The sequence below is a fragment of the Anabrus simplex genome, chromosome X (assembly GCF_040414725.1).
Source record: "Anabrus simplex isolate iqAnaSimp1 chromosome X, ASM4041472v1, whole genome shotgun sequence".
Taxonomy (NCBI): Eukaryota; Metazoa; Arthropoda; class Insecta; order Orthoptera; family Tettigoniidae; genus Anabrus; species Anabrus simplex.
The window spans coordinates 112,374,135-112,518,313 of record NC_090279.1 but is presented as its reverse complement, the minus strand read 5'-3'; the positions used below and the strand labels follow the sequence as shown (position 1 = coordinate 112,518,313).

At 41.8% G+C, this 144,179-nt stretch overlaps 2 protein-coding genes across 2 annotated transcripts; both read left to right on the top strand.

The window, feature by feature from the left end:
- Positions 1-43,604: 43,604 nt before the first annotated feature.
- LOC136886132 (uncharacterized) lies at positions 43,605-79,043 on the top strand. Its single transcript, XM_068230881.1, has 4 exons — positions 43,605-43,654; positions 53,336-53,461; positions 54,980-55,115; positions 78,886-79,043. The coding sequence occupies exons 1-4, from the start codon at positions 43,613-43,615 to the stop codon at positions 79,041-79,043; spliced, it is 462 nt and encodes a 153-aa protein (XP_068086982.1). The 5' UTR covers positions 43,605-43,612.
- Positions 79,044-82,605: 3,562 nt separating this feature from the next.
- On the top strand, positions 82,606-98,924 carry LOC136886058 (mannose-binding protein-like). Its single transcript, XM_067158785.2, has 2 exons — positions 82,606-82,814; positions 98,750-98,924. The coding sequence occupies exons 1-2, from the start codon at positions 82,691-82,693 to the stop codon at positions 98,893-98,895; spliced, it is 270 nt and encodes an 89-aa protein (XP_067014886.2). The 5' UTR covers positions 82,606-82,690; the 3' UTR covers positions 98,896-98,924.
- Positions 98,925-144,179: the final 45,255 nt, after the last annotated feature.

Below are 144,179 nucleotides of genomic sequence, written 5' to 3'. Positions count from 1 at the left end.
CTTTCTAGGAGGGATACTGAGTGAAGGGGTACTTTAAATGAAACTAAGGAGTAGGTATGTGTGAGACTGGGAGTGAGATTTGTAGTTCGTGTGTGTGTGTGTGTGTAAGCTAGGGGTTTGTTTAGAAGACATATAGGGAGGACTAGGCAGCTGAGGTGACTGTACAGAGACATGGCAGTTGTAAGGAGAAGGATATAATTAAGTAACGCGGTAGATATTTATTTACCAGATGTTATATAAGGAGTTGGGTCGTGTTCAAGAAGTAACGTAATGATGTGGAAATTTCTTCCGGAACTCCAGTGTTTATTGTGCAGATAGTATGTAATGGATACGAGGGGGAGTATTTATGCGGATGAAAGAAGAATTTGTTATCTTTAAAACGTTAAAGTTGAAAAACGTGTTCAAGAAGTGATATTTTCGGGGTGAATGAAATGGCGTATGGCTTTTAGTGCCGGGAGTGTCCGAGGACATGTTCGGCTCGCCAGGTGCAGGTCTTTTGATTTGACTTCCGTAGGCGACCTGCGCGTCGTGATGGGGATGAAATGATAAAGAGACACATACACCCAGTCCCCGCGCCGGCGAAATTGACCAGTGATGGTTAAAATTCCCGAACCTGCCGGGAATCGAACACGGCACCCCTGTGACCAGCACGCTAACAATTTTCGGTGTGTACTGACGTGGATGGCTTGATGCAGACGAGGAAATATTTCGTCAGATAATCAGCGGTGTGGGTAACGACAGAGAGAATAATGTGATGTAGCGAAAAAGTTAGTATGTAGATTAATTGTAATTGACAGAGAGAGGCGGACGACCATTGATCTCTTGGCCTAGGGAGTCCATCAGTCTCCTGTTCATTGTGGCGACAGTTTTGATCTTATGTTTTTCCAACTGTGGTTAGAGATGAGCGAGGAAGGAACAAACTGCCATATTTTTATCCCTTCGTCCCTCAACTTCTCTACCCAGAAGTTTGAAATGAGCTGAGACCTTCTTCTCATCTCCTGTAAGACCACTCGCCCGGAATTAAACGTGTTGAGTAAGATTTATGATTTCCTTTCACTTTAAGCTGCCCCTGACTTTCAAACAAGGAAGCTTTTAACATGGTACTCGCGCTGTATCAAAAAATTTAAATTACTTTGAAGGTTGAAAATCTAAGAATGTTTCCAGTTTTTAGCATTCTGAGTATCCGTTAGCAACACTAAGTTGTGGGAGAGCCTTACATCTCACTGATCGGTGAATCCCTCTCCAAGTGACAGTTCACACTACTGCAGGACAGGAGGAGCTGTTAGCTGTGTTCCAAACGGAATGGTTCACACGTGACTCTGAAGACTTCCAATATACGTCACCACCAGCGAACCAACTCCTATAGTTACAGACATTTCCTCAGCTCAGAACTCGGAAATTTAAGTTCCTATTTTATTTCAGATCGGACCGAATATAAACTTATTTACGTGGCATCAGTTAAAACTGAGACGATTTAGATCTTGCTGTAAAACCAAGGTTACTCTCGGTAAAAGTGACATCTGGAATGAATGCCCTGATTGAAAGAGACCTAAGATACAAAATGCCCGTTCCTGTTTAGCCCAGCTTTGAAAAAACAGCAATATGTAGAGATATAAACTGAAATTACCTTCATTATTCATCAAAATAAAGCTTATAGGTTTTAAGCTTGTCATTCTGTGTAGAAGGATCTAAGTTAAAATGTAACCTTCTTTCACCTTCAAGAATGATAAAACTAACCAAATACACCTTTCTGGAGCAGCGTTATCTTAAAGAGTAATGTTCCACACGATAACAACAAACCTTTACACCACGAGAGAAATACATACTTTTACCAAAACTTGGCACAGACCTGTTTTTATACATAACTGTATTTTGAAGCAGACATTGCTGTGACCGTGAAATAATTCTGTCCGGATTTTATTTACACAGACTCTCATAGATTTTAAGAAATTAATTATTTCCTGCAATTTTTTGTTCCAGGTAACTCCACGACTCAAATTATGGAGCCAGTCACAACTTCCACTACTACACCAGCTACAAGTGCTACTATTAAACCAGAGTCATGCCCTCATTCAGGTGAGTTAAGCAGATTATCCGCCAATGGTGTAAGATGCACCAATGCACATGCGTCTCTTGGAGATTTGCTTCAAGCAGAATATTCATTTATGGCTCTCATATTCGAACAGAAACGACTCATTCTCTCAAGAGACGTTCTCAGTCCTACATATAAACGAAGAGAAGTGTAATCACAGACAAATCTAAAAAAACAAGTATCTTCGACCATTTCCCACGAACTTTCTAGCGAGGGATCAGAAATAAGAAGAAAATAAACGTAGAGAGTTTCAATTCGCCATTCATTGACATGATATATAAGTAAAGAACTTACACTCCACGACCCACGAACTTCCCACATCACAAACGTTCCACAGATAAAGTGCTCACCTTGTAGTTACTGTGTAGGTGCTTGCTTGGTGCAGGAGTCAGCAGAACGATTGCACGAGTAAAGAGAATGTGATAAACTTGTTGTAGGAAGAGGAACGAGAGTGTTCCATAGCTGAGCGACGTATCGTAGCCCCACACGCGAACCGGTGAGTGTTGCATAGCTGAGCGACGTATCGTAGCTCAACACGCGAACCGGTGCGTGTTCCATAGCTGAGCGACGTATCGTAGCTCAACACGCGAACCGGTGAGTGTTCCATAGCTGAGCGACGTACCGTAGCCCCACACGCGAACCGGTGGGAACAACTGTAGGCTTGTCCTGGGTTCGACATCCCTCAAGGTGATTCCGTGGCTCCTCGGTTTCGCACGAGACAAATATCCGGGCGCGTACTTTTAGTACCTTTTACACGTTCATGGCACTTCCCTACGGTGACGTTTTCTGAATTAGTGTCGTGTTGTATGGGAGGAAAGCAATCAAGGAACTACCCCATAGGAACCACCAGGGATCCACACTTCCTTACTTGTAGTTTCCAAGTGAAATGCAATATATCCACAACCTAGCAAACAGCCCCCATGATGTAGGCTCGTCTCCCTCCTCAGCTTCTAGATGATGTACTCCACGTATTTATTTACGAGCACTCGAACAGCAGAGTGAAATGCAATACGTCCACAACCTAGCAAACAGCCCCATGATGTAGGCTCGTCTCCCTCCTCAGCTTCTAGATGTTGTACTCCACGTATTTATTTACGAGCACTCGAACAGCAGATTGCAATGGAATACTCCAAGACTCAGTTCACGTAACGGTGCTGAATGGTTATGGTAAGTGATGGGAGCTCGTGTCCTTGCAGTTCTTTCCAGCAGCACTCCCAATGGAGGTGAGCATATTTAACTAGATATCGGCAGTTCTCAAAGCATGGACACACTTGCGCCGCTACAGTACGGAGCTTAACCCGGACAGAATGTGAACTACGGTACAGTAAAACACTGTGACTGAAAGATCACGAAACCGGTTGTTAATGATGTCTTCCTTTTTGCTGCGCTATCAAAAAAGTAAAATGACTGCTTTGTTCCTTCTGTAACGTCTCCGCGATGTGATATGGACACAGCATCTCAAAAGACTACAACTAACTATCACCTCTGCTATTATCCATTGCAAGATAAATTGAGGACATGGGTGGACTCACGACTTAAACCGGCTTAACTTGTTAATCCACCCATAATGAATTCTGAATCCCCGATGTCTGTTTTAATATCCATAAAAATAGATTATCTCCGACGATCCTAGATGAACTAGAGGCAAGTATTTAAATACGGTGTTTAAGTTGTTACTCTAGAGAACTTGGCGTGTGGTATCAAAGCACTTTGCCATGGCCAACCATGATGTTCCTTGCAGATGATATTCAGCTGTTAATCATGTGAAACTTACAGTGGCCTATAACCACAGCCGTCTAACGTTTTCTCAACGAAATGAACTCTTTTTGAACGTAAAGCGGATTTAAACTTAAAGTGTTGCCTCCTGGAATGAAGTTGGTAAAAAAGAATTATACTAGTGATATGACTTCAAAATAATAGCCGGTATATATGCGTGTTCGTTTGGCAGAGATTCTAAAACTTTGGTCGTCATTTTCTCAGAATTTCATTTTCTCACTTAATTCGTATGTGAACGAATGGATCGAAACTTGTAATTGCTACAACTTCTCTTACATCACATTTTTCAGTGAACATAACGTTAACGCGGATAACTGTTGATATCTCCCTAAAGTCACATGCAGCCTATCACAGAACCCTGATACTTCATTTCGTACAACTGAGGATGCGGTTCCGATGAGTGGCATTCTAAGACGATATGACTTGGCCTTTGTTTTCTTTCACAGTATTCTCATAATTCGTCCTGAGAACGACGGTTCTTCCCAAGTGTGGATGCCGTTGATCAGTGCTGATGTTCTAAGTTTTACTGACTGTCATGTGTGCTCCTGTTTTGTGTGAGTGCTCGTTTATTCTACACTAATGTATAACATGGTCCTCGCAGGCCAACACTAAAAAGCTGAATTTTGTGACCAATCAAGACGAAATGAGGTAGAAATCCTCATAAATACAGTGTTGCCAATCGCTGAGATATAACTTTTCAAATATTTCAAAATAATGTCTCGTGTAATTTAACCAAAAGTTGTATAATTGATGAAGTTAGTAATATGTCGTTCAGACTTGTGAAATGCATTGTAGACCACATTCTAGTGGCTCTATTGCTTGCAACTAATGGAAGTACATAGTAGAAACTTTGCAATTACAGTTGTAGGCTGATCCAGCTTTGACTAAACATTGTACGTAGGAGAAAGTCCCCTCTAATGAATGATTAATGTAGATTTAGGCGGCTCCAGAGATATTAATAGTGAGCAAATGGAGGTGGAAACAAAACAGGGGAAATGCAACTAAATTCAAGAGGAAGTAATTAATACATAGTGCGTCTTGCTGAGCTTGAAGACAGTGCCGCATGTTTCGTACACATAACCGATCATCTTCAGGTAGTCATTTTTAGATCCCCTAAAGATAGCAGTGGGAGGAGGCTGTCCGAGGAAAGGACACAAAGCTGACTCATATTTTTTTCATTTGTGATATTAATCTTTAGCATTACTTCTTGATAAAAGTAAAGCAATTTACAGAGATCGATGAAATTTCTCCCGAGGACAGTTAGGAAACGTAACTCTACAGAGAAGGAGCAATCCACGGGGAACGATGTCTCTATAAAATCCCGAATCTGAACATAAATCAACAAGAATAGAAAATTATATTCTATACAATGTTAAAGAAATGTCAACTGAATGATAAGAATGGAAAGCATTGTCTTAGGTTCTCTTCTTTTAAAACAAAATCCCAGTGGTTTTCGCCACGCCCTAATCATCACCACTTACCGCCACTTTGCCTTCTGAAGCTCATTTGAGTGAAGGGCCATAAATGATCTTGCTATTGCTACCATAGTTAAAAGTTTTAGTGGGAATATGGAGCACGGTTTGTTTAACTCTGAATCGTTACAAGTGAAGGTTTTCCTATTAGGGAGCATTTAGCTCAGAAAAAAAACGATCAGTTGGTATATCATGGTTTTGTTTCATGTTAGTTCCCTGTCTGTACAGCTGGATCCAGCCCAAAGCAATGCATGCTGGACTGAACGTCACCCCTGGTGATATAATTGCAAATATTCTAATTCATGTCATCATGCAATTAGAGCAGGTGGGTGTAGGCATCATTGGCTTCACGTCAGATGGTAGCCAGTAGATTAAAAGGTTATGGAAATCCTTAGGAACATTCGGCAACATAAAGAATCTAATATGTCCAATTTCCAATGCAAGTAAGTCAGCAGAAAACTGGGCACTTTCTGATGCGCCTCACATACTTAACTGTCCATGACCAAGTAGAGATACGATGGTGATCTTGTTGATTATTCATTTCACAAATCTCCGGAATTCGAAGAGAGCTAAATTATCTCGAAAATACTCCAAACGGTCCAGCTCCTGAAATGAGCTGCACACGTCAGTTTATCACGTAGATAGAAGCACTGGTCCGCCTGCTGGGTAAGATGGTTAAGGAGTGCCGTTGGTCGAAACAAATTTCACCATCACAGTGTTGGCCAGCCGGGTGGGAGAGGTGCTGGTGGAGTGCGTACAAAAGCCTGGATTAATTCCAAACCTCACGGCATTGCTCATTTAGAGCGAGGGCGAAGTTGAGCCTTGAGCAAATCGCTTGCTGCTTTATGACCGAAGTAGGCTGCATGTCGGCACCGCGTTTCACCCTCTCCTTTTCCGCTATTGTACATCACGTCCTTCACTTCATCTCATTAACTCCTCTCCTGTAAGCTACGGTGTCTCCTGATTATGTCATGCATCAAAGAGTGAGACAAATAATGGAGGATCGTCATTTTCACTCGTAGGATAGTCTAAAATCTAAAAGTGTGAACTAATTGTTAAATGTGCTGTTCTATCTGCCCACAGGTTACCAACTGTTTGAAGGTTTCAACTATTATAAGGGATACCGTGACTATAAGATATGGAGTGACGCCAGGGAGCAGTGCAGGAGAGACGGAGGTGATCTCATGGTGGCGGAAAGTGAACGAGAGAGGAACGAGGTGTTCCCTTCAATGTTCAAGAGTGTGAGGTCTCAGTACCACCGTTGGGTAGGAGTTTACAAGCCCGAAGGTGAAGATCGTTGGGTGTCTGTGAAAGGTGAGTTCACCCTAGCTCTCTTCTTCTCATGAGATACCGGATTTCGGACAGAAGACATTTGTCATATTAAACAACAGAAGCCGACATTTAGCTGTAGTTAGCGATGCCAGTGGCTGATGACCACACCGTATTGCCTATAATCAGGGGAGGAATGAAGAACTCCTAACATCAGTAGCTCAGGCGGTAGACAGCTGGATTTCTGAGCCTAAGTTGGCTGGTTCGATCCTCGCTCAGTTCGATGGTATGTCAGTCTCGTGTCGTTAGATTTACTGGAACCGTGAGCGTACGAGGACATTCGTCTGTCGGATGGGGACGTTAATCCTTGAGCAGACCTCTTGGTGTTCTTTGACAGGAGTAGGCTATGTGCCGCACCTAGACGTGCAGGTCTCTCACGGCCGTCCACTAGGGGTAGAACGCACTGGGGTCGTGCTAGGGACATCATCATTATAGACTGTTGTACCCTCGTTTAGTTCCACACCTCTTGTCTTTAAGTCATTAGAAACTGAGTCCTGGTCTCCTCTACTGCTCTTACCCTCGATGACCGACTCCATTATTCTCGCAGGTAACCCACATCTTCACGCGACCCCAACACCGAAGTACTGCTTCATCTATGGAAATTATGCCTAACTTAGCATTTGTCTTCTCATTCTGGGTACCTTCCTGTCATTGTTCCCACCTGATATTTCTAGACACCATTCTCGTTATTTCAATGTACACTGACTGACAGTGACAATGCAACACCAAGGAGGAGTGGTGCGAAAGGGATGAAAGTTGGGGGAAAAAACAGAGACGGCACGGATGAATAATTGATGTTTATTTCAAACCGATATGCAGGTTACACAATGCGCACGGCATCGACTCAGTAGGATGTAGGACCACCGCAAGCGGCGATGCACGCAGAAACACGTCGAGGTACAGAGTCAATAAGAGTGCGGATGGTGTCCTGAGGGATGGTTCTCCATTCTCTGTCAACCATTTGCCACAGTTGGTCGTCCGTACGAGGCTCGGGCAGAGTTTGCAAACGGCATCCAATGAGATCCCACACGTGTTCGATTGGTGAGAGATCCGGAGAGTACGCTGGCCACGGAAGCATCTGTACACCTCGTAGAGCCTGTTGGGAGATGCGAGCAGTGTGTGGGCGGGCATTATCCTGCTGAAACAGAGCATTGGGCAGCCCCTGAAGGTACGGGAGTGCCACCGGCCGCAGCACATGCTGCACGTAGCGGTGGGCATTTAACGTGCCTTGAATACGCACTAGAGGTGACGTGGAATCATACGCAATAGCGCCCCAAACCATGATGCCGCGTTGTCTAGCGGTAGGGCGCTCCACAGTTACTGCCGGATTTGACCTTTCTCCACGCCGATGCCACACTCGTCTGCGGTGACTATCACTGACAGAACAGAAGCGTGACTCATCGGAGAACACGACGTTCCGCCATTCCCTCATCCAAGTCGCTCTAGCCCGGCACCATGCCAGGCGTGCACGTCTATGCTGTGGAGTCAATGGTAGTCTTCTGAGCGGACGCCGGGAGTGCAGGCCCCCTTCAGCCAATCGACGGGAAATTGTTCTGGTCGATATTGGAACAGCCAGGGTGTCTTGCACATGCTGAAGAATGGCGGTTGACGTGGCGTGCGGGGCTGCCACCGCTTGGCGGCGGATGCGCCGATCCTCGCGTGCTGACGTCACTCGGGCTGCGCCTGGACCCCTCGCACGTGCCACATGTCCCTGCGCCAACCATCTTCGCCACAGGCGCTGCACCGTGGACACATCCCTATGGGTATCGGCTGCGATTTGACGAAGCGACCAACCTGCCCTTCTCAACCCGATCACCATACCCCTCGTAAAGTCGTCTGTCTGCTGGAAATGCCTTCGTTGACGGCGGCCTGGCATTCTTAGCTATACACGTGTCCTGTGGCACACGACAACACGTTCTACAATGACTGTCGGCTGAGAAATCACGGTACGAAGTGGGCCATTCGCCAACGCCGTGTCCCATTTATCGTTCGCTACGTGCGCAGCACAGCGGCGCATTTCACATCATGAGCATACCTCAGTGACGTCAGTCTACCCTGTAATTGGCATAAAGTTCGGACCACTCCTTCTTGGTGTTGCATTTGCTCTGTCAGTCAGTGTATATTACAACTAACGTATGGGCGAGATATCCAGAGTCCACAGAGCTTCCACACCCACACAGCGAAATTGTCCTGAAAACAGACCGTTTCATCCCAAGGCTCACTGCATTAGCTTTGCTGCAACTTGCTTCCTTGCTTCCTTTATCCTTGGTAATGATAATATTAATGTTATACTCGTTGCACCTATTTTAAGATCCAAGAAATTTGACTGCGGGCTTTCAGCTCTCTCTCTCTCTCTCTCTCTCTTTCTGCCATTAACACCAAAATGCTTACGACATTTCCGCATCCCTGGCGCTTTATACTTCCAGTAGACGATCCTTTTAAACAAAACTGCATGCTCCTTTACCTTCTGCAAGTCAAATCGAGAAGTGAACTATTCATTACAATGGTAGGCCTTCCTTACTACTGCCAGTTACACAGGAGTTGGAGAAGGACCCCATTCCTACTGCTAGTAAAAGTCGGTGTGGGGAGTACTGATTACAACAGCAGACACGCCCTTTCTCGGTCGCTACAAATCGACATCAGTTAATATATATAGATCGACATACGAAAGTATATGCTTGTTTACAGATAACTGCTGCTAAACGTACGTCATATCGACTAAGGATTATACCATAAGACGCCGGATTTATAGCCTAAATGGCTGGTCCTATGATATCTCATCTATTCTTGGGTCAGATTGAGTGAGAAACGTTGAACAGGGTAAAGTGTTTGTAAGATTATCTCAAATTGCATTACTTTTCGGATAATTATGTGACAGGTACATACATAGCATTTGGCACATATATGGCTACTGGGTGCGCCAATTTTCGTGAAGAGTTTGATGATTATGTATTTCATATAATGTGCGCTACTGGACTCTGAAGTTCCGGCCAGGCGAAAGCCGGTCTCGAACCCAGAGTACGGTAGTGAAAGAACTCTCACAAACGTGAGCTGGTGCACATAGTCTTACCTGAACACAATCCTCTTCACTCGGCCAGATAAGCAATCTTCTCAGGGATAACATGGCTATAACGGGGCAACAAAAGATAAACAAGAGGATATGTGGCAAATCAGGTAAGATTCGGCTAAATTAAAAATAAAATAAAATATCTAACAGAAAACACCGCTGCATTCAAAGTTTAACAAATAGGGATTTATTACATAAAATTGAATTATTTACAAAGGATAGAGCTTTTCATTATGACAGGGTAAAATAACGCTGAGCCGATGACAACCAGTTCACTGCCTTCACGAAAACAGTTGTGCTGCAACAAGCATGTTACAATAGTGTAAGAAACGAAGTTTAGAAGGATGGATATCCGCTTAACTACTCATAAACAGTTATTCCCATAAAATTTACAATGCCTCGCGCCGTCGAACCCCGGTGCAAACACAAAATCACCACAAAATGTACAATGACCTGACTCGGTCACGAATCCTAGTCCCATGACGAGTAAGGCGTCAAATATACCTATGCAAAGAAAATAAAAAAGGCACAATCAACATATACACGCGTGTAAGTATCAAACGGGCCAGTGTTAAAATGTTACGTAAAACAAATAGGACATAAAAAAGATCTCTCCCTGCTTTCAAAACATGAAGGTCGTTTCTTCCCCCCTGGCACACTTGACACACTGCAGACGACCATAACCAACTCACAAGCCTGTGACGTCAAGCTCAATGACCTCCACCCTCACCACTTCACTCGCGGCAGTCCCCTAATTTATGAGCTCAAAGGGGGCGGCAGGCTAAAGTCTTGCCTTTCAAAGAAACATCTCACGTAATCTGCTGCTAAAGCCCTCTTTTAAATACACCTGGGCTATCTGCCCTCGTCATAATATCTCCAGCAGTATCGCAAATCTTACTTATGCCTCTCATGGGCTAAATCTTGGTGCTACAAAAACACTACTCATTAAGCGATAGTCACATGGCCATACTAGGCATCTCCAGCAGTATCGTGCTGGGCTCTCTCATATCAATCGCAAATTTTAATTCTGCCTATCATGGGCTCATATCTCTTAAATATTCGGACTCGCTCGCTCTATTAGTGAATCTGGGTGAATTACTGGTCACGTCTTGGTCACAACTATACACATCTACCTCTGCAGAAACAAATGCCTAAATGCGATCTAATAAAAGTACCTATCTGTTAGACTAACCTCCTATGACCAAAGGAGTTCGATCAGACCCTTAAAAACACATGGACGTTAAAATAACACAATCAAAATGAAATATGAACACGCTAACAAGGACTCTACAAATAACATCTACCTTAATGTACGGGGTTCGAGTTTGAGGCCTAGCTCTAAATTACAAGGAAAATTTTCACCATCCCTAATCTGTCGACTGACGGCCCCCATATTCCTATCTAAATTTAAATGACATGCTTGAAACAGAATTGGAAAGCTCTGACCTTATGTTATCGCTGACATTACGGAGCGGCCATCCCTGTGGACCACTGAATCTACCACCTCATGATAGACTGCGGGGCTGGCATCAGATACTGTTGACCACTTGGAGACATTCTTTCTTGTGTTGCGTCTTCGTACAGCTCCCTCTGTAGTTGGAAGGTGTCCCCTTCGACGTTGTGCTGATCAGGTGCTCCCAACGTTCCTGGATCGATGCCCGTTGTCGTGTTGGCTTCAGCTCCTGGTTGTGGCTTCCTTGCAATGGTGATGTCAAACACTCGTTCTGACTTGATGCTGGGGTAATTCCTTGCAGAAATAGCAGTACGGGTAGTAGGTGTAGCTCGAAGACAAAGCGTTGTTCTCAGTACCAACACGCAGTATGACGACTCGTTCAAGCAGCCTTTTGGTCCAAGAATGACTCTGATATGCCCGGCGGCCTTATTTTATAATCCCGGATAGCGTCATCAAGCCGCTTGACTGCGTGCAATCTTCGCGCGCCCGCGAAGTTTTCCCGCATTAAGTATATCATGAGCTCTCATTAGCGAATGCATTAATGAATGCAGCCCTAATGCATATCAAAATAAAGCAGAAATAATTCAGGTTGCAATTCTTGTCTCAAATCCAATGCAACTCTTCCGTAACCAAAGATATTAATTAAATTCTTTCTTCCCTCCTATAATAAGTTTAGCCGGGATCTGGAAAGCGTCCCCAATCTTCATCAAGAGGCTTGGCTTGGGACATAACTCCTTTTAATGAGTTCTGGAGATTTCTCATAATGACGCTCGCGCTCACTTCACACAAGAACGCTTCTTCTGGACCCCTTTATGACATATACTGTAAGACACTGGCTTCGTGGGTGGCCTCGTGTGATTCCAATATCCAATACTAAAATTAATCCAATTGTCCCAATGAACAGGATGGTTCAATAAGTAACTGAAAGTATGAATTATGCATGTGAAAAGTCCAAATTTACTTAACAACGATTAATAGAGAAAAATCAAACGTAAAAGCGATACAGATACGACAAAAAGTCATAAGACCAAGGTTGTAGATCATTCCAAATTGAACGGAGATTGTGCAATCCGTTATGTGATAGGACTTTCCGAAGGTCTACACCATCATTAAAATTGCCTCCATATTTCGATATTCTTCGGGGATAAAAAGTGAAAAATTTAAAGATGTTGGAAGTTTTCCGTCCGTTACAGGCTAAAACGTATAATTTTGTCAAATTTCAATTATCTTTTTCTTCTGGCAGATTATGCCGCAACCTGGATTTTGGGCAAGGAGGGTAAAAATAAGGACTTTCAGGAAACTAAACCAAAAATTATGCAGATGGTCATTATTACCCCTTAAACGGAAAGCTATACGAAAATTTCGCCAAGATAGTCAATGTAGAGGCACACAGTCGTTACGATTTGATTTATATAGATAAGGAATCTGCTCCATGTACAACACCTCTTGGGCTATGTACGCTGGATTTAACCTGCAAAAGTGACTATTCATGATATCTCCCTTAGTAATCCTCCTGACGAAAAAATACACATGAAAAAAGTTTTAGAGGTGAATTTCCATCAAGTTTGGTCGATTTCCAGTCAGCTTGGTCTTGTTCTGTATATATCGTGGAAGAATAAAATCACCATTTCGGTTCCCTATAAACCGCCAGTCCATTCCGGAACATGAAATGTTATTGACCTTTAAAACCTACCTTTGTACAGGTGGCTGCTAAATATAAATTTTGGTTCGAATATCCTCAGTAATTTTCAAGTTGTAAGGAATAAGCTTTACACGCACCCGCTCGTGAGTTAACTCCGATGGGACTTGTACCGAAAAACGGTCCGTTAATAATATCTCCCTTATTAATCCTCGTATCGAAATGATGCACATGAGACAAAATGTTTAGAAATTAATTTCCATTAAGGCAGGTAGATTTCCGTTAAGTTTCGTTGTGTATATTTTGTGGGAGTGCAAAATCACTGTTTCAGTTTCGTATAAAGCCCCAGTCAGTTCAGGGATTTAGAAACAATATTTGCCCTAAAACCTATCAAGGACAGGTGGATTCTAAATATGAAGCTTGGTGGAAATACATCCAGTAGTTTCTAGCACTCGCGTACATACGGCGTAATTAGGGAAGAAAATAATACAGTTAAGAAAGTTGAAATTAATAATAATGTTATTTGCTTTACGTCCCACTAACTACTCTTTTACGGTTTTCGGAGACGCCGAGGTGCCGGAATTTAGTCCCTCAGGAGTTCTTTTACGTGCCAGTAAATCTACCGACACGAGGCTGATGTACTTGAGCACCTTCAAATACCACAGGACTGAGCCAGGATCGAACCTGCCAAGTTGGGGTCAGAAGGCCAGCGCCTCAACCGTCTGAGCCACTCAGCCCGGGAGAGTTGAAATTAATAGAAAATGGATTGTAACTGAGGACAGCCGGATAACGAAAAATATGTAAATGCCAAGTGAATGTATTGGAAAATCTAATGCCCCTCAATAAATTATGCTGGTGTGAGTTGTGGATATAATAAAGCGGTAACAGAGGTGCAGTGATTCTCAGGTAAACAAATAAGAAGATGACTAATGGTGTTATTACTTAATCTATTCGAGGACGGTTATAACCTCCAACGATATTCCGCCAATATCCCGCAGATAGGCCGATTGACGCCTCTCTTGCCTTCTACCCAAGGAACAACCACGAATTTAAAGGAATGATGAGGAAAATGGCAATACGTTACCTCCCTGCTGGCATGCAGTCAGAGACGTTGCCATGGTAACCTGTAGGTTCGTTGTCGGTCTGTCGGTCACTCAATGCAGAGCGTGGTACCAGCAGAAAATTGTAAATTTCTCCGTCATGTGAAGAGTAAGGTAAATTATGAGCATAAGGAAAGTTGTTTATAATGAAGAGGCGTTTCACGTACGGTAAACGGTGTTTACAGAAAATCAATAGTATAAGAGAAAATGGAGATCATATAAACCCCCGTCTATTCAAAGATTTTAAAATGATATGCATATTGAAACCTTTCCCGGATGAATATACTCTAGATATGAAGTTTGGTTGAGATCTATCCAGCCGCTTCGACGTGATGGTGGAACAAACAGACAGACAGACAGACACGAAAAGTAAAAACCACCGATTTGGTCTTGAGTTGACCTAAAACGGATAAATATCTGAAAAACTGGCAAAACAAAAGAAATTACAGACAGCGGACCCCCTACAACTTTATTTATATAGATTAATTGAAAGTGCCAGCATGTCTGGTCGTTTTTTTTTTTTTTTTGCTAGTTGCTTTACGTCGCATCGACATAGATAGGTCTTATGGCGACGATGGGACAGGAAAGGGCTAGGGGTGGGAAGGAAGCAGCCGTGGCCTTAATTAAGGTACAGCCTGGTGTGAAAATGGGAAACCACGGAAAACCATCTTCAGGGCTGCCGACAGTGGGGTTCGAACCTACCATCTCCCGAATACTGGATTCTGGCCGCACTTACGCGACTGCAGCCATCGAGCTCGGTATGTCTCGTCGTGGAAGTATAATAGACACGTAGTGGTAGTATCTCTGTCCTCGAACGTGAAGAGTAAGAAACATTGAATGAAAGGTGTGTGGCAATATCATCCATATCCCTGGTAACCTCCTGAACATCAGACCAAGTAATGACATCGTCGATAATAAGACGACCAAAGCGAAATTCGCTGTTCTAATTGTCTCTGTGATTTGAGCCCGGAAATGATTTCTTCTCAACAGGTGTCTGGCAGCCACTTCACTTGATCTCAGGTTAACTCATCGAAATATATGTAATTGCTCTCTTCACCTTCACCTCATCGTCTTCCGAAGCAGTTTCTACTTTCTGGTGCGCTGAATTTTCATTTTTTGTGATATTTGAAGCCATCTCCTTCCCGTTTGTAATAAAAGAAAATGCTCGAATTTGTTGTGAATCTCACTCTGCTGCCTTTTCAGCTTCCTTATTGTAGCTACTACTATTTTTATTACTGTTTGAGTCTGCGATTTGCACTGCATTCCCTGCAGCTACCAACAAGTACAGCCTGACGCTATCACACCACTGGTGCTGATATTTGCACTACGCCTTTGCGTATTTCGTTCATCGCTTCACTATGGCTGACTTTTGGGTGTTTAACTGGTTTGTACTCATTTTAGATATTCTGTTATAAAATGTGCTCTACGGAAGACAGATCGGGATAGGCGTAGTTTCATCGGTGAGCGTGTTCAATGAAATAAAGAAAATTCAGGTGGGAAGCAACCTATTTGAAAACCATCGCTTGAAGGACTCTGGTTTCTCTCTGTTGTTACGCAGTGGAAGCGGCCCTAGGTTTCAAATTTTGTACGGGATGCATTTAGTTCATGCCAGTCAGATTTCACATCTAGAATCTTGTGCTCACGAAACGAACAAGCTAATATCAGGATAGTTTGATAGATGGTCAAATAATGGTTACTTTGAGAATGATGATGGCATTTTAGTTAATAAAACTGGTTTGTGAAACGGAACAAGATTGACTGCATTTAAGCTAGGCGAAAGTATCGTTCATACAGGGATAAATCCCTCCACTCCGGTGTTTAGTCATGTATGTAGCTTTTTCAAGAGATCACATCTACACACGATATGGTTTGTAATACTTGCTCTGTTTCCATTCAAATGGGACATATTTAACAATGTTGGTGGTTACGACTATCTCTCTTGTATTTCATAAATACATTAACATGTGTGGTTCTTATTTCCAATTACTTGTCATACAGTACTAGTCGTTTATAATGTTTGTGACAGCACGGCGCGATTCTTACTAAGTGGACATAATAGGTGAACAGATCTATAACAAGGCACGGCCAAAAGTTTTCCAGATGACAGTGCTCCAAGTGTAGTGGTTTTGATCTTGGTTTGAGGAGCATCAGCATGTACATCAACTTCTTCTCTGGCCTGTTCAATCACTCTAACCACTGTGGAAAGTTATAGTGACAAGTCTTCATCGCCTCTGAGGCAGCTTGGTCAATATTTTATGTCGGCATTTCTTACTTATTACTATTTTCTAATAATGGGTGGTAGTACGGTTGTATTTGTATTTTAGGAGGAACTAACATTGGGCAGCCATCCACTAATGAAGCAAAAGAATGAAGGCCCAACACTTCGAGAGATGAAGGTATCGGCTAAAGAAAGGGAAGGGGCGATGAAAGTCTCCTCTCAGGTATCGAAAATGTAATATCGCCGTGGTCGGACAAGAACGAGAGTTAACCAAGAATAGATGAAAGTGAGGAGCCTGGCAACAGTATGTGGAAGTAATGCCGGGACTAACTTCCCCATGGTCACTAACTCACGCTCCAAAATGAAGAGACCCTCTGACGCATTTTGGTATCCTCTTACGATTGGCAGGGAATACCATGGATGTATTCTATGGTCCCTACCCACGGGGTCGTACTTATCGGGAAAATAAAACAATGTTCTCGCAACCTCAAAATACACGGATAAGAATTACGAAACTTGAAAATGTTAAAAATATACCGAAAGCGATGACTGTGTCTTATAAGGGACAAACTATTTATTAATATTACTATAATAAAACGAATAGAATTGTAAGAATAACTATAACACATCAGAATAGAAACACCGTACTGTGGTGGGTAATGATAGAGAATACAATTCACTATAGAAGAGTGCAACAGAAAGTGGAAATGCACGTAACAGAGTACAACTGGTAGCACATGACTCATTACCGCTCTCACTGTGCGATTTGAGCACCAGAGAGGGCAGCCGGGGGACCCTCAATGCCTTTCTGCTAGCATAAGTACCAGCTTCGTAACATCAAAGTTATCGGATTGATAATTGGAGCACCAGAGAGGTCAGCTGGGGGAACCCTCAATGCCTTTCTGCTAGCATAAGTACTAGCTTCGTTACATCAAAGATTTCGGACTGATAACTGGGGCACGAGATAACATCCAAGACTTCTTTATAAATTTCCACAAAGTGCCTCAGCTGCCTTGAAAAGCGTAGATAAAATTGACATCGCTCCAATTCGTGGATCTGTGAACATATTCCGAACTCATTTACACGGACCTGGTTGACTTCATGATAAAAATATATAATACCAGTCTGACGAACCGCTCACGTGGTAAGTTGTTGCCATCGCAACAAATAATTTTTACAATAAGATTACTGGTGGCTTAACAGTGCAGTCAAGTAGAAAATATGAGAATATTCTTTTAATAGGAACACCACCGGGCAACAATCCTCTATTAACACCAATCAGAAGCCGTCCGGTACTTTTAAATATTGAAGGTACCGGAAAGATAGAGAAGCCCCACGACGGTCGTGATTATGAAAGACTCCCAAGCCGTCGGAGTCGGACTGGAACAAGTGTTGACCAACAGAGGTCGCACAAAAAAGATAAGAGAGAGGATCCTGACAAAAATTTAGTGGGACAGATGCCAGGCTCAGCTAGAGGGACCCGTGGTCTTCAAACCGCTGTCTCAAGTTAGAGCCACTGGTTGGCATTTTAGTCTCCTCTTAGACACACAGGGATTCCGTGGATGCTCCTTTCACTCCGAAATCCACCAGGGGTCCTGAAGGCTGACGTTCGAATCCCGCTGTATAATGGGTTGATATTTTCATCCAGAATTGGGCGTGATGTCAGGAAGTTCATCTGGCCGTAAATCTGAGGCGAAAACCGAAATGAATCTGGGGTGTTTCTGTGACCTCGGAAGTAACTGGTATAATCTGAAGAAAGATAGAATGTTATGGATGTACTGTACGACACTTATGTCCTGTGTTTCCAGGTGAGCCTGCTCTCAGCACTCGGTGGCTGCAGTGACCTCTGAAGTAACCGGTATAATCTGAAGAAAGATAAAGTGTTATGGATGTACTGTACGACACTTATGTCCTGTGTTTGCAGGTGAGCCTGCTCTCAGCAGTTGGTGGCAGCCTGGTAAACCGGACAACATAACTGATGATAACTGCGCCCTTGCTAACGGGAGAGGTCTACTGGCGAACTACGATTGTGAAATACTTTTGCAGCCCTTCATCTGCGAGATCCCGCTGTGAACAGATATCATGTACAGTGTTGACATTTAATAAAGGTACTTGTAAATAAGTCGCGATGTTCTTTCTCCTGTTTCAACACTAACTAGAGGGGAACTTTACAAAACCACAAGGTCATCAGACAGGTAATGTTCTACCTTCTCTTAGAAACAACATGGTCCTCACACATATAATGTTCTACCTTCCCTCTAAAACAGCAAGTTCATCAGACATCTAATGTTCTACCTTCCTTTAAAACAACAAGGTCATCATAAATCTAATGTTCTACCTTCCTTTAAAAACAACCTTCGCGCAAAAACAACAAGGTCATCAGACATGTAATTTTCTTCCTTCCTTTAAAAGCAACAATCTCTTGAGGGATGTAATGTTCTACCTTCTTTATTAAACTCAAGGCCATCTGACATTGTTGACAGAAGTATGTCTACTGACTCCCGACTCGGTCAACAGCGACCGTCATCATTGTGAAGCTTAAATGTAGCGCTGATCGTCTACGTAAAGCGGTGGAATGACAGCAAACAGAGCGGCTTACAATAATGGTCTCTATGATATTCCATGACCTTAAACGTGATATACGAAACGGAAAACGCATGAGGGACATGAAGTCCCCGCAATCCCCACTGCTATAGCGTGCAAATGCCACCAGGTGTTGTCCTAAGACATTCGGAGGTAAAAAGAAAAGACTGCGACTAAGTGCTACTGCCGAAGAACAGCCTCCTGAACTGCGCTAACCAGGAGATCCACGGCAGACCGTCACACAGGTAGTTAATGAAGACATATCGCCCTTCCATTCCATTCCTGCAAGCAGATTTCAGAGGCCATTTCTTAGGCCTAATCTTTGCCTGGCTCGGGAGTTGGAATCCCAGTGCCCTTACGCCATATTCTGTTGATCAGTCACTCAAATGGTTATGGATTTCATAACGGCCCAAGGGCTGTACGACACATGTCCTGTGTTTTCAGGATGGTGGCTGCAGTGACCTCGGAAATAAGTTAGATAATCTGAAGAATGATAAAATGTTATGGATCTATTGTACTGAGCCTGCTCTCACGAGTGCACTCCTCAAGTCCACTTCCATGAAAGACACCTGCTAGAGTCTAAGGGGAGATGGTGTGCCACAAACTCGCGCTTTATACACAGAACTACAGGGTAATAAACATTCCTGCCAAATGTGACAGGATTCAAAGATTTCCGATAATTGAGATGAGTAGGTGAATCTTGTACTCCGACGAAACGTTGGAGTTTTGCCCACACTCGCGATGACGGTGAATGTGCCGTCACGGAAGCCACGTAGATTTTATGCATCTCGAATCCATAAACGGGCTTTAGCTATTGCTATATGTTTGGCTAATTGCTGACCTGTTACCTGCGAGTGATACCGGAGGAAGGAGCTCTTGTTTGTTGTGCCGCAGTCAGAATTCCCATTGTAAGAGAACCAACGTGTTTATCAAAAGACCCGGCCATCACTGGGCGTTGGAAAAATTGCGGCAATTTTTTCCGATCAGTTACAGTGTTTCGTCTCTTGAGACTGTCTTTGATAACGCCAGAGGTCATCGTTCACTTGCAACAGTGAGAGGGGAACAAGCACACGGCCTTGTAGGCTACTGCGAGTTGGCCACACAGAGATCGAACTGTTTGATCAATCGCTCAAGAATTTTCCTTCCACCGCAGGAAGAATGAGTACCACAGGCGGTTTTAAGGGAGTTCACGACCCCTCTCAAGAGAAACGGAGAAGGCTATTTATTACCTCATCTTGGAGATCGTGTATTTTAAGATCGCATTGCACTTTGAACACAGTCGTCATTATTGGCAGCAGAGAGCGAACTGCATCCAGCAGAGTTCGTAGCGGCACTTCTTCACTGAAGATCCGTGGAACGGGCTATGTTACAAGCGCCTCCACTCACCTTAGAATAACGGTAGTGCCGTTGTGTCCAGGCCTCACAGGTGATTTCTGTACACAGACTACGGTGACGTAACTCAGCTAGGTGGCACACAGAACTCTCGGAGTTCTATAGCAAAAGTGCCGTTGTATGGAACTCGCCACGCACATTCTCCACAGCAGGGGCACATTTTCCTAGAAGAAACAGGTTCCTCTTAAATGATCGTACAAGAGGTCTCGAGGCCTCTCACTGTTGTGGTCCTTAAAGGACACGGTGGTCTCTAACCAGGTTGGAGAAGTGACGAGAACGCTTGTCCTCCTTGTTGGTGTGGACAGCTCTGGGGAGGTCTACCCCGCCCTCGTTGGGAGGACTTCACAGAAGAACGTTCCTGGCGATGGACCATCAATGGCCCTGTTACGTCCTTGGGACCTCCATAAATCTTCTTAACAGGAATTATCTTCTTAACGATTTGACTGCTGGTCTGCTGTCTAGTGAGATCAGCATTTTCACGAACTCTTCGGCGAAGGAAACTCTGGACTATAGAGAAGCCGTGGATTTGAACTTTCTCTGGGTTCTGGATAAGATGTCCTCTATGAGTGTCGGGCGCCTGTACAGTTGAAGCACACACAGAAGCCTCATCTTACAGATCGACAAACCTTAGATGGTAATGAGGTCTGGGTGTTATAAAACCTCAGGCGAGCCTCGATACATGAGGCAAGTGGCAAACGGTACATCGGACATACCATTAAGTCGGGAAGAACTGGGTGTCGAAGGTTGAGATGAAAGCAACTTAACCACTCCGACGTCGTCAGAAGCCTTAACCAAATTGCTATGGATGATTTCTTCTTTGCTCGAGTTCAGGGATTTGCATTTCTCTGTCTTAATGTGCACATTAAGACAGATCCAAATTCACAACCAACAATATTTTCATCAGAATTGCTGATTCACGAAGAACTTTTGGGGAGAAAACTCTGACCATCGACGGTGAAGGTGACCAGGCATCGCGGTAGAAATTCGCATTTTCTGTGCTAATTGAAAGTGGCGCAAACCTCTGTTTCTCTTACAATGGAACGATGGCGTTATAATGTTGGCACCCCTTGCTGTATTAAAACTGATAGTAGGTTCAATTTCTTGTGCCTCAAGTGGGTAGAGAGCCCCACATCCGGAGGTAAGGCCGCTGCTCTCCTAGCCTCACCACGACCTCAAACTTGTGAATAGGTGAGGAAGAAATCTCCGCACAGACGATCTCTCTATGATAACAAACATCTCTCTATGATAACAAACATAACTCCCGAAGGAGAGAGGCAGATTAGACAGTAAGCAGGTTGGGGTGGGAAAGGAGGAAATATACACGAAGAAGAAGAGCACACACCTCTCAGGTAACTCAGAGGACCATATGTTAGTCTGGCTCTACTACAAGGCAAATCGAGCATGGGTAGTCCATGATTCAATAAAACATAATATACAACAAATACACCTTAAGTATACAACATTAATTTCCTAAAATAATAACCAAGTTCAAACTAAATCTAGAGACCTTTTTACATGCATATTTACAAAACCTTGAATAAATAAAATAAAAAATAAATACATAAAACCAAATCTCCTTAAATTATTGACATGATTAAACTACATCTAGTAACATTTACTTATTTACACATCTTACAGATAGGGCCTTACATTCATGAGGTCATGAGGGCAGGTCTTTATTTACATAGGGGTGAGTGAAAAAGGTCCACTGATTCACCCACCTTATTCAGTGATGTTAGTGCCCTCACAAGCCATGAGTTAGCCCGAACCACAGTTCTCACTTTAGGCAGATGAAAAATATATCTTTGCCTAATACTACGACGAGGAACATGTAATGGAATCAGCTCCAGTAATGTTGAGAAATCCACTCTGTTCGTCAGACACTTATAAAGAAAGAGGGCATTGGCACATCTGCGGCGTGAGTGCAATGTCCTCATGCTCACAGTCTCACAAAAAGACTCGTAATCGTACGAAGAGAGAGAAATACCCAAACGCTTGTAGCTGATCCATTTCATGAACCTTATTTGGACTCTTTCCAAGTTTTGTATTAAATACTGCTGAGAAGGCAGCCATACCTCGCAAGAGTATTCTAACGATGGCCTGATTAGAGAGCAAAACAAAGTTATTAGAGTTTTAGGAGAAACAAATTCAGCACAATTTCTTTTCAGAAAGCCAAGTAATTTGAACCCTTTCTTAGAAAACTTGTCTAAATGTTTCTCGAAGGATAGACCGTAGCAGTTTGAAAGTGTCACACCAAGATAATTTATTTCATTCACACGAGCTATTTGGAAATTGCATAAAAGGTAAGAGTAATTTACTGGTTCCAACTTGCTGTACAATCTCTTATACACGATCTTCTCTGCCACCTTTAAAATTAGGGACAATAACACAACAGGCCTATCTGGACCACATGATTTGGAGGTATGCAAAGAAGCAAGAATTGAAGATACCTTTGCTGGAGAGGTCACTATAGAAGTTAGGCCTATACCACACACGGAAGAATTGGATAGATTACATTGTGCGGCAGGTGAGAGATACTTTTCAAAGGTATCTGCAAAACTGTCCAAGGTGCTCCTCTTGTCCTGTAGTTCTTTCCCATCCTGAAACATATTAGATGGCAGGCGAGATGACCTCCGTTTGTTGTTTACAAAATTCCAGAAACACTTCGGGTTGGCAGCTAATTTCGATTCCACCGAAGTTATATAGTTTCTATATTTTTTGAGCTGAAGACGCTTAAATTCACCGCGTATGGTCGAAAATTGCACATAATCACTATTAAGGCCCGTTTTTTTTACTTTCTTCTTGCCCTCTCCTTTTCTCTTAATTAATCTATTACCTCAGAGTCGTACCAGGATGGGTACTTCCGCGTGCTAACTATGCGGGACGGTACAGTGTCCTTTATTACAGCGCGAAGGAAGTCGTAGAAAAGAGTTAACGCCTCGTCGACGGAGGGGGAGTCCTCGATTAAATTCCAGGGACACAACGAAAGGAGATCTCTCATTTGAGGAAAATCAGTCTTAGTCCATGCAAACATTAACTTCCTCTGCGGCACGGGGCGCATAACTCGCGCTAAAGGTAGAGTGAATTCTACAGCTCGATGGTCGGATGTAATTACGTTTTCCGTATCAAGGCAGTCCAAGTGTCCACAGTATTGATCCGAGATTAGAACAAGGTCGAGGAAGTTCTCCTTTCTTGTTGGGAAGTGACACATTTGCTTGAGTCCGAATTCACTGACGATTTCAAGAAGTAGGAATAATTCCGCACATCTTTGTTTTATAACGGGACCAGGATTCCAAGCCAAATTTCTGATGTTAAAGTCTCCGCAAACAACGAGAATGTCCTGCGGGTTTAAAACAGCTGTGACGTTGGCCAGTGTTGCTCGAAGATTACTCATCCTAGCAGTCACTTCTTCTGGTGGCAGGTAGCAGCACACTACAAACACTGACTTCCCTGATGTTGGGGTGGTACTGACCACTAGACACTCCCAGTCCCCCGCCAGCTCTGACCGGAAAACTGGTCTTAGAGCAGATTTCACAGCAATCATAATCCCTCCCGTTTTCACTTTGCTACTATAAATCTGATGTCTGTCTTGACGAAACACACAGTAATCAGTAGACAAAAGTTCATTATCACTAACAGAATCATTTAACCAAGTTTCCACTATACAAATACAATCTTTGCTGGCGTCACTGAAAGCGAGGTTTAAGTCCGTCAAAGAATTACACATGATCACTACATTTTGGTAGAAATAATTCATACCGCTGTCATATTGCGGTCCTGGGTTCAGATGTATGCCGCCGGACAAAGCCAACAGAGGGTGGTTTTCGCATTCAAATTGTTGTGCGAGCAGGTGTCTGAACATACCAGGGAACAACGGGACAACCAGAGCGAAGACAGTTTATTTGGCAGTCGGCCACACAATAAGATCCAAGGATTTAGTCCTCAATCCGAAGACATGCGGTAGCCTTGTTGAAGTGAACTCATCGGCGTATACAACACCTCAATATTACCGCCTTGTTTTACAGAAGTGTCGGTCAGTATCCACATGTCTCTATGCACGGTACGGGTCGTGTATCTGTAGACGTGGTGGATTCGAACAACACCGTTCGCAGAGAAGAAAGGTCCACTTGCTATGGTGATGTTATCTCGGTTTGTGTTACATTGAAGAGCAACTGGAAATTACTCCAATGTAACTGCTGGGGATCCCAGTAGACTTACTTACTTCAGGTTTCAAATCAAAAGTAACACGCCATAAAGTCAGCAAATTGTTTAATCATTTCTTGCATGGCTGTGCTGGACTCTGGAGGACTCCTAAGTTGCTGGCTGGTGCTGTTCTCGCCTTCGATGATGAAAGAGATGAAATAATTTATTTTCTACTTAAAATGTAGAGAAGTTGGAACTATTGGTCATGCCATTCCATTTTCCTGTCACTTACTGACTCACTTGGTTCCTTGGAGCCTTGAGGAACCTGAGGACCTTCAGATAGACAGTGGTCGTGTGCATTTAGCTTGTTGGGTTGATGTGGTTAGGCCATTGCTTTACTTGAAAGTGTCCTCACAATTTGGCTTCAGTTAGCCGGTTCATCCCAGAAAGGATTGTGTTGACTGGTGCTGAGGTTCACAGTTCCGCTGACCGAACTCTCGCAAAGTTCTCCTTAGAGGAATTTTATACCGTCCTATTGACACTGAACATTGCTCCTTTTAGGATGGTTCTCTATCAATACGGTAACAGAATTTCACTCCACACTTTTCCTACAGCTTCCTGAGCTACCCCTGGCACTGAAAGGACACTCTTCACTCTCTTATCGGCATAGCAGTAGTCGAATGCCAGCATTAACGGCCTGGTTGCGTCATACCCCTGTATGTGGGGGCGGTTGATTTCAACGAAGGTAAATCCTGCCTTTCGTAAGAGGCGACTAAAAGGAACCCTAGAGGTTCTTAATTTGGGATCGCTGGTTAACGACCATTGCACACTTAGCTGAGTTATTCTATTGCTTCAACTTACTTCAGGCAGGCTGCTCACTTTCATCTGTCTTACCCGACCTTCCTTGGCCAACACCAGTTCTTTTCTGACCCCTAAGGTATTAGGTATCGGGGTCTGGCGTGTCTTTCATTTTCAAGGCCTTCGTGGCCCGTGTCTTCCTTTGCCTGATACCTTCATTTTCCGACGTTATTTTTTAACCTCTGATTGTCTTAACAGAGTGTGCTTCAATTATAACCACCTCCACCACCACGCCATGAAGCAGATTTCCCACGCTAAGTGCAGATGGAGGATGGTTCTTTGTCGCTATTGTAACAAAAGTAGAACCAGTGTCTTTTATTTCAGCACTGACTTTCAGAGTGAGTTCTCTGTCGGATTGTCACTGAAGAATTAGTGAACCTGAGTTTACAACCAAATGTTACTTCGCTCTTCTTGAGCAGCTTTAGGGCAGTTTTGCGGGGAACTGTGAACAGAGACACATTTCGGACAGAGGTTTAACCAGCCACAAAACTCGGTGTCTGACGGATATTTCAGTTTAACTTCTGTCTGAAGACAGTGACTTCTATATGAAGGACATCACCTCACATCATTGTTTTCGGAAGCAGTTTCTAATTTATTTACAGTCACTCTGTTGCCTTTTCAGTTTCTTTACTGTAGTTACTGGAATGTCTGCTTTTGCCCGGGTCTGCCATTTTAAGCACTGACGACTCAGCCGTACACTACTCTTTATCACATCACCGTCTAAGACTGGTGATGATATTAGTGCTACCTCTTCTTGGCTTCTTGCTCGCTCACGTTTCGTACTCGCGAGAACTTGACGGCTCTAACATGTGCACCACAGATGACAGATCGGTCATATCGGGATCATACGGGTGCATGGGAATAGTTTCACACACAGGAACCCCAAAATGTCAACTATGAGGTCCTGGGTGAAGTAGCCCTGAAGACCTAGTAGGACTCTTGTTTCTCTCAGTGGAACACAGCATGGCCACGTGCTACCCAGCTGTTTTCTACCGGGGTCGTTTGTAATAATGTAGGTCTAGACGCGCCTCCTAGTGTAAGACACGGAGATGAACTTCAACTTCTTCCTGGCCTGTTCAATCACTCGAAACAATGTGGTGACAAGATTTCATCGTCTCTGAGACAGCTGGGTCAACATTGTATGACGGTACTTTAATTTCAATATATTCAGATAGTTAATACGTTCCGAGAGGAACTACAACTGAGCAACCATCCTCAAGTAATGCTATTCAGTGGGAAAAATGGAAAGATACAGGTATCGAGCAAATAAATACAAGGGCCAGAAATGGCGTGAACATAAGAGTCCTAAGTCTCGAAAACCTAATACCGTTGGTGTTGAAGGAGAACAAGAGTTGACCAAGAAGGGAGAGATAAAGAACACAAACATGTGGAAACAATGCCAGGATCAGCTAGTGGTACCCCTCTTACGTCAGGAAGGAGATACCGTATATGTCATTCTACGGCCCACACCCACAAGGGTTTCAAACTGCTGAGGTTTGAATCCAGGACTATCCTGGGTTGATATTTTCATCTCGAAATGCACGTGGAGTCTGGAAGGGCATCCGATCGTAAATTTCCGGCCAAAAACAAAATAATTGCAATATTCTGAAGAGAGAACATTTTTATCCATCTACTGTGCGACCCTTGGTGGCGGTCTGGTGAGCCGGTAATAGAGCAGCTCCTCAGGGCTGCGATCTCGTTCTTTAGCCTTCATTTTCGTTTTCCACAATATAATCTCTGACATCTGGAGTCTGAGTTATGTCGCTGAAATTAATTGTTAAATATTTATCTAAATCGGAAACAATTAATTTTTGTGAATTCAGCCTTGTCCTCCACAGCGGTAGAGAATATTTAAACAGCAGACAGGTCCTAAATCTTTTCAAAGTTGCTTTTTCGCTAAATAGCAAACGGGACGTACAGCGAGATTCCTCTGCTAGCAACACATCTCCTCAGAACTAATAATAGCTCAGTTTGTAAATGTCTTGAGCTTTTCGCCTTCAAATTGTTAAAAATGGTGTCACGTTTCTATGTAGGAAAATCAAAGTTTCGCTCTGTACGTCCATCCTACAGCCGTGAGACAGATTCACGTTAGTCTCGTGACTGACTAAGAACAATGTTCTAGCGGTAACACAGGTGTGTAACGAGTCCGTGTATTGTACGACGTGTGGACAGCTACTGTGGTCTTGAAAACACATACTTACCAGGTATTGACTTCAACACCTGCACGGTGTCTGACCATCCATCCATACTTTACATCACAGCCTGCACGTTTGCTAGGAAACATGTTACATCACAGTCTGCATGGTGGTATGTAGGTAACAATTGTCTGGCGATCCGCCTAATCTCCACAAGTAGTGTAAAGTCAGGGATTCGGCCGCCACCTTCACCTCCGCCTCTAGGGGGCCCTTTCCTCCTCCTTGGGGGCCCTTTTCAGGGGCCTCTTCCTCCTCCTCCTCCTCCTGGAGGGCCTTCTGAGGGACCTCTTCCTCCGCCACCTCCTGGGGGCCCACCCCAGAGGCCCTCCGTAAACAAAGCCACGTGCTTTTTTGACAGCCACGTGCTTTCTCGACAGCTGTCATCTGCCATCTTGCATCGCAAACCTCAGTGCTGCACTCTTTAGCTACTTAGCTTTGAAATGTGGTGGCGGCAATTTGAAAAATTCCACGTGCTCTTGTTTGGAAACAAACCCCCTTGCTTTTCTGACAGCTGTCATCCGCCATTTTTAATCAACAGAGCACCGTGCTGCCATCTTTAGCTACTACCTTTGAAATGGGGTGACGGCCATTTCCACGTGCTTTACAAACCCACGTGCTTTTTGACAGCTGTCATCCGCCATCTTGCATCGAAAACCTCAGTGCTGCACTCTTTAGCTACTTACCTTTGAAATGTGGTGGTGGCAATTTGAAAAATTCTACTTGACACCAGTCATCTTTAATCAACAGAGCATCGTGCTGCAATCTTTAGCTACATACCTTTGAAATGTAGTGGCGGGCAATTCCACGTGACAGCTGTCATGCGCCATCTTGCATCGCAAACCTCAGTGCTGCACTCTTTAGCTACTTACCTTTGAAATGTGGTGGCGGCAATTCGAAAAATTCTACTTGACAGCAGTCATCTTTAATCAACAGAGCACCGTGCTGCCATCTTTAGCTACTAGCTTTGAAATGGGCTGACGGCCATTTCCACGAGCTTTACAAACCCACGTGCTTTTTGACAGCTGTCATCCGCCATCTTGCATCGCAAACCTCAGTGCTGCACTCTTTAGCTACTTACCTTTGAAATGTGGTGGCGGCAATTTGAAAAATTCTATTTGACAGCCGCCATCTTTAATCAACAGAGCATCGTGCTGCTATCTTTACTGCTACTGCATCGCTAATTAGCACTTAGAGGCTACTACACAAGATGGCGCTGGCTGCTATAGCCTCCTCCTCTACCTCCTCCTGCTCTTCCTCCTCTGTTAAGGCAGAGCTTCATCGAACATGCATCGCGATAGCTAGAGTGAGCACGTGCTGAAGTGATGACGTCACTCTGTATGTTTTTTTTGCTAGGGGCTTTACGTCGCACCGGCACAGATAGGTCTTATAGCGACGATGGGAAATGAAAGGCCTAGGAGTTGGAAGGAAGCGGCCGTGGCCTTAATTAAGGAACAGCCCCAGCATTTGCCTGGTGTGAAAATGGAAAACCACGGAAAACCATTTTCAGGGCTGCCGATAGTGGGATTCGAACCTACTATCTCCCGGATGCAAGCTCACAGCCGCGCGCCTGTACTCGCACGGCCAACTCGCCTGGTACTCTGTATGTTTAGACTTGATCATTTTCTTAAGAGTAAGTAGGTGTAAGGAATGGAATAAGTACAACATTTTGAATGAGATCAAATATTTATTTACAATTTACTACAACAGTGCTCGTTTTGCTGCTGACAACGTTGGTATGCTTCTTAACAACGTATGCTTCTGAAATGCCCCCTGCAACATTTAAATTAAACAAAACATTTAGAAATATATTATACTAAGTATGTTATGCTTTACAAAGAAGATCATACACTTCTTACTTTGTTGTAATTCCTTTTCTGAATCATCATCATCATGAGGTACTAGAAAAAGTTCATTCATTGCACTGTGTACAGTGTTCAATCCTCGGATTTGGTCCATCCCAATCAACACCATTTTCTCCTCGATGCTTGTAATGTCGTTGACAAGTTCTGCACAAAGCTACATCGATTGACATCTTACTGTGTAGAGGAAGGATGACCCAAAAATTATGTACGTAAGAGGCAGCGTACGTAGATAACAATCCTGGTGGTAAGTATTGAATAAGATGTCTCGGCATTGGGGTTCTATGTTTATAGAACATCTTAATAGCCTCACTCACTCGTGTAAGATAAATAAGATGTTGCGTATGAGCATGCAAACAGCATGTACATTTACAGTTTTGTTCCATAGCGTACGATGTCGAAGCACACACTAATGTTGATGATAAAGAACTATCCTTATTTATAGTTTCGTAGCAATATCCGTTAGCGGATGGTAAGTAACATCACTTATATGAATAATAAGACAATAGGCTGCTGTGTTAGCAGGAATGATTTCAGATCTTTCAAACTTTAAACGAATATCAACTGGAGATTCTTTTATAGATTCTTCATGATAAGAGCAGTCTGTAACTACAATCGGTGCTTTATTTTTAAATTCTTGAGGTGTAAATAGCAGACGATCTTCTTTCTGATAATGCGATGATTGAAATTTACAAAACATGTCACAGAGCACCGCAAACTTATTTTTCTCAAAGTTAATGTCTAAGTTTTCGTAGGGATACGTAATTCCATTGAGATATAGTTTAACGTGTCTTATTTTACAGTAGTAGTATAATAGAACAGTTCGGGCGCCACCTTCGCCTCCGGGCTCCCAGGGGCCCCTCCGCCTCCGCCTCAAGGGAGGCCCTCCCAGAGGCCTCCTCCGCCTCCCGCGGGAAATTTGAATTTGTAAACAAAGCCACGTGCTTTTTGACAGCTGTCATCGACAACAACGCATCGCTGACCTCACTGCTGCCATCTTGACGGGCCTAACCCTCAGTAGTACCAACTTAACCTAACTAGCGCGAGATTTGAATAGGTAAACAAATCCACGTGTTTTTTGACAGCCACGTGCTTTTTGACAGGCAACAACGCATCGCTAACCTCAGTACTGCCATCTTGACGGGCCTAAACCTCAGTAGTACCAACTTAACCTAACTAGCGCGAGATTTGAATAGGTAAACAAATCCACGTGCTTTTTTGACAGCTGTCATCCGCCATCTTTAAACCACAGAGCACTGTGCTGTCCTCTTTATCGCAGTAGCTGCAAATTCGTCACCTGTCATCCGCAGTGCCGCCATCTTAACGGGCCTAAACCTTAGTGCTACCAACTTAACCTCACTAGCGCGAGATTTAAATCGGAAAACAAATCCACGTGCATTTTTGACAGCTGTCATCCGCCATGTTTAATCTATAGAGCACAGTGCTGCCCTCTTTAGCTACTTACCTTTGAAATGTGGTGGTGGATAATTTGAAAATGTTTATGACAGCAGCCATCTTTAATCTAGAGAGCACCGTGCTGCCCTCTTTAGCTAGATACCTTTGAAATGTGGTGGCAGGCAATTCCACATGACAGTAGCCATCTTTCATCAAGAGAGCACCGTGCTGCCCTCTATGTGGTGGCGGCAATTTGAAAAATTCTACATGCTCTTGTTTTGAAACAAACTCACGCGCTTTCTTGACAGCCGTCATCCGCCATCATTAATCCACAGAGCACAGTGCTGCCCTCTTTAGCTAGATGCCTTTGAAATGTGGTGGCAGCAAATTCCAAGTGCTCTTGTTTGGAAACAAAGCCATGTGCTTTCTTGACAGCTGTCATCCGCCATCTTTAATCAACAGAGCACCGTGCTGCTATCATGCGGGCAATTTCGTCAGCTGTCAGCCGCCATCTTTAATCCACAGAACACCGTGCTGCCCTCTTAATGGCTACTACCTTAAGCACGTAGTAGCCGGCAATTTGAAAAGTTCTGTTAGCTATCATCCGCCATATTTAATCAAGAGAGCATCGTGCTGCCATCTTTAGCTAGATACCTTTGAAATGTGGTGGCGCCAAATTGAAAAATTCTACGTGCTCTTGTTTGGAAACAAACTCACGTCCTTTTTTGAAAGCTACCATCCGCCATCTTTAATCAACAGAGCATAGTGCTGCCCTCTTTAGTTAGATACCTTTGAAATGCGGTGGCGGCAAATTCCACGTGCTCTTGTTTGGAAACAAAGCAATGTGCTTTTTGACAGGTGTCATCTGCCATCTTTAATCAACAGAGCACCGTGCTGCTATCATGCGGGTAATTTCGTCAGCTGTCATACGCCATCTTTAATCTACAGAGCTCCGTGCTGCCCTCTGTAGTAGTGGGCAATTTGAAAAGTTATCTTAGCTGTCATCCGCCATCTTTAATCAAGAGAGCACCGTGCTGCCATCTTTAACTAGATACCTTTGAAATGTGGTGGTGGATAATTTAAAAAGAAAAATTCTACAGCAGCCAGCCTTCGACGCTAATTGCATAAGATGGTGGCTATACATGACTCCTTAAGGGTGCTTACGCAAGATGGCTGCTATACATAGGTTCTTATGAGACTCCCTTGGGATGCTTGCTCAAGATGGCAGTTATACATGACTCCTTATGAGATGCCCTAGGGATGCTTGCTCAAGATAGCGACTGCTCTTATAGGACGGCTTAAAGGTCCTTGCACAAGATGGCTTGAGACGCCCTAAGGATGCTTGCGCAAGGTGGCGGACACAAGATGGCGGCTATACACAACTCCTTATGAGACGCTTTAAGGGTGCTTGCGCAAGATGGCTGCCACTCTTATGAAGAAAGCCAGCTTAGAGACTAACGTGTGCTAGTTCGATTCATTAAATTTAGGGCTTAAATGCAAAATGTTAAATATCTCGAAAACGGTGCACCGTAGAGCAAAACGGACAAAATTTTTCTGCCTAATACCGAGGTTCATAGTATCAGGAACAAGGAAAACATAGTCTAATGATGAGATCAACGCTTCGATTCCTACTTAAGCCCTTTGGTATTGGCAGCTATCTATTTCTACAAGAAGTTGGCTGCTCTTATGAGACACAAGATGGCTTGAGACGTCCTAGGGATTCTTACGCAAGATGGCGGACACAAAATGGTGACTATACATAGCTCCTTATGAGACAGCCTAGGAGTGCTCGCACAAGATGGCGGCTACTCTTATGAAGAAAGCTAGCATAGAGGCTACAGCGCAAGATAACAGCTGCTGTTATGCATGCGGTGGAGGGCAATTTGAAATTCTATGTGCTTAATCAACAGAGCACACTACTGCCCTATTTAGCTGAAATGTGGTGGCGGATAATTTGAAAAATTATTTTAACAGCTGTCATCTTTAAACAATGGCGACTATACATAGACTGTTAAGGCCTTATCATTCTCCTCCTCCTCCTCCTTCTCTACCTCCTCCTCCTGCTCCGCCTCTTATGTCAAGGCATAGCTTTATATCGAACAAGTTTAAACCTGCATCGCGAAGGCAAGCGTGTGCAGGATAACATTATTGTGCATGTTTAGACTTTCGAAACATAAGAAGAGTAGAATCAAACGCTGTACTCGATACAACATGTGATCAGAACATTGATTGATGTGTTCAGAAAACAAAATAAGTGATCAAGACTAGAATCGAACACTATACTCAATACATCATGTGTTTAGAATATGTCAGGGTGTAATAAGTTGATGACTACTGATAAATAAAATCATGAATAAAATATATAAATAAAATTACTCAAAAACTTAATAAAATTAATAAGCATAATTAACCGAAATGTCCGTAGTATGGGCGCCAGAGTTCACCAGAATGGATCCCTCGAATTTAGATAAGAGCATGATAAACTTATATCCCAGGGCGTGTACATAATGCTGCGTACTGGTACATCTGTTGCAGGCCTTACCTAACCTCCTGAAAACGACTAATTAGGTAGGAACTGCACCTAGGTTTATCAATAACACTGATTCTAAAATAGCTAACTATATTCTGAACAAATTCCGTGCATGAGCACCTCATCAACATACAACATTATACATATAATACACACATAAAATATTGCTGGAAGACTCCATATTTACAACAACAATAATGAAAACCGTGGGAAAACGAAAGTGAGAACTAAGTTACCATTTGTAAATAGTCCGATGAACAATGTACATGTATGAAGATAAATACCCTTCACTGTCTCTATGAATTCGACTTACCGATTCTCATAATCGGCAGTTATCACATCACACAGATACTGTACCTTGTACTACTGTGTTCACATATTTTAACACTTGTTGTAAAGATATATACACACGTCTGTCGATCCTCAACATAAATTTATGGAAAGTCTGAGATAGCTTTCACCAACGTATAATGCTAGGCCGCCACAAGTGCTACAATACTTAATGCGCAAGCACTCTCCACAATCAGCCACTTTCTACGAACATAACACGACTACGCTCCACGAACGTTTGAAGTCCAGTCCATTGCAGCCATGTCAATCCAGTACCGTGTATCAGCACCACTTCCTTCCCGTACAGTGTGTCAGTTGTAGTTGTAGTTATCTTCCTTCTCGTTCCTTTACAATCACCTTCACAATCACCCTTACAATGTTCCATACAATGTCCTATACCGTCTCATACCATCTCCCTTACAATGTTTCTTACCATCTTTCATACAATCCCTAATACAATCCTCTGGTTGCCGCCGTATCATCAACCTTTATAGACATCAACATCCCCCTCCTCTCAGATGAGACGTCTGGATTGGTGCTTGCCAGCCAATCATGAGTGATCTCAAATCAAGACCAAGCCCTGAACTACTTCTTCCTCCCAAGATAATAACAAATTCTGGGGAGTTTTCATGAATCACCAAACTTTCCCTGGTACAACAACAAGCTCATCTCATCAGGCTGGGATATATACATGACAAATGGAATTCCCTGACACAAGTACATCACAACACACACTGGGGTAGCCAGATGACTCATTCAAATTACCAGAGTTATTACAGCAATGTTTTCCCACTGGTGCAAAACAAATTACTCATACCTACATATGTGGATATCTTCCAGCTTACCAATATAAATGAAATACTAATAATGATAATAATAATAATAATAATAATAATAATAATAATAATAATAATAATAATAATAATAATAATAAATCGAATACAGACAATTATATCTCTAACTTCTACATATAATTCGGGGGTGTGATATATGTACTATCACATAACGCCCCCTTGGTGAATCGATGATATCATATATTATGATTCACCATAAAACAGAACTTCTTACATAACCTTATAATGACATAACTGAACACATAATTTACTGTAATAATGATATATACATTGCGTCTACTGCATTGTATTCGCACACACGAAATACAATTTGTCCAAACAATAATAATAATAATAATAATAATAATAATAATAATAATAATAATAATAATAATAATAACAATAATATGGGTATATACACACAACTCTGTTTCATATAGCATTGAACACAATCTCTTCTAACTACTGTACACATACATTAAAATTTATAATATATACATCCAAGGTGCAGATCCTATCTCTTATATCTGCGAAGGCTATAGATATTAAATGTCCCAAGAACCTTATTTTCAGCGGTTAGGAGCCTATAAGCACACTTGCCTATTCTACTGTCCACAGTATACGGACCCTAATATAAATGAAAAAACTATACATAAACTTAACATCAGCATCGATAAGCGAGGAATGCGTACCGCAATAAAACTAACTACTTCTAGAATACACTCTATCTCACACACAAACATTCATACCATCCAGTCACACAAGAATCATACAAGCTTTCATTCGGAACATTCATAACCAAAAAATTCCTCTTTCTGAAATATTCGGGAATCTTACTACGTTTACCCTTCCACAAAACCATAATTAATGCAAGCAAACAGATCACATACTTTTTCACACATTCCACCTCGATATCACTCAGCACGTCATTCAAATCATTCACACAACTCTCAGACTTAAATAAAACATTACACACTCGCTTGTCAAACATATGCACTTCATTCTCACTCACGCTCACTCGATTACAGAAATTCATACCATAATACACTTCGAAATTGCTGTCATTACTACTTAATGACCCAACAATTAATCCATCTTCACCACCTTCCATATCAGCTCCTACGTGCACCACTTTCATGCCAACAACACTGCTACTTTCGACTCTCTTATCAGAAGTTTCATTAATCTTAAAGTCACCATTTTCACACATAATGGACCTAACTTTACTCTCCTCACTTACACTTAAATCAACAAAAACATCCTCATGATGTATACTCCGTGAACACTCTTCACTTACTAAACAACCTTCATCAACTTCACAAAAAACTTCACTTTCAATTTCAGAAACTTCCACAAGATTATCGATCGCAACACCGCTATTACCATCACCACTAGCACAAAGTAAGTCATCCGACACAGCTTTCTTACCTTCATCACGCCCCCTATTCTCAAAATCTCCCTGAACACAAAACACATGGTCATACAATAATTCCTCTTTCACGTCTACCTCGTAACTTACCTGTTTCATCACGTGAATAGGAATTTCGGTATCGGACTGCCTATCTGACCCAACTAAGAAGTCCGATTCCGGTTTAAATTACTTGACGTGGACTGTTCATTATTATCATGTCTCTGCACTTGATCTGGAGGTCTTTGATCCGTACGCCCCCTACTTTCTGATTCCCCTTGATTAGGTCTTCTGCCATAATATTCCTGGTGATTACCTCCTTGGTTAGAGTGTCTGTTTCCCCTTCCGGAATTACCACCCTGATTCCCGTGCCTAGAATGACTGAAATTCTGATTATTCCTATCTCCCGCTACCTGATTACCTTGTCTCCCATTATCCCCGTAATTTCTACCTTCACTTTGCCTAGTCCTCCCCTGCCCTTCCAAAGCATCAAACCTCTCTAACAGCTGCTCTAGTTCATTGATCGTAACAATATTCTGCATACATGCAGCTAATCCGACCTTCTCAGGAAAATGCCTCAACATCTGGCGGACTGTATCTCTCTCCGATGCTAGACCTTCAATATTCTGGCTGATCAGAACATGCGCCAAGAAATATTCCGTCATAGATACACCTTCCTGAGGTTTATACTTGCCAAATAGCACGCGATCTCTTTCCCTTCCCTGAATAGCTTCACTCCAAAATTTAGAACTAAATTTCTCCCTAAATTCCTCTAAACTCGAAATACCCTGTCTATAAACTTGAAACCAGGATCTCGCTTCTCCAACAAATGCAATATCCAACATCTCATCAACCATACTCCACTCGATCAAACCATCGTCAAGATTCTTGGAAAACCGTTTCTCCACCGTTTTCAAGAATTCCATCGGATTAAACTGCCGACCATTAAACTTGGGTAATTCAGAGTCCTTCGTACAAGATACGTACCTATTACATATGCTGCTACCTAATTGGATTTGACTGATCTCCTGCCTTAATTTCACATGACATGATTTAATTCCTTCTTCCACTACCATTCTGGCATTTCCTTCTACTGACTTGAGGTCATCTTTTACCGACTTAAGGTCTTTCTCCAATTTCTCATTCTTCTCATCTATACGCTTCGCTAAAACGTTCTGATTGGATTTAATTCTATCTATTTCTTCTACTTTATCTTCCACTATTTTTATTCTCTTATCACATTCCTTGCTGTTTTCAACAAATTCTTTCCTAACTACATTAAATCGGCATTCAATTTTCTCAGTCAATTCCAAGCATTGAGCTTCTACCTTATTATTGACTTCCTGAATTTCCCTGCTTTGATGGTCAAATTTCTGGTTTAATTCATCTATTCTACCATTCACAGCACTGCTTAAACTATCAATTTTACTAGACAATTCAACACTCACTAAATTTAACTCCTTACTTTGATTCTCAATCTTACTGGACAATTCCGTACTAACTGAATTTAATTCACTATTAATACTGTATATTTCATTACTTAAAAAACTCAATTCACTCTTCAACTCTTTACTCTGACTATCAATCTTGCTAGACAATTCAACATTATTATTATCGATTTTACCGGACAATTCAACATTATTATTATCGATTTTACTGGTAACAGCATTTAATTCAACACTCACTGAATTTAACTCCTTACTCTGGCTATCAATCTTACTGGACAATTCATTAAATAGTGATTTAATCATACTAAAAGTTAAAGCCTCCCCTTGATCCCCTACATTCTGAATTTGAGACGGGTTACTCGGTTCCTCACCCATCGTTGCAAATTGATCTTTCCTACTATCAGCCATTTTGCTACTCTCACTTAAATTAGATAAACTCAATGTGGTGGAATTCTTTTGCCTTCTCTTCTCCTGATTCTTAGTACCAGCAACTTTCAAAACCTCTCTACTTCTCAACTTTATAATACTCGACTCGCTACAACATTTCTTCCTACTCCAACATACATATCACGTACATATAAAACACTTCACTGACATAGTTTGCAGAATTCCAACCACACCTGACAAGTGCACCTACGCTTATAAGCCTAACAGATGTACCAATCATTCAGCCACACGTTGGGAAGCCAATTGTAATAAGTTGATGACTACTGATAAATAAAATCATGAATAAAATATATAAATAAAATTACTCAAAAACTTAATAAAATTAATAAGCATAATTAACCGAAATGTCCGTAGTATGGGCGCCAGAGTTCACCAGAATGGATCCCTCGAATTTAGATAAGAGCATGATAAACTTATATCCCAGGGCGTGTACATAATGCTGCGTACTGGTACATCTGTTGCAGGCCTTACCTAACCTCCTGAAAACGACTAATTAGGTAGGAACTGCACCTAGGTTTATCAATAACACTGATTCTAAAATAGCTAACTATATTCTGAACAAATTCCGTGCATGAGCACCTCATCAACATACAACATTATACATATAATACACACATAAAATATTGCTGGAAGACTCCATATTTACAACAACAATAATGAAAACCGTGGGAAAACGAAAGTGAGAACTAAGTTACCATTTGTAAATAGTCCGATGAACAATGTACATGTATGAAGATAAATACCCTTCACTGTCTCTATGAATTCGACTTACCGATTCTCATAATCGGCAGTTATCACATCACACAGATACTGTACCTTGTACTACTGTGTTCACATATTTTAACACTTGTTGTAAAGATATATACACACGTCTGTCGATCCTCAACATAAATTTATGGAAAGTCTGAGATAGCTTTCACCAACGTATAATGCTAGGCCGCCACAAGTGCTACAATACTTAATGCGCAAGCACTCTCCACAATCAGCCACTTTCTACGAACATAACACGACTACGCTCCACGAACGTTTGAAGTCCAGTCCATTGCAGCCATGTCAATCCAGTACCGTGTATCAGCACCACTTCCTTCCCGTACAGTGTGTCAGTTGTAGTTGTAGTTATCTTCCTTCTCGTTCCTTTACAATCACCTTCACAATCACCCTTACAATGTTCCATACAATGTCCTATACCGTCTCATACCATCTCCCTTACAATGTTTCTTACCATCTTTCATACAATCCCTAATACAATCCTCTGGTTGCCGCCGTATCATCAACCTTTATAGACATCAACATCCCCCTCCTCTCAGATGAGACGTCTGGATTGGTGCTTGCCAGCCAATCATGAGTGATCTCAAATCAAGACCAAGCCCTGAACTACTTCTTCCTCCCAAGATAATAACAAATTCTGGGGAGTTTTCATGAATCACCAAACTTTCCCTGGTACAACAACAAGCTCATCTCATCAGGCTGGGATATATACATGACAAATGGAATTCCCTGACACAAGTACATCACAACACACACTGGGGTAGCCAGATGACTCATTCAAATTACCAGAGTTATTACAGCAATGTTTTCCCACTGGTGCAAAACAAATTACTCATACCTACATATGTGGATATCTTCCAGCTTACCAATATAAATGAAATACTAATAATGATAATAATAATAATAATAATAATAATAATAATAATAATAATAATAATAATAATAATAATAATAATAAATCGAATACAGACAATTATATCTCTAACTTCTACATATAATTCGGGGGTGTGATATATGTACTATCACAAGGGGATACCCTTGTTCTAAGAAGATCAGATTGAAACATAACAAGACTAGAATAGAACACTGTAATCGATGTTGTTAACTTCAACATGTGATCAGAACATTGATCGATGTGTTCAGAACACAAAATAAGTGATCAAGACTAGAATCGAACACTGTACTCAATACAACATGTGTTTAGAACATGTTAGGGGGTACCCTTGTTCTAAGAAGATCAGAATGAAACATAACAAGACTAGAATCGAACACTGTAATCGATGTTGTTAACTTCAACATATGATCAGAACATTGTTTGATGTGTTCAGAGCAAAAGTACAATTTTGATGATTTGCTTAGTGTAAAATCAAAAACTATGGAAACACACTGTGCACATATCGCGTAGCTAACTCGCGCAGTAAGCAATATTGCAAAACTACAACTTCAATGATTTGCCTAGTGTAAAAATCAAAAACACACTGTACCCATACTGCGCAGCTAACTCGCTCGGTAAACGATATAGCAAAAGTACAACTTCAAATTATTTACCATCCATCATTCGTCTTGTGTGAAAATCAGTCGAACAAGTTATCGCATAAACATGTAACATGAATTATCAGTCAATCTGTTGGCATGGGTTACAAGCATGTAGCTTATGCGGGAAGTAAAATTAAACAGATCGCTAGTGCTATAAGAAATACTCTGCTTACATTTAAGTCCCTAGCTGTTGAACAAGTTATTACATAGATATGTAACGTGAAATATCGGTTCGGAAACATATTGTTTCAATCTGTTGACATGGATTACAAGCATGTAGTTTGTGCAGGCGAGGGCTACTATGCAAAATGCTGAGCCGAAAACAAAGCGTGATAGGGTATGGAACCCAGGGGTTACATCTTATCAGAAGGGAAAAAAGGATGAAAGGACTCTTCCTTCTCCTTACCGCACATTCCTTGTAGGGCTAATTGGCTAAAGGGCTAATGGGCAAAAGGGCTAATGGGCTAAAGGGCTAATGGGCAAAAGGGCTAATGGGCTTGTAACCGTACAACTAGGTTACAGACTCCATTCTGTATTTATTATTATTATTATTATGATTATTATTATTAACCCGATTCATTAGATTTTATATATTCTGTTTCTCATCATTTAGACTGTAATAATTAGGTATCACGTATATTATTGTATTTAATCATAGGTTAAGTGAAATATGTTTGTAATTATTCTGTATTGTAGTAAGTGAGATTTGTTGGTTTCATATTGTCATGCTGTGGCTTGTAACTTTGGCTAGATGAGCTGGCATAGTATTTTGCAATCGAGGCTATGTTTAACTGTGCAAGGAGATTTCCCGGTGACGCATTCGGTATAGTCATTCTCGGACCGCTTGGGTACGCTTAGACGACACATGACTGATGACATCAGTGCGTGGACACGTGATTGCGACCAAGTGTCAGTATTCGCCAGCTACTGTATGTGGAAGTGGAAGGGATGAACAGTGAGTGGGGAGATGAGTCGTCATCGCGAGGTGATATAAAGTAGATACAACGGTAGGGAGAGGTATTCAGTTCATTATTCTGTTCTTACTCAGTTCATAAGCAGTTGATATTGTGGAGATCATATGTAACAGTCTGATGTATAAAATGGAAGAAGTGGTCTTAGTGTGATGGTCAGAGCTAAGAGTTGTGTTTGAAGAGGTAATCATCGAGGAAGTCTACAAGTGGTGCTTGTATCCGAGCAGAGACGGGTACTATGCTGATAAAGAAACATCATCTTCTTGTGAGGATGGACTTCACAAGATGTTTCAATAATATTTTCCAATTATTTAAAATATATTGAGTGGACGTAATTACATTGGAGCTCCCTACACGCGTACATGGTATGTAGGCCAACTCCTTGTTATATAAGAAGATAACAACAGACGGCTCCCGACTTCAGCTCACAGGTTTTCCCAAGAATTTCAAGTTCAACAGCGGTGTATGCAGACAACAGGTAATTAAAGCATCAGACATGTTATGCATTCATAACATGAAGAAGAGTGTAATCAGCGGCGATATCACATCTCACTTCAAGTTCATGCCAATAGCTTTTTTTGTTTAGATTAAATTTTCCTTTTCTTTGTACCGCAAATCTCACGATATATTTCTTTTGTTAAAATTAAAAGACGTAAATGATTGTTCATTGTGACGTAAATTTAGTCATAAACTCAGTTTTATTTTTAATTATAATAAGTGATTCCAGTTCCATATACAATCCTCAATTGTGGAAATGCAACAGTAACTTAATATTTTCCTGATCCATATCCCTGTATATTGCCAAATATGTGAGTTTATCACCTCACGCCTTGAGATAATTGATATAAGAGGTATGCTCTACCGAATTTTGTTGTTTTTCTTAAAAAAGCAACTGGCGCTCAAACAAATGTTATTTATATTGTGTGGAAGATATGAAATTATAAGAGTAGTGGTTAGAGTAGCCACAGGCTAAAGGGATAATGGGCTAAAGGGCTAAAGGAGCAACAACCTCATCGATCGCTATCAGCAAGAACGCTTGTACTTTGTTAAGTGTAGAAAATTAATCTTTATTGGTAAATGGTTTTATGTTCAGAACAAGGAATGGAACCTAGGGGTTATGTCTTGCCCAATAAAATCCCCGAGGTGCGATGAGTTACGTTTTTCTAACTAGTGTTTGGAACACTGAACTTTTCAAGATGATAGCAGAGAGGTTAGCAATGTTCTGTTGTTGGATTTTAAATTCCGCGCTATAACATGCATAAGGTGGCAGCCTTGAGGTTTACCGCCGTAAAGATGGCAGCAGTGAGGTTAGCGACGCTCTATTGTCCTCCAAAGTGAGGTTAGGGTTCGTCAAGGAGACAGCTGTCAAAAAAGCACGTGGCTATGTTTACCAAACAAGAGCACGTGGCTGTGACGTGACGGTCACGTAGTATGCTACTTCAGCACGCAAAGTTCAATGTCTACACCTTTCAAATGATAGTGATGTCCTGTTTCCAGGCAACATCAACGAAAGCACACCAGACATAACGAATCACAGCGCGTTTACATAAAATCAAAACACACAGACATACAACGAAACGATGGAAAAATTCAAGTTGGAATTCCAGAATATCAGTAATGATGATGAATTTTGTAATCATGTCAATGAATTCATGGAATCTTATCCAAAGCCGTGCATCAGCTTCCCGGTCCAAAACACCCGGCAGTTAAATTTTATGAGATACGGCGGAGAAAAAAGTTACTTAATAATCAACGAAAATTTTCGCAATGAAGCAATCCGGAAAGGGCGACCAAGAGAGATAGAGTAAAACGCCGTGAGAAGTATGAATTCCAAAAAACTCAATTCCTATACTACAACCAGAGACGAAAAGCAGTACGTGTGGCAATCAGTGACACCAAAGAGGTCTGTAAGGTGGATATAAATAAAATACACAACTACTTTTCCTCTCTTGTCTCAATCCCTAATGATTTGGAAAGACCAACATATACTTCACACACATCTGAAGCAGAATATGTAGAATTAGATGATACAATGAATACGGTCATTTCTAAACAAGAAGTAGAGGATGCAATCAACAAAATAGCCGTCGACACATCCCCTGGCCCAGACCATATGAGGGGAGGGCACTTAAACATGACACGTGCTATGAAATTATAGCATTGATTGCAAAAACTCCACTTGTACCTCTTCCAGTCAATGTTCCATAAACATGAAGTCAAGTCACCAACTTCTCGTAGAACATCGATAACCTTACAAACAATGGCACTTGGCCCCCACGTACCTGAAACGTATTTCACAGACAAAGACGCTGTTGGTTTGAGGTACAAATATTGTTGCTTAGTGAGCCGCACTCTAAAACTCATTAACAAGTTTACAAATTAGTAAATTTTGGAAATAATGTCGACATTGAATGAATTATCCATCCCTTTCTCAGCTCACTAGAGGCCTAAGAAATTTTGGAAGCCATAGATATTTTTACTATTGATCGTATCACACCTGAAGTTAAACTAATTTTTACTTTATTATTGAATAAATGTAACATTTATGATCACAAAATGCAACAGTTTTGTTAAAGTCTGCTCTTTATTCATAGCTTTTTGTTACAGGCTCTCACATTTAGTTTCTTGCGTGGTAAATCTGCGCTCGGTTATCTCAGTATGACGTCGAAGGTTCTGAGAGGTCATCCAGTCGGCCAGCGAGCTGGCTGTATTCAGCGTGCGGGACTTTCTTAACACTCAAGTCAGTGAAATAAATAGCAAGCCGGAGCTGATGATATCACTATCAGAACTCGTAAGGATGTCACTTCTTTTGGTGAGTGTTTGTTTATTTCTCTGTAGCTGATAAAAAGCGGTCAAGGGAGAGGTTATATCAGGCTTAGATTGCAAATATAATAATAATAATAATAATAATAATAATAATAATAATAATAATAATAATAATAATAATAATAATAATAATAATAATAATAATAATAATAATAATAATAATGGCGAATGTCCTCCGAGCAGGGAGCTGGACAATTTAAGCATGAAATATCTCTGTAGAGTAATGAGATTTTATAGAATTTGAGTGGGATATTTTGTGTTTGATGAATGTTCAAACAAGGGAACGTGATGTAACACAAGAGTGTGTTGTCAGTGATGGACATAAGTCGGAGGAGAACGAAGAGAGGCAGCAGGCACCAAGCTATACAGTTAAGTGCGGTCTCTCTACACGAGTTATAGAGGGACAATCCGTTATTAATAGTACATTATTCTATGCATGTAGTGATGATCAGTTCCACGTTTATCCTCCCGTCTCTCCTGCCGGGCTGAGTGGCTCAGACGGTTGAGGCGCTGGCCTTCTGATCCCAACTTGGCTGGTTCGATCCTGGATCAGTCCGGTGGTATTTGTAGGTGCTTAAATACGTCAGCCTCGTGTCGGTAGATTTACTGGTACGTAAAAGAACTCCTGTGGGACTAAATTCCGGCATCTCGGCGTCTCCGAAAACCGTAAAAGAGGAGTTAGTGGGGCGTAAATAGCATTATTATTATTACCTCCCGTCTCTTTGGACGCTCAGTCTACCGGAATAATTAACATCACACTGGATAGAGTCCTGGTGCCGTATCCGTCATCGGACGTTGGCGATCTTAGTTTTGCTGTTGGCTGAACCACAGTCTCAGGTTCGACAGCCAAGACGTGCGGGGTCTCCTTCTCTCGATGTTCCCTCGCATATTTATTTGGAGAAGGGCGCCTCATGATATGACCAGAGTAGGAGAGCTGCATATTTCTACACATCCAGGTCAATACAGTGGACCCACATTTCAAATGCTCCTAATCTTTCCTCATAGTCAAGGACCCTACTCCATACACCACAATGGAGAACTCACAGCACCGCGATATACTACCCCGAAGCTGCACTTTGGTCCAAGCTCTCTTTGGCGGCGATATTCTTGAACTTCTGTATCGGAGCTCAGTTGACACACGGGGACCTTGCCCACAATAATGTATTTGGCCTTCTTTAATTTCAACTTTAGACCAAGGTTTCGCATGTCTCCACCACTTCTGACAAGATCTACTGTATGTCGTCAGTCTATTTCTACAGCATTCTTTCCTCAAACAACATGTGCTAAGAGGCCACAGAACCAGGACTGTGATGGTGCTTTGCTCTTGCAGTCATAACATAATCCCTAATATTTCTGACATTTTCCATGTATAGAGTTAAGTGTGTCGGTGTGGCGATGTATTACTTATCAAAATAACGTTTAAGATGTCCATCTCTTAGCTGTTCGTCTTACTCCAAAATCTTCCCAGCCCGAGGTTTCCAATATTTTCATAACACTACTCTTTGTGGGACACCACCCAGAGAAAAGAGCGCTGCTCTCCTGTGGATTATATCATGTTGTCCTTGAGTCAAGTAATCGTGGCGAGTCCTCATAAGCTGAATGGGCGTTAACAGTCTGTTTTGTATCGTTACTGCGACTCCTAAATACTTCCATAACCATATGAAGAGATCTGTAAAGCTCACCCAGGTACCTGCAGTGGTCCACATGTACTACTTTCACAGCATCGACACAGTAATTAATATACAAGAGAACACCACCGTCCAGTAACATTGCCTTGCGGGATCCACTCTTAATTATAATATGACCAGACAGTGCTCCACCAACTCTAGGCCACTGGGTTTACTTTCTTCGAGTGTAGCCACCTATTCATTCACACCTTGCGTAGTCCAATAGCACTCTCTTCCTTGTTCTGCCCTGTCCATAGGTCTTGCATAGGTAAATAGCGATGCAGTCCATATGGTCTCCTGGATATAAAATATCTGCTATATCTTGCTTGAACCCTACTACTTGATCCTCACTGGAATGACTTTTCCTAAATACAAATTTTCTTCTATCGGACCGTTTTGAAATTTTGAAAATGTGTGCAATATAATGTGCAATATAACCAGAAATAATGCTTTCTTCAGCTTCCGCGCATAACATGTGGAGCTGACTGGCCCACAACTATCCTCTTTATGTTTGTCACCTAATGCTTTGTACACTGGGGATACTATAGAAACTCTGAATTAATTTGGTGTAACTCCTTCACGCAAACAGTGAAGTACAGTAATTGGGGAAGTGCTCCAAGATAAGTAGGTAGTTATGCCCAATTATGGCGCATTTAGAGAAGTTGTATGGTAGAATACTAGGGGAAAAGTTGTAGGTATTACTGGCATTTATGTTCACTGTATCGAGACTGAGGCCTACTAAAGTTGTCTTCGCTGTCACCTGTGTAAAATGTCTTGAATTGTCAGATATTCTAGTAGTTTGATCTTCTGGGTCAAGATTTTGTACTGCTCCCTGGTGTTCAAAGCACTTTATCAACCTGGAAGAAAATCAGTATTTTAAAATTGGGTAAACTAACGGCAGTAATTTTTTCTTCTAATCATTCAGAAGTTTTCAAAACTGTGATTAATTTAATAAGCTTAAATAAATGATATAATATAAAATAGATTATCCAATCAAAAGGTATTTTATCTATATTTCATTATTCCGCCCCATACTATATGAACAGATCTTCTAAAGTACAGGTTTGATACAAAGAAAATTACACACAGAAAAAAAATACTCGCTCCTCCCAAAGAGATCCAAGGAGTACAATTAAAGTTCTGAGATACACGCTGGTGCTGCCACATCCTCCCACCTCATTTTCTGAAATGAAAATTACTAAACATAGTGACAATGTATCTTCCTTCTCTACAAGTCTAAACGATGCGGCGCTTTCACCAGTCTTCCAGGTCGAGTAACTTGAAGGTCAATACTAAAACCTGGATATTGGATGACTCAGTATGATCACAAGAATCAGAAACAGAAGTCGCAACAGGGTCCAACACCTCTTCACTCTCCTGGTTAGTCTGGCCTTCGATCTCCAAATGAAACACACGTTGTTGCGGGCGAGTCATTGTTCCCTTTTCAGCTTTCAACCGAATAACTCGTATATTACCATCACGTCCCTGAATTATATTTTATACTCGTGCAAGTGGCCAGTAGATTCTTTTGGTATCATCCGAACCGATTAACACGATTTCTCCTACTGAGGGCAGACGAGTCTTCTTGCCATGAATCCACTTCAGTGAGCCTAAGTATTCTGAACGGAACCGAGCCCTCAGATGCTCCCTGAGTTTGTGTTGATAACGTAAACGACGCTCCAAATGGTTCTTTTCAATTTCGTCGATATCTCCGGTTCCACTTTTGCGAATATCTTTGAGGAACATCTCCGGTGTCAAGGCAACAGTATCTTGATTGGTTTCCGATGAAACAGTGATTGGTCTTGAATTGACAATGCTTCACATTCACAGAGAACTGTATACAGCTCATCTAGGTTCAATGATGCTCTCCCCAAGACCCGTCGAACCATCCTCTCATAGAATCGTCCTCACCATGAGGCAGTCGGTGGGTTGAATTTCCATTGAATCCTTTCAACTGAACAGTACAACTTTATTCTATCCCAATCAAGAGCTGCAAAAGTATTCTCAGCACCTCGAAAACAAGTTGCATTGTCAGAGTAAATCACACTCGGTCTTCCTCTACGTGCAATAAATCGCCGCAAAGCTAACAAAAACAAATCGGTACTTTGAGACGTGACAATCTCTAAATGTATCGCCCTGTAGACTCCACACGTGAACAGAGCTACCCATGCCTTTTGGCCGCCTTTCAGAATGCGAGGATCGGCGTAATCGATCCCACACACCTCAAACACTGCGGCGTCATTTACTCTGGATGCAGGGAGCGGTGGAGAATCAGCGTCGAAATTCTTGCAAGCATGGCGATGGCGACAACACACTTTCTCACTACTTGACGTGTTGCCTGACGTCCTTTCAGCCTAAGAGCACCAACATGATTTTGATTTATGTGGTGATGGAGAATGAAACGCTTCACAATCGGGTGGTCATGAGAAATCACGACAAGAGCGGCAAATGAGCAGGCATCATCCCTTTGCGTCAACCGCTTCTTTACACGTATCAGACCTGCTTCATCTTTGAAGGGAGAAAGGTTGCAGATCCTGTGGTCATCTATTGAATGAAAAGTTTCTTCTTGTACAAGTCTCCAAACAGTACTCTCAGCGAATATAATTTCTTCTGCTGACAATGGTCCATGCCTCTTCTCATTTCGACAGAGGGCATTATGCTTGAACCGAAAAATCCAGGTCACCATACGAACAATTTGTTCATATTTGCTGAAGTAGCGATACAACCAGCCGTGGTTCTTGTGCGCAACGAGAAGTACAGTAGTTTCCTTAAGCCTTTCACTGATCCTTCTTCCTAAACGTATGTACAAGGAGACAGAGGCCAAGAATCGTGATGTTGTCTCAACCATGGGGGCCCATCCCACCAATGTGAAGCGACGAGATGTTCAATTGTACATCCCCTAGAAGGGAGGTCAGCAGGATCCAAAGGTCCAGGAATGTGCTTCTACTTAACCCCCTGAGTTAATTTTCGTATCTCCTTGACACGATTCCTGAAAAAGACTGACCACTCTTCTTTTCTTCGGATCCAGGCCAGCACCGTGCTCGAATCACTCCATGCATGAATGGGTTCGGTGGTCCAACCAATGGCACCTCGAACAGAACTCAGCCATCTCGACCCGATGGTAGCTGCCATCAACTCTAATCGTGGCATCGTAAGTTTCAAAGACAGCACCAAATTGACCTTGACATCTACTTCTTCAGTTTCACTGCGCAAAAATACGCACGCAGCATACGCCTTGTAACTTGCCTCAACGAAAATGTGCAGTGAACGATTATGAGACGTCCCAATATTTCGAGGGATGGATATTTCTTTGAGCAGAGGAACTCGTTGAAGCCAAGATTTAACAATCTTTTCGTTTTCACCATCTATAGGATCGTCCCAGTCCAATTTCTTCTCCCATAGGTTCTTTAACATCAGCTTCAAACTCAAAGTTGCAGGTCCACTAAAGCCAATTGGGTCGAATATTCTCTATGTCGTGGAGATAACGTTCCTCTATGTAAGAGGAAGCTTTCTCCCACCAACTGATGTTTAGACTGAGCTTGTCACTCTTACGATCCCATTTCAGTCCTAGCATAGGAGCAGACTCTTCAGAAGAGTCATCTGAGAACTCCCGCCCTCTGAGATTAAATCCTGCTTTAGCCATAATACATGCAGCAAGAGTCCGAAGATACTCAGCCTCTGAAGGACTGTCTACACTCATAGGTAAATTATCGACATAGAATCCGGTCTTCAACTTGTTCAACATTGCACTATCTTCTACAGGATAACTCTCAACACATTTACTGAGATGGTGATCGAGGACTGCGGCTAAGAGGAAAGGGCTACAGGTCACCCCGAAAACCCCGCGAAAGTGTGTCAGTGTCATTAACCTGCTGTCACTGTCCCACCACAGGAACTTGAGATAGTCTCTATCATCAAGATGAATCGCAATCTGTAGAAAGGCTTTCTCTATGTCCGCTGAGACACCCACGGTTTTCTCTAGAAATCGCATCGAAATGTCGGGTAACAGTTCAATAATATTCGGTCCTTGTTACAAGCATTCATTAAGGGAAGGAAAACCAGCAATTTTTGCAGAGGCATCAAAGACGGGGCGCACCTTTGTGGTACTGCTAGTTCCTTTAACCACTGGACGATGGGGCAAGTACAGTCCCTTACCATTCTCCTTCGCCTTTTCTATGATGTTAAGCTTCAACCATTCGCAAAATATTGAATCGTAATCTTCAAATAAATTGCTGGAACGGGGCATCTTTCTTGTTGTTCTCACCAGTCGACCCTCTGGCACTTCAAGATTGGAGTGCAATTCTGAAATAAGGGACCACGGAAGTCGAACAAGGTATCGACCGTTCACATATTCAACAGTATTCTTAAAATGTTCCAAAACAGTTAATCGCTTAGCTTTTCGATCCTGCTTCTCACCTGGGTCACAGATACCAATGGCCTCAAGTTTCCACAGATCAGCAATGTCCCCGTCAACTATAGTTGTCATAGTGTAGCTTGTGGCAAGATTGGTACAGCAGCTGACAATGGGTGTCTCCTTCTCACTGCCCATTAGAGTCCAGCCAAATACAGTTTCAACAGCCACAACACCTGAAGAAAAAATTACTCTGTTGCCTGACAAGATCTGACCCGCTATATCAGCTCCTATCTGTAAATCTATGGGCCCAGGCATGTCTTCAATGAGCTTGAAACGTAATTGTTGAAGCTCTTCCTCCATTTCCGTGCTGGGCCTGGCTAATGGGATAAACGAAGCGATGTTGGCTTGGTCCAGTACTGAAAACCTACAGGCGAAGTCTCTATCTAACCCTCGTAGATGAGATTTATAACATCGGTACCTCACTAATCCGAGGTTGCAGCCTCCAAACAGAGAATGAATGACATTATACTTCATTTCTCTCGCCAAGCTACTTATGATATAGGAGCGTTGTGATCCATTGTCTATTAAAACACGAACCCTTCACTGCATATCACCATTGTACAGAATAGTAGCGAACACTTCATTTGAGACACCAAACATCAAGTTATGAGATCTAATTCCGAAGAAGGACGTGCCACAACGTTTCCCTTTTCTACCTCTGAACTGCCCGTGACTTCACCAGAATGTGTCGGCCTCTACAAGAACTACACCTCGCCCGACATCGATTTGCAAGATGGCCCTTCTTGGTGCAGGCGAAACAACAACCAGCCTGAGCCAGAAGCTTCCTTTTCTCATCAATAGACATGGTCGCGGCCTTCTGGCAGTCAGTGGTACTGTGTTTGCCTTCACAAAATAAGCACTGATTCGTAAGACTGAGATGGCTAAGTCAGCTGCTGTAGCACATAGCTGAGTCTCACAAGGAGAATAATTTCATCTATCCATCGTTTGCGAGTTAGAAGTACAAAAACGAGTATTAGCAAGGGCCACACACTCTTCCGTCTGTAATTCTCTCTTGACAAATGTAAGTAAATTATCAATCTGTTCCTCTAAGTTCCTATCACAATCTCCATTGGTACGCTCCCACTGCTTCAACGTTTCTAGAGGCAAACATGACTCCACTAACGGCAAGAGAATGGCAGCGTAATTATCCGATTTTTATCTCCGATGATTCTAATGTACGTAGTTGTTTTTCCAGTCTGTTATAAAGTACTGACAGATTCATGTTCCTATGATCAGTAACTAGTTTTAGCAATTCCCTATTGTAATGTTGTACCAAGATATCCTTACGACCGAACCTCTCCTTCAGTGATTAAATCGCTTTGTCATAATTCTCGCCTGAAGGCGGAAAACTTTCTACAATGGACCTGGCCCTCGATTTAGGTACTGTAGCCTGCAACAGGTATTGGAATTTTTCCTCGTTACTAAGTTCCGGGTCGCTATCAATATGGGAAAACTGTGCCCAGAATCCAATCCACAGGGAGATCTCGCCACCGTATCTAGCCAATTCCAACTTCGGTAACCTAGGCTGATGTCTTCCCGAATCACATGACTCGGAAACAGATCGTGCCACATTTACTTGGGAATTCCTCAGTTCATCAACCTTGTCTTTCAGTGTACAATACTTCTCTTTATACTCATCAACTGTCTCAAACTCTTGTAAGATTTCTTCGTCGGTACACTCGCTTAAATGAAGGTAATCCTGTATATCATTATCGAGAGCCACAATATCGTCATACCTGACCTCAAGTACAGAAAACTTAGAGACAACTTCGTCTAGAGCGACTTTCTTACTAATCATTTCTATGACGGCGTTATAGTGCTTCGTGAATACTGACCTTAAAATTCCACGCTTCTTCACGAAATGTCTTCTTTTTCCACAGTCTTCATCGCGATGGCCGCTAAAGGAAAACTACTCCGAAAGAATAGACCATAGTCAATAACAACCGAAGCTGATAGCACAAACAAGGTTCAGTGAAACATCAACTCCAATAAAACAGACGAGTCCTGTCGCGGTCAGCAAAATGTCATATATCCTACGATTAAGCAGTTATCAGATATCCCCTTTATCCTTTTCATTTAATCTATATTTTATTATTCCGTCTCATACTACATGAACAGATCTCCTAAACTACAGTTTTGATACAAAGAAGATCACACACAGAAACAAAAACACTCGCTCCTCCCAAAGAGATCCAAGGAGTACAATTAAAGTTCTGTGATACACGCTGGTGCTGCCACAGTATGAAAATAAATCCATTTAGAAACATCGGCTGATAGTATATTCAAAGGATGAATTTTTGAGCCAAGGTGTCTTGTACTGATTTACTTGTGTGTGTGTAATCTGACGGCGGATTAAGGGAGAGGAGGCAGGGAAGCAGCCTGAACTTGAGCTAATTAACAAGGTGTGGCAGAACTTTAACTATGTGAAACTTGATCAGATTTCGTATGTTTTAGTAAGCCTGTAACTGTTAAGGTGTCCGCATTTATCTAAAATTCATGTAGGGCTTCTCCTCTGGTATTTGGTTCCCCTAATATAGAGAGGGTAATCAGGTAATAACTAATTTAGGGGGTATATACCCCTTCTGCGTCAGACAGTTGTGAATAACATACTCTACTGCTCCGACAACGGGCGTATTGTAAATTAATTGTGAACTAGAATCGAGGGTTTAAGCCCCGTCTGATATAAACCTAGATGCTACAGCTCCTTCCGATTCTGTGCATCTTTTGTAAACCCAAATGTATAGTGAACTCCAGGGCTCGAGACACGACCTAAGTAATGTGCTCTGAAAGCTACGCCTTCTTCTCGTGAAATATGTGTTTTCGATTTGTAAAGACTAGCCTAATAATTTCCCGAGACGTAAGGAGCATCAGGCTGTCATAGACGGAAGTCTTCTGCCACAAATATGTTGTAAAGTATCAGAGCGTTCGAGCACGTAATTGTACATTTTTGAGCGTTAAAATTCACTTGTTGGCTCACGTTCAAAAAGTTAGAAAAGAAAGAAAATACAATTCTGAACAGATTCTTTTGGTAAATATTGCTTGTGCAGCCATTGCCTCTCACGGTCTCCGCTCCGCGGAAATAACTGCAATCATTATCCAGTGATAAATTATTACAGGACGACTTCTCTGCATACGGCACGTGTACCCAGTTACTTGAACTAGACGTCCATAGTCTTCAAGGCTCCGTTATGGGAATGTAGGCCATGACAGGGAGAATATATAGCAAGGGATATGAAATGGTCAGATCATTTAACATATACTTAGAACTAAGTTCATGAAGTTCTCATCACGATAAGTATAAAATACTTAGGACCAAGTTTATAAATCATCTCGGAATACCTAAAACTGTAGAGGGAAAGAGACGATTACTTAACACAGTAAAATATTGCGGGTTGTTTTGTTAACTGAACATCAAAGTTTTCAAATCAGTCTGACAATTTAAGGTAATGTGTTTGTTTGAGTGACGATGGATATATAATGAAGCCGAAATCAGTATTCTGCACTGAAGTACCAAATTTTCTGTGATAACCTCTTTTAAAATGTCATTTTATTCATAGTTAATTGTTGGAGTCTGTACCTGTTGCAGGTGCTCTTACCCCTGACGCTAGCAGTTTCACTGGCGAGCACAGACCACTGTGCATCGTCTGTGGGCTCGAAGTTGGACGTGTCTGTGCATGGCCGCAAGAACGCCAGTGGACATTGGATGATAACGGTACCGTATATTCTCAAATGCAGAGTTGTGATTCTGTGTTGGATGGATAATATTGTATGTAATTAATACACGTAACTTAGTGCTTTGTATTCAATATATTTGCATGCGCCATTCGAATTTAAGCCAACTTTAAAACCACAGTAATACGGCAGTTTGCGGAATTAATGTAAGAGATAAATCATATCAAAGTGCATCAAACGCAAACCTGCATAACGTGTGCTAACCACTAACGGCTTTAGGAACAGACAACGAATTGCAGTGAAGTAGCTCCTAGCAGAAGTAATTACATACCTTTGTACTGTTATTGCTGGGACAAGCACGCACTTAAAATTATATCTGCCATGTTGCTAATCTTTTTGCCACAAGACAAGCAGGCTGCTAGTTCGCGAGCTCGTCACGGGATGCGCTAGAACTTACCAGTTAGCTGAATTTATACTTCACAGACTCTGTGACATTTCATACAGGTTTTCTTTGTGACAAAGAGCCTATTTTAGGCCCACATTGAATTTGTTAAATAATATGATATCAATAATGCACAGTTTGTGGAGAAATGGAAAATAAATGGGGGAGAAACTAGTATTTTATTTTAACAAATCATTCAAGGAACATCGGCCTGGCTGGAAATATCTCCTAATTGTCGCTCCGTGCTTTACGGTGAAGTCTCAAAGGTGTGTTCGCCGCAGATGGAGTCCTTGAGAAGAAAGAACTCGGTGAAAGTAGGGACTGGCGCCTTCTTGGGTTTAATGAAAGAGTCCAGCCAGGCGATATCCACTGCTACACTGCCTGGAGACGCATCTACTTCTACGGTACCATATTTCCCCAACTGATCTCTCAAACACTCCCTTATATTCACTGTGGTTGGCTGTTGATTTCCTACACTCCAATATTCTTACATTGGTATTACCTGTGGTCAGCAGAAGTTCAAGACTTTCAGTTCGTCGTCAATCTTCTTGGTGAGCTTAAAATTTTCACAACTACACGGAGAAACCGAACAACATTTGCTCTTTAATATTTAAAAGCAAATTCGTGGACATAGTTACGTACTAGAGGCCTTCATTTACGTCGGAACTTTGGTCACTGAGTTCGGACATGTAAATATCAGACACCTCGTTGGACCTATTGTGCCTTTTTACAGCAGGAGAATGATGTCCAGAAAAGCCGAAATTGCGTGCTGTAAACTTTCAGTTTTAAAACACACGAACAATAGCACTGAATAAAATGTAACTGCGATGTAATGAGTAATATCTAAGAATAACGAACAAACAGCATCTCTGGGAGTACATTATAAGTTATCCGTAAGTTAAGGCTCCGATCGAAACTATATGATACGACGAAACGCCGAGTAAAGCACCAATAATCGTTGTGTGATTTTGTAGTTGGGTATAATGGCATCTCTTGTGACGTGCACGAGTGTGATGAGGCTCGATTGTTTCAATATTCACTTTGGAATTGCAGTGGATTGTCAACTAAGTGTAAGCTATAATTTTCTATGTCTTAAGAGTTCAATATTCGTTACAGGTTGATACGCGGCGATTGACATCGACGGAGAACCAATGGGAATTAGCCGTGAATGTCCGCCAAGAAAGAAGGTCATGTGATAGCAGTGAAATTGAGCAGCTTGTTTCAGTGACTTCTGTACATCCACCAGTACACGGTAAGACCAAGTGTTGTAGTTCCTGATCGTTGTAATGAAACTCTAATACACACTCGGTATACCTTAACTCAAAGAAGTAGGACCCCAGTCTTTGTGAGTGGTATCTCCGCTGTATCCAGTGGCTATCAGCTAGTACTTCTCAGTATTCGATACTGTAGACTAGACTACGAGTTATGAAATTCTTGAGAGGATTGGAATTAATTACAGGGGACGAAGAATATCATAAAATGCAGTGTTCAGAGTAAGAGAAGCAGCAATCCACCAGCGAGCGAAGCAGGTGTGTAGTCTCCCTCTCCTACACTTTGATGTGGATATAAAGCAGGCAATACGGGATATGAAGGAGTAGTTATTGTTCTGGAGGAAATAAAAAAATCCTAGACAAGAGCAGTGGAATGTAGTAGATAAGGTCTGGTGAAGAATGTGATATAAGCCTAGACATCTACTCATTAAGGAAGTGGAGGAATTTGGGGAGATAGGAAGTAACGTAACCAATGACGGAAGAAACTAGCAGCTCATATATCGAAGGATAGCATTTGTGGAAGTATTTTGTCTGGAACGTGGGACTGGATGAGGAAGAAACATGGTAAGCAGAGAAGGAAAGTTGAGACCTTTGAAATGTGGTGTTTCAGAAGAATGCTTAAAGTAAATAATGGAAACTCGTGTCATTGACTCGAGGTTGTGCAGTTCTTTCCAGCAGCACTCCTAATGGAGGTGAGCATATTTAAATACATACCTGCAGTCCTGCTAACTTAAAATTTCTCCAAGTAGTGGGAAAAAGCGTGGGCCCACTTGCATTGCAAGTAATTGTGCTAACCGTTACTCTACGGAGCTTATGGTGAGATTGGACAATCATAGCTCAAACGAAGAGCAGGTGACTGGAGGGAGATATGGGATAAGTATGAAAAACAGTTTAGGCTTTTGACGGAGAACAGGAACAATGTACAGGGTGCGGTGGGAGGGGAAGTTCCGAAAGACAGATATGCTAATATTTTAAGGGGAAGGAAACTGTGGACAAAGGGATGAAGTCAGGGGGAGTTTTCACGAGGGTATCCGTGAGTCACCGCTGGTAAAACACGGAGGGAAAATGAAAGTGTTACAGGAAGGTGGGAGGCAAGATGAAAGGCACCGTAGAGGAGGGCAAGAAGAGATGGAACAGGGTCACGAGGATGAGTAAATGGAGGAGGAAGTAGGATCTGCAAACATCAAAGAGATTAGGGAGACTAGTAGTGGAGGGGATCTAATGAGGTGTATGGGGTCGAGGATCTGGTCATTGAGGACTCTATAGTTAGGCTCGTGGAGGAAAGGGAACCAAGGTAAAGGAATTAGGTTATGACCGAAGTTGAGGAAAGAGAAGGGTAAGGATTGTGTGGTAGTTTTCCATGTTGGTATGAAGCAGAAATAACTACCAACATAGTGTGGGATCTTGTTAAGAAGTTGAAGGGAGAGGAGTTTATTATCAGAGCGATACTTTCTAGGAGGGATACTGAGTGGAGCAGTACCTTAATGAAAGTAAGCAGCAGGTATGTGGGAGACTGGGAGTGAGATTTGTAGTGCGTGTGTATGTATAAGTTAGGGCTTTATAATATACTGGGGACAAGGCAACGGGGGGTGGGGTTGTAAGGAAAAGGATATAATTCAGCAGATATAAGTATTTACCAGTTGTTGTATAAGGAGTTGAATCATGGCTAAGAAATGATATAATGACGCGGAAATTTCTTCCTGAACTGGAGTGTTTATTGTAGAGATAGGACGAAAGAAAACAACATTTAAGCTATGAAAAATTTAAAGATGAGAACCATGAAGATCTATGTGTAGGTCTCTTCTTTAGAGATGATGTTATTGGGGAGTACACACGTGGATAGAGTGATGCAGACGCGGAATTACTTGATCAACGATGTGGCTAATGACACATAAAAGAGAGTCATTGTAGTGCGTGATCAATATTTACCAACGGAAGGTAATGGGAATGACAGAAATTTAAGTTAATCTGTTAGGAAGAGGTGGATCAGGAAATTACGGAACCAAATAGATGAAGGAATATTATTGATCTCGCGGTGGTAAAAGCAGATAAGTAATTTGAGAAACTTCGGTGAAAAACGATATAGTTTAGTTAAAAATAAATGTGGTTAAAACCAAAATGGGATTTAGGTTACATAGTCCTTCATATGCTAATGGGGAATTAGGGTGGTAGAAGACGACCAAAAATGAAGGTATCGGCAAAAGAAAGATGAGTGTGGATTGAAGGGCCTCAAGATGGAAGACGACCGAAAATGAAGGTATCGGCAAAAGAAAGATGAGTGTGGATTAAAGGGCCTCAAGATGGAAGACTCCCTAGGCCTCGAAACATAAGTCGGTGCCGGAGAAGAACAAATATTGCCCAAAGGAGGTCGAATAAGATAGCCCTGTTTACCCATTTAGACAGGCGAGGGATACCGCGTGTGTCCTCTACTACGCCCTCCTCACACACGGGGATATCAGTGGTCATTGATTTGATTTGATTTGAAATTAGGATTGACGTAGAATGTGAAGTTTGTTATTAAGTAAGTCGTGGTGAAGTGATGTGTGTGATGACCTTGGTGAACACGGAGGGATGGAGAATCTGTAGCGAGAAGGTTAGTCTGTAGAGTAATTGACAGAGTGAGGTGATGTGTGTGATGACCTTAGTGAGCACGGAGAGCTGGAGGGTCTGTAGCGAGAAGGTTAGTATGTAGAGTAATTGACAGGGAGAGGTGATGTGTGCAATGACCTTGCAGACCATGGAGAGCTGAAGGGTCTGTAGCGAGAATGTTGGTATGTAGATTAATTGACAGTGTGAGGTGATGTGTGTGATGACCTTAGTGAGCACGGAGAGCTGGAGGGTCTGTAGTGAGAAGGTTAGTATGTAGAGTAATTGACAGAGTGAGGTGATCTGTGTGATGACTTTGCACACCACGGAGAGCTGGAGGGTCTGTAGCGAGAACGTTGGTATGTAGATTAATTGACAGAGTGAGGTGATGTGTGTGATGACCTTGGTGAGCACGGAGAGCTGGAGGGTCTGTAGCGAGAAGGTTAGTATGTAGAGTAATTGACAGAGTGAGGTGATTTTGTGATGACCTTGTGGACCTTGTAGACCACGGAGAGCTGGAGGGTCTATAGCGAGAAGGTTAGTATGTAGAGTAATTGACAGAGTGAGGTGATGTGTGTGATGACCTTAGTGAGCACGGAGAGCTGGAGGGTCTGCAGCGAGAAGGTTAGAATGTAGAGTAATTGACAGAGAGAGGTGATGTGTGTGATGACCTTAGTGAGCACGGAGAGCTGGAGGGTCTGCAGCGAGAAGGTTAGTATGTAGAGTAATTGACAGAGTGAGGTGATGTGTGTGATGACCTTAGTGAGCACGGAGAGCTGGAGGGTCTGTAGCGAGAAGGTTAGTATGTAGAGTAATTGACAGAGTGAGGTGATGTGTGTGATGACCTTAGTGAGCACGGAGAGCTGGAGGGTCTGTAGAGAGATCGTTAGTATGTAGAGTAATTGACAGAGTGAGGTGATGTGCGTGATGACCTTGTTGACCACGGAGAGCTGGAGGGCCTGTAGCAAGATTGTTAGTATGTAGAGTAATTGACAGAGAGAGGTGATGTGTGTGATGACCTTAGTGAGCACGGAGAACTGGAGGGTCTGTAGCGAGAACGTTAGTATGTAGAGTAATTGACAGAGTGAGGTGATGTGTGTGATGACCTTAGTGAGCACGGAGAGCTGGAGGGTCTGTAGCGAGAACGTTAGTATGTAGAGTAATTGACAGAGTGAGGTGATGTGTGTGATGACCTTAGTGAGCACGGAGAGCTGGAGGGTCTGTAGCGAGAACGTTGGTATGTAGAGTAATTGACAGAGTGAGGTGATGTGTGTGATGACCTTAGTGAGCACGGAGAGCTGGAGGGTCTGTAGCGAGAAGGTTAGTATGTAGAGTAATTGACAGAGTGAGGTGATGTGTGTGATGACCTTGGTGAGCACGGAGAGCTGGAGGGTCTGCAGCGAGAAGGTTAGTATGTAGAGTAATTGACAGAGTAAGATGATGTGTGTGATGACCTTAGTGAGCACGGAGAGCTGGAGGGTCTGCAGCGAGAAGGTTAGTATGTAGAGTAATTGACAGAGTGAGGTGATGTGTGTGATGACCTTGGTGAGCACGGAGAGCTGGAGGGTCTGTAGAGAGAAGGTTAGTATGTAGAGTAATTGACAGAGAGAGGTGATGTGTGTGATAACCTTTTTGAGCACGGAGAACTGGAGGGTCTGTAGTGAGAAGGTTAGTATGTAGAGTAATTGACAGAGAGAGGTGATGTGTGTGATGACCTTAGTAAGCACGGAGAACTGGAGGGTCTGTAGAGAGAAGGTTAGTATGTAGAGTAATTGACAGAGTGAGGTGATGTGTGTGATAACCTTGCAGACCATGGAGAGCTGAAGGGTCTGTAGCGAGAACGTTGGTATGTAGAGTAATTGACAGAGTGAGGTGATGTGTGTGATGACCTTGGTGAGCACGGAGAGCTTGAGGATCTGTAGCGAGAACGTTAGTATGTAGAGTAATTGACAGAGTGAGGTGATGTGTGTGATGACCTTGGTGAGCACGGAGAGCTGGAGGGTCTGTAGCGAGAACGTTAGTATGTAGAGTAATTGACAGAGAGAGGTGATGTGTGTGATGACCTTAGTGAGCACGGAGAGCTGGATTGTCTGTAGAGAGAAGGTTAGTATGTATAGTAATTGACAGAGTGAGGTGATGTGTGTGATGACCATGTTGACCATGGAGAGCTGGAGGGTCTGTAGCGAGAACGTTGGTATGTAGAGTAATTGACAGAGAGAGGTGATGTGTGTGATGACCTTGGTGAGCACGGAGAGCTGGAGGGTCTGTAGTGAGAAGGTTAGATTGTAGAGTAATTGACAGAGAGAGGTGATGTGTGTGATGACCTTAGTCAGCACGGAGAGCTGGATTGTCTGTAGAGAGAAGGTTAGTATGTAGAGTAATTGACAGAGAGAGGTGATGTGTGTGATGACCTTGGTGAGCACGGAGAGCTGGAGGGTCTGTAGCGAGAAGGTTAGTATGTAGAGTAATTGACAGAGTGAGGTGATGTGTGTGATGACCTTAGTGAGCACGGAGAGCTGGAGGGTCTGTAGCGAGAAGGTTAGTATGTAGAGTAATTGACAGAGAGAGGTGATGTGTGTGATGACCTTAGTGAGCACGGAGAGCTGGATTGTCTGTAGAGAGAAGGTTAGTATGTAGAGTAATTGACAGAGAGAGGTGATGTGTGTGATAACCTTGTTGACCACGGAGAGCTGGAGGGTCTGTAGCGAGAAGGTTAGTATGTAGATTAATTGACAGAGAGAGGTGATGTGTGTGATGACCTTAGTGAGCACGGAGAGCTGGATTGTCTGCAGCGAGAAGGTTAGTATGTAGAGTAATTGACAGAGTGAGATGATGTGTGTGATGACCTTGGTGAGCACGGAGAGCTGGAGGGTCTGTAGTGAGAAGGTTAGTATGTACAGTAATTGACAGAGTGAGGTGATGTGTGTGATTACCTTGTTGACCAATGAGAGCTGGAGGGTCTGTAGCGAGAAGGTTGGTATGTAGAGTAATTGACAGAGTGAGGTGATGTGTGTGATGACCTTAGTGAGCACGGAGAGCTGGAGGGTCTGTAGCGAGAAGGTTAGTATGTAGAGTAATTGACAGAGAGAGGTGATGTGTGTGATGACCTTAGTGAGCACGGAGAGCTGGATTGTCTGCAGCGAGAAGGTTAGTATCTAGAGTAATTGACAGAGTGAGGTGATGTGTGTGATGACCTTGGTGAGCACGGAGAGCTGGAGGGTCTGTAGTGAGAAGGTTAGTATGTAGAGTAATTGACAGAGTGAGGTGATGTGTGTGATGACCTTGGTGAGCACGGAGAGCTGAAGGGTCTGTAGCGAGAAGGTTAGTATGTAGAGTAATTGACAGAGTGAGGTGATGTGTGTGATGACCTTGGTGAGCACGGAGAGCTGGAGGGTCTGTAGTGAGAAGGTTAGTATGTAGAGTAATTGACAGAGTGAGGTGATGTGTGTGATTACCTTGTTGACCAATGAGAGCTGGAGGGTCTGTAGCGAGAAGGTTGGTATGTAGAGTAATTGACAGAGTGAGGTGATGTGTGTGATGACCTTGCAGACCATGGAGAGCTGGAGGGTCTGTAGCGAGATTGTTAGTATGTAGAGTAATTGACAGAGAGAGGTGATGTGTGTGATAACCTTGTTGACCACGGAGAACTGGAGGGTCTGTAGCGAGAAGGTTAGTATGTAGAGTAATTGACAGAGAGAGGTGATGTGTGTGATAACCTTGTTGACCACGGAGAGCTGGAGGGTCTGTAGCGAGAAGGTTAGTATGTAGAGTAATTGACAGAGAGAGGTGATGTGTGTGATAACCTTGTTGACCACGGAGAGCTGGAGGGTCTGTAGCGAGAAGGTTAGTATGTAGAGTAATTGACAGAGTGAGGTGATGTGTGTGATAACCTTGTTGACCACGGAGAACTGGAGGGTCTGTAGCGAGAAGGTTAGTATGTAGAGTAATTGACAGAGAGAGGTGATGTGTGTGATAACCTTGTTGACCACGGAGAGCTGGAGGGTCTGTAGCGAGAAGGTTAGTATGTAGAGTAATTGACAGAGAGAGGTGATGTGTGTGATAACCTTGTTGACCACGGAGAACTGGAGGGTCTGTAGCGAGAAGGTTAGTATGTAGAGTAATTGACAGAGAGAGGTGATGTGTGTGATAACCTTTTTGAGCACGGAGAACTGGAGGGTCTGTAGTGAGAAGGTTAGTATGTAGAGTAATTGACAGAGAGAGGTGATGTGTGTGATAACCTTTTTGAGCAGGGAGAGCTGGAGGGTTGTAGTGAGAAGGTTAGTATGTAGAGTAATTGACAGAGAGAGGTGATGTGTGTGATGACCTTAGTGAGCACGGAGAGCTGGAGGGTCTGTAGCGAGAAGGTTAGTATGTAGAGTAATTGACAGAGTGAGGTGATGTGTGTGATGACCTTAGTGAGCACGGAGAGCTGGAGGGTCTGTAGCGAGAAGGTTAGTATGTAGAGTAATTGACAGAGTGAGGTGATGTGTGTGATGACCTTGGTGAGCACGGAGAGCTGAAGGGTCTGTAGCGAGAAGGTTAGTATGTAGAGTAATTGACAGAGTGAGGTGATGTGTGTGATGACCTTAGTGAGCACGGAGAGCTGGAGGGTCTGTAGTGAGAAGGTTAGTATGTAGAGTAATTGACAGAGTGAGGTGATGTGTGTGATAACCTTGTTGACCACGGAGAGCTGGAGGGTCTGTAGCGAGTAGGTTAGTATGTAGAGTAATTGACAGAGTGAGGTGATGTGTGTGATAACCTTGTTGACCACGGAGAGCTGGAGGGTCTGTAGCGAGAAGGTTAGTATGTAGAGTAATTGACAGAGAGAGGTGATGTGTGTGATAACCTTGTTGACCACGGAGAGCTGGAGGGTCTGTAGCGAGAAGGTTAGTATGTAGAGTAATTGACAGAGAGAGGTGATGTGTGTGATGACCTTAGTGAGCACGGAGAGCTGGAGGGTCTGTAGTGAGAAGGTTAGTATGTAGAGTAATTGACGGAGAGAGGTGATGTGTGTGATAACCTTGTTGACCACGGAGAACTGGAGGGTCTGTAGCGAGAAGGTTAGTATGTAGAGTAATTGACAGAGAGAGGTGATGTGTGTGATAACCTTGTTGACCACGGAGAGCTGGAGGGTCTGTAGCGAGAAGGTTAGTATGTAGAGTAATTGACAGAGAGAGGTGATGTGTGTGATAACCTTTTTGAGCACGGAGAACTGGAGGGTCTGTAGTGAGAAGGTTAGTATGTAGAGTAATTGACAGAGAGAGGTGATGTGTGTGATAACCTTGTTGACCACGGAGAGCTGGAGGGTCTGTAGCGAGAAGGTTAGTATGTAGAGTAATTGACAGAGAGAGGTGATGTGTGTGATAACCTTGTTGACCACGGAGAGCTGGAGGGTCTGTAGCGAGAAGGTTAGTATGTAGAGTAATTGACAGAGAGAGGTGATGTGTGTGATGACCTTAGTGAGCACGGAGAGCTGGAGGGTCTGTAGTGAGAAGGTTAGTATGTAGAGTAATTGACGGAGAGAGGTGATGTGTGTGATAACCTTGTTGACCACGGAGAACTGGAGGGTCTGTAGCGAGAAGGTTAGTATGTAGAGTAATTGACAGAGAGAGGTGATGTGTGTGATAACCTTGTTGACCACGGAGAGCTGGAGGGTCTGTAGCGAGAAGGTTAGTATGTAGAGTAATTGACAGAGAGAGGTGATGTGTGTGATAACCTTTTTGAGCACGGAGAACTGGAGGGTCTGTAGTGAGAAGGTTAGTATGTAGAGTAATTGACAGAGAGAGGTGATGTGTGTGATAACCTTGTTGACCACGGAGAGCTGGGGGGTCTGTAGTGAGAAGGTTAGTATGTAGAGTAATTGACAGAGAGAGGTGATGTGTGTGATAACCTTTTTGAGCAGGGAGAGCTGGAGGGTTGTAGTGAGAAGGTTAGTATGTAGAGTAATTGACAGAGAGAGGTGATGTGTGTGATGACCTTAGTGAGCACGGAGAGCTGGAGGGTCTGTAGTGAGAAGGTTAGTATGTAGAGTAATTGACAGAGAGAGGTGATGTGTGTGATAACCTTGTTGACCACGGAGAACTGGAGGGTCTGTAGCGAGAAGGTTAGTATGTAGAGTAATTGACAGAGAGAGGTGATGTGTGTGATGACCTTAGTGAGCACGGAGAGCTGGAGGGTTGTAGTGAGAAGGTTAGTATGTAGAGTAATTGACAGAGTAAGGTGATGTGTGTGATGACCTTAGTGAGCACGGAGAGCTGGAGGGTTGTAGTGAGGAGGTTAGTATGTAGAGTAATTGACAGAGTAAGGTGATGTGTGTGATAACCTTTTTGAGCACGGAGAGCTGGAGGGTTGTAGTGAGAAGGTTAGTATGTAGAGTAATTGACAGAGAGAGGTGATGTGTGTGATGACCTTAGTGAGCACGGAGAGCTGGAGGGTTGTAGTGAGGAGGTTAGTATGTAGAGTAATTGACAGAGTAAGGTGATGTGTGTGATAACCTTTTTGAGCACGGAGAGCTGGAGGGTTGTAGTGAGAAGGTTAGTATTGTACCCATTAATCTAGTCAACAGTCGGAGAACACTGAGACACCTCAGTGGTGCTCAGTTCGCAAATAGGACGCCTAAGTAACATAACCAAGGATGTGGCATGCATAGGAAAATAATTGATATTGTGGCATGTAATAAAGAAAATACGGAGTAAAATTCATATATGGCATGGTTTATTAAGATAAAAAGTCTCAGATTGTCATCCTTTAATAAATATGGTTATAGAAATGATCGCTAATAACAATTAAAAGGCTGCTCTTGACGTACGAACAAAGTAAGTCAAATGGGGTGGTACATGAATCATTGCCCTATCTCGTCCTAACAAGTCAAAGTTACGAAATAATTTCGATAATTTATTAATGCAAAGTTTCATTTAACTAACTGAAAGATCTGGGTTCCGATGATCCAGCCCGAAATATTAGAAAAGGAAAAGAAAAATTAAATTCTGTACAATAATTATATCAAATTCTCAGTTATTTACCCAAAGTTTAAATTTATTGTTACATAATTTGATGCAATAATTTTCCCCTTAATCTTAATCGGCGCAACGATATAATTGTCTGTTGAGTTACCAGTTCCTTACTGGATTAGCGAAATAAAACAAATAAATTAGAGTCTGGAAATATCATTTTAATCATTTCAAATGGACTGCCTAACTCGAAGTCTAATTCCGGAAACGCCACAACACTGCCCACATGGCAAAATAACATCTGAGACAATAAATAAGTACAAGGTGAACTCAAACTATCGTAACCATTATTATAATTCTACGTTACCATAAGATCTACAAAATATACTACAATATTTACACATTTGGCATCACGGAAGATGATCATAACGTCTGAATAAGTCGAATATTCATAGCATTGTGAAATGTACCTCAAGGTCTCCAATATACAGGTAGATGCTCCGGATGTAAGTCCTCGAACATTCGGGAAAGGTCTCGAAGACTGTTCCGGAACCACTGTGAATAAACGCAAAAGTTACAAATTACGGAGAATTCGGGATATAACCTAATTAGACACAATTCACCGAAGACGTAGTCAAAATGAAATATACGCAGTGTCTAATTATCCAAAATCACACGAATATTCAAAATATTACAATACCTAACTGCCATTTGCATCAATAATCATCTCCTATAATCATGGCGTGACTTTACTCTCGAAGAAATACATCCATTATGCACTATAATTCAATCTCTCTCGAAAACACAAAATTACCACGTCAATAATCACGAACCGATACATTTGTGATCCGCCCCTGGATGTCACAAATTCATCACTATAGCATCACGCAACTAGTCCTACGCGTAAAAAATTATATTTGAATTCTCGAAGATCCAATCCATCTATCGGTTCTCGTGTCTCGCCTTAATTACCTCTCCTCTGCATTCACGTTAGCGGGTTCTTGCTCAAAGAAATGCAATAATTTTCAAGACTTAAGTTTAAAGATCGCACACAAGTATATTCAAACAGACACTATTTGAAATTATAATCCGAGAAAATGTAATGTACGTAGTCGAAAATCCTGACACAATTCTCCACCAGTTATGCCTATATTGAATTTATAAACTGGAATCATAAGAATTATTACCAATTGAATCGCCAAACATAATTTTAAATAAATCACATATATCATCCAATACTGTCTAACGGAAACAAAGTATGTGATGATCATCTACTGATACTACAAAGTACTACAACTACACAACTATGCCAAAATGCAAGACCATTTACCAATTTTAACTACTTAACTATCTCACTACAGAACAGATATTTATTATACTATTGTGTCAACTTGGCTTTTCGATGTCTTCATGATGCTGGACGGCTGGTCGTCGTCAATGGTACAAATACATGTGGCTTCCTCTCAACCCATCGCTGTCAGCTACAGTCTCAGGGTTCAAGCCTCCATATCAGCACTAGCACACACAGTGTTAGGTAACATCACCATGTCGAATTTGTAACTGTCCTCTTCTTGGATTTCAAGCTGAAACTTGCACAATGAGAATTAATAAATTTGTCACACCACCAATTCCTGGAAATATTGTCCAAAGAATACGTACTGAAGGAAACTCGACTTGACGTCTGTTATTTTATGCACGTTGTCAAACAGAATACCCCAGGTGATATGTTTGCGGGGCACCCACTTACTTGAAAGCAAACTTTAACTTCTCCAGATTCCGCAGGAAGAATGACTGTCTGCTAGCGAACGAAGGCCTTCGTCTAAACGACGTGTAAAGAAAGACTCATTGACCCAGTAACCTACTTCCAACAACAGCTGGCGGGCACGCGCTTGCTCAAGCCGGAAGCTTCGTCAAATTCACAACTATGTTAATAATATCCAATATTTGTTTTACTTGCAAGATAATAATCTGAAATGTTATTATTATTATTATTATTATTATTATTATTATTATTATTATTATTATTATTAATATTATTATTATTATTATTATTATTATTATTATTATTATTGGAATCCTCCTGACGAAGGCAAAATACATTTTGCCGTGTGTTTGGAGGCTTGCGTGTTCTACTTATCCTTAGGGCTATGCCGGCGGGAGCACATGCTCCTGGTAGGGCCACGCAAGCAGGACAGGTCTAAGGTGATGATCCAGACTAAGAGTGATACCTTGGTCCTCCAGGTTGGGGGTTGGGCGTAGGGTTAACTCCCCTGCCTTGTAAAAAACAAATGTTACGGATACCTTAAGACATACTACAGGAAAAGCGGATAACTTGGTGACGACCCGGCGAGAAAAACGGCTTAAGAGAATATAAGGAAAAGTTGAGAACCGGGACGAATGGAGGCCGGTGATTAAGGAGGCCAAGGACCTAAATGGACTGTAGGGTCGACCAGTAAGTAAGTGAGTATTATTTTTGGAATACACATTGCCTTTCCAGCCCGCTATTTAATAATATCACTAGTCGTTTGCTAAGTTGGACACAGCCGACGGCAGTCTTCTGGCTTATCGCAACATTTGCGAGGCACGTTTGTCTTTCGTTCTTTTTTCTTTCTTTCTTTCTTTCTTTCTTTCTTTCTTTCTTTCGCAAACAGGTTTATTCCTAAACCGCCGACACAGTATGAAATCTTATGGCTTATTTTATGACCTAACAAATAATTAGAAGAGTACTAAGTCCGCAGGTGAAATCCCTATGAATGCAAAGAGCACTAACTCCAAGATATACCAGTCGGTCTCTTATATTCGTGCCATCAGAGCCTATCAAAACTGTCACAGTATGTAGAGTAATTGACAGAGTGAGGTGATGTGTGTGATGACCTTGGTGAGCACGGAGAGCTGGAGGGTCTGTAGCAACAATGTTAATATATAGGTTAACTGGAGTAGTAATTGACAAGAGTCTTACATTCTCATGTCCATTGTGGCTCTTACTTTTCTTTTGGCGATAGTTTGGATATTTTTTTCCTCGGTGGTTAGAAATAAGGAAGTTGACCAGTTATACATCCTCTTAAGGATGGTTGCCAAGTTGAGGAGACTTGGAAAGATCAAACTGGCATATTTTTATCCCTGTCTCTGAAATTTCTCTACCTAGAACTTTAAACTGACCAGAGACCATTTCCTCATCTCTTGTAAGGCCATTCTCCCAGAATTAAACAGTTCCTACGTCTCGAAAAACATTTATGATTTTCTTTCACTTTAAGCTCTCCATGCCATTCAAACAATGAGAAATATTGTAATATGATTTAGCTTCATTGATTTTTCTTAACTGTTAATGTTATGTGTTAAGTAGATGGCGACGCTAATTAGGAAATAACATTTAGAGGCCCCAAGAAGAAAAGAAGAAGAAGAAGATCTGTTCAGTAGACGGCCATATTACACTAAAAGTGTGAAACTGTAGACGCAACCATAGGGAACAGTGGGATTGTAGGGAACTCTCTTCAGAATGGAAAAATTTACTTTCAACTACACAGTTAGAGCGAGTTTTCACTCTGCCGTAGCGAGAATCTTGGCTCTCCGCTTTCTCTCTCGCACTTTTCACTCTGCTCTAGCGAGAACCTTGGCTTTTCGCTTTCTCTCTCGCACTTTTCACTCTGCCCTAGCAAGAACCTTGGCTTTTCGCTTTCTCTCTCGCACTTTTCACTCTGCTCTAGCGAGAACCTTGGCTTTTCGCTTTCTCTCTCGCACTTTTCACTCTGCTCTAGCGAGAACCTTGGCTTTTCGCTTTCTCTCTCGCACTTTTCACTCTGTTCTAGCGAGAACCTTGGCTCTCCGCTTTCTCTCTTGCACTCCAGCAGTCCAACGGAGTGAAAAGGCGTGTGGTACTTCAGCTTTATCATAACATTTTAGGTTATTTTGAAGGGCGAAAATCTAAAATTGTTTCCTGTCTTTAGCATTCTCAGCCTCCTTAAGAAACACACATCTCACTGCTCGTTGAATACTGGGATGGTACCTATTTGTCAGTGTTCCCCGCCCAAGTGACAGTTTATACGGTGCTGGGCTCACTACTGCAAGAGAGGAGGTGCAGGCCACATATTGTTAGCTGTGAAGTCTTTCAATACACTTCACAACCGGAAACCTGCTGTTTGAAATGTGCATGTCCCATTAGTTACGGAATTCGGACACTTATTTTCCCCTTTTCTTTCAGGCATCAGTTATAACTGGGACAATTTAGATCTCGCTGTAAAAGCCAGGTTACTCTCGGTAAAACTGGCACCGGCACGACAACTAAGATATAATGGGCTGTATGGCTCTGCTTTGAAGAAATCTAGCCTTTTTGCACCTTCAAGGATGATAAAACAAAAACAAATACTAGTTGTATAAGTCAGCGATTATGCAGCCGAAGCTGCCGGGGTCCCCTCCGCGGAGGCCTCCGCCGACACCAACTCCACAGACCCCACCGCTGAGGCCTCCACCGCCTCCAACTCCATAGGCCCTCGGGAGCGGCGCCACCGCCTCTGCCACCACAGGTCACACCACAGAGGCTTCCACCGCAAGCCACGTGTTTTCTAGACAGGTGTCAGCGCCATCCTGCATCGCTAACCTCACCGCTGCCCTCTTTATGGTACTAAACCTTATCGTGGTGGTGGGTGATTTAAAATCCGCGTGCTCTTTGACAGCTGTCATAAGCCATCTTTAAACAACAACGCATCGCTAACCTCAGTGCCGCTATCTTGACGGGGCTAAATCTCATGGTTGCCAACTTAGGCACGTGGTAGAGGGCAATTTGAAAAATTCCATATGCTCTTGTTTGTAAACAAATCCACGTGCTTTTTTTGAAAGCCACGTCTTTTCTAGACAGCTGTCATCGCCATCTTACATCGCTAACCTTAGTGCTGCCCTCTTTACGGCACTACCCTTGAAATGTGGTGGCGTCAATTTCTACGTGCTTTTTTTGACAAGCTGCCATCTTTAATCAACAGAATTTCGTGCTGCCATCTCTACAGCATTAAGCCTTATCCTTATGCATGCGGTGGAGGGAAATTCGAAATTCCAAGTGCTTTTGAAGGCCACGTGCTTATTGAGAGCTGTCATCCGCCATCTTGCATCTCTCACCTCAGTGCTGCCCTCTTTATGGTACTAAACCTTATCGTGGCTGTGGGTGATTTAAAATCCAGTTGCTTTTTGAGAGTTGCCATCCGCCATCTTGCATCGCTAACATCAGTGCTTCCCTCCTCACGGCAGTATTTTTGAAATGTGTTGGCGGCATTTTCTGCGTGTTTTTGACTAGCTGCAATCTTCAATCAACAGAGCACCGTGCTGCCATCTTTAGTTACTACTTTTGAAATGTGCTAGCAGGCAAATCCCACGTGCTTTCTTGACAGCGGCCATCTTCAATCAACAAAGCATCATGCTGCCACCTTTAGCTACTACCTTTGAAATGTGGTGGCGGCAATTTGAAATTCTATGTGCTGTTTTGACAAGGTGCCATCTTTAATCAACAAAGCACCGTGCTGCTATCTTTACGACTACTACCTTAAGCACGTGGTGGCGGGCAATTTGAAAAATTCCGTTAGCTATCATCATTAAACAGTAAGACTTTAGTGCATTCGTGAACCTAACCTCTCATCTACCACCTTGAAAGGGACTATAATTAGTTTACAACAAGATGCCCTTCCCGACGCTAATTACACAAGATAGCGGCGACTGTTCTGGTCTCCTCCTCCACCTCCTCCGCCTCCTCCTCCTCTGTCAAGGCGTAGCACTATCGAGCATGCATCGCAAGGCAAGAGTGTGCACATGTTGCAGCCATAAAATCATTGTGAATGTTTAGACTTGCAGATTACAAAAAAGTGATTGAGACATAACAAGACTAGAATCGAACACTGTACTCGATGTCGTTAACCTCAACATGCGTTCAGAACATTGTTTGATGTGTTCAGATCACCAAATAAGTGATTAAAACATAACAAGACTAGATTCGAACACTACTCGATACAACATGTGTTTATAACACATCAGGGGATACCTTTATTTTAAGAAGATCAGATTACAAAAGAAGTGATTGAAACATAACAAGACTAGAACCGAACACTGTACTCGATGTCGTTAACTTCAACATGTGATCAAAACAATGTTTGATGTGTTCAGAACACTAAATAAAGGATTAAAACATAACAAGACTAGTATCGAACACTGTACTTGATGTCGTTAACTTCAACATGTGATCAGAACTTTGATTGATGTGTTCAGATTATTAAATAAGTGATTAAAACATAACAAGACTAGAATAGAACACGATAAACGATACAACCTGTCTGGTGTACTTTTGTTCTAAGAGAAAAACTAAGACTCGAATTCTGAAAAGCTTGCCCAAGACAGCGGCTGTTATAACTTCCTTCTCCTCTACCTGCTCTGTCAAGCTTTATGTCTCTATCGAACATACAACGCGATCTTATGCATAAGGCAGTGCACATATCGCGTAGCTAAATCGCTTAGTAAGCCATAATATGAATATAGCAAAAGTACAACTTCAATGATTTTCCTAGTGTGAAAATGAAAAATTACGGAAACACACTGTGCACATATCGCGTAGCTAACTTGCTCAGTAAACGGTGATACGTATATAGCAAAAGTACAATTTCAATGATTTGCCTAGTGTAAAAATCAAAAACTACGCAAAAACACTGTGCACATATCGCGTAGCTAAATCGCTCAGTAAACGATAATATGAATATGTCAAACATACAACTTCAAACGACTTGCCGTGTCTTGTGCGAAAATCAAAAACTAGAAAAACCATACCTCATAGCCAACTCGCTCGGTCACACATACCGCACAGCTAACACGCTCAGTAATTGCAAATACATCACAGCACGGGTTATCGTCCAGGACACTGATATACGCATGCACGTCACTCTTTCTCTCAATAAACGAAACACACGGAAAAGAATGTTGCTAGATACTACACCTAAGATATTTACATGTAAAAAAGAGAGGAGGAAAAATAATAAATCATAAACTTTTCTATGCATATTGTCTCTTCCAAGTTGTAAGACCAAATGGGAGCAGTACTGTGAGTTTCTGCTACGGCTTGCATAACGTGAACGGAAGTATCATGTTATCTCAGCAAAAAATACACATTACCTTGTTCCTGCATACATAAGTCAGACACATTTATTTTGATATAAAATGATGGATACTGCGATTTAAATCGCGGCCCTTGTACCCTTGGCGTCAGGAAGGGCATCTTTCCATAAACAGATCCTTATGTTTCTTGTAATTACATGTTGTCAGGAAGACCGACGATCGCGCAGGAAAGGGCTAGGAGCGGGAAGGAAGCGGCCAGCCGCCCCGTAGCATTTGCTATCTTCAGGGCTGCGGACAGTACGAGTTCGAAACCGCTATTTCCCGAGTACTAGGCACACTAAAATGTGATTTATAACGCCTTTGATGGTGATTCATCCGACGGATGGGGGCGTTAACGCTCTGACACTGTTCGAGTCCCGTTCATCGAAACATCAGAATGTTAACCGGCAGGGTAGGGGAGGTGGTGGTATCAATTTCTAATGACTAGATTGTGTGCCAAAAGCCTGCATTAAATTCCTAAAGAGTGAGAGCATATAACGCTGTTGATGCTGTTTTGTCCGTCGGATGGAGACGTTAAGCCTTGGTGCTATTCGATAGGTGTGGCCTATGTGCCGGCACCGGGTTTCGCCAGGGCATCCGGTTATAAAACGCGCTACGACAGATTTATCTTACTTCATATAGCGTATACTGCAAGTTAAAATCTCAGTGCTTGCGTTAAGAAGGGCATCCGGTCGTAAAACAGATTCTTGCGATTTAAAATCCCAGTCCTTATACCTTTGGCGTCAGGAGGGCATCCGGCCGTAAAACAGATTCTTGCGATTTAAAACCCCGATCCTTAGACTTTTGGTATTAAGAATGACATCCGGTCGTAAAACCGATCCTTGCGATTCAAAATCCCGGTCCGGTTACGTCAGGAAGGGCATCTGGCTGTAAAACTTGTTAGAAAGTCTAGGCTAGGAGCGAGAAGCGGTCAGCCGCCTGCTAGCATTTACTGTGTGGTTTGAACTCTGCTATTTAGGCGTTATGCCTTGGAAGTAGGCTATGTGCCAGCACCAGGTTTCGAATGAGGACAGACCCCGGAGTTCCCGCACCGCGTTAGGGATGCGTACGTCCCCCAGGCAAGAAAAATATCGGAGACGTGTTTTACAGAAACGTTGTATAAATATTTATTGTAGTGAGCTCCAAGCTGCTGCTTCAATTCGGCCAGAGCGAGCGCACACGCGCAGGAATGCGATGTATCAGCAAGTTTCGCCCGGTACGAAGTCCACTGCTCGCTTACAAACTCTACAATAAGTAACAGCAGCAGAGAGACCGAGAAAGTCTTTAGGCCTGTAGGTGTTGTTCTTCTCTCTTGCCGCAGTCGGGCTGAGTAGCTTAGACGGTTTAGGCGCTAGCCTTCTAACATAGCAGGTTCGATCCCGGCTCAGTCTGAAGGTGCTCAGCCTTATGTCAGTAGATTTAGTAGCAGAACTCCTTAGAGACGAAATTCCAGCACCTCGGCATCTCGTGTTTTTAACATAGCAAGTTCGATCCTGGCTCAGTCCAGTGGTATTTGGAGGTGCTCGGTAAATTTACAAAGATCTTTTGAGGGAGTAAATTCCGGCACCTCGGCGTCTCGTGTTGTTCTCACCCTAGCTCAAAGGCCGTAAGAGGTCGCTAACAGGCAGGGAATACCGTAGATGTTGGCTCAGCTCAGTGCCCGAGGATCGCAAAACTCAGCTCAGCGCACCGTCTACGCTCCCCAAGTTCAGAGCTCGAAGATCGTGAGCTGGCCTTCTGACTCCAACATAGCAGGTTCAATCATGGCTTAGTCCGGTAGTACTTCAAGGTGCTCGGTAGATTTACTGGCAGAACTCCTAAGGGACTAAATTCCAGCACCTCGGCGTCTTGTGTTGTTAACATAGAAGGTTCGATCCTAGCTGAGTCCGGTGGTATTTGAAGGTCCTCAAATACGTCAGCTTCGTGTCGGTAGAACTCTTGAGGTACTATAATCCGACACCTCGGCGTCTTGTGTTCTCAACATAGCAGGTTCGATCCTGGCTTACTCCGGTGGTATTTGAAGGTGCTCGGTAGATTTACCAGCCGAACTCCCGTAGGAAAAAATTCGGCACCTCAGCATCTCCAAAGGAAGGAACATTTCTCAGAGTTACTTAATAGAGATACAGAACAGAATGGTAACCAACAAATGGAACCAGTAGATAGTGACTCAAGAATAAATTTACATCCTCCAACCTGTTCAGAAATAGAGAAGGACTTAAAAGAGATAAGAACTGGAAAAGCACCCCGTATGGATAATATCAGGCCAGAAATACTTAAAGCAGATATTGAGACCTCGGCAAAATTATTGCACCCCCTGTTGGAAAGGTTCTGGAATGAAGAAAAGCTACCAGCTGAATGGAAGGAAGGCCTGATTGTTAAGATACCAAAGAAAGGGGATATTACTAAGTGTGATAATTGGAGGGGAATTACATTGTTGTCGGTACCAAGTAAGGTACTTTCAAGGATCATTTTAGAGCGGGTGAAGGATGTTGTGGAATTGCGCCTTAGAAGGGAACAGGCTGGTTTTCGTAAACACCGGAGTTGTGTCGATCTCATAAACACTCTGAGAATCATCTTGGAACAAAATGCAGAATGGCAGAACACACTCTATTTGACTTTTATTGATTTTGAGAAGGCCTTCGACTCTGTAAATAGAAGCGTTATGTGGCAAACACTTGAAGAATATGGTATAGCACAAAATATTCTGAATATTATAAAGGATATGTACGAGGGTTATAAATGTCAGGTTCTGCATATGTGAGATTTTACTGAACCAATAGATGTGACCTCGGGAGTTCGACAGGGCTGTATTCTTTCTCCGACGCTTTTCCTACTTGTGTTGGATAGTGTGCTCAGGAGAGTGTATCGAGGTCGGAAAAGGGGGATCCAGTGGGGCTTAAAAGGTAGGTGCTGGACTTAAAATAACTATTAATAAGACCAAGGAGATGAGGGTCAATTCCAAGATTGATGATAAACTGTCTGTAGATGATAAAGAGGTAGAACAAGTAGACTCCTTCATATATCTTGGGAGTATGGTTACTACGACTGGAGGAGCAGAAGAAGACATTAAGAGTCGTATCAGGAAAGCGAATGGTGCTTTTGTTCAATTGTATCCTATATGGAGAAATAAGAACATTTTTAGAAAAACTAAGTTACGACTTTTTAACACAAATGTTAAGTCCGTTCTGTTTTACAGCTGTGAAACGTGGAAAGTTAGCCAGAAGACGACTAAACAACTGCAAGTCTTCGTGAATCGCTGTCTAAGACGTATCATCAACAAAAGATGGCCGGATGTTATTTCAAATGAAGATCTATGGAAGCAGCCAATTGAAATGCAGATAAGGGAGAGAAAATGGCGTTGGATAGGACATACTTTAAGGAAGCCCGCTGGAGCCATTGAAAAGACAGCGCTCGACGGGAACCCCCCAAGGCGCTAGAAAGCGCGGACGTTCGAAGAAGACCTGGGAAAAGACGATTGAAGAGGAATGTCTAACAGTGGGAAAAACTTCGAATGAAGTGAAGAGATTAGCCAACAATAGGAACAGATGGAAGAGTTTCATGGAAGCCCTATGCTCCACGAGGAGCAACAGGAAATAAGTCAAGTAAGTCAAGCATCTCCAAAAACCGCGTAAGTAGTAAGTAGGACGTAAAGACAATCATTCTGGCTCAGGAACTTAAGTTTGTTTCCGTTCGATAGTAATTACATTGTAGGGTTTGTGTCAGGAAGGGCTTCAGGGTGTATGGTCGAAGATATACAGAGTTAGCTTGTAAAGGCTCTTGTTCTGCTTAGCAGGTAAAGCCGCTTAGGTGAGGTACTAGTTTTTCTAGTTATATTTCCCGACCGAAAGTGTAACTCTTTAGAACACTGTTCTTGAGGTGGTATCTGTGTGTTACAAAGTCAGTCAGAGCAAACACATACACGGTAAGAAATGTACGCGTCGAGAGAAATTGTACACTGCTCTTCCGGCTGTAGTATCTTCGGGCAAGCAGCGGGGACACTGTGTAAGGCATACAGTTTACACACCTGTAACTCAAAGTTCGGCTCTAGCTCTAAGTAGCTTAATTAACAGTGCAATGGCATTTTCTTGACCGTGGAGGTAATTCCCTTAGTATTGCCTTCCAGCATTTAGCTGGTGTAAGTTCATAAGATAAAATAAATAACGGCATATATGATTGTACAGAGAGGGTAAAACTCGGTGTCGGCACATAGCCTACTCCTGTCGAATAGCACAAAGGGGTCTGCTCAAGGCTTAAGTCCCCAGCCGACGGACGAATCACCATCAACAGCGTTATATGCTCTCACTCTTTAGGAATTTAATGCAGGCTTTTGGCACACACTCTAGTTATTAGAAATTGTATACCACCACCTCCCCTACCCTGCCGGTTAACATTCTGATGTTTCGATGAACGGGACTCGAACCGTGCCAGAGCGTTAACGACCCCTTCCGACGGATGAATCACCATCAACAGCGTTATGCATCACATTTTAGTGTGCCTAGTATTTGGGAGATAGCTGGTTCGAACACCTACTGTCGGCAGTCCTGAAGATAGCAAAGGCTAGGTGGCGACTGGGCACTTCCTTCCCGCTCCTAGCCCTTTTTTGCGCGATCGTCGGTATTCCTGACAACATGTAATTACAAGAAACATAAGGATCTGTTTTATGGCCGGATGCCCTTCCTGACGACAAAGGTATGAGGACCGGGATTTTTAATCGCAATATCGATTATTTTATTTCAAACTAAATGTAAGTGCCTGACTTAGGTATGCAGGAACAAGGTAATGTGTATCTTTGGCTGAGATAACATGTCACTTCCGTTCATGTTTTCGCAAGCATTTGCTCCCATTTGGTCTTACAATTTGGAAGAGACAACATGCATAGAAAAGTTTATGATTTATACTTTTCCTCCTCCCTTTTTACATGTAACTATCTTAGGTGTAGTATCACGCAACATTCTTGTCCGTGTGTTCCTCTTATTGAGAGAAAGAGGGACGTGTATGCGTATATCAGTGTTCTGGACGATTACCCGTGTTGTGATGTATTTGCAATCACTGAGCGTCTTAGCAGAGCGGTATGTGTGACCGAGCGAGTTAGCTACGAAGCTGGTATTTTCTAGTTTTTGATTATCGCACAAGACAAGGCAAATCATTTGAAGTTGTACTTTGGCTGTATTCATAGCATCGTTTACTAGCGAGTTCGCTACGCGATATGTGCACTGTGTGTTTCCGTAGTTTCTGATTGTCGTACTAGGAAAATCATTGAAGTTTTACCTTAGCTATATTCATATTATCGTTTACTGAGCGATTCAGCTACGCGGTATGTGCACGGTGTTTTTCCGTAGTTCTTGATTTTCACACTAGGCAAATCATTGTACTTTGGCTGTATTCATAGTATCGTTTACTGAGCGAGTTAGCTACGCGATATGTGCACAGTGTGTTTCCGTAGTTATTCATTTTCACAGTAGGCAAATCATTGAAGTTGTACTTTTGCTATACTCATATTATCTCTTACTAAGCGATTTAGCTACGCGATATGTGCACTGCCTTATGCATAAGATCGCGTTGTATGTTCGATAGAGACATAAAACTATGCCTTGACAGAGCAGGTAGAGGAGAAGGAGGATATAACAGCCGCTATCTTGCGCAAGATTTTCAGAATTCCAGTCTTATTACTTTTTCTCTTAGAACAAATGTATCCCCAGACATGTTCTAAACACATGTTGTATCGAGTACAGTGTTCGATTCTACTCTTGTTATGTTTCAATCACTTCTTTTGCAATCTGCAAGTCTAAACATTCACAATGATTTTATCGCTGCAACATGTGCACACTCTTGCCTTGGCGATGCATGGTCGATAGTGCTACGCCTTGACAGAGGAGGAGGAGGCCATAACAGCCGCCGCTATCTTGTGTAATTAGCGTCGGGAAGGGCATCTTGTCGTAAACTAATTATAGTCCCCTTCAAGGTGGTAGATGAGAGGTTAGATTCGCGAATGCACTAAAGTTTTACTGTTTAATGATGATAGCTAACGGAATTTTTCAAATTGCCCGCCACCACGTGCTTAAAGTAGTAGCCGTAAAGATAGCAGCACGGTGCTTTGTTGATTAAAGATGGCCGCTTCTCAAAAAAGCACATAGAATTTCAAATTGCCGCCACCACATTTCAAAGGTAGTAGCTAAAGGTGGCAGCATGATGTTTTGTTGATTAAAGATGGCCGGAGTCAAGAAAGCACGTGGGAATTGCCTGCTAGCACATTTCAAAAGTAGTAACTAAAGATGGCAGCACGGTGCTCTGTTGATTGAAGATTGCATTTTGTCAAAAAAGCACGTAGAAATTTACGCCACCACATTTCAAATGTAGTGCCATAAAGGGTTCAGCACTAAGGTTAGCGATGCAAGATGGCGGATAACAGGTGACAAATAGCACGTGGATTTTAAATTACCCACCACCACGATAAGGTTTAGTACCATAAAGAGGGTAGCACTGAGATAAGCGATGCCAGATGGCGGAAGACAGCTGTCAAAAATGCACGTGGCTTTCAAAAAAGCACGTAGCTTTGTTTACAAACAAGAGCATGTGGCATTTTTCAAATTGCCCTCTACCACGTGCCTAGGTTGGCAACTATGAGGTATAGCCCCGTCAAGATAGCGGCACTGAGGTTAGCGATGCGTTGTTGTTTAAAGATGGGGGAAGACAGCTGTCATAAAAGCACGTGGCTGTCAAGAAAGCACGTGGCTTTGTTTACAAACAAGAGCACATGGCTTGCGGTGGAGGCCTCTCCCGAGGGTGTGTGGAGTTGGCGGCGGCGGAGACCTCAGCGAAGCGGATGCAGAATCCCTGACTTGAACTACTAATACTCATTTGTGAAGCAGCATTATTATGATGAGTATATAGCAACAAATCTTTACAAGAAATAGAGAAAACATACCTTTTCAATAATATTGGTACAAATGTTTTTTGAATAAAACAACATTTTGAAGTGGGCCTTGTCGTTGACCCTGATATGATTTTTTCTGGATATTACTTGCATAGTTTCTGATAGATTTTCAGGTTTATTATTTATCAGAAATTAAATATTTCGCGCTTATTTTTGTTCCAGATACCTCGATGTCCCACGATATGGAGCCAGTTACACCTTACACTACTACACCAGCTACTACTACGACTACTACTACACATGCCACTACTACCGCTACTACTACACCAGCTACGTCTACTACATCAAAACCAAAGTCCTGTCCTCATTCAGGTGGGTGATAAACTCTTAACTGGTTAAGTAGATCATCTGTGAATTGTGTACGAGAGACCAAAAATCTCGTTATCTTTGTATTCCACAAGAATATACATTTATGCGTCTCATATTTGAACGAAAGCCCCTCATTTTCTCAAGAGACGTTCCAAGTTGTTCGCATTCCCGGTCCTCCTTGTTCTTATTCTTCTTTTCTTCACGTGCACACACCTGTTGGCTTGTACTAGGCGGGTTCGACATCCCTCAAGGCTATTTTCTGTGTCTCCTCGGTTTTGCAATCCACAAATATTTGGGTTTGTACCTTCACGTTTAAGGCCCTTTCCTAGGATGATGTTGTCTGAGTTTTTGTCACTTTGTAGGACAGGAAAGCAACAAGAAACTACTCCATAAGAACCACCAGGGATCCATACTTCCTTACTTTTAGTTTCCAAGTTCAATGCAATACGTCCACAACCTAGCAAACAGCCCCCATGATGCAGGCTCGTCTCTCTCCTCAGCTTCTAGATGATGTAAGGGAGCTGCTAACTCCACGTATTCATTTACTATCACTGTATCCGTTCCTCGAACAGCAGATTGCAATGGAATACAAGTCTTCTCCAAGAATGTATGCCTCAATTCACACAATTATTACGGTGTTCAAATTATCATTTCTCCGGAAGCATGTGACAGTAATGTGAAGTACGATACAGTACAACACTGTGCTTGCTCTGACGCTGTGATAGAACAATCAAGTCTCGCTTTTTGTCTGCGCTATCGAAAAGTGTGTTCCTTCTGTAACGTCACCGCGAAGTGATATGGAGACATCACCGCACAGGACTGCAACTATAACGCATTGTATGATCAATTTGTACGTGACATAATTGAATGAAACTTGCGATTCCTACACCTTGTCTTACGTCACATTTTTCAGTGAACCAAATGTTAACTCGGATAACTGATTAGATCTCCCTAAAAAGAACTACACCCACATGCACCCTATTACAGATCCCTGACTGCTTACACACCAATGACTTTTGTCCAGCCTTCGTTTTCTCATAATTTTTGCTTGAGAGAGGCGGTTCATCCATAACTGGGATTCCGTTGATCAGTGCTGATGTGCTCGCTTATTCTACACTAATGTGTAACATGTGTAACACTATGTTGACTTGCATAGAAGTTGCATTTTGTTACTAAACAAAGGAAAGTGAAGAAAAATAACTCATAAACTCAGATTAACCATTTAAAATCTTCCAAATGTCTGCCGTATGTGGTTCACTCGTAAGAAATCCAATGTGGACCAAACTTTGTACTCATGACCTACACTCCATTTATACAGTTTGAAGTGGATCTAGTCCTGCTAACTATTGGGAATAGATAGTAGAAACTTTGCAGTTCCTGTTGTAGGCTGATCCAACTTTCACTAAACATTGTACGTTTGAGAAAAGCACCTCTAACAAATGATTTATGCATATTTAGGTGCTCCAGAATTATTAATAGTGAGCAAGTGGAGGTGCCAACACAACAAGGGAAATACAACTACATTCCAGAAGATAATACTTCTATTAATTATCCTGCACATCTTTTACTCACGATACAATGTTACGCCACTGGCAGCCCAAACAGTCAGCTCCTACTCATAGCGCTCACTGTATTGAACTTGTTACGCACTTCAGTTCTCATCCCGTACCGTGAAGGGGTGGGGCAGGCCTCTCTCAGACCAGGGAGGTTTGTGGTGTGGAGAAAGTGAGGGGCCTACACGAGGAACTGTCCCGGTATTCACCTTAGTGCAAAATAATGGTAAACTGTTCATTAGAGAATAGTGCGACTTGTGTTATGTCTTACTGTGCTTGAAGACGTCCACGTGTTTCGTACACATAACCGTTCATCTTCAGGCAAGGATTTATTTAGATCCCGAAAGGGAGCAGTGGGAGAAGGCTGTCCGTGAGAAGGACAGAAATCTGACTCATAATTTTGTTCGTGTGTGATATTAATTTTTACCCTTACTTCTTAATGAAAGTAGAGTCATTAACGGCGATTGGTGAAACATCTCCCTACGACAGTTAAGAAACGCAACTCTCCCGTGAAGAGACAATCCACATGGACAGATGTCTCTATTAAAAGCCCAGGTCTGAACATAAATCAAGAAGAAGCAGACAATATATTCGATACATTGTTAAAGAAATGTCAACTGAAAGTTAAGAAAAGAATGAGTTGCCTTGGATGCTCTTCTTTTAAAAATAAAATATCGCAGTGGTTATCAGCCTTCTGAAGCTCATTTGAGAAAACGGGTGAAGATCCTTAAATGTTCGTGCTAGTGCTGCATTAGTACTATGTTTTAGAGGGAAGAAGGAACATGAACGTCTAGGGATGCTGATATTTCATGAGCTATAGGTATAATTCTGTTTAACCCTGGTTCGGTACAAGTGAAGGTTTCTTTATTTGGATGCATTCACTTCGGAGGAAAGCAAGGATCAGTTGGCAAATCATGCTCTAGTTTTCATGTCGTTCCCTTTTTGTACAACTGGATCCAGCCCAAAATAATAAATGTTAGACGGATCGTCACCCCTGGTGATATAATTGTGAACATTCTAATTCATTTTATCATACGATTAGAGCAAGAGGGAGTCGGAATCATTGGTTTCACTTCAGTCGAATAAAATGTTATGGAAATCCTTGGGAATATTCGGCAACATAAAGGATGTACATTGTTCAATTTTCCAACACTGCTGACTCTAGCAGAAACCAGTGGGCATTTTCACACCCGCCACATATATTTAAGTGTCCATGACGAAGTACAGGTTACACACGCTGGTGATGTTGTTGATTATTCATTTAACTCTCCGGAATACGAAGAGTCAGTTAAATCATCTCGAAAATGTCCAGCTCCTGAAATGAGCTGCACCGGCTGTGAGCTTGCATCCGGGAGATCGTGGGTTCGAACCCCACTGTCGGCAGCCCTCAAGATGGTTTTCCATGGTTTCCCATTTTCATATCAGGCAAATGCTTGGGCTGTACCTTAATTAAGGCCACGGCCGCTTCCTTCCAACTCCTAGGCCTTCCCTATCCCATCGTCGCCATAAGACCTATCTGTGTCGGTGCGACGTAAAGCAACTAGCAAAAAAAAAATGAGCTACACACATCACGTAGATAGCAGCACTGGTAGTACAGATCCTTAAGCCGTCAAGTCTATGCGGTGGTTGGCCGGTTCGAGTCCCGTTGGCCGATACAATTTTCACCATCACAATGTTAGCCGGCAGGGTTGGAGATGTGGTGGTAGATTATGTACTAAAAGTCTGGATTCATTCCATACCTCACCTCAGTGATCATTTGGAATGAGGGTGATTCGTCCGTCGGATGGCGAGCAAACCCCTTGGTGCTATTTGACAGAAATAGGCTACGTGCCGGCATCGCGTTTCACCCTCTCTCTTTCTGATATTAACTCCTCTGTAGGCTACGGTGTGTCCTGACCATGTCATGCACGACAAAAGAATAGGATCATCAATTTCACTCGTAGCATAGTCTAAAATCTAAAAGTGTGAACTAATCGTTAAATATGATGTTCTATCTGCCCACAGGTTACCAACTGTTTGGAGATTTCAACTGTTATAAGGTATACACTGAAGTAAAGAGCTGGAGTGACGCCAGGGGGCAGTGCAAGAGAGACGGAGGCGATCTCATGGTGGTGGAGAGTGAACGGGAGAGGAGCGAGGTGTTCCCTACAATGTACAAGAGTGTGAGCTCCTACCCCTGGATGGGAGTTTACAAGCCCGAAGGTGAAGATCGTTGGGTGTCTGTGAAAGGTGAGTTCTCTCTAGCTCTTTTCTACTCATGAAATTCCGGATGTCGGACGGAAGACATTTGTCATATTAAACAACAGCAGGCGACATTTAGCCATGTCACTGGCTGATGAGCGCGCGCCGTATTAACTATAACCAGGGGAGGAATGAAGAAGTCCTACCCTTAGTAGCTCAGGCGGTAGAGCGCGCGCCTTCTGAGACCAACTTGGCAGGTTCGAACCTCGCTCAGTCTCGTGTCGGTAGATTTACTGGCACATAAAATAAATCCTGATGGACGAAATTCCGGCACGTCGGCGTCTCCCGAAACCATCCTAATGCAGTTAGTGGAACATAAAACGAATAATATTAATTACGTCCAAAGGAAGGGGAAGAGCCGCGAAAGGCGTAAACACTCGCAAACCTAACACCGTGAGTGTACGATGACATTCCTTCGTCGGATGGGGACTTTAAGCCTCGAGCTTGGTGTTGTTTGACATGAAGAGGCTATGAATCACACCCGGACGTGAAGGTCGCCCACGGGCGTCAACTGGAGTAGGTCATAATTATGTACTGTTGTGCCCTCGTTTAATTCCGTACTTCTTGTCCTGATTCTTGGTCTCTCTCTTCTGCTCTTACCCTCTATGACCGAGTACATTATTCTGCAAGGTAAACCATCATCCTTATTATTACAAGTGATAAAAATCATTTTTGTCCGTATTGAAAGTTTCATAAAATGTATATAGGAAAATATTTAATATTTCTTTCCACCTATTCAATACAATACAAGATGTTGGCATTTAAGTTAAAACATTTTTCAAATGTGAGACATGTTTCACCTCTTACTGTGAGGCATCTTCAGTCACTAATCAAAACCTTATTATTTTTGTCAGACAACATTTACAAACATTTTACAGTTATTATAAAAATGTTCATGAAATAACTAAAAATCTAATATAATGATAAACTCGTGTAGTTCACTTGATGAATAGGACGTCGTTAGATGGTACAGTAGTACAGATGATGGCTTGAAGCCTTAGTCAATATTAGATTTTAAATACATAGTGGAAAGCATATAAAATCATTTCATGGAAAATATAAAATACATTTAAATGATATTAAAATAGTAGATTCTTAGGTGGTATACTTAAAAATGGAGGTATCATATAATTATAAGTGACAGTTGATGGCTTAAAGCCGTACTCAGAGTTTGAAGTATAAGTAAAATAACATGTTAATATATAGTAAATGAATATGAAAAAGATTACATTGCTGAATATAAAATGTAAAGGAAAAACATTCCAAATGCTGGGCAATTGTTATTGACGTTAGCGTATATTTGCCCGTAATATTTAATGGTCAACAGTTCATAGGTTATTTATAGATTGGTTCAGCGAGATTGTGCTGACACGAAGTTTAGAGTTGGCTTAAATTTCTTTTAAGTCATCTGAGTAAGTTTGTAGAGCTGTTGGTCTCTACGTTGCTATGATTTTTACACGAAGGTTGAATGGCTGTTGTTTTCTTATCTGATTGACAATATAGCCTATTTTCAAAACGTTGATATTGGAAATTTTATAATATTGAAGAACGTTGTGGAAGTTTGATGGGGCTGTTGAAATAATGTTGTGATTGGTGGTAGCGCCCTACCCTAGGCACTCCAGTATATAACACCCAACTTCGCGAATAAATATATATGAATTGTACCTTAAAGTCCTTTTAGAAGAGAGATGTGTTCATTACCAATGCCAGGGACCCACCAACCCGCCCAAAAATGTATGTTTACTTTTATAACAGAACGAAAGTTTTCAGGCGCCATCGACCATTAGCCGGCCAGCTACGAGCACGGCTATTGGCCGACATGACGTCATTCCCATAATTCGTAACTCGCTGGTTCCGTTACCAACCCGCGCAGAATAAAAACGCAGCAAGAAACACACCAAGAAAAATGTGTAATTTAGTAGCTGTAACCGATCTTTCCAAATCCAGGCCAAGCTCTGTCACGAGAACAGTGGTTCCCTTCGGGGGCCACACTCCCTTCGAGAGGGTCTTAACTATCGCCGCGGCGCATACTGTCCGCACGGCAAGGAAAAAGTCATTTAGTGGTTGTAATCTAAAATAAATTTCGCAACAGTCCGCGGTACATTTCCTTAACAGTTGGCAACAGTTCGCAGATCGTCGGCAATCCCGTGAACTAAAAGTAAAAGAGCATCACCGGGCGCGGAGTGAGTGGAGTGCCTACACTAGGGCTATGCCTGATTGGTTGGCCCGTTTGACTTGTTGCTGACAACCTTCGTGTCAAAATCATAGCAACGTAGAGAACAAAAGCTCTACAAACTTACTCAGATGACTTAAAAGAAATTTAAGCCAACTATAAACTTCGTGTTAACACAATCTCGCTGAACCAATCTATAAATAACCTATGAACTGTTGACCATTAAACATTACGGGCAAATATACGCTAACGTCAATAACAATTGCCGAGCATTTGGAATGGTTTTCCTTTACATTTTATATTCATCAATGTAATCTTTTTCATATTCATTTACTGTATATTAACATGCTATTTTACTTATACTTCAAACTCTGAGTACGGCTTTAAGCCATCCACTGTCACTTATAATTATATGATACCTCCATTTTTAAGTATACCACCTAAGAATCTACTATTTTAATATCATTTAAATGTATTTTATATTTTCAATGAAATGATTTTATATGCCTTCCACTATGTATTTAAAATCTAATATTGACTAAGGCTTCAAGCCATCATCTGTACTACTGTACCATCTAACGACGTCTTATTCATCAAGTGAACTACACGAGTTTATCATTATATTAGATTTTTAGTTATTTCATGAACATTTTTATAATAACTGTAAAATGTTTGGAAATGTTGTCTGACAAAAATTATAAGGTTTTGATTAGTGACTGAAGATGCCTCACAGTAAGAGGCAAAACATGTCTCACATTTGAAAAATGGTTTCACGTAAATGCCAACATCTTGTATTGTATTGAATAGGTGGAAAGAAATATTAAATATTTTCCTATATACATTTTATAAAGCATCATCCTCCATTCGCCTCACATGACCCCAACACTGAAGTACCCCTTCATCCATCGAATTCATGCATTACTTTGCCTTTAACTTCTCATTCGGATTACCTTCCTGCCATTCTTCCCACCTGACGTTTCCATACACCATTCTCGCTAAATTTATGTCTGTTACAAGTAACTTATGAAGAACCACCCAGCTTTCACTCCCGTACAGCGAAGTTGGTCTGAAAACGGACAGTTTCGTCCCGAAGCTCACTGCATTAGCTTTGCTACACCTACTCTACCATCCTGGGAGAAGTGATCTACCTGTTCCAGTTTTGTATCTCCAACCTGACATTCAGTTCTCGGAACTTCCTTCCCTACCGATATTACTTTAGTTTTGGCAATGCTAATAATAATGTCTTACTGTGGCAAACCAACAATCGAAGAAATCGACAATCAAACAACTGGCGGCACAACACCGCAGTTAGCACAACCACCAAGATATTAGAGGCAGTACCAGCGCAAAATCACGCCAACTACCTAGGGAAGGCCTCGATAAAACACAAACACAGGGCTGGGAAGTGATGGAATCTGTGCAATACCAAGAAGTCAAGTACCATGACAAAGGGTGGAGGAAAGGGGCAAAGGATAGAGCAATTCAACTACAATAATAATAGTCACCCTCACACTTAAGGACCAGAATTTAATACCATTTAAAAACAAGAAGTACGGTTTGTGGTCCAACATAAAATATAGAATTCAAAATGATACCAATTTAAAAAAATTACCAACAAGATTAATTTTAAAAAAAGAGAACTGTCATTAAAAGCGTGATCACAACGCTAGGAGTCTACAAACTAAACCAATAAATAAGGTACAACAAGGTTTAAAAAATTAAACTCAAGTTGAAATTTAAATTGAACATCATAACAATATTACTGTCCGAGCTCGGTTCTCTTTGCCTTTTCTAAAGGGAGGATATAATGAGTAATCTTTAAAATTCATAATTTATGTACACCTTCCCGGGTACGGCCGCCCCTATACTAGACCTTTACCAAATTCTTAGAAAACATTTAAAAGCCAACAGGCCCAACTACCATACATAATTACAACATGGTGTAAAACACCTTAGTGAACACGGAAGCGTTTTATAGGAAACATCCCCAAATCAGAACGATAATATCAAGAAGTAACATTAAGGTAGGCCAAATTTGAATAATGTGTAGAGCCCATGTCAAAATAATTTATTGTTAACCTTAAGGACCAAACATAAATTTAAACAATAATGTTAAAAGAAATAAACATTTTTCCTTGACACAGTTCATCACCCAACAACCGGCATTCGGGCATCACAGCACCGACTCACACCGCGACAATGCGTGCTAATCAGAACCGTTATCAAGATAACAGCATTCCACAACAATGCTATAGCTTCAGAAACATTAGCCACCAATCAAAAATGAAAGGAAAAGTAATAATAATAAGAATAATAAGAATATTACAAATGTAAAATTGAATAAATCAAAGGAAAATGGGATAATATTAAACCCAACGAACACTTCAGTATTCACTCGGGTGTAAAATTTACAAACGTTACATTAATTATTTAAATATTCAGACGCTTTTAGGAGGGTAACTATACATACAGACTACACAGTTTGTCAAAGTTTTCTTCAGTTTTTCTTTCCACGGGGAAGAATTTAAAATAATAACCTCAGATACAGCAATTTAATTTATCACAGTCCTGTTAAAAGGGCAGGTGGTTGAAAACCACATGCTAACAGTTACAACAGCGGTTCTAGTTACATAGAAGTACCTCTTTCCAATTAAAATTTTTACTCGCCCGAATATAAGATAATTGATAGGGCATGTTGAAAATTGAATGAGTTATACAATTTCAACCACAAAAATGTTCACTTCATATAACATTACAGTCTCGGAAGGCGAATGGTATCTCCAGGCGAGCCGACATATTGGATTCGTTCACCAGTAAGCCTGAACGAAGCGGCGCACTACAATCTCGCCGAGATAGTTTGTACGTTATGCAAAGTGATGAGGCTGTTTCATGAGGTAAATACTTCACAACTCTGACAGCAATATTCCCATGGCAACAGGCTTGCTCCGAGCAAGACGAAGAGGGGCCATATGGTACATAACCTAAGAAAAACTTCGACTGAAAGTTAAATATTTACCACCCACCATTAAAGTTAATGTAACGCCGCATAGAACGCACACGTCAGGGTGGTTTGAAATCGCTCTGAGCCTCCTTACAGGCCAAAACACCAGGAGGCCACACAACAGTCACCTTGTCGGTAGTTAAGCTGCCGCACAACAACCCGTTTCATGCATCAGGTGCCAGAGTGCGCTTCATAAACAGTTGAAAGTCGAGCAGCGATGCTCACCAATACCGTTGCCTACGAGATACACAAGGCCGGGGAATACAGCACACTAGACCCGTCCTCGAGATACTTCCGGCAAGTGCCGCTAGACTTCTCTTTACTGTTCTGTCTCGCCCGCTCATTACAACACGTTCGAATATGAAAAACTATACAAATTCATAAAAACTAGTAATTTCAGAAGGCAGCAAACAGACATGAGATCAAAGGTAGACCAAGAGCAATTGTTTGACTTATTTTCTACAACGTATTTCTTACAATATGCTCAAACGAAATAAGTAATTCACGAAAGCTGCAGAGAAATCTGAAAGCGAGTGTGTCACTTCCTACCGATTCCTTTAATTGTGCCTCAGAGTATCCGATAAGCAGATCGAGATTGCGGTCATAAATAACTTTCGGTTTAATCGCCCTTTCAGCGATCCAATCTTTTCCTCTGCACATCTGATATTTTGACATTCGTATTGAAGCCGCTGTTTGGTGAGCGATGTTACGCCCGTTACGCAAATATTTAGCGTCGTTTAACCGTATTTCTTTTTTCTTCCCGTAAAATTAAATTTGTGTTCGCCTCTGTGGTGTAGTGATTAGTGTGATTAGCTGTCACCCCCGGAGGTCCGGGTTCGATTCCCGGCCCTGCCACGAAATTTGAAAAGTGATACGAGGGGTGGAACGGGGTACACTCAGTCTCGGGAGGTCAACTGAGTAGAGGTGGGTTCGATTCCCACCTCAGCCATCCTCGCAGTGGTTTTCCGTGGTTTCCCACTTCTCCTCCAGGCAAATGCCAGGATAGACCTAACTGAAGGCCACGGCCGCTTCCTTCCCTCTTTCCTGCCTGTCCTTTCCAATCTTCCCATCCCTCCACAAGGCCCCTGTTCAGCACAGCAGGTGAGGCTGCCTGGACAAGGTACTGGTCATCCTCCCCAGCTGTATCCTCCGACCCAAAGTCTGGTGCTCCAGGACACTACCCTTGAGCGGTAGAGGTGGGATCCCTCGTTGAGTCCGAGGGAAAAACCGATGAAGAAAGAAGAAGAAAATTAAATTCGTTCTAACAGGAATAAAGCTCCCAAATGACCAATTTTATCATCCTTTTCAATTTGGTTTGCTTTTTGGTCAAGTTCAGATACCGTAAAACTTATTTTCTGATTTCATTAACCGTATCCTACTTCTCAATTTACAAATTATTTTCTGTAATCTGGTATTTACTTTTCTCATCCGTATATTTTTTAGATTTAACAGAGACACTCGTAGACTTTCCTTGATATAGAAACAAATCTTGTACTCCTTTTTCGTTTGTGGCTGAAGTATGAAGATATGGTATGTTCATCGTTATCTGAAGCGGAACTTTTACTAAATTTTGATGGCAATACATCATTTTTGGAAGCTGTACGCTTCCTGCTTTTGACATTTTCCTGTTTGTGAACAGGATACAGAATGAAAACAGAAGGAAATTTGATTGATGTGCTTACACTGAAATCTGTTTTATGAGAAGAATTGCTAGGTACGGTACCTAAAGAGATCCTATATATCACTTTGCCTAGAAATAGTTTGCTTCCATTTCTCCCTTAAACCGCACTCGGAAGGGAAACTATGGAACGTCAATTTTCATGCTTTTTTAGTGTCATCCGAAATACAGAGAGGTACACAATAGTGCACCTTCTTCTCAACCTCACAGACACTCACCGACAGAAACATATTCACAATAAATTGCACAAAATCAACACAGCATCACAATTACTCCGCATATCACAATGTTAAAGTCCGCCAAAGACAGAACGGAAACCTGACATCTAGCGGCCAAACCGTGAACACGGTCGGGCCGCTTTTTCAGCGACAAATTAGTAGCTATTTCCTTGTATATCCCATATCTGCCCAAATTATTTTTCTGTGGAATATTGCGATATATTTCGTAAGTACAGATGTTTGTAACCTAAATGAAAGGCTTATGATGATTTTAGGTTTCATTAACATATTTTCGCGGAGATTTACCGTGTCGACATATATCGACAGTGAGCATGAACGGGTAGGGTAAGTGACATGTTCAAAAAAGGAACTTTTCTTTTATATGAATGTAATAATTAATCCGTTAGTGAATATTAGTCACATGCGTGTTGAATAAGCAGAAAATATTTAAAAAACATGATTCAAAACATAAATGAGGAACAGTTTCGCCTCAATTTAGAATGCAAACTGTTTCAAAACAAAAGGACCATATTCGTATGTTTATAGTACTTGTACAATACCAAATTTTGAGCAAGTATTGATCACTCCGAAAATAGCAAAAAAGGAAAACTACGAGTAGAATTTCAAAACAGTTTAGTCTGCGTTTTGAGGTTACACTCTGGTTTAGCGTGAGTGAAATGACTCCAAGCAAAGGACGTGGCGGCCAGCGTTACATTTTTGCACTGTTTCCTGGCAGCTTTACCACAGTGAGCGGGCGACACGCGTGAAGATACTTTCGTACTCGGTCTTCATGCGTTAGGACGCGTAGCGGCACGAGATAGGATATATGTCCTAACGATGTGGCGTATGAAGCCGAGAAGGTCTAAATTGGGGTCAAACGGTAAAGTTGCCATGCATTGTCCATGGAGACGATCAGAAGGAACACAATTAGAGGCCAGTACCATTTCTTGTTCTTGATGCTGATGCGGTAACGAGATACATTTTGATCCAATTGATCGACGCTCCCCATGTGCATATTTTGCAGAATTATACATGTTGGCTGAGTTACTGTTATGTATTTCATTTTAGCATTACCATTGTACCATTTTCACTTATTTTTGTACACACTAGTTCAGCATCAGCCCGGAGTTGATTACCAGAGAGTCTGTAAATATCTCCACAAGACTCATCATCATCGCTATCCCCGTCCCTATGGAAAGCATTTTCAGGTTGTTCTATGCATATATTAGCATCTAGGATGTTTTGTGATTTCTCTAGGATGATTATGATCTGCTCGACGGTCACTCTGAGAAGAATAAATGAAAATTGTATATCAGTACAGAGGCAGTCCCATTCGCGCCCACTGTCGACTTATGTCGACGTGGAAATTTTTTGCTCTGCTAGACAAAAGCAACTATAAATCAGCCATAAATGAATTCAAAATCTGTTAAAGGAATGTTTCGTTATTACGTTTACCACAACAGTCGGATCTTACTTTCAAATGTAACAATATTATAAGAAAATATTACTCACCGTGACGGAAGCGTCATCCTTTTGAGTGCATACGGAATGATATTTCATACGCAGCCACGATATAAGGCGCGAAAACGAGTGATTCTTGTTTTCGTGCTGTGCAGTAAGTATCAAACTATGAACTGTAAACAATTCACCTCAAAAATATTATTCAGGTCTACCGATATAAGATCGACAATATTCAGATATTAACGTCGACAAAAGTCGACAGTGGGCACATATGGGATATCTCGTAGGCAACGCCAATACTCAGTTCGTAAACCATAATGTACCACTAACATCCAGTGACGAAGTGATTAGCCGTCGTTCTATTAGTCCAATCAGGTCTTTTAAATGCATAGCAATCAACTATTTACGGCCAATTGTTGTGTTGTACTACATGGCGCAAAGTTAAATGATGGTTTCCTTTCTGCTTTTAAATTCCACATGTACTAAGTTCAGTTTTAGCTGTAATTCCACGTATTCCCAATAAATTATACCGCTATATATCTCACTGCACCTATTTTAAGTTCCAAGAAATTAGTTTTCAAGGTTTCATCTCTGTCTGCCATTAACACCAAGTAATCGGCGCAGGTCAAAATGCTTACGATATTTCCCCCTAACTGAATCCATCCGTGGGACTTTATACCTTTCAGCAGATGATCCTTGTAAACTATGAACAACAGAAGTGAAGAATGCAGCCATGTCAGGTGGTACAAGTAGGCCGAGTGCTGCCTGTGAGGAGAGTTTGGCCAGTACGTTTATATACGCAATCCGTTTTTTTGTTTGCCACTCGCAGCGATATTGAGGAAACGGGAGTCATTGGCAACAGTTATAGATCACAGGAACTTGAAGTGTTAAGTGATAAATACTGTCTCTCATTCAATGGATCCTTTTCACTATTCTGATGTACGCAACCACGTTATCCCCATAGCAATTTTAAATATACACTTTGCTTTACGTCAAACCGATGCAGATAGCTCTTATGGCGACGATGGGGCAGAAGAATCGTAGGAGTAGAAAGCGGTTTTGGCTTAAATTAAAGATTGTACGGGATTCATTTAGTTCTTCTTTCCATGCCAGTGAGATTTCATTTTTTTCACAAGTAACAACCATGGGTTCAATAAAGAAACAAGTTATTATCTGAATAGTTTGATAGATGATCAAACAATCTACATTAGCATTGGTTCCTTAGAATATGATGATGGCATTTTAGTTAATAAAACTGGTTTGTGCAACGGAACAAGATTGACTGCATTTAAGCTAGGCGAAAGTATCGTTCATACAGGGATAAATCTCTCCACTCCGGTGTTTAGTCATTTATGTAGCTTTCTCAACAGAACACAACTACAGACGATATGGTTTGTAATAGTTGTTCTGATTCCATTCAAATGGGGCATATTTAACATTGAAAGTGTAACTTATATTCATAAGATTATTAGCAGTCTATTTAAATTTTCGAAATACTTCTTAGTAACTACGACTTCTATTTCAGGAGATACATGAACATGTTCGGTTCTTATTTCATATAGTATTCTCGACAACATACTATAGTTCCGTTTTTATGAGTTTCGACTTGACAGTTAGCTGGAAGTCAGCCGGTGGTGCCAAATTGCCACGAACACAAACAGCTGGTTTACGATACACAACACAAACAGAAATGTAAATACTGGAATATAAGTCCGTAATCGTTTATTCTTTGCAGCAACATACATTATTCACGTAAGATCAATAATACACAACACATGATTTAGGATAAGGCTACAAGATAAAAATATGTCAATGCTCGAACAGATAAACCGTGAGAAAATTAAATTAAATTTCTACTCACCATGTAGAAGATCTCGCGTTGCTGTTAGATTCAGTTTCCCGTAACGAAGGAAATAATCCTACAAAGCGAATATAACACTCTTTTCTCAGTCACTATCGGCATTGTCATCGTCTGTTGAGGTTTCACTCTCGCTTCACCCTAAAGAGATAATGAAGTCTTCAACATAATCGTCTGAACTACTTTATGCCCGTTCCTTCTGGCTATCCACCACATAAACTGGGTACTGGGGCTTGTTTTGTTTCAAGAGATGCATAAGATCCCCCTTCCCCATGTCATCGCGAACCAAAATATTGTGCTCCTTCAACCACTTAATCAACTCATTCTTTCTAGCCGCCATTGTTGGTGCTTTGTCAAGAATGACTCTCTAACATTACAAACAATTTTCCGGGCCCGGCTCCTTAGTGGAGTACCTCGTTCTTCTCTTGGGAGCTTCATCCTTAAACGTACGCGTCGACATGACAGAACATCAAATTCACACTACTATTAACCTACTATATAAGTACCGAACGAAATGTTAAACTAAGCTACTATATAAACTAGATCACCTGTAACACACTATTTACTACAATATAACGCGCTATACTATTAAAAATACTAAACAATACATTTATAAACTCTACACTGCAAAATATAAACGAACAACAACTTAGCACAAAGACACACAAAGATCGCGAAAAAAACTGAGCACAATACAACACACAGCTGATAGCACGTGGTTACAGTAAACAACAAATCGACAACACTGCTAACAGCAACTGGAGTCTAACGCGCTCTATCGGAGCGATGGCTGTCTATGATTGGCTATTGATTAATTCACTTACCCTCCGCCAAAAGGCAGCGCTCAAACGTCAAGTTGAAACTCATAATAACTGAACTATAGTCGTTTATAATATTGTAGTCTCCTGACAGCACGGCGCGCTTCTTACTTCTGACACATGAATGTGTTCCAGTGACTAAGTGAATATTTTAGGTGAACAGGTGCATCCCAAGGTACAGCCACAAGCAATCGAGATGAGTGTGCTCCAGCTTAAGTGGTTCTGATCATCGTTTGAGGAGCATCAGGATGAACATCAACTTCTTATCTGGCCTATTCAATCATTCGAACCACTGTGGTACGTTATGGGGACAAGATTCCATCGTCTCTGGCGCAACTGGGTCAACATTTTATGACGGTACTTGTTATTTATTAGTATTTTCAGTTATTGGTTGGTGGTGTGGCGGTATTTCTGTTTTGACAGGAACTAAAACTGGACAAAGAGTTGAAAAGGCACGGCACATTTAGAGATGAAGGTATCGGCTAAAGAAATGTAAGGGTGGAAATTAAAGACTCCCCGGGCGTCGAAAATGAAATATCGTCGTGGACGGACAAGAACGAGAGATAATAAAGAATAGATGAAAGTGAGGACCCTGGTAGAAATATGTGAAAGTAATGCCAGGACTCAGCTAAGGTCTCCATGGTTACTAATTCACGGCTCGAAATTAAGATCTCCTGGGACACGTTTTGGTATGCTCTTACGATTGGCAGGGAATACCGTGGATAGATGCTATGGTCCCTAGCTACGGGGGTGCAGTTATAGGGAAAATGAAAGAACAAGCGTTTCCTTACAGTGTCACACGGTGAAAATACACGAGTAAGAATTCAGAAACTTGAACATTTGGGAAATATAACGGAAGCGATGACTGTCATATAAGGGACAATCTATTTATAAGTATTATTGTAATGAGAGGAATAAGAATACGTATGTCAAATTAGAATAGAAATACAACGGCGGATAATGATAGGGAATAAAATGAAATATGGAAGAGTACAACAGAAAGTGGAAATAGACGTAATAGAGTGCAGGTGCATAAAGAAGTTGACTGGCAGCACATGACTCATTACCGCTCTCACTGTGCGATTCGAGCACCAGGGAACCCTCAATGCCTTTCTGCTAGCACAAGCACCAGCTTCGTAACATCGAAGTTATCGGATTAATAATTGGAGCACGAGATAACATCCACAAAGTGTTTCAGCTGCATGTGATTACATCGACATCGCTCCGATTCGTGGATCGGTGAACATATTCCCATCTCATTTACACGGACCTGCTTGACTTCATGATATAAACATGTGATGTCAGTTTGGTCAACAGCTAATGTGCGCAGTTGTTGCCATGGCAACAAATTGCACTAGCCTGCAAAAAAAAAAATGTGTGGTAAAAACGAAAATAGGTGGGTTTTATGAATTTCTTAACGCAGAATTATAGAATAAATTAGTTTTGGCGTATCACGTCTGGTTTATTGGCAATTTTACAAAATGTTATTTTGTTCTTGAGTAAAATTGTTGATACATAGTATTGATTTAATTTGATATATTAATGTAAATATCAGCTTGCAAAACGTAATCATATTTTGCATGCATTAAATACACTTAAATGCTGCTTTGTAAGCAAGTAGATGGTTTGTATTATATTTTTAATGTATAGGCCCTATTGAAATTCGTGAAACTGAAGCATAAAGTGCCTATTTAGTTTCGGCTGTACAGTTGCTTCTAAATTAATATAACCGTACCTTGAATAAAAATTACATGGTTAAACATACATTGTTTTGTTACTTACATTATGTGCAGGTTAGATTCACACCTCCGTGTTTTCCCGTTTTCCGTGGAATTTCCGGGTTTTTGAAGTTCTTGAATGATCTCTAGAAGGGTCGTCTCGTGCAATCGACCAACAGTAATCGGCCATCATATTCACACCCCAACGCCCCTGATAGCTTCGTTCTGCATCTTTGAGATCCTGGTGAAACCTTTCACCTTGTTCTTCACTGACAGCTCCTAAATTTGGAGGGAAATAATCCAGATGCGAAGCTAAGAAATGAAGCTTAAGGCTCATATTACAACCGAGTTTCTTAAACTTTACCAACATTTTCCTTACAATTTCTTTGTATTGAGGGTCCTTAATGTTGCCAAGGAATTTAGTCACTACATCTTTGAATGCGTTCCATGCCTCTTTCTCAATTTTGGTCATCCTGTCTCTGAAATATTTATCCTTCATCAGTTTACGAATCTGTGGTCCAACAAATACGCCTTCTTTGATTTTTGCATCTGATAATCAGGAACATTTAGTGGATAAATATTGGAAGCGTAGCTACTTTTATCTAATCCCTTGACATACTGTTTCATCAATCCTAATTTGATGTGCAAGGGTGGAAATAGAATTTTTTCACGGTCAATAGATTTACATTCAAGACATTTTCGGATCCTGATTGTAGTTGTTTCCTTTCTGGACAATTCACTGCATCCCAATGTTTATCCCGTGCCCTGCTACCCCATTCGCATAGGAAACAGGGACATTTTGTATAGCCTTTTTGTTGTCCCAGCAACAATCCAATGATCTTCAAATCACCTCAAATTTTGCCACTCATGCTCGTCATATTTAATTTTCTTCAAACACCAATTTTAAGGTCTCGTATGTTTCAGACATTTTTGTGGAGTGTGCAAGTGGTACGGATGCCAGAACATTTGTATAATGAAGCAAAACTTTGGAAGAGTCAATAAAAACACGCCAGTTACTAGGATCATACTCTTTCACTCCCAATTGACGTAGAAAATTTGAAACATCCGTACAAAGTACAAGTTCATCTTCTTGAGTATAATACTTTCGTAATTCTTTGTCACGATTTCGGTACTAGGAAAATGTAACACCGTGTGTTAACATATTCTTTTCACGCAATCTTGAACCAAGTAATTCACATTTTTCATTGGTTAGCTCTAAGTCCCTTATCAGATCATTCAATTCGGATTGTGTGAATTTGTCTGAAGGTGTGTCATATTGATGTTGCTCGAAATCTATTTCTTCATCGTCAGATTCCAATGAACTGCTACTTTCCTCACTCAAGTGAGTAGGTAGAGTAGGTACAGGTAAGTCAGGTCCATGAGGAACAGGTTGAAGAGCTGACTTGAGATTTGGATATTTAATTTTGTTTTTACTTTTCTTATTGTAACCGACAACATGGGTCATACAAAAACAGCAGACGTCAGGATGGTTCTTCTGTTCTCGCCATTGCATAGGTATAGCCAACGGCAATGAGTTTCGTTTGCCCTCATACCAGTAATGTATTCCCTCGACACAGGTACTGCATGCAATATAAGGTGCGAAAGATTTGTCTTGATCCCCAACTTTCAATTTGAAGTAAGAAAAATAAAGTTTCTTTACAAACGAGTCTATTTGACGCACCTCGGAATCGAACACATAAACTCCACAAATGTAACAAAACTTTTGAGGACTTCGTTTACAGTGTCTTCCGTGCACTCCTGAAACACTAGCCATGATGGTGTTAAAACACTAGAACTTCACTTATTAGTGATCAATTTGAAATCAAATTACATTAAATCTCGCTCACACGCAATTAAATGAATGTGAACTTTAAAAGACGCACTAAACATGTACCGGTACTTCCTGGAGCCCGTCTCAAGCAACACTTATCTGATTTATCAGTCCATCATAAGGCTGGGGCTTTTAACACGTCTGTTTATTCAAGTGGTCTAAGATGAAAGACGAACGCTCCACTGTCTTATCATCACTCCTACATACCTCGCGGTCTATTGCGTATCCGGGGGAGTTTGTTATGAAATTACAAGAAACCCCTCAACTACAAAATGAAAATTTAGACAGCAATAAACCTATCATAAAATGGAAACAATAACAAATCAAATCACACAATTGTATTCTAAAAAAGTTGCGCGAGAACATCTCTCAACATTACATCTTACGAATTCATGCAGATACTGAAACACCGAATTGCGTCAAAACTAGACGTGATAGGAAAAAAATACATCATATTCGGAATCAAGGCAGCCCATAAGAATTATATATTTTCTATTTTACCGCAAAATCATGTTGCCTAGTGTTATTTTTAGAATAGGATTACTGATTGCTTAAAAATTGTGCAGTCAAAGAGAAAATAAGAGATTGCTGGTGGCCATTGTTATAATAGCAATACCACTGGGCAACCATACTGTATTAACACCAATCAGAACAGGTCCGTCACTTCCAAAAATTGAAGGTATCGGCAAAAGATACGGAAGCACCACGAAGATCGTGAGTACGAAAGAGTCTGTAGGCCGTCGGGGTCGGAAAACAACAAGAGCTGACCAAGAGAGGTTGCACAGGAAACATGAGAGAGGAGGTAAGTGGGAAAGATGCCAGGCTCAGCTAGATGACCCGTGGTCGTCAACCTACGGTCAAAAGTGAGAGCCAGTGGTGCACATTTTATTCTCCTCTTACGACAGACAGGGGATACCGTGGACATTAATCTAACTCCCCCTTCCAATGGGGGTCCAGAAGGCTGAGGTTTGAATCCCGCTTCACCCAGGGTTGATATTTTCATCTAGAAATGCGCGTGGTGTCAGGAACACCATCCGACCAGTAGTCTCCTGCCAAAACCTAAATGTGCCTGGATGGCAGCAGTGACCTCGGAAATAACTGGGATAATCTGAAGAAAGATAAAGTGTTATGGATCTACTGTAAGACACTTGTCTCCTGTGTTTCCAGGTGAGCCTGCACTCAGCAGATGGTGGCGGCCTGGTGAACCGGATAACACAGCTAACCGTACGTGTGCCGCTGCTGGCCATTCAGGTCTTCTGTGGAACACGGGCTGTGCATTAAGCTGGCCCTTCATCTGCGAGATCTCACTGTGAAGAAATCTCATGTACAGTGTTGAAATTTAATAAAGATACTTCTAAATAAGTCGTGACGTCCTCTGTCCTATTTGAACTCAAACTGCAGGGAAACTTTACAAAATAACAAGGTCATTGGACATGTAATGTTCTACCTTCCTTTAAAATCATAAGTAGTGGAAATTGAGGGCTCAAGCCGATGCTGAAAATAGAAAAACAACAAGCACATCGACTTGGTGCAGCGACTGTCACCATTCTGGAGCTCAAATGTGGAGCTGATCGTGTATGTACAGCGATGGCACTCTGTAAAGATCTCTGTGATACTCCATGAACTTGAACATGAGCATCAGGGACATGAACTTGTTGTTGGGAGAAGAATTTCCCAGGCAGAAAGGAAACGCGGCGACTTAGTATTCCTTCCGTAGAACAGCCTCCTGAATTCAATCAGTCAATCAATCAATCAATCAATCAATCAATCAATCAATCAATCAATCAATCAATCAATCAATCAATCAATCAATCAATCAATCAATCCTGATCTGCATTTAGGGCAGAAGCCCAGGTGGCAGATTCCCTATCTGTTGCTTTCCTAGCCTTTTCCGAAATGATTTCAAAGAAATTGGAAATTTTTGAACATCTCCCTTGGTAAGTTATTCCAATCCCTAACTCCCCTTCCTATAAATGAATATTTGCCCCAGTTTGTCCTCTTGAATTCCAACCTTATCTTCATATTGTGATCTTTCCTACTTTTATTAACGCCATTCAAACTTATTCGTCTACTAATGTCATTCCACGCCATCTCTCCGCTGACAGCTCGGAACATACCACTTAGTCGAGCAGCTCTTCTTCTTTCTCTCAATTCTTCCCAGCCCAAATATTGCAACATTTTTGTAACGCTACTCTTTTGTCGGAAATCACCCAGAACAAATCGAGCTGCTTTTCTTTGGATTTTTTCCAGTTCTTGAATCAGGTAATCCTGGTGAGGGTCCCATACACTGGAACCATACTCTAGTTGGGGTCTTACCAGAGACTTATATGCACAGTCGCATGGTAGCTTGACTGGCTCGCTGAAGACATGAGTGCAACGAGTGTCGGTCCCAAGGACACCTTGGATCAAGCCAAGCCAACAGGCTATATGCAAGGATGGAAAAAAAGAGATTTTCATATTAGATGCGAGGGCTGCTTTCACAGTATTTATCGTATGGCTTTCTGTGCCAGGAATGTCTGAGGACACGTTCGGGTCATGTAGTGCAGCCCTTACAATTGATAAATACCATCTTGGTCCATACTGACTTTGAATAACAAAATAATTATTCCTCTGTGTGGAATATGATATATTTTCCACCATTCAATACTTAAAAAGATACAAATTCATATATAAGAACACTTTTCGGTCTATTTGACCTCCAACAAGGTTATGCGGCATCTGCCGTGTATGGGATCTTTGTGGTGTTGTATTGGAGGATAGTGTGGTGTGAGAGTTTCAGGAATGTTGGGGACAGGTCATGAGCCAGGGGAAATAACCATTTAAGGTAAAATTCTCCAACCTGGCCAGGAATTGGACCCAGGTCCCTCTGAAACGAAGGAGACTATGCTAACCACTCAGCTAAGTAGCTTGACTGCTTTCATAATAATCTACATAAAACCCGTAAGTACAGATTGGTTCCTAAACAGGGGACTTCATAACCCAACAATCATGACGCTTTTCAATCTTTAGTGGAAAAAATAAAACATTTTCAACAGAAGTTCAAGCAAATGGATATACCAGAAATGGTACAACCGCATACACCCTTACAGAATATCCAAACTAGATCGGAACAAAAAAAGCCTCCGACTATAATCAGCAAAGATCTTCAGTGCTAAAGAAAATGTTATCTTCCATGTTGATGTTGTTTGAGTCATCAGTCCATAAACTTGTTTGATGCAGCTCTCCATGCCACCCTATGCTGTGGTAACCTTTTCATTTCTACGTTACTACATCCTACATCTGCTTGTCATATTCATACCTTGGTCTAGTCCTACCATTCTTACTGCCTACACTTCCTTCAAAAACCAACTGAGCAAGCCTGGGTGTCTTAAGATATGTCCTGTCATTATATCTCTTCTTTTCGTCAAATTTAGCCAAATCAATCTCCCCTCACCAATTCGATTCAGTATCTCTTCTTTCGTGATTCCTTACTACAACCCCTAAACACCCTCATAACCATGTGCAGAGATCGGTACCCTTTACTTAAAATCCCATTTATGTGATTACCCCAATGAAGATCTTTCCTTATATTAACACCTAGATACTTACAATGATCCCCAAAAGGAACTTTCATCCCATCAACGCAGCAATTAAAACTGAGAGGACTTTTCCTATTTGTGAAACTCACAACCTGACTTTTAACCCCGTTTATCAACATACCATTGCCTGCTGTCCATCTCACCACATTTTCGAGGTCACGTTGCAGTTGCTCACAATCTTGTAATTTATTTATCACTCTATAGAGAATAACATCATCCGCAAAAAGCCTTACCTCCGATTCCACTCCTTTACTCATATCTTTTATATATATAAGAAAACATAAAGGTCCGAAAATACTGCTCTGAGGAATTCCCCTCTTAATTATTACAGGGTCAGATAAAGCTTCACCTACTCTAATTCTCTGAGATATAGCAACCCATTCAGTCACTCTTTTGTCTAGTCCAATTGCACCCATTTTTGCCAGTAGTCTCCCATGATCCACCCTATCAAATGCTTTAGACAGGTCAATCGCGATACAGTCCATTTGACCTCCAGAATCCAAGATATCTGCTATATCTTGCTGGAATCCTACATGTTGAGCTTCAGTGGAATAACCTTTCCTAAAACCGAATTGCCTTCTATCAAACCAGTTATTAATTTCACAAACATGTCTAATATAATCAGAAAGAATGCCTTCCCAAAGCTTACATACAATGCATGTCAAACTTACTGGCCTGTAATTTTCAGCTTTATGTCTATCACCCTTTCCTTTATACACAGGGGCTACTATAGCAACTCTCCATTCATCTGGTATAGCTTCTCCGACCAAACAATAATCAAATAAGTACTTCAGATATGGTACTATATCCCAATCCATTGTCTTTAGTATAACCCCAGAAATCTGATCAATTCCAGTCGCTTTTCTAGTTTTCAACTTTTGTATATTATTGTAAATGTCATTGTTATCATATGTAAATTGTATTACTTTTTTGGCCTTAGTCTCCTCCTCTATCTCGACATTATCCTTGTAACCAACAATCTTTACATACTGCTGACTGAATACTTCTGCCTTTTGAAGATCCTCACATACACACTCCCCTTGTTCATTAATTATTCCTAGAATGTCCTTCTTGGAACCTGTTTCTGCCTTAAAATACCTATACATACCCTTCCATTTTTCACTAAAATTCGTATGACTGCCAATTATGCTTGCCATCATGTTATCCTTAGCTGCCTTCTTTGCTAGATTCAATTTAATAGTAAGTTCCTTCAATTTCTCCTTACTTCCACAGCCATTTCTAACTCTATTTCTTTCCAGTCTGCAGCTCCTTCTTAGTCTCTTTACTTCTCTATTATAATCAGGTGGGTCTTTACCATTCCTTACCACCCTTAATGGTACAAACCTGTTTTCGCATTCCTCGACAATTTCTTTAAACCCATCCCAGAGTCTGTTTACATTTTTATTTACCGTTTTCCACCGATCATAGTTCCTTTTTAGAAACTGCCTCATGCCTGCTTTATCAGCCTAACAGTCCTACTTTTAAGACCTTCCTTTCTATCACATTTATTTTTAACTACCACAAAAACAGCTTCATGATCACTAATACCATCTATTACTTCAGTTTCCCTATAGAGCTCGTCTGGTTTTATCAGCACGACATCCAGGATATTTTTCCCTCTAGTTCGTTCCATCACTTTCTGAATCAGCTGTCCTTCCCATATTAACTTATTTGCCATTTGTTGGTCATGCTTCCTGTCGTTTGCATTTCCTTCCCAATTGACATCTGGCAAATTCAGATCTTCCGCTACAATCACATTTCTTTCCATGTCGTTTCCCACATAGCTGACTATCCTATCAAATAATTCCGAATCCGCGTCAGTGCTACCCTTTCCCGATCTGTACACTCCAAATATATCAAGTTGCCTATTATCTTTAGAAATGAGCCTTACACCTAGAATTTCATGTGTCTCATCTTTAACTATTTCGTAGCTTACAAATTCTTCTTTCACCAGAATGAACACTCCCCCTCCCACCCTTCCTATCCTATCTCTACGATACACACACCAGTGCCGTGAGAAAATTTCTGCATCCATTATATCATTTCTCAGCCATGATTCAACTCCTATTACAATATCTGGTAAATATATACAGTATCTATTAAATTACTTAATTCTATTCCTTTCCTTACAATACTTCTACAGTTTAACACTAACAATTTTATGTCATCCCTACTTGATTTCCAGTTCCCTGTTCCCTTATCACCGCTCCCTAGGCCATCCCGTTTCCCTGAATGTACCTCCCTATTACCCTTCCAAACAAATTTCCTAACTTATACGTACCACTGCGGTTTAAATGAAGGCCATCTGAGCGCAGATCCCTATCTCCTACCCACCCATTAGGATCTAGAAATTTCACTCCCAGTTTCCCACATACCCACTCCATAGTCTCATTTAAATCCCCAATCACCCTCCAGTCAGTATCCCTTCTACACAGTATTCCACTAATAACAATCTCCGCTTTCTTCAACTTCACCCGTGCTGCATTTACCAGATCCCACACATCTCCAGCTATGTTGGTACTTATATCAGCTTGTCTTATGTTGTTGGTACCAACGTGAAACACTACCACCTTCTCCTTCCCCTCCTCCCTCTCTTCTACTTTCCTCAACATTTGCCTCAACCTAATTCCTGGATAACACTCTACCCTGGTACCCTTTCCTCCACACACTTTCCCCACATGTCTAACGATGGAATCCCCCATGACCAGAGCCTCAACCCTACCCACTTCATTTGATCCCCTCCCCTCCTGGTCAGCCCTATCTTTCCTGATAGCTGCAGAAGCTACTTCCTCCTCCCTTTTCTCCTTCCCATGACCCTGTTCCACCTGTCTTTTCCTACCCTCTACTCTACATTTCCCTTTCCTACCTTTTCCCTTCCTCCTACTTCCACACATCTCCCTGTCCCTCATCTTCCCTCTGTTGTTCTACCTGGAGTGACTCGTACCGATTTCGCACAGACACCTGTCCTGAATCCTGATCCTGAATAGAGCCCTTGGCCTGCAATCTCCTTCCCCTTAGAACATTAGACCACCTGTCTTCTACTACTCCTCCCTTTCCTTCCCCTCCCTCTCATCTTCGTATTCATAACCCCACACGTTACTATGGCAATTGAAATCTCCAATTACTATTTTCCTGTGTTGATTCCGAAAATTGGAAGGATTACTAACAGTAAATTCAACTCCAGGTGGCTTATACAGAGAGGAGATGGTGCAGCTACCTACTTCTATAGTGAGGACTTCAATATCATTTTCCTCCGTGAAGGCTGTGGACTGAAGCTGAATATCAGGTCGGACAAATATGGCACTTCCGTACTTTTGGTGTGGCCGTTCAACAGCTAGACGCATTCCATTAATTTTTGGTCTACGCATTTCACTACTTCTGTGTGTCTCCTGTATGCACAGTGTTGCATTTGATCCACACAACACCTCTCTGGTAGCTTACGAAATAATTCAAAATGCACTGAATGAAACCACATGTTTATTGTACACATAGATCACTTAAAACTGACAAATACATTAAGCCGAAACACGCGTGTCTACTCGAGCTCCTCCATATTTATACTCACTCCCATCATGCCCCTCTCCTCTTACTCAGAGTCCTTGACCAGTGCTGCCACTGTACACATGTTAGGTGAAATAAAAAAAGCTAAGCAATCAAACATGCCGCCCACCTAATTTGGACTACAAATTACAAATGAATGAATAAACTGACACAGAAAGGAGTATGTACATTGCAAGTCACCAAACGAAGAACAAAAGAAAAAAAAGGAAAACAATTGCACTATAAACTCAGCATAGTTCAGTCATCTGATGCTGCAGTATAACAAGATACATGGACATGTGAATCAATAGCAGAAAAAACACACAACTACACATCCACAGATAATGGGTGCCTCATGCGTCAGTAGGTAGGAAAGAGGCATATCTTGGTCACTGGTCGTTGGTAGGTTCCCTTGGCAGTGCTCACAGACACCACACGAACATGACCGTCAGCTCCAGGATGAACCTCCTCTGTGATGCCAGTCTGCCAAATAAGGGGTGGAAGATTGTCCTCCTTGATAAGGACAAGTGTTCCTGTCTGGACGTTGGTCTTGGGGTTGTGCCATTTGGTTCGCTGCTGTAATTGAGAGAGATAGTCACATGACCATCGCTTCCATATTTGCTGTCGACACCGCTGAACTAGCTGCCATCTAGATACATATGAAATTGAAGTAGTAAGACAGTCTGGTTCAGGGAAGGATGAGAGTGATTCTCCAATCAAAAAATGTCCAGGAGTGAGGAAGGAAAATTCATCAGGATTGTTGGGTAAGGGGGTTATTGGTCGGGAGTTTAAGCACGCTTCAATCTGAGTTAAAAGGGTGTACATTCCTTCAAAGGTGAGAAGTGTGTCTCCGGCGACCCTCTTGAGGTGATTCTTCACTGACTTGATTCCTGCTTCCCAAAGACCTCCAAAATGGGGAGCATGAGGTGGAATGAAGTGCCAGTCAATACCTTCGTTGGACGCAAACTCCTTAACAGCAGACTGATGACTGCGGGACCTCATCAGGTGCTGCAACTCCTTCAGCTTTCTCATTGCTCCAACGAAGCAGGTTCCGTTATCACTGAAGATCTTGCTGCATCGTCCACGTCGTGAGATGAACCTCCGTAGAGCTGCAATGAATGCCTCAGTAGATAGACTGCTAACAAGCTCGAGATGAACTGCTTTCGTGGCCATACACACGAAGAGGGCAATGTAACATTTGGTTCGTGTCCTGCTCCTAGGGGTGCCATGCTTGACATACAATGGACCTCCATAGTCAACTACACAGTCGGAAAATGGTTTACTGGAGTTAACCCTTGCTGGGGGTAGCTGACCCATGAGTTGGTTTGTCGTGGTTGCCTTTAACTTGAAACAAGTGAGACAGTTGTGAATGACCTGTCTAACGATAGATTTTCCATTAGTGAACCAGAATCTCTGACGTAGAGAAGCTAACACCAACTGACTTCCCGCATGTAAAAGCCTATGGTGTTCATGTAGGATGATGAGTTTGGTGATATGGTGTTTAGGATGCAATATGAAAGGATGTTTCTGGTCGTAGGGGGCTGAAGAATTTTCAAGTCTACCGCCCACCCTAATCAAATTGGCGCTGTCAAGAAAAGGATGGAGCGCCATAAGTTTGCTTTCAGATGGGATCATCTTCCCCTGTTGCAGGTTATGTAGTTCTTGCGCAAAGGTGGAACGTTGCGACATGCCAACGACAACCTTCAAGGAATGACGTAACTCAGCTGTGGTCAATGGCCCATGACGCCTCTCAGTAACATTACTTCGAAGATTTTGAAGAAATCTAAGCAAATAGGCTGTCGCCCGTTGTAGTCTAGACCAACTGGAAAAGCGTCTAAGGTAGTCGTCCAGGTCATGGTTAACTGTCACGAGGCACATAGTTGGCGCTCGCTCCTCTGGTATGTTAGAGATGGTTTCCTTTAAGACTGGCCAAGTTGATGGATGATTCTGAAGCCAACTAGGTCCCGCCCACCATAGCAGCATTGTCTCAAGTTCCTGTGGTTCAAGTCCTCTTGAAATACAGTCTGCGGGATTGTCTTGTGAGGGAATGTGTTTCCAGTCCTCTACTATTGACAAGTCTTGTATTTCTGACACCCTGTTAGCCACAAAAGTCTTCCAAGAATTGGGTGAACCTGCTATCCAAGCTAGAACTATCGTAGAGACCGTCCAGTAATATCGAGCATCAATTCTCATGTTGATAGCTACAAACACCTTATCCATCAATCGGCCCAATAGTACAGCACCACATAGCTCCAGCCGAGGTAACGAGATTTGCTTTAGAGGTGCCACTCTCGACTTAGCAGTCAACAGGGAGACGGTAACATCACCACTGATACTAATGCACCGCAGGAAAATACAGGCGCCATACGTTTTCTCCGATGCGTCTGAGAAACCATGTAGCTCCAGGCGCACCATTGCTCCGTTACATGTGACTCTCCTTGGTATGACGATGTTACTCAGTGCAGATAGGTGTTTATGGGTGTTTATCCATGAAATTTCAATTTGATTGGGGAGGGACTCATCCCAGTCTACTTGTTGTTGCCAAAGTGTTTGGATGAAGAGTTTGCATCGTACAATAACTGGACCAAGTAGTCCCAGAACATCAAATATTGCTGCTACAGTAGCCAGAATGGTGCGTTTAGTCCACTGTGAAGGACCATCCTTAGTTGATGTAACTCCGAACTTGAATATATCTTCAACAGGGTGCCAGAGAATACCAAGTGTTTTCACTACATCTCCAAAATTTAAATTACAAGGGACCTGATTTTCTTGCAGTTCTAAAGGAATGGATGCCAATATGTCAGGGTGATTAGCACGCCATTTCCTAAGTCTAAATCCTGCTGTGTTTAGAAGGGAAGTCAGTTCTGCCTGTAACTGATGGGCATCTTGGATGGAGTTGGTTCCAGTCAGCAGGTCATCAACATAGAAATCACGTGTCACAACTCCACAGGCCCGTGGAAATCTTCGTTGCTCTTCCCTTGCCAACTGAATCAGACATCTGGTTGCTAAGAATGGAGCTGCTGCGGTCTCATAGGTCACCGTTGTAAGCCTATAGGTCTTCAGCGGTTGATGGGGTGAACTGCGCCATACAATTCTCTGTAAATTGCGGTCTTCAGGATGGACGTTGATCTGGCGATACATTTTCTCGATATCTGCAGTTATGACGTACTTGTGGGTACGAAACCGAAGGACAATGGAGAACAGATCTTGTTGCACTGTGGGTCCGACCATCATTATGTCATTAAGAGATACTGACGTTGTAGTTTTACACGACGCATCAAAGACTACCCTAACCTTCGTCGTAGTGCTACCTTTCTTTACAACAGCATGATGAGGCAAGTAGTAGGATCCTTGACTTTGAATAGGGGCTTCGATTTCCTCCATGTGTTCTAGTTGGTGATATTCTTGCATGAAGTTAGTATATTCCTCCTTCATTGCAAGCTGTCTTTCCAGTCTTCTCTCCAAGTAATGGAAACGTTTCTTAGCAGTGTCCAGTGAGTCTCCTAGGTTGCTCCGATTGGAACGAAGGGGCAGTTTAACCACGAAACGTCCCGTTTCTTCTCGAGTGGTGTGCCTCTGAAAGTGTTCTTCACATTCCCTTTCTTCCTTTGTGAGTGGATTGGTCCTCACTTCTTCCTGTGCCCAGAAGCGCTCAACCTGTGCGTGCAGCATGTCACCCTTTAAAAATAAAGCCTTAGTTGTAGCACTTCCATGTTGTACAGAGTGGTTGGGTATACAGCCAGCAAGTACCCAGCCAAGAGTAGTGTTTTGAAGAGTGGGATAGCCTTCCCTTGTGCGCTGCTCAGGTAGTAAGATTTCATAGAACACACTTGCTCCCAGGAGAAGATCAATATCGTGTGGTTGGTCCGCAGGCAAGTTCCAGTCATCACAGTTAATTCTAGTAGTAGGAAGTTGACCAGTTATTTGTCCTAACACAGAGCAAACAATGGATTTCCCATAATCACTAACTCTGGAAGGGATGGAAACTTGGCAAATATGTGAAGATTCCACTGTTTTCATATTACTGATGCCACTGATTGGCATAGAATGGCGACTCAGTTTGAGTCCTAGTCGGTTCGCAAGGCCATGCGACATGAAATTCATCTGAGAACCACTGTCCAGTAAGGCTCGACATTCATGAACTCTACCACTACTGTCCCTAATATCAAGCACAGCAGTTGAGAGGAGAACTTCATGTTGTTGAAATGCTCCCTTCAAAGAGCAATATAACTGCTGTTGTTGGGGATAGCCTGTCGAATTTGATGACCTCTGGTTGTCTTGCTGATAATGTAGCAGGGTGTGATGCCTTTGGTTACACATTCTACAACTGCCTGAAGTGCAACTGTTTGCAATGTGGTCACCTTTCAAACAATTGAGACAGAGCCTGTGGTCTCTAATTAACTTGATACGGTCATTAACAGACATATCCTTGAATTTAGAGCACCGATAGAGAAAATGAGAAGCACCACAAAGTTCACATGATGAGGGAATGGAGGTGTATGAACTGGTGGAAGGCTTGGAAGATCCGCTGACCTTGCCTATTTCTTGCTTCTCTGCTCCGGTCTTATGGGAGGAGACGATTTCTAGTGTCTGGCAGTTACTTTCAAGAAAGAGGATTAAGTCTTGTAAACTAGGGCATTTGTCACCTGAGGTCGAATTCTCCCACTGTTTACGTAGACTTAGGCTTATCCGTTGGAGTACTAAATGTGATAGGATGACCTCATGCAAGGGGGTCTTAATTTTCAAGGCTCCTATCGCATTGAGATTGCTACACAGCTGATTTATAAGCATTCTTAGGTCTTTGGGCGATTCACCCTTAGCAACTGGAAGTGACAGAAGCTCTTTGACGTGAAGATCTAAGATGAGCCTTGGGTTATGATAACGATTACATATTAAGTCCCATGCTACTTTGAAGTTTTCTTGCGTTACTGGAAGGTTTTCAATTAATTTATGAGCTTCATCTGATACACATGACAGCAAGTAATAATAGCGTTGTATGTCAGTCAAAGAGTCATTACTGATGATTAGCGACACAAAGGTGTCATGAAAGTGCATGAATTCTGCGATAGAACCCTAAAATTTAGGCAAAGAAATAGTAGGTAATTTGAGTAAGTGGCCATTGCTTGTGGTTGAACTGTCTATAGGAGAGGAAGGCAAGGCAGTGTTAGTTAACAAAAGAGTTTGAATTTTTGACTGAATGTCTAAACAAATTTCTTCAAATGCTTCCCTATCAGAATCGTGACTAACGTCGTCGTCATTTATTTCGAGTTGACTCTGAACATCGTTGTATTCTTCGATACGTCTTTGTAAAAGATCCTGCCTCACTTTGATATCATTTAAATTTTCTCCTTGAAAGTTACTGATAAAGTTTCCTAAGCGAGTAACTCGAGATTTCACAACAGCCCTTTTCTTCGTCAATGTGCGCTTTAGATTTTCTTCCATTATGGGAAGGACAAGCAAGGAATAACAAGGAATGACAATTGAACCAGACTGCACTCACCCTTCGAGGACGCGATGATGCTGCTCCTGGTGGCTGACTCGTGAGTTGAAATTCCCGTTGGCTGCACTGCTCCGTGTTCTGGCGGTGTACTGTCACTGTTGGCTCCACTGGCTGAAAGTGTGGTGGCAGCCCTGTTTTATGATGGCGCGGCTAAATTTGCTCTAAAACATGGCGCTTCCCGCCGAAATCCACTCGTTTTCTTCTTGCACCTTAACACTGGCATGAACTGCTTTGATGCATATGATTACACATTGAAAATGATTCTGACACTATAACCTCCTTACTTGTTCGCATCGCCCACTACGGCAACGTAATTATTTCCTTGATGTTCTACGCATGGACTGACCTCGTGGTTCAAGCGTGCTGTTACAGCATATCTCGGTTTAATAATGCACAATGAAAATCGTAGTCACATTGAAATGAATTCGGTCCACCTGTACTCCCATGAGGAGGAATATTTAATGAAACAAAGATGCTGATGCGGTGAAGTGAAGCACGCTACGCTAAGGTACCGTATCAGTTTGAACATTAGGCCTACGGTTTGCACACTGCGCATCCGGCCCGGAGGACCAGAAAATGTTGCATTTGATCCACACAACACCTCTCTGGTAGCTTACGAAATAATTCAAAATGCACTGAATGAAACCACATGTTTATTGTACACATAGATCACTTAAAACTGACAAATACATTAAGCCGAAACACGCGTGTCTACTCGAGCTCCTCCATATTTATACTCACTCCCATCATGCCCCTCTCCTCTTACTCAGAGTCCTTGACCAGTGCTGCCACTGTCCACGTGTTAGGTGAAATAAAAAAAGCTAAGCAATCAAACACACAGTATGTGGCAATTGTGTTGACTGCATAGATTTTGTAACAGTTCCTCTTTTGTTGAAGATATACCTTCAATGTTAGTAGAAATAATTGTTAACTGTGGTCCTGAAAAGGACCGTGAAGATGATGTTTCTGGTGTGAAAGGATCAGCCGTCAGCACATTTCGTAATGATGTCTGACGTTGCCCAGGTTACACCCGATTGCTATTTAAATATCTTTTTGCCATAATTGCAATCTTCGTGGAGGTCCCTTTCGTGTACCCCATAATAATAATAATAATAATAATAATAATAATAATAATAATAATAATAATAATAATAATGCTCTGGACGATCGTCAAATGTGCGGACCGGGTCCTGGACGGGTAATGACTAAGAATGCAGTCCGGCCGCGGGTTCAATACCGCCAAGGCACGCAAGACAACATCACGCCGGATCTCCTGAAGGATTAGATCCATATTAAAAATGCTTATAGGAAAAGATGGCAAAGATTTAGGGACCCAACTGACCGGATGGAATACCTGGACCTAGCCCGGGAAGTACGAAATCGATTGCTGGAAAGAAAGATTGAAAAATGGGAGGAAACTTGCCGTAATCTATTAGAAAGCTAGTCAGATCGCGAATTTCGCGGATTATATATCAGTATAATACCGTAGCGAAGCAGGGTACCTTCCTAGTTATTAATAAGTCACAAATCTCTACTTTACTCCCTATTGTAGATGAAAGTGGGGAAATTCAAGAGAGGTTAGTAAAGATCGCACTCCTGGAGCCCTCTTAAATCATGTTCGTGCTATTTTAAAAGAGTTCAGTTGTGAGGAAAAGATTGTGTCTCAAACATATGACGGTGCTGCTGTCTTAGCCGGTCATGTGAACGGGCTTAATAAACTACTTCAAGACCAGTATCCATATGCGACATTTGTGCATTGTTATAGCCACCTACTGAATTTAACACTACAGCAGACTGCTTCAAAAATCAAAGAATGTTGAATTTTCTTCCAAACAATGTCAGGACTTGCTGCTTTTTTTTCAAAGTCTACAAAGAGAACAGCTGTTCTTCGAGATTTTGTTCAGAAGAAGTTGCCAACAGTAGCACCAACGAGATGGAATTTTAATACTGTGAAGGAATATTATGATACGCTGGTGAAATTCTTTCAACATGTACAGGATACTTCAGACGACTGGGATGAAGACACGACATTGAAAGCACAAGGATCTTGTTCTTCTTACTTAAGTTCAACACTAAATTTCTGCTGGCAGTGTTCTGCAAAATTTTTTCATTCTCTGATACTGTGTTCAGTATTTTACAAACAAAAAGTCTGGATATTCAATACTGTGGCAAGAAGGTTGAGGAGCTCTTTAAATATCCAGTCTATGAGAGATGAAGATTTTGATAGTTTGCATGGACATGTTGATACTGAAATTGATGTTTACGGAGGACAGCCAGGCTCTAAAAATCGAAGAATTAGTGATGAACCAGAAAAATCAAAGTACAAACGTTTATTCAATGAAATTATTGACAATGTACTTGTCCAATTAGAAGAGCGTTTGAAATGCATAAAGAAATTTGTGTTCTTCTCGCTGTTGGATCGTGATTTGTTTGAGAAGCACAGAAATAGGTTTCCAGACAGTGATGTTACTGCCCTAGAAAAGACCTATGGGTCATTTTTCGACATTGTTCGTTTAAAAACCGAATTAAGTGTGATGTATTCATCTTCTGATTTTAAAGAGAAAAGTGTTTCAGACTTAATGCAGTTTATGCATACTAATAAACTGTACATGGGTATGCCAGAAATGTTCAAGCTCATCAAACTTGTAGCAACAATTCCTGCTACTACATCCTCTGCAGAACGTTCTTTTTCAACACTGAGACGCATTAATACATATTGCAGATCGACTCAAGGTCAGGAGAGGCTAACATCATTAGCTATGTTGTCGACTGAAAAACGATGGCTTGCAAAAATTAGATTACAGTCCTCTTTCTATGATGAAGTTATTGATGGTTTCGTAAAGAGAAGCCGCAGAGTAGAGTTTGTTTTCAAGTAGGAAGATCTAATAAATAGTAGCAATTTTTCTGTGTACATAGTTTGTCGTTTACTTGTTTAAATTATATAATCACTGGCTTGTCATGATTTGTTAATAATTATAAAATGTGTCTGATTGTTATTCTTTTGGCTATTCTTGAAGGTGGGACGTAACCAGTTTGAATGCATCTTCATGTGATTTAGCGATTAGTGAGTTTAAAAATTGTAAAATTCAGAAGTATGCATGTCCCACCCCACCAACTTTCACGAATGGCCTGGTGTGAAAATGGGAAACCACGGAAACCATCTTCAGGGCTTCCGACAGTGGTGTTCGAAACCACTATCTCCCAGATGCGAGCTCACAGCTGCGCTCTCCAACTCGCCCGGTGAGTAGGAAATGGAGATGATCGATGTTACATTGTCACCGATATATCTGTGAAGTATCTGTGACAAAATATCGTTTAAGTTGTGGTATCGAAATGGGATTTTTAACATTCAAATAACTGAGACACAGATAGGTCTTATGGCGACCACGGGATAGGAATGGCCTAGGAGTAGGAAGGATGTGTCCGTGGCCTTACTTAGGTACAGCCTGGTATGAAAATGGGAAAGCACGGCAGGACTGCCGACAGTGCGGTCCCAACCCACATCCAAGCTCACAGCTCCACGCCCCTAACCGCACGGCCAACTTGCCCGGTTTCGGTAAAACTGACATCATTTGTAATGCCGGCCGTGAAAACCTCAATCGCTAAGTGGTATATAAAGTTAGGAAGTTATAATACGGAAAGTTAATTTTAATATTTATCTAGCTGAGAAGTTGAAGAAACCATCACATTGCTAGTATCGATTATGGTAATACTGTCATGTCAATTCTGCCCTCGTGGAACTCATCACAGTTTTATCATCATGGTGAAAAATGAATTCCTTTTGTTTTTTTGCTAGGGGCTTTACGTCGCACCGACACAGATAGGTCTTATGGCGACGATGGGATGGGAAAGGCCTAGGAGTTGGAAGGAAGCGGCCGTGGCCTTAATTAAGGTACAGCCCCAGCATTTGCCTGGTGTGAAAATGGGAAACCACGGTAAACCATTTTCAGGGCTACCGATTGTGGGATTCGAACCTACTATCTCCCGGATGCAAGCTCACAGAATGAATTCATTAGTGAGAAGGGCAGCTAGTCTCAAAACTATAATCCTCTAAGTTTAGACACCCTCTAAGGTGGTGTCGAGGGTAGGGAGAGGTGTCGAGAAGGGCAGCTAGCCTTAAAACTATATTCCTCATTGGTTAGGCCCCTGGCTACAACCCGTCAAGATAATAGCAGTAAGAGAAGGTGTCGGGGAAGGGAGTCTGTCGAGAAGCGTAGATAGCCTGAAAACTAGGCCCTCTAACGTAGTATTAGGAAGGGCATCTTGCCATAAAATTAGGTTCTGTGTAGTTAGGCCCCGTAGTCGTTCCGCACCTACACGTGCTTAAGTCCTGTCAAAATAACAGATCGTTCCCTTTTTCGAAACTTCCGCTCCGCTACGTAGCAGCGAGGTTGGGCCCTGCTAACATGGTAGCAGCGAGGTTGGGACCTGCTAACATGGTAGCAGCGAGGTTGGGCCCTGCTAACATGGTAGCAGCGAGGTTGGGACCTGCTAACATGGTAGCAGCGAGGTTGGGACCTGCTAACATGGTAGCAGCGAGGTTGGGACCTGCTAACATGGTAGCAGCGAGTTTGGGACCTGCTAACATGGTAGCAGCGAGGTTGGGCCCTGCTAACATGGCAGCAGCGAGGTTGGGCCCTGCTAATATGGCAGCAGCGAGGTTGGGCCCTGCTAACATGGTAGCAGCGAGGTTGGGCCCTGCTAACATGGTAGCAGTGAGGTTGGGCCCTGCTAACATGGTAGCAGCGAGGTTGGACCCTGCTAACATGGTAGCAACGAGGTTGGGCCCTGCTAAGATGGTAGCAGCGACGTTGGGCCCTGCTAACATGGTAGCAGTGAGGTTGGCCCTGCTAACATGGTAGCAGTGAGGTTGGCCCTGCTAACATGGTAGCAGTGAGGTTGGGCCCTGCTAAGATGGTAGCAGTGAGATTGGGCCCTGCTAACATGGTAGCAGTGAGGTTGGGCCCTGCTAACATGGTAGCAGTGAGGTTGGCCCTGCTAACATGGTAGCAGTGAGATTGGCCCTGCTAACCTGGTAGCAGTGAGGTTGGGCCCTGCTAATGTGGTAGCAGTGAGATTGGGCCCTGCTAAGATGGTAGCAGCGAGGTTGGGCCCTGCTAAGATCGTAGCAGTGAGATTGGGCCCTGCTAACATGGTAGCAGTGAGATTGGCCCTGCTAACCTGGTAGCAGTGAGGTTGGCCCTGCTAAGATGGTAGCAGTGAGATTGGGCCCTGCTAACACGGTAGCAGTGAGGTTGGGCCCTGCTAACATGGTAGCAGTGAGATTGGGCCCTGCTAAGATGGTAGCAGTGAGATTGGGCCCTGCTAACATGGTAGCAGTGAGATTGGCCCTGCTAACCTGGTAGCAGTGAGGTTGGCCCTGCTAAGATGGTAGCAGTGAGACTGGGCCCTGCTAACATGGTAGCAGTGAGATTGGGCCCTGCTAAGATGGTAGCAGCGAGGTTGGGCCCTGCTAAGATCGTAGCAGTGAGATTGGGCCCTGCTAACACGGTAGCAGTGAGGTTGGGCCCTGCTAACATGGTAGCAGTGAGGTTGGCCCTGCTAACATGGTAGCAGTGAGGTTGGCCCTGCTAACATGGTAGCAGTGAGGTTGGCCCTGCTAACACGGTAGCAGTGAGGTTGGGCCCTGCTAAGATGGTAGCAGTGAGATTGGGCCCTGCTAACACGGTAGCAGTGAGGTTGGGCCCTGCTAACATGGTAGCAGTGAGGTTGGCCCTGCTAAGATGGTAGCAGCGAGGTTGGGCCCTGCTAAGATGGTAGCAGTGAGGTTGGCCCTGCTAACATGGTAGCAGCGACGTTGGCGCTGCTAAGATGGTAGCAGCGAGGTTGGGCCCTGCTAAGATGGTAGCAGTGAGGTTGGGCCCTGCTAACATGGTAGCAGTGAGGTTGGGCCCTGTTAACATGGTAGCAGTGAGGTTGGGCCCTGCTAACCTGGTAGCAGTGAGGTTGGGCCCTGCTAATGTGGTACCAGTGAGGTTAACGACGTTCAACTAGTGCACGTAGTTACGATAGCAGCTGTCTTCTTAACAGCTGTTTAAATTCCACTCCCACTACGTGGTTAAGGTAGTAGCTGTTGAAAGCACGTGGATTTTAAATTCCGCGCCCTCTACGTTGTTAAGATAGCTGTTGAAAGCACGAGGATTTTAAATTCCGCGCCCTGTACGTCGGTAAGGTGGCAGCAGTGAGGTTAGGGTCTGTCAACATGGCAGCAATGAGGTTAGCGACGTTCTCTTGTCCGAAAAAGTGAGGTTAGGGGATATCAAGATTACAGCTGTCATCTTGACAGCTGTGAAAAGCACGTGGCCTTGTTTGTAAACAGTGTGACGTCACGGTCACGTGGTCATGACGTCATGGGCTCAGTGACCTTGGCCAGGGTCATTGTCCTCGGGTGCTGACTCAGCAGAAACATTGCTGACGAGGTGCTTCAGTACCACCATAGCTCATACTGCTTTCATGTATAATGGAAAGCTTAATGAACACGCCATTTTCGTTAAGAACATTTGAAGGAGAGAAGAACATAATTGAAAACGGTAGACTCACGCCTTCTCTTAAAAATGTATATATTGTTATAAACAAATTTCACCGACTACCAAGTATAAGGTGAGAATAAATAAATCCTAAACAAAGGTAATGGAGCGCAGTGAGGTGGTGCAGGGAACATTAGATGAATATTGTTACTGGCACAAACAAGGACAATAATATAGGAATTATGGAACGTGCTCAGAAAGGAAGAGAATAGAAGTATTTGAAATGCGGTGTTACAGAAGAAAGCTGGAGGTGAGTTGGATAGATTGAATGATGAGAGGAGAACGACTTGACACAGAAGGGAGAGAATGACAGGACACATCTTAAGATCAATCAATCAATCAATCAATCAATCAATCAATCAATCAATCAATCAATCAATCAATCAATCAATCAATCAATCAATCAATCAATCAATCAATCAATCAATCAATCAATCAATCAATCAATCAATCAATCAATCAATCAATCAATCAATCGATCGATCAATCAATCAATCAATCAATCAATCAATCAACCAATCAATCAATCAATCGATCAATCAATCAATCAATCAATCAATCAATCAATCACCACTGATCTGCATTTAGGGCAGTCGCCCAGGTGGCAGATTCCCTATCTGTTGTTTTCCGAGCCTTTTCTTAAATGATTGCAAAGAAATTGGAAATTTATTGAACATCTCCCTTGGTAAGTTACTCCAATCCCTAACTCCCCTTCCTATAAACGAATATTTGCCCCAGTTTGTCCTCTTGAATTCCAACTTTATCTTCATATTGTGATCTTTCCTATTTTTAAATACATCATCCACACTTATTCGTCTACTGATGTCCTCCCACGCCATCTCTCCACTGACAGATCGGAACATACCACTTGGTCGAGCAGCTCGTCTCCTTTCTCCCAAGTCTTCCCAGCCCAAACTTTGCAACATTTTTTAACGTTACACTTTTGTCGTAAATCACGCAGAACAAATCGAGCTGCTTTTCTTTGGAAGTTTTCCAGTTCTTGAAACAAGTAAGTTAACCCTGATGAGGGTCCCATACACTGGAACCATACTCTAGTTGGGGTCTCACCAGAGACAAATATGCTCTCTCCTTTACATCCTTACTACAACCCCTGAATACTGTAATAACCATGTGCAGAGATCTGCACCCTTTATTTACAATTCCATTAATATGATTACCCCAATGAAGATCTTTCCTTATATTAACACCTAGATACTTACAATGATCCCCAAAGGGAACTTTCACCCCATCAACGCAGTAATTAAAACTGAGAGGACTTTGCCTATTTGTGAAACTCACAACCTGACTTTTAACCCCGTTTATCAACATACCATTGCCTGCTGTCCATCTCACAACATTATCGAGGTCACGTTGCAGTTGCTCACAATCTTGTAAATTATTTATTACTCTGTACGGAATAACATCATCTGAGAAAAGCCATATCTCTGATTCAACTTCTTTAACATATCATTGATATATATAAGAAAACGTAAAGATCCAGTAATACTGCCTTGAGGAATTCCCCTCTTAATTTTTTACAGGGACAGATAAAGCTTCACCTACTCTAATATTCTGAGTTCTGTTTTCTAAAAACAGAGCAACCCATTCAGTCACTCTTATGTCAAGTCCAATTGCACTCATTTTTGCCAGTAGTCTCCCATGATCCACCCTATCAAATGCTTTAGACAGGTCAATCGCGATACAGTCCATCTGACCTCCAGAATCCAAGATATCTGCTATATCTTGCTGGAATCCTACAAGTTGGGCTTCAGTGGAATAACCTTTCCTAAACCCAAACTGCCTTCTATCAAACCAGTTAATAATTTTGCAAACATGTCAAATATAATCAGAAAGAATGCTTTCCCAAAGCTTACATACGATGCATGTCAAACTGACTGCCCTGTAATTTTCAGCGTTATGTCTATCACCCTATTAGCAGAGGATAGGGTTACATGGAGAACTGCATCACACCAATCTCTGCACTGACGACCCAGCAACGAGGATTCACGTGGCCCAGTTCATTCAGCCTTACAAAAGCCAATTCAAGGATTTGAGTGATGAACTCAAAGTGCTAATGGCGCAATAATAATAATAATAATAATAATAATAATAATAATAATAATAATAAATTGACCCTTCGTCTGTTGTAGTTGTTGCCATTTACACGCTGCAGTCGTAACTCAAAAACCCCGCCTAGAATCTTGGAAACGACAAACGCCGGTCACATGAGACCAATTATAGTGTTCTTAACAACGTAACTTTTAATGAGAACAAAGTTAATTTAAACCAGAACAAGACTACAACGGTCTAAATGACATATATGAAAACATTGTTAAGATATACACACGTACAGGAAGCTAAAAATGTTACACACGTTTGTCGTAGGCACTGATATTTTTATTACAGCCGTAGGCCTTCCCGTTTTACGCGACTGAAGATTGTCATCACAGGCCCTTCCGTTTTACGTGGAATATTCGCTACCAAATTCCTCTTGTACCTCTTCCAGTCAACATTCCATAAACAGGAAATCAAGTCACCAACTTCTCGTGGAACATCGACAACGATGCTAGGGGTTCGCCCTCGTACCTGAACAAAGACGCTGTTAGTTTGGGGTACAAATATTGTTTAAGCCGCACTCTAAGGGCCATTTTCTCCAAATCGAGTTAAACCTGGTATAAATTAGCCCGTTTAACTTTAGTACTTAGTTTAAACCTGCGTCCATTTTCTTCACCAATTTCTGACACTCGTTAAACGACAGCTCGCCCGTTTAACAAGTTGGCTGCACTAAAAGGATAGTCGAAGCCGTGGCCAATCAGAGCCCAGTAATTCAATGACCGACATTTTTGTATTAATATCAGCGGTTTGTGCTTTCGCACGCAGTGAATAAAGTAGAAATTCAGCAGGATATCAGCTCTACAGTTTACATTTGTGCGAAGTGTTGTGTCGTATAATTTTACCCATTGTTGCTTGGAGAGCACCTTTATTCTCTAACATGCTTCACCATAAACAAGTACCGTGGACCTACTACGTGTTTTTTGATGTCTGTATTGTCTTACGGAACACACGGGAACGTTGAAATATTAAAATCCTGGTCTTTTAGCAATATTCCTTTGCTCAGAAAATCAACATTTATGTGAATTTCAAATAAACAAATCCCAAGCATGCTCGAGATTTATCTGCTATTAAAATCCATCGCCCTCGGTGGGGATAAAGCTCGGATCCCGCAGACAGACCAGTGAGGATGTATTACTTGGTACCTAGTTCGCCGTATGATAGCATTAATATTCTTAACTATAATTTATTTTATTACTAGTTTACTACCAACATGAAACACTTTACTATTTTTCTGATCCCATAAATATTTATTGAAGTACAGAGTACATGATTGTATGAAGGGGGCACCGTACTGAGTGGCTCAGACGGTTGAGCGCTGGCCTTCTGAACCCAACTTGATGGGTCCGATCCTGGATGAGTCCGGTGGTATTTAAAGCTTCGTGTCGGTATATTTACTGGCACGTAAAAGAACTCATGCGGGACAAAATGCCGGCAACTCCAAAAACGGTCAAAAGTAGTTAGTATTATTCTTAGGATAGCTGCCAGAAACAACATTCTACGAAAGTTATCAGGAACAAGTTGGGGAACACAACCACAAACAATTAGAACATCAGCTCTAGCTGTATGCTATTCCCCGGTTTGGTACAGGTCAGCTCATACGAAGCAGGTCGACAGCTGCAGGATCATTACTGGATGCTGAAACCTACATACATTGAGAAGGTCCAACTTTTAGCTGGTATTGCTCCCGGTGAGATTCGTAGGGAGGTAGCAGCTAACAAAGAGTCACAATGTGGAAAGAAAGAATCCACCACTTTTCCAACTGGATAGAGCAGAAAGAAAGTCATCCATGTGGACACCAGGAGAAGTGGACAGTATGGAAAGCCCTTAACAGACTCCGTACAGAAGTCGGCAGAACGAAAGAAAATTTGCGGAACGGGGGCTTCTCAAGTGATTCATCACTTTGTGATTGCGGAGAGCAGCAGACGATCCAACATCTATGTCAGTGTGTTTTATGTCCTTCAATGTGCACTATGAAAGACTTGATTGCAGCCTCCCCCAACGCTATTGACGTCGCCCAATACTGGGCAAGCATCATCTAGCTCTCGAATATTGCTCTATCTGTGATTGTATAATAGACTTGTATATTTGTATAGTAGGAATGTAGATATCTTGTTGCTTTTTGTTAAATATCTGTAAGTAAAGCTGATACTTTTGACACGAATAAAGAAAGACTTAGGAATGGGGAGGGTAGAGCCCGGTGTCGACATAGACTACTGCTATCCGAATAGCACCAGGGCTTAGCGTCGCCCCCACTCCAGAGAGGTGCTGGCCAACAGTCGGATGGTAAAAATATTAGCGACCGCCTGGGTTCGAATCTCTAATTACGGTTTCGGACGGTGCTGTGACCACAGCCGCCACACACCACACGGAAAGCGGACGTATTACACGACATATGTACGAATATTTTTATGCTTCGCAATACAGTATTCATGTCACCAATAGTATTTTATATAATATTCGGCTATAAGGAAATTGCAATTTAAGGTCTGTTGTCCCCGTTTTAATGAGAAAAATGCCTGCTGCATAATATCTTAAAGCAAGCAGAATCATTACTTCTAGCGAAATAGCGTTATTTCGTGCAGTTGTTGTTTTAAATGAATCCTTGCTGTTCGCTTATGAATTATAAATCCATCAAAAAACTCCCTTACATCCGATTTTCGAAATTTGTAAACTTTTGTTGGAATGCGGCTTCAGTTTCACATCAGAATTATTTCCTATTTAATCAAAGACTTCAATAAATTCTTCCATTTTTCTAATGCTAATACTACTTTCTAATCTTAGAAGGTTTTCTATTTAAGTACTGGTAGTCAAAACTAACCTTTCTACTAGGAAAATCACAAATACGTTAATAAAATGTCAAGAAGGCTGAATATAAACAGCAGCTTAAACCTACAATATAGAAGGTTTAACTTTGAACCAAGTTTAAACTTGGAACAAAATTTAAACCAATGTGGGGAAAATGAATGTTAGTTTTAACTCAGATTTAAACCAGATTAAAATAAGTCTAGTTTAAACCTATTTGGAGAAAACGGCCCTAAAACTCATTAACAAGGCCACAAAACTGTAAATTCCGGAAAGAATGTCTACATTGAGTAATTTTCTATCTCCTTTTCACTTCACTGGAAGCCTAGAGAGTTACAGAATCAAACCTAAAGTTAAACTAATTGTTACCTTATTATAGAATAAATGTAACATTTCTGGTCACAAAATACAAGAGTTTTGTTAAAATCTGGTCTTTATTCACAGTTTTTTATTACAGGTTCAAACAGTTATTTCTTGCGTGGTAAATCTCCGCTCGCTTATCGGAATATGACGTTGAAGATTCTGAGAGGTCATTAAGTCGGCCAGCGAGCTGGCAGCATTGAGCATGCGGGACTTTCTTAACACCCAAGTCAATGAAATAAATAGCAAGCCAGAGCTAAAGATACCACTATCAGAACTCGTAAGGATGTCGCTTCTCTTGGTGAGTGTTTGTTTATTTCTCTGTAGCTGATAACAACAGGTCAAGGGAGAAGTGATGTCAGGCTTGGAGTGGAAATTTAATACTAATAATAATAATAATAATAATAATAATAATAGAACGCCTCGTAGCCATCATTGTTAAGGCGTTGAATCTAAACGCTGTGACAACGTGCTTACCCGGTTCGAGTCCCGTTGGCTGAAGAAACGTTCACCATCAGAATGTTGGCCGGCAGGGTAGGGGAATTGCTGGTATCCTATTTCTAATCGCTAGATAAGCCTTGATTATGTTCTAAACGACTCCGCAGTGCTCATACGGAGGGAGGGCATATGACGCTGATGTAGGTGATTCTACCGTCGCATGGAGACGTTAAGCCTTGGACAGTCTCTTTGCTGCTATTCGACAGGAGTAGGCGTAGGCTATGTGCCGGCACTGGGTCTCACACTCTCCTCTCTTACTATCATATTTCTTCTCGTTAACTTTTCTGATGTCCGCCTCTGTGGTGTAGTGGTAAGCTGCCAACCCCGGAGGCCCGGGTTCGATTCCCGGCTCTGCCACGAAATTTGAAAAGTGGTACGAGGGCTCGAACGCGGTCCACTCAGCCTCGGGAGGTCAAATGAGTAGAGGTGGGTTCAATTCCCAAATCAGCCATCATGGAAGTGGTTTTCCGTGGTTTCCCACTTCTTCTCCAGGCAAATGTCGGGACGGTACCTAACTTAAGGCCACGGCCGCTTCCCTCCCTCTTCCTTGTCTATTCCTTCCAATCTTCCGATTCCCCCGCACGGCCCCTGTTCAGCATAGCAGGTGAGGCCGCCTGGGTGAGGTACTTGTCATTCTCCCCAGTTGTATCTCCCGACCCAAAGTCTGAAGCTCCAGTACATTGCCTTAAGGCGGTAGAGGTGGGATCCCTCGCCGAGTCCGAGGGAAAAACCAACCCTGGAGGGTAAGCAGATTAAGAAGGAAAGGACTTTTCTGATAAGTTTGACTTCAGGAAGGGCAGTCGGTCATAAAAAACCGCCACGACAGATTCATCTCGCCTCATACATGACTCCGTAGAGAAAACGGTACGAGGGTTAGACAAATAATAATAATAATACTAATAATAATAATAATAATAATAATAATAATAATAATAATAATAATAATAATAATAATAATAATAATAATAATAATAATAATAATGTCAATATTAATGACGAATATCCTCCGAGCACACATGTGCAGGTCTTATAGGTGATCTTCTGGGCAATCTAAGGATGAAAATGTCTGTAGAGTAATGGAATTTTCACGAAAATTGTGTGAGATATTTTGTACTTGATGGATGTTCAAACAAGGGAACGTGATGTAACACAAGGGTGTGCTGTCAGTAGAAGGAGAGATAAGAGAGGCTTACAGGAGTTCATTTGCAGGAGGCACCAAGCTATAGAGTTAAGTGCGGTCTACCCACACGAGCTATAGAGGAGAGCAAAGAGAGGCTTACAGGAGCTCATTTGCACCAGGCACCAAGCTATACAATTAAGTGCGGTCTCTCCACACGAGCTATAGAGGGACAATCCGTTATTAATAGTACATTATTCTATGAAAGTAGCATTGATCGGTTCCACGTTTTTCCTCCCGTCTCTTAGGACGCTCTGTCTGCCGGAATAATTAGCATTACACTGGATAGAGTCCTAGTGCCGTATCCGTCACTGGACTTTGGCGTTCTTAGTTTTGCTGTTGGCTGAACGGCTGTCGAAAATTCCCCAGCCAACACGTGTGGGGCCTCCGAGGACCCCTATTTTCTTTACCTTCCCTTGTATAAATATTTGGAGGAGGGCGCCTAATGGTATGACCAAAGTAGGAGTGCTGCTTTTTTCTATTCATCCTGGTCAACACAGTAGTCCCGCATTTCAAATGCTCCTAATTTTCTGACGATGGCTTTCCTCACACCTTTTTCGACAAGATCTGCTGCATGTCGTCAGTCTATTTCTACAGCATTCCTTCCTCACCGAATAGGCGTGTAAAGTGTGCTAAGAGACCATAGAACCAGGACTGTGATGGCGCTTAGGTCATGCAGACATAACACTTAAAACACTATCCCTGACAATTTCCATGTATACACTTATGTGCGTGTAATATGCGTGTCCGTGGGGTGACGTATTACAGCTCAGCTGTGCGTCTCCTTACTCCCAAGTCTTCCCAGCCCGAAGTTTCCAATATTTTCATTACACAACTGTTTGTCGGAAGCCACCCAGAGCAAATCGCGCTGCTCTCCTGTGGATCTTTTCATGTTGATCTTGAGTCAAGTAATCCTGGTGAGTCTCTCACCAATAACTTGTACGAGTCTGGTTTACCCCTAAATACACCCATAACCATATGAAGAGATGTGTAAAGCTGGCCTAGGTACTTGATCTACTTTCACAGCGTCGTCACAGTAATTAATATACAAGGAAACTCCGCCGTCCAGTAACATTGCCTTGCAGGATCCACTCTTAATCATAATGCTCCAATGTGCTGGTTTTGCTTTCTTGAAATGTAGGCACCTATTTTAGTCCAATAGCCCTCTCTTACTTGTACCGCCTGTTGATAAGGCTTTCAACGGTAAATAGCGATGCAGTACATTCGACCCCCTGAATATAAAATATCTGCTGTATCTTGCTTGAGCCCTGCTAGTTGATCCTCACGGAAATGAATTTTCATAAACACAAATTTTCTTCTATCAGAACTGTTTTAAATTGTTAAGATGTGTCCAATATAACCATAAAGAATACTTTCCTCATCTTCCGCGCACCACATGTCAAGCTGGGGATACTATAGAGACTCTGAATTAATTTGGTATAGCTCCTTCATGCAAACAGCCAAGTAACTGGGGAAGTGCTCCGAGATAAATAGGTAGTTATGTCCAACTTCGGCACATTTGGAGAAAATGTATGGTAGAATACTAGAGGAAGAATTGTAGGTATTACTGGCATTTAAGTTCTCTGCATCGAGATTGGGGCCTCTTAGAGTTATACATGCTGTCACCTGTGTAAAATACCTTAAGGTCAGATATTCTAGTAGTTTGTCTTTCTGGGACAAATGTCCCTTTCATCGATTATGTGTTGCTCCTGTTGCTGAAAGAACATTATCATTCTGAAAGGAAATTGGTATTTGGAACTTGGGTAAGCTATCGCCAGTCAGTTTTCCTTTCAATCATTCAGAAGTCATCAAATCTGTCAACAATTTAATCAGCCTCTTAAATTTTATAACATCAAATAGATTATCCTATCGAAATGCTTAAAAATAAATCCTTCCAGAAACAGTGGTTGTTACTCTATTTAAAGAGTGAAGGTTTCTTGTACTGATTGATTTATGTGTGTATCATGTGACTGCGGATTGAGGGACAGGAGGCGAGGCAGCAGCCTGAACATGAACTAATTAACCTGCTAAGGCAGAACTTTAACTATGTGAATCTCGGGAAGTTTTCGATGCTTATAGTAAACATGTAATTTTTATGGTGTCCTCAGTTCTGTAAAATATATGTAGGGCTTATTCCCTGGTGTTTGATTTCCTTAATATAGAGAGGGTAACCAGGTAATACTAACCCCGTGGGTAATATACGCCTTCTGCTTTAAGGGTCTGTGATGTCAGACAACTGTGAATAATGTATTATACTGCCCCGGAAACAGGCGTGTTGTAAAATCATTGTGAACTAGAATCGAGTGTTCGAGCCCAGTCTAATGTAAAACTAGAAGCTACGGCTCATTTACGTAAAGTATGAGTTTTCCATTCGTAAAGGATAGCCTAAAAATTTCCCCAGACCCACGGGTCATCAGATTGTGATAGACGCGAGACCTTTCCTCCAGATATGTTGTAAAGTACCAGAGATTTCGAGCGTTGAAATTACATTTGTTGGTTCACTTTCAAAGTTTTAGAAAGGAAAAAACATACAGTTCCGAATATATTGTATTGGTAAATATTATCTGTGCACCTCACGCTCTCTGCTCCGTGGAATTAACTGCAATCAGTGTTCAGTGAGAAATTACCACAGGACGAGTTCACCGCACAATAGTTACTTGGACTAGATGGGGCTGTAGTCTTACTCCGTTATAGAAATGTAGGCCACGACAGGCAGGAAATGCAGCAAGGGACGTGGAATGGTCAGATAATTTAACAATTACCTATGAAGCTCTCATGGTGATAATTAACAAGTAATTAGGACAAAGTTCATGCAGCTTGTTAGAATAGCTACACAGGGAAACACACGATTACATTACACAGGAAAATATTGCGCACTGTTTGGTTAACTGACCATCAAAGTTTTCAAACTGGGCTGAAGATCTAAGTTTATGTGTTTGTTTGACTGAGGTTGGGTAGATGAAACCGAAATCAGTGTTCTGCCTTGAAGTACCAATTTTTATGTCACAACCTCCTTTAGAATGTCACTTCAGTCATAGTTAACTGTTGAACGCTGTACCTGTTCCAGGTTCTCTTGCCCCTGATGCTAGCAGTTTCACTGGCGAGCGCAGATCACTGTGCATCGTCTGTGGGCTCTAAGATGGACGTGTTTGTACATGGCCGCAAGAACGCCAGTGGACATTGGCGATAACGGTACCGTATATTCTCAATTGCAGAGATGTGCTTCTGTGTTGGATGGATAATATTGTATGTTATAAAGACTTTGTATTCAAAATGTTTGCATGCGCCATTCGAATTTAAACCAATTTTCAAAGCACAGTAATACAGTGTGTGATAGGTACTTGATATCATGGTGCATCAAACCACTGCCTACGCGATATACAGGCCTTTTGTAGCTATGATGACGTCACGCAAAGAGGCGAACTCTTTAGCCCGTCCGACCCGTGCAATGCAAGGACATAATATTTATGAAATATTCACAAATGTTGATTTAATATAACAGGTGAGATCATTGCCAACTATAATCGCATCACAACTCGTAAGTCAGGTCTATGTAATTTTATCTAAGTAGGTTTGAAGTGTGATTTACACGGTCGAAGCTTGAGAGTTTTACACTTCAGTTTACCCAATAAATATTTATTTTGCATTAACACAAATATGGAGACAATAAACGCACAATAATAATAATAATAATAATAATAATAATAATAATAATAATAATAATAATAATAATAATAATAATAATAATAATAGTAATAGGGCAAGGCTGGTTCTAAAACAATGATAACGGCGTCAGCATTTTCACAAGATGTCAGAGGAGCCTAGTTTTAAGACTAGCTGCCCTTCTCGACATGTCCCCTCCCGAAGGATCGCTAACCTCACAGCTGTTATCTCGACGGAACTTAGCCACGTGTTCGGCATTTTCAAAATGGGAACGAACCCTAACCTCACTGCTATCATCTTGACGGGTCTTAGTCATGTGCTTTTTTGAGGCGAAGAATTTTGAATTTCTCGACTCCATTTTGGCGACACTTATCCTCACAGTCCGTAGCTTTAAAGCGAAATCCTAATTTTGTTATTAATACGACTGAAGACCTATCTAATAATGATCCCCGCTCTAGTTTGCAATGAATAACGGATAAGAGGATTAGATTAATTAATTTCGTTACGGGGTTACCCGTGGAACGCAGAGTGATGAAAGATGGTGCGGGATTGAATGGGTCTAACTACAGTCTCAAAATTAATTTAAAACTTTAACCAAGGTTATATTTTTTTAAAATTTCAAAAAACAACAAATAACAACATAACAGGTACAATTAGCGATTTTGAAACAAGTCAAGGAGAATACAGTGTTAGTGAATTCAACAGGTCCTGGACTTCAAGCCCCTCGCTTTACAATTCTTGAGCCCCCAGCTCAAATTTACAAAAGAGCACAAATTATTCAAGGGCAGAAGTCCCCTAATTCAAGAGCACTTGCTCTCCAAAACACAGTATCTAGCCTTCCAGAGGCACTCTTTACAATTACAAAACTTTGAAGAAGAGCTGACAGGCTCTCAGGTTTCCAAGCGTACTCGAGGCAACATTACATCAATCTCGGGTCTCTTAAACCACCATTTAGAAATGGAAATTATTTCTACAGGGGTATTAAATACCCAACGTACTGGGCCTACGTGGAATAAGAATCACACGTTAAATTAATGGCCCGACCACAAAATGAACGGAGGCGTATACTTGCACTCCTAGTTATGAACACTGAAACAACCTAAGGGGCTCTAGGCTGATGAAACAGGGGCTATTCCCAAACTACTGAGGTAACCCGTATACAAATTACTTTAACACAATACAGTAGAAAAACAGTGAGAGAAAAACATAGTCACTCCAAACCAAGATGAAGGGGAGCTCGAGATGGTAACTCACTCTCTATCCCCGATTTACAGTTAAAGATTTTTGAAATTTTCACTTTAGCCGAAGAAGATTTACATTTTAGAAAAGTTTGTTACATAACAAAAGAGTCGGACCTTTCCCTCGGGTAAAACTGCGGAGATAGCAAGAAAGAAAGAAGTTATGTGGCCATTACCTTGTAGATGTTCTGTTGACCGATGAAAGAGGCCGCCCGCCTCCTGCTTTGACACACACACTCAGTAAGATGACGATCAATTGGCCAAGAAACGTGATTAGTCGCAGTTTAGAAACCCTCAGGGAAGGTTCGAGATCATTCAAGAATACACCAGCCACACCCTCTCAATTTAATTGGTCAATTCACAAAGTAACACTGAAAATCGAACAAGAAACCTGTGATAGATGGAAAACCAGTTACAGAAATTAGGGATCGGCTAGATCCAAAACTGGCGGAAATCAAAAGGAAATATTGCCAACCCAAAAATAAATGAACATCAATCAGTTAAAGAAACCTAGATATACAAAACTTCTGTAAATGGTAAGTTCTTCCACCTTGCATCAGCGTGCATGACCATAGCTTTTAGTAGTGCTATCTGTAGAAGAAAGTCCAAACTTCTTGAAGCACAGCAAACGAAACTAGTAGAAATTCAGTCAGTTTGGGAAACTTCACATAACAAAATTCCATTATATTTCTGTGGTGACATCTTCTGAGTAAAGTTCTAAGTTGGTGTAGTTTCAGTTTCACTGTTTTACCAATAGAGGAGTTCGTTTGGGCGCTGAACTTGAATGCGCGGCGCTGGGGTGTACCTCCCGGTACAAATTTAACAAATTATTATTACGTGATAACAATACATTGGTGACACAGATATACTTACGTTAGTGTTATAACATCAATCCGGTACAGAGTTCTCCTCTTCACCTCCTGATAACATGTGAGGCACAAGTTTTACAATTATTTACTCGCGTTTCTTGTTAGAGGAGAGAGCGGTAGATGAATAAGGAGTGGTCGGGTTAGGAGAAATGTAAAAAATCTAGAGAATATATTTTTTATAAATTTACATCGTGATTACAGAAATTAAAAATTGAATTTTAAAATGAATGATGATGTAATAATATTTTTACATAATTCTCCCCTTTTTACACATAATTATCGTATTTAGAACAATGAAATATTCATGAATATTATATACATAAAAATATCTAGGCATAACAAACACCTATACGTTTTCGTACCCCTATGGTACACTCGTAAGAGAATCACTATTCCATTGACATTTATCTTCAAATGGAATTAATGAACATTTGTTCTGTTCAGTAGTAAAGACATGATGTCTGTGTGATGGTATTCTCATCTGTCTGCAAAAAACTGCATTTGTAGATGCTAGTATATTACGATAGTGTTGAAATTTTAAATGGCTACCTGGGATTGATCGTACACCTTTTGCCTTTGTTAGAGATTGAGAATTTTCTGTCTCATATGCATACATTTTTGGTGCTAAACCAATAAATACAGTCATAATATTAATACCAGTTTCACGTTTCATAAGACCAAAAGTTAAAAATAAAACAATGTAGCATTTTTCATTTTTTGTATTCTTCTTCTTCATCACCATCATCATCATCATCATCATCATCAACGTCATCATTATTTGTTTATTTTTTATTTCTGAAAATGCCCTTAGATATTCATTACTTTATCGAAAAAAGCATGTCACATATTCAATATGTGAATGAAATTAGAAATTAAAATATATTTAGAAAACACTATTAGTGATTTTTTATATTGCAATCATACATAGCAATGATCAGAAACAATATTTCATATATTAAATAATATAGATAAATGAGGATGAGTGTGTCAGTAGGCCGGAGTTTGTAGTCGGGGGCTAGGTAATTGCAAACAGGCACATATTTAATATAGGGGAAGGTTTACAGGATAATTCCCTCAGAATGCCTCCATATTACAATATTAAGTTACCTAATAATTTTAAAAATTACAAACAGTTATGAAAGAAAAATAACCTTCCCTTACCGACAAGATTTAGTGGCCTGCGTGGAATTTATACTGGTTTCGCTTGAGAAAGTACAACCCTAAATATCCTCTCAGTGGCTCGGTTGCTGACCAATAGAGTGACAGTGGTTAGGAGATCTAAAATAATACATGGCGCATGATATCTGGGGGCAAGCTTGCCCGCAGCTACATCTTTTTACCATAACCTGATCAACGACTTCTAAATTGGTGGGACTCCCTCCACGATTATACCTTTCCCTAACCTTTTCACGAGAAGCTTTAAGGTTACTTTTAGCCTTTTTCCGTACATCTCCAATAATATCGGGATTTATTGTCTCTGGCAAGTGACCAAAGATTAGAGAGAGGCAGGGCTTTTCTTGCCGGGAGTGTCCGAGAACAGGTGCAGGCCTTTTGATATGACTTGCGCGTCGTGATGAGGATGAAGACGACACATACACCCAGCCCCTGTGCCAGAGAAATTAACCAATTTTGGTTTAATTCCCCGACCCTCCCGGGAATCGAACCCAAGTCCCCTATGACCAAAGGCCAGCACTCCAACCATTTAGCCATGGAGCCGGACGAGGCAGGGGTGAACTTGTGTGACTCATGAACAGCTGAATTTAAAGCAACAGGTAACCAATGCAACGAAGTATCCCACCTGGAATGATCTTCGTGATGAAAAGCAAACAATGTCGATCGAAGCCAGAGATGGTTGAGGGCTGTAAGCAGAAGATGTTACATGTGAAATAGACAGGTCAAAACAGACTTTTCGGAATAGGTTTGATGTGAAAGTCTTAGCATTTTTTTGGTATTCAAGCATTGTATATTTCCAGTATGATATTCAACGTTTATGTTACTTGTTATTGTGTGTGTCAGACAGAAGATAACGAACAATTGTCTGTCGTCTATGTAGGAAGTCAGGTGACGCTAGATCCAATGTATTATATTTTCTGTGAGTTACGTAATTCGAGGATTCACGGATTTGGTGGTGGCATCTCTGATGTGGAAGTTCAGGATCTTACTCGCACTGCTGACACGTGGATGAGCCTGAGACAATATTAAGTAGTGTGAGCCTCCCTTTATAACCTTTTTGGACTGGCCTTGTGCCCTGGAATATCTGTGTCAATCGGCTGCCCGCCAATATACCGTTTTAAGCTAATGTATGCTGCGCGCCATTGTCCTGGCTCCGTGTGGTTGCGCGTGACTGCGCATGCGCCCGCCGGCTACCAAGAGACTTGTTTCCTCCTCGCTTCTGACGCGAGAACCATTTCGCTTGAGGCAGCCATCATGAGCGCGTGTGTGATTGTGTGCTGCGCCATGGAGTGGTGGATTACCAGAAAACCGCCGTAATACCTCCATTAACGGGGATGTTCCCCGGTAGAACTAGTTGGAGACCTCCTGCCATTTCCTCTGATCATATTTTTGCATCTATATTTCGTCTGGATACTTGCCAACAAGGTCTGATTGCTGGGCGCGTGACTGCATTCTCCGTTAACAATGGCCAGGTTTGAATTTCTCACTATTTCTTCACCACCAAAGGTATGTACCAGTGTTTGAAACATTTTAAGCGTCGTCCAGAAGAGGATTTTGATATTTTTTCGAAGATTTCAGGAAAAATAATAATAATAATAATAATAATAATAATAATAATAATAATAATAATAATAATAATAATAATAATGATTTGAACTTCGTCGTTAAATTGGTACCTATTGGCGTGTGCGATTATGAAAATCTGAAAAACAGTTTCGGCAACTAATCACAGTAATGTGGAAGGTTCACGGTGAACTGAATTGGGATTTTTTAATTTAAAATTTAAATGAGTTCTTTTTGGCACTTTAAATTGTAACTTTCCTTGTGAACCAAGGTACAGTCTCCAAGGTAGCGGGCTTTACTTTCTTCGGCTTTCTGTTTGCTTTCCTGTGTTTTGTTTTCCAATTCGTTTGGTATGTTTTCTTCTCCCCTCCCCCTTCCGGGGTTTTCTGTGAATTAAATTTTTATTTCTCTAGCCTGTTTTCCTCCTTGTTTTTATGGAGGCGTTGCTTTTGTTTTGTGGTTACCTTGGCAACGGTTTTGTGTGGATTGTTGTCGGGATGTTGATGTAGTCTGGCGCATAGAGCCTGTGTGGATCTTGAATTATATATTTCTGAGTTTAGTGTATCGTTTACTGTTTTAAATGTTAATTAATTAATTTTGACCACCCTTTAAAGTTGTGTTACCTTTTCTTGCCCCGGGTGGCTGTGTATTTCTACGTAAAATTCTACATGTCTTGGAAACTGTCCTTGGTGGAAACTGAACGTTTTTAATTTTGGTAATCATGAGAAGCGGCCGCGTTGAGGATCAATTTAATTGAAAACCTTGTTAACTGAGTATGGTATTTTTAATTAATTAATTATCCGTGATCGATCACATTTTTATTCAAGGTAGTATTTATGGTAAGGAAGTAAATTTGTTTTCCGTTGTTCTCAAATCACATTAGGTACGGAGGTCATCCTTTTCTTTTCTTTGTTGTTTTCATAATAATTTCAATTTATTATCTGTTATAGAATATTTATTTACCTTAATTGATAATTACTAATGAATTAATTTTTCTTTTAAACTATACCTGGGTTTTTTTTCTGATTCATTTTATTAATTGTTATTTTCTCTTTCCCCAATTCAACCTTATGTTGAATTTAATTACTGATTTTGGTTTTACTTTTTAAAATAAACATAGGTTTTATCAACTTAATGATTTGGTTTGTTAACTCCAATTTGCCCTTCAATTAAAGTTCTTTAACTTCATTTAAGTGCTGGTTTTCATTCGCCACGTTCGGTGGAGCACTGTCACCGATTTTCTTGTGTATTAACTTCCACGGCCTTAAGTCGTCTTCCTCCGCTGCTTCCGGTAGTGTGGTAACTTCATCCTCTGGTTATTTCTATGGTTTCTTGTTATTTTATTGTGCTTGAACCTTTGTTGTCGTTCTTCTTGTGCCCATCATTCTCCCTCGTGTTCGCTATAACTCCTATTTTGGGGCGGACACGCTAGCAACCTTCTCACCAGGGTCTCTATCTATCTCTATCTCTCTCTCTCTTTCTCTCTCTCTCTGTCCTTTTTCCTCTCTCTTCTACTCTCACCCTGGTGGGTAAGGTTATTGACCTCATCATCCCTAGGTCGTACCGGGGACCTAGAGGGTGGTGAACGTTTAGAGTGGTAGCAGAGCGTGGTTGTTGTTGTTGTTGTTGTTGTTGCTCTGCTGCCTAATCTCTGTTGTTTCTGCCTTGTGCAACCTAACTTTCCTCCCCTCCTACCCTTGCTTGGTGCAGTGCTGTGGCGAATGTTGGTGGATGGAAATCGAAAACTAAGAAACTAAAAGTGTTATTGTCAATAACTATTGTGAAAGGGAGTACAAGGATCTTGTGTAATTTTTTAATTATTTTGTTCCATGTTTGCTACCATGGCGCGTGCCGTTACGAACCCCTCCTTCCTGCGTCGTGCCGAATTGGAGTACGAGTTATCCATTCGTGGCCTTGAACCTGCCCGTACTGTCGCTGAATGCGCTGCCTTGCTATCAGCCAACTCCCAGGTCCCCATTAATGTATTTTCTATTGACAGGAGTCGAGTGGGTGAGTACTTTAACTTAATCTGTGACAATCTTAACGAAATTAACATTATTCGTGAAGAATTTATTGAATTGCCTCCGTCCAAAGCCCAAGTAAACCGGCTGAGGGCCAGAGCTGACCACTACTCGGGCCGAATTCAGGATATATTATCCATTAAGCCTGATTCTGTTTTTGTGTCAGAATGTGCTAGATTGTTAACGGTGGTTTCTGGCATCACCTCTGATTTAGATTTGCTGTTAATTAACAGAGATATGGAGAATTGTTCTATTTCTACTGGACTTAACCCTACTGTACCTACCCTGAGTGTCACTTCCCACCAAATTGCGTCCTCGTCCCATGCCCAAGGTCCGTGTTGTGTGACAGCTCCTTTACTGGAAACCTTAGTCTCTAAGCTAAATTCGGCGTCATCGCTTAACTGTTTAAAGGGAGTTTTTCGCGGAGTGAAGTCCTTTTCTGTAAATTCTATCGATGAGTGTATTCGATTCCTACGGTTTCTGGTGGAGTTGACTGAGACTGGTAATGTGTACTCAGTCGATGATTTGGGGATTTTCCGCGCCCTCTTCCCTCATTGTGAAGGGATCCTAAAGAGAGAAATTTCTGAAGCTATCTCTAAAAATTTATCGATTAGCACCTTTCATGAACTTGTCCTTTCCAAACTTATTCCCTCTCTTGCTCTCCAAAGTCTTGTGCCCCAACACTGTTTCCGAACCCAGTTCCTGCATGAGAACCTGCTAACTTATGTGCTAGATCTGCGATTCTTTTGCAAGGTTTTTAGAATTTCTCTGCCAGAAAGTGAAATGGTCTCTAGAATTTTAAAAGGAATATCTCCTGCGTACCGCTCCTATCTTTCCTTAACCCGTTGCCCTACTACCTTTCAAGAATTGGAAGAGGCCTGTTCCTTCGCTGAAGATGTCAAACATGGGGATGCCTCCAGACCTGTGAATTTCCCTCCCCCTACTACTACCAATTGTCCCGTCCTTCCGTCAACACCTAAAGTAGTGAATGCCCGTAAATGTTACAACTGTGGGTCCCGAAGTCATCTTAGAAATTCCTGTCCTGACGTTAGACGTGGTCCAGGCGCTTGCTATTCCTGTGGCTCTAGAGAGCATGTTAAAAGAAATTGCCCCTTGGTACACAGAAATGGTACTCAATGACTAGAAAAGGAAAGGGCAAGGTCTGCCCATACTAAGTTTGTAAACACTGAATCTCGTAAAAAACCGGTGTGTCCCCCAAGGTGCAATAGTATTTCTGCTCATGCCCCCTCCTCTGGCACGTGCACATTTGTCGAGGTCAACAATGAACCCGTAGATGCCCTTCTTGATACTGGAAGCGTAGTATGCTTGATGAATTATGCCTGGTATTGTCAAAAGAAATCCTCGTGTAAACTTCCGGAAATAAAACCCACTAATCTAAGATGCGTTTCGGCTAATTGCCAGTTTTTAAATATTTTGGGTACTGTGAAGGTCAAGTTGAGGATTGGGAATTTCACTTGGAAGATCAAGTGCTTCGTGACATCCAATTTATCATGTAACATTATTCTGGGTACCAATTTTCTATCTTGGGCCGGTGTTGTTTTGGATCCTCAATGTCGAAATTTCTTTTTTAAATTTTCTCCTGACCTGAAATTTGAATTGATTAACGTTCCCTTGAAAATGCCTAAAGTTTTGTGTGCGGGTTATCCTTAGTCAGATGAGTCTAGTGACATTGATCGGCTTGACCTGAATCATTTAGGAGATGCCGAAGCACGGCAAGTTCGTGACCTTTGCAAGGAATTTCCCGATGTGTTCACTAGCAAGTTAGGCTTGACCGACGTACTCGAGTATGATATTGAGTTGTCTGACCTGCAGCTTGTTCGATCCCCTCCTTATCGCCTTTCCCCACCCCGTATGTTGGAACTAAAGAAAATCATTGAGCAAATGGAGAGAGACGGAGTGATCAGACCTTCAACTTCCCCGTATGCGTCCCCTGTGTTCTTGGTACCCAAACCTTCTGGTGGTTATCGTGCTGTGATTGACTATAGGGCCCTAAATAGTAAGATTGTACTCCAATCTATTCCTCTACCCGACCTTCATACTTGTTTTGGATGGTTCTCGGGTGCGAAATTTTTCACTGTCCTGGATTTGAACCAGGCATATTACCAAGTGCCTTTATCGAAGAGATCAATTCCCCGCACTGCCTTCATCACCGACTGGAACTTGTATGAGTTCCTCAGGCTTCCGTTCGGGCTCAGTTGTGGAGCAGCCGTGTTGTCGAGGTTGTTAAATTCCATTCTATCTGACATTAAGTTCAGCTATGTCTTTAATTACCTGGACGATTTGGTAATATATTCGAATACCTTCGAGGAACATATGGTGCACGTTAGGGAAGTATTGCTACGGTTAAGGAAAGCCGGCCTTACAGTGAAGTTATCAAAGGTAGCTTTCGCCGGACCCAGCATGTCTTTCTTGGGACATGTAGTTTCTTCTGAAGGCGTTTCCATAGATCATTCCAGAACTCAAGCCATTAGGGATTTTCCACCTCCCAAAGATGTCAAGGGCATTGCTCGATTCATTGGTATGGTCCATTTTTTTAGAAAATTCATCCCTAACTTTGCTGAGGTAGCTGCCCCGTTGAACGACCTTAGGAGAAAGAATGTAAAATTTACTTGGGGTAAAGCCCAGGAGGAAGCTTTCAATTCATTGAAGGTCGCATTGACTAATGCACCTTTGTTAGCTATTCCTGATTTCGAGAAGCGTTTCATTGTCCAAACTGATGCCTCCGGGCGTGCTATTGCTGGCGTTCTGTTACAAGAACATGAAGATGGGCGTAGGCCGATGGCTTACGTATCCAGGGTCCTCAATGATCTGGAATCTAAGTACTCCATTTATGAACTAGAGTGTCTAGCTGTGCTGTTTGCACTGGAAAAATTTCGATCATTCATTGAACACGTCAACTTTGATCTGGAAACCGATAATCAGGCTCTTTCTTGGGTGTTGAACCGACCAAAAAGGACCGGTAGGATAACTAGATGGGCATTACGGATCTCATCCTTTAATTTCAATGTTCGCCACATTCGTGGGTCTGAGAACGTCATTGCCGATGGCTTGAGCAGGATGTTTGAAGGTAATCCTTGTGCGGAAGCCAACCCGTGTGTCGATGAGCTTGCTGTCAATACGGTTGGAGTTAGTGCCATCCTCACCGATTCCCCGTTGCTGTATCAAGAAATTGGAGATCATCAAAAAACTGATCCGGATCTGAAAAGGATCATTGACACAATCAGTAGCGGGATCGAAATAAAACCTTACTCCTTATCTAAGGGTGTTCTCTGTTGTAAGGGTCGCAAGGACCATAATTCCAAAATTGTCGTTCCAAAAGTTCTGGTACCTGTCATTTTCAAATATTACCACTGTTCACCCCTTGGCGGTCATCTAGGAAATTTCAAAACTCGTCTGAAAATCAGGCAATTCTTTGTTTGGAAGAAAATGGATAGTGATATCAGGAACATGGTCAAATCTTGTAAATCTTGCGACATCAGCAAACCTAATTTGAATAATCGGGTGGGATTATTGTCTTCATCACAAGCTTCGCGCCCCATGGGGCGACTGTTCATCGATTTCGTAGGTCCCCTCCCCCGGTCTTCCTTGGGAAACACCCACATTTTTGTCTGTATAGATGCCTTCTCCCGGTTCTGTTGGATCTTCCCCACCAGGTCCACTAATTCACGTACCTCTTTCTCCTGTCTTAATTCCATGTTTGCATCATTTGGTCCACCTAAGTTCTTAGTATCTGACAACGCTAGTTCCTTCACCAGTAACTCCTTCAAAAGGTATCTGTTTGAGTTGGGCATTTCACATGTCACCACTATTCCATACTATCCAAATCCTTCTTATGCAGAGAGGTTGAATCGGAACTTAAACTCTGCGTTGATAGCGTATCATCATGACAACCAGTCCAAGTGGGACTCCTGTCTGCATTGGTTGGCCCATGCTTTTAATTCCGCTACTCATGAGTCCCATGGTAAGACGCCTATGTCTTTAATGTTTGGCTATACCCCGTACTCCCCTATGTCTAACCTTCTATGTATTGAAGATCTTCTCCCAGACCTATGTAGGCCTAATGATGTTCAAAAGATCTGGAACGAAGCAAAAAGGAATCTAGCTGTGTCATACGAAAAGGTCAAAAGGCAGTACGATAAAGATAGGAAACCGTCTAAATTCAATGTTGGTGATCTCGTGTATGTTAAGTGCTACCCAATGAGTAAGGCCGTGAATAAGTTTTCGGCAAAACTTGCCCCTAGGTACCAAGGCCCGTGCACTGTGTTGGAGTTCTTGTCTCCCGTTTCAATTTTGGTAAGTGACCCTGTAGCAAAACGAATTAGGCGCGTTCATGTTTCTCAAATTAAACCCGGTTGATCTGGCAAATTGTACCGCATCTTCCGCTGGATGGATGCACCTTTGGTAACTGACCTGTATCGTTAGTGAATTTAGCACACATACTGTGGGATGGCGAGCGAGTCAATCTGGTCCTTTCTGTGCCTCGTGTTGGTGACTCTAATTTAGTACTCCTTGTATGTTACTGTTTCTAGGTGTGGATCCTTGTAGTTAGAAATTGTCTTTCCGTAATTGTCTTGTGATGGTGGTATTAATACCTTGGAATAGATATCCTCGTTATCTAACCTTATGCTTTGCTGGTGCGCTAACGAAGTTCCATTGGGGAAATCTAATGATATCTAACTTAAATTGTGCCTTGTTGTCCCTCTGTTTTCTCTAGGCGTTTAGTATGTAATTTCAAAGACTTATTTCTTCTGTGGCTCCGCATCGGATTCCTTCCGCTGAACCCTTCGATCATCTTGTGACTTAATCATTGCTGAGCTATGGTGTGCTTGGGATGGAATGTAAGGGAGTGTGTCTGGTGCCTGAGTGTTTACCATTTGGTCATCCTTTCATTGTGTGCGCGTGTCTGAAGATGTGTGGTGCTTAGTCATGATTGGGTTGCTATTTGTGCCATTTTAGTATTGTACGATTTCTGATTGTGGTGTGTTACGATCTATTGGTGTCGGAAAAGTTCCCTGCTTGCCTTCTGCATGGACCGCGTGTCTTAAAGGTGTTTCTTTTCCGGATACTGATGTTTGTATTCATCCATGATTGAGTGATCTGACACTCCTCCTTTGGGCACTCTTCGCGGCTGTTCTAAAAGTGGTTTTCTATGCGTGAACCCTCTATATTATTTTTCCTGTAATGGGTTTTTGGGCTGAATTTATCTTCCTAACCTTTTGATTTTGGGGGTCGTTTTGGGGTTATGTAGAAAATCTGTCTCCGATTTTTTCTGTGGGCGTTCGGTTGGTGCACTCCTGCCAGCATTATAGTTGTATCTCCTGTGTTGTAACTTGGTAATGTTGTTGTGAGTTGTTTGGATGCTTTTGAATTGTGGACCGTTAGTAACGTAGTGTAATTTTCCTTATCTACCGGTTGGCGTGTGGAGTTTTCGGTGGTACTGTCGGACTTCCTTCCTGAGGATATTTCTCCTTTTGTGCTTCTGTGGGATGGACCTAGTCCTTAATCTGTACCGGGTTTGCTGTTGTAAATTTCTGCTTAGTATTGTGCTGTTTTGGTTTGTGGTCTGTGAACACGCGTTGAGGATAGTTATCCTTTATCTCTCTATGAGTGACCCGTGTTGCTAGCTTGTCATTATTTATGTAATCGTGTTTGGATTACGTTGTTTGGCTGTCAAGACACCTTGGTTGGGATGTGATTTATCCTTTTATTTACCTCTGTGTCACGGTAGATTTGGCTGTTGGTTTTGTATCCGCTACTCCGTGGAGGTACACCTTCGGGTGGGCAATTCTTAGTTTTCTGTTGGCTCTGGGATTTTCGACTTGTTCTTCCTCACGCAGAATTAGGTTTTTGGTTACTATTCTGTACCACGTTGCCCCGTGCATTTATTTCTTGTAGTTGTACTTTGATGTGGCCGTTATGGATGACTGACTGATCGCGATTTTTCCATCTGGTAACCTATAGGAGTCTCCTGATTGCCCTTCGATTCTACTGTTGCCTGTCTTACCTCTCTGTAACTCGAGTGGTTTCTGCGTCCCTTCTCTCTGATGATTTTCCGTTGGTCTGTTCAAATATTAGTTTTCTATGCTTGAGTCTTTCCCTGTGTTTTGTTGGTGAACTAGGATAAGTTGCCGATCCCAGTGTGGTTTGTATTTTGCTCTACTCCTCCTTCTTGACCCTTGGACCGATTGACGAGTTCGCCAATCTTTGGTTGTGTGTGTGTCACTCCAATATCTAAAAGTGTAATTTGATAGGTCATTCATGTGTCCTTTTAGTTTAACTCCTGCTATTCTAAACCATATGTTCCCAGGCTGTCTGTTCTTTGAGTGGTCCGGTACCTTTATTTATATATTTTTCATGGGGTGATTTGTGCTTGAGTAATATTACTGCTTTCCCTTCCGTTATATTCATGATCTATTCGGAATATCTGTCTTAGTCCTGGTTGGTATTTTGTGTTGGTTTGCACCCTATGTTTCTATGTGTTCTTGTTAATTATTTCTCTACGTGTCATTGCTAAGTGTCCTTCGTGGCAGAGTAACATTGTATATTTTATGTAGTTTCCCATTGATTTCTTAATTGTCGTTGAATGGACCCTTCTTTTCCTTCGGTGCTAAATCGGACCAAGTGGAAAGCTCTGGGCTTCAGCTAGTTGGTTGGTAACTAGCTTAATGTAAAGTTAATTGGCGGATGTATGGATCCTGTAACTGAATACTCACCTGCTTTAAATTTCCTGGGTTGTCCTTTTTTTCCTCCCTCTTCTTGTGGTTTTGCCCCCATTCGGGTCTTCCGGTGCGTTTCATTTCCCTGTTGTCACCTTTTTGCAACACGAGATCATGTATTTCCTTAATATCAAAGGAGACTTGTAAAGGTATTCGTGTATTTAAAAAATTAATTTACCACCGTGCTTTGGAAAGTAACCTGGATGCGTGGACTAATAATCATGTGGTTTTCGTTTGATTTTGGTCGGTATATCTGTGATTTGTGAAAGAGTTGCCAAACCTCAAGGTGAACTGCATCTTGTGTCAAAAACTATATCATTGTGTGATGCATTGAACCGAAGTGTATCGGGTGGACCTGAATATTTGGTGAACTCTGGTCATTGTGCTCTCTACTTGATGAAAAACATTACTCTGGTGATTTTCTGAGTGCTCGGTTAACGTTTCTGGACACTGATGTTGATCGCACCCCGCCAATTATTTCTAAAAACAATGTGATATGGAACTGTGTCTTAAATTATTAACCTGGTCATGTGAACTCCTAACTAAAACTAGTTAATCTTGGTGGTCGTTTTCTGTTGGACTACTTCGCCCAAATTTAGTATATGTGTGACCACCACATCATTGATGGCATATGCATGAGGTTTTGTCGTCATTTCGGGACGGGAGGGCTGAGACAATATTAAGTAGTGTGAGCCTCCCTTTATAACCTTTTTGGACTGGCCTTGTGCCCTGGAATATCTGTGTCAATCGGCTGCCCGCCAATATACCGTTTTAAGCTAATGTATGCTGCGCGCCATTGTTCTGGCTCCGTGTGGTTGCGCGTGACTGCGCATGCGCCCGCCGGCTACCAAGAGACTTGTTTCCTCCTCGCTTCTGACGCGAGAACCAGTTCGCTTGAGGCAGCCATCATGAGCGCGTGTGTGATTGTGTGCTGCACCATGGAGTGGTGGATTACCAGAAAACCGCCGTAATACCTCCATTAACGGGGATGTTCCCCGGTAGAACTAGTTGGAGACCTCCTGCCATTTCCTCTGATCATATTTTTGCATCTATATTTCGTCTGGATACTTGCCAACAAGGTCTGGTTGCTGGGCGCGTGACTGCATTCTCCGTTAACAATGGCCAGGTTTGAATTTCTCACTATTTCTTCACCACCAAAGGTATGTACCAGTGTTTGAAACATTTTAAGCGTCGTCCAGAAGAGGATTTTGATATTTTTTCGAAGATTTCAGGAAAAATAATAATAATAATAATAATAATAATAATAATAATAATAATAATAATAATAATAATAATAATAATAATGATTTGAACTTCGTCGTTAAATTGGTACCTATTGGCGTGTGCGATTACGAAAATCTGAAAAACAGTTTCGGCAACTAATCACAGTAATGTGGAAGGTTCACGGTGAACTGAATTGGGATTTTTTAATTTAAAATTTAAATGAGTTCTTTTTGGCACTTTAAATTGTAACTTTCCTTGTGAACCAAGGTACAGTCTCCAAGGTAGCGGGCTTTACTTTCTTCGGCTTTCTGTTTGCTTTCCTGTGTTTTGTTTTCCAATTCGTTTGGTATGTTTTCTTCTCCCCTCCCCCTTCCGGGGTTTTCTGTGAATTAAATTTTTATTTCTCTAGCCTGTTTTCCTCCTTGTTTTTGTGGAGGCGTTGCTTTTGTTTTGTGGTTACCTTGGCAACGGTTTTGTGTGGATTGTTGTCGGGATGTTGATGTAGTCTGGCGCATAGAGCCTGTGTGGATCTTGAATTATATATTTCTGAGTTTAGTGTATCGTTTACTGTTTTAAATGTTAATTAATTAATTTTGACCACCCTTTAAAGTTGTGTTACCTTTTCTTGCCCCGGGTGGCTGTGTATTTCTACGTAAAATTCTACATGTCTTGGAAACTGTCCTTGGTGGAAACTGAACGTTTTTAATTTTGGTAATCATGAGAAGCGGCCGCGTTGAGAATCAATTTAATTGAAAACCTTGTTAACTGAGTATGGTATTTTTAATTAATTAATTATCCGTGATCGATCACATTTTTATTCAAGGTAGTATTTATGGTAAGGAAGTAAATTTGTTTTCCGTTGTTCTCAAATCACATTAGGTACGGAGGTCATCCTTTTCTTTTCTTTGTTGTTTTCATAATAATTTCAATTTATTATCTGTTATAGAATATTTATTTACCTTAATTGTTAATTACTAATGAATTAATTTTTCTTTTAAACTATACCTGGGTTTTTTTTCTGATTCATTTTATTAATTGTTATTTTCTCTTTCCCCAATTCAACCTTATGTTGAATTTAATTACTGATTTTGGTTTTACTTTTTAAAATAAACATAGGTTTTATCAACTTAATGATTTGGTTTGTTACCTCCAATTTGCCCTTCAATTAAAGTTCTTTAACCTCATTTAAGTGCTGGTTTTCATTCGCCACGTTCGGTGGAGCACTGTCACCGATTTTCTTGTGTATTAACTTCCACGGCCTTAAGTCGTCTTCTCCGCTGCTTCCGGTAGTGTGGTAACTTCATCCTTTGGTTATTTCTTTGGTTTCTTGTTTTTTTATTGTGCTTGAACCTTTGTTGTCGTTTTTCTTGTGCCCATCATTCTCCCTCGTGTTCGCTGTAACTCCTATTTTGGGCGGACACGCTAGCAACCTTCTCACCAGGGTCTCTATCTATCTCTATCTCTCTCTCTCTTTCTCTCTCTCTCTGTCCTTTTTCCTCTCTCTTCTACTCTCACCCTGGTGGGTAAGGTTATTGACCTCATCATCCCTAGGTCGTACCGGGGACCTAGAGGGTGGTGAACGGTTAGAAGCCCATCGGGCGAATTACCAAGAAATTCGCAAACATCTTCCGTAGTTGGCGCTTAGTTAATAAACCTGTCCACTCTGCGATAAATTTGTTAAAAGTTACCACAGGTCTTCGTATTCATTGGTCCCAAATCATTAAAGGAGATGGTACGATAACGACATCACGGGATTCTTTTTATGACAAACTGACTTCGTGTAAGAAAAATATACATATGTTGCGCCGTATTCCCAAAGGTGCTGAGTACTTCGTTTATGTCACCTAATAGAGCGTTGCATTTCAGAGATACTGAGGACGGCTGGAGGGGTCTACTGCTTTCCGCTCTTCGGGTCCCTGATAAACCCCCAAATATAAAGCCAGTATTAAGGATAACTTATAGGAATTTAAATTATCATCTCTCGTAAAGTG

What these genes read in the sequence shown, in the direction of transcription:
- LOC136886132 (XM_068230881.1), top strand. Translation starts at nt 43,613, where the DNA reads ATGATATCACTATCAGAACTCGTAAGGATGTCACTTCTTTTG. An exon ending in GTGGACATTGGATGATAACG is followed by an intron (nt 53,462 to 54,979) that starts GTACCGTATATT and finishes TATTCGTTACAG; the next exon opens with GTTGATACGCGGCGATTGAC. An exon ending in TGTACATCCACCAGTACACG is followed by an intron (nt 55,116 to 78,885) that starts GTAAGACCAAGT and finishes TTTTTGTTCCAG; the next exon opens with ATACCTCGATGTCCCACGAT.
- LOC136886058 (XM_067158785.2), top strand. Translation starts at nt 82,691, where the DNA reads ATGGTGGTGGAGAGTGAACGGGAGAGGAGCGAGGTGTTCCCTACAATG. An exon ending in TCGTTGGGTGTCTGTGAAAG is followed by an intron (nt 82,815 to 98,749) that starts GTGAGTTCTCTC and finishes CTGTGTTTCCAG; the next exon opens with GTGAGCCTGCACTCAGCAGA.